Raw genomic sequence first — 144,179 nt, 5'->3', positions numbered from 1 at the left:
TCCCGCGACGGCTCGAGCTCCTGTTTTTCTGCTTCCACATATTAATATTCCATCACTCTGATGTCCTCGCATTTTTAACCGTTATTATAAAACTGTCCCAGTGTAATAGCAGCCTCTGAGGGGCGAAGTGCCTTTGTGCACCATGTGAAATGAGCTCCTGAGAAAAAAAAAAAAAAAGTTTTGTTTTTTTAACAAGCCCGTCCTACTCGTCACATTAAAACGCATCATTGTTGCGACTGCTCTTTGTAATATGCTGGTAAAATATGAATCTGACTGGCACTCTATTGAGTCCATATACTGACGTTTTTTTTTAATGATATTTACTTTCTGTGACCACCTGGATGATTTCTGAAACAATTCGTTCCACTTTTATTGAATTGTAGTCTTCTTCTTTTTTCCAAACTCTACTGATTAATGAAGAACTGGGTTCAAACATTCGGTACATTAATATGTATAGGTCTCTTCGCCCAAGTAGAGTAGCCTACACTGTAGGCTATTACTTTTAAATGCAATAAAAAGAAAAGAATGATGAGAATTGAAAAACGAATTTACACTCATTTACACTTGAAACATGTTTCATTAGCTTTAATATATTTAATGTAATTTGTATCTTTTTAATTTAACTGTAATGTCGTTTGCTGGCTCCTCGGTCCTCCAGCCAGTAATCTGGAGACGCGAGGAATGGAAACGAGGATGCTCAAATTAGAAATGAGAACCAATTGGTGCTTTCTCGTATCCTCGCTCATATGTCCTCCAGCCCGTGACCCGGAAACAGATCGAACTCAGTCATCTCTCAATTCTCTAATTACACCTCGAAGAGGCGAGGAACAAATAGTGGGTGCTTCTCAATTCTTATTTTTGCATCCTCGTTTCCTTTCCTCGCGTCTCAACTCCACCCCTGTAGGATGCGAGGGAAGTCTGCAAGGAAAGGAAAGAAAAGGAGGACGGAGGAATCGAGGTATTTTCTTTAATGCTTTATTTGAACATTCAGTTTACAGTGTGAAACAACAAAATTGGAACAACAATAATTATTACCAATACCAATAACCAAAATACAAAGAACAGTGAAAGAAAACACTTCAACAACAACACAGCACAAAACAAAAAAACAAAAAACAGTTAGACAGTGAAATAAACAACAATGGGGGAAAAAAGAAAGAAAGAGGGCATTACTGAAATGAAAATAAATCTAAACATTAAGGTAAAACGTTTGCAGGTCTTGCAAATTGTACATGTTCTTTTGGGTTAAGAGAGGATGAAATTGCTTCAAAAAATCCAAAAATAACAGTTTTGGGATTCATAGAGAAGATGAAGCTTGAGATAAACCAACTAACATCTTTCCAAAGTTTCAAAGTATAACTGCATGACCAAAAGTGAAGAGGAGTTTCAGTGTCATTCTGACAGAAAGAGTAATTAGTGTCAAAATCAGATCAGAATTTTTCTTTTAAAGACATTTTTGACAGGGTAAATATTATGAATTAATTTAAAAGATATTTATTTTACTTTGTTTGTGAGGAAAAACCTTTGTTGTATGGACCATATATTTTTCCAATTTTCAAAAAGCTTATTTATACATTGGAATACTTGATCACTCGAGCGTCACTTCACATCGTCATCAGCTGCGCTCAAAGGATCTGTCCTTATGTTGTTTTAGTTTGGTTATTTAAGAAATTCATAATAAATAATAATAAAGCAAGATGCCCTGTTGAAATATGTGAGATGTGTGGTTTATTTAAACTGCAAAGGTTAAGTATAAATTAAAATGATTGTAACAGATGTGAAGGGGGAGGAGAATTTATACGTGCGTCAGGTTTCTCGACAAGAAAGACTTCCGCATAGGATACACCTGTGCATCCTCGCTCATAACTCCTCTGGAAGCCTCCTCGATCCTTGCCTCCTCGCGGTGCAATTAGAGAATTGAGATGTCCTTCAAAATGGCTGAGCTCGATCGGTTTCCTGGTCATCGGATGGAGGACGGAGGAGCGAGGAAACTAGGAGGGATATTGAGAAGCACCCAGTGTGTAAGCATCCTGACGAGTCATGAGGAGGATACTCCGGTCCATCCTTCTCTCGCATCCTAAGGGGGTGGAGCTCAGATGCGAAAAGGAAGCGAGGAAAGGAAACGCATCCTCTAATTGCACCGCGAGGAGGCAATAAATGAGGAGTGTGGAAGCTTTCAAAGGAGCGTACAAGGCAGTAAGGAGAAAGGCAGGGCGGCTATGAGCAAGGATTCAAAGGTGTATCCTACAGAATTCTTTCTTGTCGTATTCCGAATGCCATGCATCCCATAGTTCTCGATCCCCATCAACAACTAAGTAAACTCCTTATCAATGAATATGATGCCAATCTCCTTCATCCAGGGCCAGAAAGAGTCCTTGCAGAGCTCAGATGTCAACTATTGGATTTTAAGAGTCATGAAGAAACATCAACTCATCTGTGTTGAATGTCAAAAGTGGCGTGCCCAACCTAACATCCACATGATGGCCGATCTCCCACCAGTTCGTCTTTACAAGACCCCCTTATATTCCACTGGAATGGACTGTTTTGGCCCATTTACTGTAAAAATAGGACAACGAACTGAAAAGAGATGGGGAAATAGTCTTCAAGTATGATCACCTGATGCCTCGATCTGGATCTACTTGAGAGTCTCCACACTGATGCCGTCTTGATGTCTCTGGAGATTTTATAGCTAGAAGAGGGAAGCCTTTCCAGCTCTTCTCTGATACCAAATTTGTTGGAGGGAACAGAGATTAAAGAGGCCTAAAAAGCTATGGCGCCTTGATTAAAGGGTCAATTAGCTGAACATAAAATCTTTTTCAGATTTATTCATTTTGGTGGTATTTGGGAGAGAAGAGTAAAATCAGTGAAACAAGCCTTGAAAGTCATGATGTCATGTTGAGGAACAGACAAGTCCCTGAAACTGTCCTCCACACTGTTCTCATTGAGGTGGAGGGCATTGTGAATGTCAAGCGTATCATCGGATATTACAGACCCAGACCCAATCACACCCAGCATTCTGCTCATGGGTCACCATGACTCTTCTCTCCCATAAGTAATGTATGACTCCAGCATGCAGGCCTAACCAAATACTTGTTGACCAATTCCTGGCTATAGATTTATTAATCACTATCTGCCAAATCTCCATGAAAGATAAAAATGGCAAAAGGACAATGACAAGCTCAGGGTTTACCAGTGCTCATCATGGACCCACAGTTTCCACAAGCCCTCTGGCCAATGGGCAAGGTGACCCATACCTTCCCTGGACCTGCATGGACGTATAAGTAATACAGTTGCAGTTCAGGTTCAAGATTGGAGTTATGTTAGACCTGTGGTTTGGTCAGTCCCTCTTCCCAAACTTGGATGATGACAACACCAATCCTTCCACTTAGGAAGGACTTTCTTCCAGGTTCAAATGTCTTGAGCAACATTTGGGAGCGGCTATGTATGAAAGCCCAACAACGTATACATCTTTATTAATGCTTGAACAAGCCTAGACAAGTCAAGATATGCCTGAACAAATATCAGGGGACAGTCCAATATGTATACAGGTGGAGAATCTTTTTTTTTTTTTTTTTTTGCATAATATGGACTGGTGCATGTTTGTTGTTCCTGTGAGTAATTGATTGATTAAGAACCCACATTTTCACTGAACCCTCTGAGCGTCCCTTATACTCCTATTAAAAATAATAATAGTTATTTTTATTTGGGGGTTAGTTTTTTTTTACACATGAATAACAAACTGATAAACTGACAAGAATGTAAATGTGTGCCTTGAAATGCAATGTAAGTCGCTTTGGTTAAAAGCGTCTGCCAAATGCATAAATGTAAATGTAAACTATAGTTGGCTAACGATGCTTTCGGGAAATGAACCCCAGTTTAGATAAGCAACAACATTTTTTTTATTTATTTTTTTATTTTTTTATTTTTTTATTATTAAGCCGTTCCATTAATTGATGGAGCGAAGAAAATTGTTAATTTTATATTAGCCTAAAATTAAACAGTTACATTCTTTAATCAATTATTTTGAAAGACAAAACAAACCAAAAAAAAACAGACACGTTGAGAACCGCCCTCATGTTCTCTGTAAGCCCCTTTAGAGCTACTTTCTGACGGAGTTTCTCCTTATCCAGACACGTCATAACAGAATTCCATCAGCGACACTGTGCTTTTTAAAGGTGGACAATGCTTGACCTCCTTAAACGTAGACAGTATATTGCTGTTGTTTACATTCAATGCATTATTATCAAAACATTCTTCATTAATCTTGATTAATTATTTATTATATATCTCCATAACGCCTACCGTGCTCATTTTCTTTGTTAGATAGAGACCTTTGGTACCAACCTTTTCGTGTGTCACCAAAAGTTCCAAAATAGGTTCTTTTTTTTTCTTTTTTCTTTTTTTTTTAAAGAAAAGTAAAAAGTTACCAGTGCTTATGGGGTTAAATGATAAAACAAAATGTTTGTTTAATTAAAGGCAGCGCCTTTAATCAATAAAAAAGTTGATTTTTATGTGTTAGGTGCAGACTTTTTTTTTTCGTAATAAAACATTAACATGTTTTTTAGACCTCTTTGTTTAAACACCGATTTAACATGTTCTTACATATTTACATGTCTAAAATGTTTTGAAAGCACAGCACTACAGCTACAAATATAAATTGTGCCTTCTCTTTCTGACAGCAGAATCTCGGTTGAAGGAACAATCACTTGCGTGTTGCGTCTGCCTTTAGACTGTCTCTAGACTGGGCGAGTTTTTGACGAAGCGCAAAAGATCCTTTCCCTTGTGAAAAATAAGTAGGTCTACACTTTAGCATACTTTTAAAAAGAGGGCTTAAGAAAATATTATACAGTAGCCAACATCTTAGGACTACTTTGATGACCTTTTTTAACCACTTCAAATGTTGACTATACTGTACTTTAAAAGAATACAAGTATACGTGCTAATTGAATGTAATGTTTTCGTACACTTAATTGGAGGTTATTTACAATTGGATTAAAATGTAGTTTAAATTGAAATGTAATTAGTTGACTATAAATATGGACTATTTTAATTAGGCTACTTTAAAAGTAAATTAATAATTATATTGTATTTGAAATATGGTTAAAGTGACTGTCAAATGTACTGACAATTCTATTGTTAAACTAAGATATACATTAATGCCCTTTCATATTTCTGCTTTTATGTCATGTATTTAATTTTTTTTGTAATAACGCATTTGTAATGATGAAGTTACAATTCAATAACTTCAGTAGCTTATGTGTTCACTTCAAATGTATATCAAAAAGGCCTAACAGGCTATAGTTATAATAAAGTACTATGTGTGATTTATGTCACATCAAAATAAGTATTTCTTTAAAGCATTATTACACTAGATGATTAAAACATAATGATTTCTTTTCTTCTTTTTTTTTTTTTTTTTTTACTTTTAAGTCAAACGTTAAATTACAAAATGTATTCTTACCTTGATTTGACCGAAAAACAACATTCTTAGTCATTCATAATCACATCTGATTTACGGGATTTTTTAAAACATTATATGCGCGTTTGAACATATTTGAACATATCGAACATATATTTTTTTCTTTTTCTTTTGTCTTTTTTTTATGCACGTCCAATCGTTTAAGCATTTTTGCTTTCTCACGGCATATGGAAAACGCAAACAATAAAATGGTGCGAAGAGATTTTTAACACTGCGTTGGTTTTTCAGCAGCTTGTTGAAGCAGAGCCAGTTAAGTAGGCTAATGTTGCACTGAAACATACAATATAACGAAACATGCTTTTTCATTGTCTCCGAGTTGACGCAAATGTTTGTTTGTATTTGCACAGCATATCTCGGAGAAACATTCACTCTATTCACAACTATACACAAAGATCGGTTCCGTTTCCTTTCAAAAGTCACATACTTTTTGTCCCTCGAAGAAAAGTTCACAGTTCACAATAGGGGGTTTCCAGAAAAATATTGCAGGTGATTTCGGCTTAACTTCTTTTCCTTCATCCGTCTGTTCTGGAACCAAATCTTGACCTGTCGGTCAGTGAGGTTTAACATTCTGGAGAGCTGAAGCCGTTTCTCTTTATTGATGTAAACATTAAAGAAGAATTCTCGCTCCAGTTCTCGGATCTGAAACTTGGTGTATGGACATCGCTTCTTCCTCACTCGTGGGGTAGCTAAGAGCAATTAAACAAGAAAGAGAGAGGTCAAAAACTGCCACAGCAATGCTATTATCAAATGATCAATTATTGGCTTTATTTCATTATGGATGTATCACTACCTGCAACTTTAATAATGAAAAACAACAATATTAGTAACAGTAATCTATTTGTTACTAAATAACCTTTCCCCCCATAAAAAAAACAACAACAACAAACATGTAAAATATTAAAACATAACTTTGGCAGTGCATTTTATGTCACGTGCCACAATTAAATAAACAATAATAGAATAAATGGAGAGAACGATCTAGTCTATACAATCTAGGCTATTCAAAATGATACACTATTGTGAAGTAACGGGTTTGTTTTCCCTTTAATGCATTTCTCAGAATAAAGTTATTTTCAAAAACGCATTAAACTTTCTGCTAAATTATAGAATTAGCTTTTTGCTGTGGTGGGTTTTACTTACAGCGGCTTTCCTCTTCTCAGATGCTGAAAGCAACGTTCTGCTCAATTGCTTTTTATTATTGGCTAACATCCCTTAAAACGTTCGATACAAGTTCATGATCAAAGTTACTATTTGTCACCATTGCTTCCTCGCACAATTTGACAGACTAACACGTTGTGTGACACATGGTGTTTTTTCAAAGACCTTTCCCATTGTAAAAATTCTTCCCGCTCACAGAAAAAGCTTTGTAGCCAGGTTATAATAAAACCCCTTGAATGCTTATAAAACTCCACATAAAATCTAATACGAAACACCGCTCTAGCCAACGTTTTACAGCGACGAACACATACTAACCGGATTTGGTTTGGTTGTCGTTTTTTGTCCCCGACGAGGTTTGAAAAGAACCCGAGGTTCTGTTTTTCTCATGCTCTTTCTCTACATCTCCAGCACTGACGAGGACTGAAGACTCAGGCTTTCCAGAGCTGCCTTTCTGCAAACAGTTATCTTCCAATCCGCTATTGGAACAGTCCAAAAAACGACCAAAACTTTGTGAAAAAACGTTGGTCTTTCCAGTGCTGGAGTAAAAGCCAGTGCTGGAATGGTTAATACCCGGGTGATAATGGTGGTGACTGTAGACATTTTCGTTCTTCATCCACTTTTCCGTCATGGTGGCTGACGGCGGAAGGCAATCTCTGTCCTCCTCCGCATAAGAGGAATAGTTCCCCCTGTGGTGCCACTTACCCGACTGATTCAACTCACATGATAAATCCCTGACTGGCGGAACTTGCGTGAAGTTAGTGGAATACGAATATGTGATTTGCCGTGACTGGGCTTGTGGTAAAAGCGAAGAAACGGTAGAATATTCTGGGGCGTAAAAGGTTCTGGGGAGGAAGAGTTTTGTGGCGCAGTCCGCCCGCTCTCCAAACTCGGAAGTCCGTTGTTTACAAGACTGGGAGTAGAAGTTACCTAGATTGAAAGAGTTAAACATTATTCCCTTCAGTTCTCCGGTAGATCAAAATGAATGCTTTGGATCCGAACAGAAGAAAAAAATTGGGAAGGTGAGATGACACGTTATATCCCACCACTAACTCGCTCTAAGACACGTGATCCAAAGTTGAAATTCTCGTATATCAATTTAGAAACGTTCAGCTCAAGGTAAAGGCGGCTGAATTTACTGTTTCACAGACGACGAGATCATGGTGCTCTGGCAGTAGCCTATTCGTTTTTTCACTATTAATATTTCAATCCAAGTATGTACCTGTAATGCCATATTATGGCATATAATAGCCTACACATTTGCAGGACAGAGTGTTACAGTTTTCAATAGTATTCAAAAATATTGTAATGAATGTGCCTTAAATAGAAATAATTATGGCTTTCTACCCTCAGTCATAACAAGAGTTAAATCTCCATAATTATGTCATAATACAATGATGATGATGATGATGATGATATAGCCAATATAGCAATTGTTCTTTATGAACTCCATTGGCTTCCAGTAACGGCACGTATCGATTTTAAAATCTTGATTTTAACATATAAAGCCATTCATGGGATAGCACCGGAATACCTTTGTGATCTAGTTGTTCCTTACATTCCAAATCGTTCTCTCCGCTCGTCTGACTCTTCTACTCTACAGCAGCCCACATTCAAATTAAAGTCGATGGGTGGACGCTCCTTTACGGTTACCGCCCCGCGGTTGTGGAATAAACTTCCATTTGCGATTAAAAAATCCTCAACTCTGGACTGCTTTAAGAGGTCTCTAAAGACCCATCTTTTTAAAAATGCTTACTGTCTTTGAAGTGTATCTTATTTATATATTTTTTGTCTGATTTTTCTGTTTTTAATTATTGTTTAATCATCTTATATTATATTTACTATACTGTGTAGCGCTTTGGGTTGGAGAAAAGCGCATTACAAATAAAATGTATCATCATCATCATAGCAAATTTTATTATCATACATCATGAAGTTGCATAAAAACCTTCATGATGTAGGCTATGATAATACAATTTCAAAATATATATTTCTATGTAGCCTATAGCCTATGTGCGTCTTTCTGTCTCTGAAAAACAACGTAATGGACTATAATTAGTTTGAGATTCTTGTTAGTTTCGGGTTGGTATTTCGGTTGGTTAGGTTTTCTGTCGCCCTTATCTAGCACATCTGATCCAGATAATCAGATCATTTGAGCTTCATGATAAGAGAGGCATACACAATGTGCAGTGCTGTGCAGGGCCAGGAAATATGCATGAGAAGGCCGGTGTAAAAGTCCAACCCGATCGCACGGCAATTCGTACGTATTTTACGAGGTGGCTAATTCGTACGAATATACGACCTCACTCGTACGAATTCGAACGATATTTGCTAAATCGTACATATTTTACTAGTTTCCCAATTCATATGAATTCGTACGAATGACCTACACCTGACTCCGCCCCTAAACCTACACATCACTGGGTTTAGATAGGCTACCTCGTACTCACTCGTAGGCTATACGAATTGGTCGAGTCTGTCATTTTCTATTTAACAAACAACCGTATTAGAAAGCTAACTCTGCCGTCTGTTTGCTCTGTCATATGTTATCATAAAACAAGCACTACACATGGCAGGCGTGTGAAATTATGTTATTGTCCCTCTAGACTCACATCATTTTAATTGGATGTTAGCCAAACTTTTCATCTTGCTTGCTTGTACTGTGAACAGTTTCAAGTATTAACTAGGGCCGTGTGTATAACAAAAATAAAAAGGTCAAGAGTATGAGCAGCAGCAATCGGCAACAACTTTTAAGAGCTGGACCAATGAAACATCCTGCTATATATATATAGCACATTCGCATAAGCTGGCGACGAAAGAAATGTCAACGGTAGAAATATGTGCAAAACAACAACAACAACAACAACAACACACACAAATGTCAAGACTGACATGCAATAGGGTGTTTCGTATCGGGATGGTTATGACAATTTTACTCTAAAATAAAATTCTCCTTTTCTGGTCAATTTTATTTCAAATCAAATTATATCAAATTGTAACAAGCCTCTAATAAAGTATATAAAGTTTTATTAATTTAGACAGACGTTTCGAACTTGGAGAATGGTGTTATTACAGAAGCGGAAATGTAAAGAAAATGTTAAAGTGCAAAAGTTAATATCCTAACCAGTGATGAGTAATACATTTCGTATACAACACGTATGGTTGAAATGGGTGTAATTGGAGAGCTTTTGAATTAAATAAAAATAATTCTTTAGGCGGGAAATTAAACGTGCGTTTTATTCCTTTCTGTTTAAAATGGAGTTCTAAGAACGCAGCACCATGAGCCTTTACTTCCCACAGGATTCGGTTGCAGTAACTCATGCACCCTGTAGTTTCTCTTTTATGATGTTTAATTTCCTCCGCTACTTCCTACCGTTTTAAATTCAGAGAAAGAGTGCTGGTGTTTGAAGTTGTATTTAGAATCACTTCATATATTATATTTATGGCCTGTTCTTACTGCAAAATTGTTTCTTCCTTCCAATATATCCAAAGCCATTTTCCTGTCACACTAAATTAAGGTGTTTTTTTTTTATTTATTTTTTATTTTATTTTTTATATCGTCTTCCTTCTCCACACAAAACAAATCGAAAACCTAAATCTAAACTCAACAGTTCGTTCTTTAGGGTTTCAGTGGTGGTGATTTTAGAGTTGAATGTTATTAATTTTAATAGATACGTACAATAGCATGCTTTTCTAAAACCGTTTTATTATTTATTAACCTTAATTTAAAATCCTCAGGATTATCAAATAGGCTATAAACATTTTACTGATTAGTGAGAAAATAACAAATTAATCTTTTCTCAGGTAACCTAAAATGTTCTTTACATTAAGTCAGAAATGACATTTGATTTGAGTTACAAATTAGGTTACAACAAAAGTATATACATAAAAATAAACTCTAAAACATCTCTGTATATTCGCGTGAACATCTTAATGCCCAATCCTCCTAAAAGTCATAGACATGTTTATGTTCAGTAAAACCGTTTAATACGGACCGACAGACCTTTACAACAGCGGCACAGTGCAGATTATTCGTAATAAACCGCAGGAATCCTTTCATTCCCTTTTGCTTTTAGTTTCAGGACACAAAGGCGAGTGATAATGAGAGGAAATGAGACTAGAAACATAAAAGATTATATCTCAGAAAGTTTCTTAAATTTCATTCGACTTACAATAACAGTATTTATTTACTATTAGTAATATTAATCTTTCCGTGCGGCACTGTTTTATATAATGTTCAGAAACAAGTCAAGAAATGCTACATGCTTAGAAATAAATTTATGATTACAATGTGTTTATCTGATGAACGTATTTTCTTTGTTACATAAAATCTAAATACTTGCTTTAATCATCAAATAATGAATGACAATGAACAATTGATTGTATGCCTGTAGATTAAACTATTTTTGCCAAAATTGTATAAAAAACTGTAAAATTTGTCGTTTTTCAGTGTTAAATTATTATTTCTTTAAATGCATTTAATCTTTACTATTAAGATTCACATACATTGTAAAAGGTGGTAACCATTATCTTAAGTTTTTTTTTTTTCTACCCTTGAGTTTAGTTTTGTTGGTGTTAGCTAATATATTTAGGTTGGTTAGATGATATATCTTTTTTTTTTTTACCTAAATATAAATAAATTGTTCATTTATTAAATAAGTTATTTGATTAAATTGTCATGCTATTATTTTTTGTCCTATTGCTATCTCAAAAGATCTGTGACAATGATGTTTCCTGGTTTGTTACATTTAATAGTTAAAAAACATTATTGTATATGCCACTTTTTTTTTTTTTTTGGATCAGGAAGCTAAATGAAAATGCTTAGGAAGACATCCGAATGTTTACTCCATCTTCTTCTCTCACTCCTCCCACTCCTCCCACTGCCACATTCAAGGTCGAGTCCACGCCACAGCCAGAGGCTGTAAAAAGCCCGACTGTCTCAAAGTCGAAACCTTTATAACAAGGACATTTATTGTGGAAAGACAAATGAGCGCTATCATCATGCATGCTGACGTCCAAAAATGTATTTTTTTACACTTATGTACGCAGAAGCGTTAAGCTATTAAAGCATTAATTTTTACACAATCTCATTACAGGACATTGGGACAATGATTAATTTTCAGTAGGCTATAATTTAGACTGCTAAAACTATATCTAGAGATACAGTTATGTCAGATACAGTTAAGAAACGTTAGGTCATAGACAATAACAGAGAACAGACAACAGTTAGGTAATCACATTTTATTGGAAATTAATTGAACGCTTAGCCCCACACTGATACAATCATTTAATGCTTATTGGTGTAGCAGACATTTGCCACCCAAACATCAGGAAGACATTGCACTGATTATAAAACGTCATTACCCACAACAGTAGTATTATAGCCTACACTGCTATCATGTACTCCGTTTTAACAAATATAGGCTATCATTAACACAGCGTTCCTAGAGGAAAACACAACTGACCGCACTGAGAAAGACGGCAGTGAGTGAATGTTCGAGCGTTGTAAACATCACATGCAAATATCACAACAATAGTAGGCTAGTACTTGCTAAAGCCTTGCACCGTCCATGCTGCACTTTGGTCTGGACTACAACAAAGAGACAAAAAATATCATAATTTCATCTTGAACTACAAACTCGCCGTCAGGTGGCTCTAATAAAACCTAATAAAGCCTCTTTGTCCCTTCAGGTTCAAGCAGGTTCATGCTTATTGCAGTTGTAAATTATATAAATTTAGTCGTGAGATCGGGTTGGTCTTTTCTATTTTACGCATCAACTATTTCGTTTAAGCTGTGTGCACGGTTACTTAAAGTCCAGTCAAGCTTCAATGAGAGCTACTATTTGGAAACCGCGAACTGATCCTCCATTCATAACAAAACCATCAGCAATCATTCCGATATTTTATGAATCATCTCAGATCTCAGTCAGGATCCGCCTCGCTCTAAAAGTAAGACAGAGCCTGTTCCCGCATCAAGAGCCTTTTCTTCTTCATGCGACGGTTCTGGAACCAGATTTTGACCTGTTGGTCCGTGAGATTGAGCTGGTCCGACAGTTCCCTCCTCCGCTGTCGAGTGATGAACTCATTGAGGATAAACTCACACTCTAATTCATTCAGCTGAAGCTTTGAATAGGGTTTACGCTTCTTTCGGGTGTGTGTGTGAATTGGGAACCACAGCGCACCTTAGAAAAAAAGAAAATTCTGCAATGATTTTTGTTTATGTTTGCAAGACAAACGCACAAGCTACGAAATTCACTTATTTGAAAGCGCACAATGTCCAACTCCTTTTAGAGAACATGCATGATTTCTCTTCAAGATCCTCCACGGCAAGCAATTTTGCATTTAAAAGACGGAATATCATATCTCGCAAGTTATTTGGGCAAAAACGACATGTAACCACATTCAAGGTAATTTTGGCTAGAAGTGTGTTACTCATAGACAGACTATAAATATCGGGTCTATAGTTAACCGAAACGGTGAAATGATGGCTATTGCTTGCTGGGTCATCTTCTCATCTAAACACAACACTTTATAAAGACTCACCTCCGTGTATGTCTGTGTGGATGTCAGGGGATGTCAGGGGACTCGTGATGCCCGGTGGGGTCTTGGACCCCTCCATAACGAGTGAAGAACCAGAATCGGATTCAAGGGACCGACACGATGGAGGGTTTATGGTTAAATGTTCGGCAGTCGTTAAGTAGTCATATTTGTGGTAATTTCCACCGTTGTCCATTCCGTTCAGATTCTTCAGTCTTGACACTGATGAGTTGTCCAGTTTAAGACTGGTATTGTTATTGTCAGCAGCACCGCTGGTGGCGCATGCACTCTCACTATAACAACATCTGTGTTCTTCCTGCCGAGGAATGTCGCATGATTGAGTGTATGTGGAGTTTAAAGAAACATAAGATTGTGGGTATCCAGTACATGGTTCCGATGGGTTCCAAGACAAAGAGCAGACATTATGTCTTCTTGAAGTTTGTATCCCTAGCGGTTCGTCCGACGCACGGAAATTGGAGAGATAACATGCTTCTCTTGTATGAATGTTAACCAATTGTCCAACAAACCCGGGATTAAGGAGATTGTGCTCGCCCATTTTGGCGGGCCTGACTAAGAGTTTATAGTTTATAGCAAATCTGACATTAACGTATGGGGAAACCAGGCTGAGCCCTATTGGCTGTATAGTGGTCACATGACACTGGTTGCGAGTGAGTTGCAGAAGGAGCCACCCACTGTGTTTCGTGTCTGACAAAGTATTAGCTTGGTTTATTAGTTTTTTTCCAAAAAGAGATTTTTTTTTCACTCAGTAGCCTACTGATATCCTGGTAGTTTATATTACGTGCATAAAACTACAGATTTGGATGTATTGTTTTTAAATATATATTATTTGTGATTTAAAATAATTTACAGATTTAGGTGTAGCCTGTTTATTATTTTGTCAGCAAAACAATCTCATCTCATTATGCAATGACAAGCATCAGGATAATTTGAAATGTTAAATTAAGTTATGTTGCGCGGCTTTATTTTGACATTTTAACATTTTAAAGCATCTAGCTTAAAACACACAAAGCAAATCCAGGTTCAAAGACATGCTCTCCTCATATTTACAGTATGGTATATTTACAGTGTTGGGTAAGTTACTCTAAAAAACGAATTTATCCCATAGCTACTAATAACAGTGTAATTCGATTCCTGTACTTCTTTATCTCTCTAAAAAGTATTGAACTCTCTGAATCCGTTATCAACATCGACCAGTTGAACAAAACAAGGCATAACTGGTCTTTTAATTCTTTTAAATAAATAATAGAAAACTACATAAATTATTCTTGAACTGACCAAAGTATTTAAAAGAGGTTACATGAATACATACATTTTATCATTACACGTTCATTTTTTTATGTTAAATTCACTATTGTTTTGTATAGAATTTAATTAAATTTCAGACTAAAAAATGTCAGATTAAAAGTAATCCCTTTACGTTTTCAAGGGAAAAGTACTTAGTAATGCATTACAATAATAGCAGGCTATATTTGCATTAACTACACCCCCTCACAAATACGTTTGTAAAAAGAAATGTACATTCAAGACTTCTCTCTCAAATTACATTACTTTAAAACCAGATACAGGTTTCCATTCAGTTTTAACTCAAGAGTTTAATAATTCATTTTACAAAAGGCAGAGAGCGTCCATTACGTCATCGTGCTATCATCACCATTCAATTCCATCTTAAGTGCGAAGCATAGAACATTAAATTGAGAGCAATTGAATTAGCAAATTACACACAGGAAAGTCGCATCAACATCATTCATCCCTTCAGTGTGTATTCGTCATAAACAATTATACATTAGGCTATACACAGTATTTCATGGAACTGTATAATAATAGGCTATAGCTAGTTGTACATTCAGGGTTATTTTAGTAAGACAAAGTATGAATAATTGGAAGAGCAAATCAGTAAAGTATCATAGGATGGCACACACTCCATCTTCCTCAAGGTGTAATAGTATTTCTCTTTCTGAAACGTAAACATTTTAAATTCCAAAATATGACAACATTTACGCCTAAAATGAAATATATTGGTTAGTTCACCAATTCTGTGATCATGTCGTTTCAAACCTAAACCTTTCGCTCATCTTCAGAGCGCAAATTATTTATTTTTAATAATTTGTCATTTTTGCGCAACCAACACATGCATGTATGTAGATGTACAATGTAGGCTATGCAAAACACACACACACACACACACACACACACACACACACACACACAAACAAAAAACCTTCAAACGCAATCCATGAATCGAGTTTTTTATTCCAAGACTTCTGATAAGCACGTTCAAGTCTTACAACTAATTAAATTAACGTGAGTAGGCTATACCTATAAACAAATATTTAATTGCCTGCCTTAACATCTTTTAAAATACAGTTTTTCTCATTATCTTAACCTGTAGTTTATATCCTCTGTTGTCCTAAAGCTTCCCACTTCTGTGTCAGTTCAAGGTCACTGTCTAGTACATGTGTGCGACACATTAAACAACAGTCTCGGATTCTGTGGACTTGAATCACACTAAGGTCGCATTCCTTCCATGACCTTCTCTAACACCAGACTCACCCTTATTTTAAAAAACATGTAGCCTAACGATCATCCTTGAAACTGCGGTCGATCTAACCAGGGGTGCGTTTCCCAAACAACGACGTAACTCGCTGCTTAACTACCACAGTACGATGCATCGTTGAATAAATCAACTAGCTAGTCACGACTGTTTCCCAAAACCTTATTGTCGCAAAGTGGTCGTTCAACCACGTTGGTTTATGACGTCACGCACGTGTTGGAGTAATAACTTATTTTAATGAATCTGTTTGAGATCGAATTAACGCAAGATGTATTGCTATAAATTACAGACATCTGAGGACTATTTCTCATTTTTCTCAGTTATTTTGCTTTATTTCCAGATACAATCATAGGCACGTTCGCACATGCGCACTCTTCAAAAACGGTGCTTTAAATCTCTTGACAAACTAAAAGACGTAAATTACATTTAGGGTAGAGTGGGGGAAAACGCCCCCTTGGGGTAAAACGCCCCCCACCTGTTTTTCCCAAAATAACCACTAAAAGTAGTCAAGATACATTTTTACTGTTGCTATGCACTACGTTGATAACGGGGATATACAAATCTCTACGGAGAAGCTGACACCAGCGACACATTTGAAGAGAAGAGGATTACATGGTAAATGCTATAATTTTCAGATATTTGTAAACAAGTGTTTAAAGGGTAACTAAACCCCTGGTCAGAGCCTGACTCCACCCACTGGCAATATTTGAAAAATGCTGGAAAAGTAGGCAGAGCCCAGTGGAGAGGGGGCGTGCATCTGAGACCTATCTCTCTGCAGGCAAGAGCGTGGTTAGCTGGTACCCTCTGACATCAGAGTGTACCACAACTTCCAATAGGAAAATTCAACTGCAGTAGCCCCTGTTCAACCTGAAGAGGGCAGCACTCAGACGTTTTTACACCCTATTTAGTCAAATTAAAATACTTTAAACACAAATGTCAAAAAAATTACTTGAATCAATGAACAGCACTAATAAAGCCCCATTCTTACAGATCATTCACTAAAAAAAGTTGGTTTAGGGTTTAGTTACCCTTTAAGAGAATATTGTTCTGCAGGATATCGCAGTGATGTATGATAGATGAATAGTGAAGTCTGTAGTTTGAGATCATATATTATTTATAAGGAATATAATTATATTTTAAAATTTATATATTTTTTAAAAACTCATAGCTTGTGGGGTAAAACTTACCCTACGCTGATGGGTAAAACGAAGCCTTAAAATGTAACTTTTTCCCCCCCAGGAAAACCAATGAAATATATTTTTGTTCAATAATATTTTTTTATTATTATTTAGAATTTTTAAAGATTTTTATGATACTTTGCATTAATGATATAATTTTTATGAGCTATTTTTTCCATTAGAATTAATATATATATTTTAATTTTTTTTTTTTTTTTTTTCAATAAATGCAACATTTCACATCAAAATAGAGTGCAAGCCTAAAAAAAAAATGTTCAAGTGAAAAGAGCGCCATCTAGTGGCTTTAAAAATATATAAATGTGTGTAAAGTCCTGTAACCGCCTATAGGCTGCCTATAGCTTTTTTATTTTTTTATTTTTATTTTTTTGATTCCCATTCGGAAAGAAAAAAATCAAATTACTAAGCAACCACTGAATGGAACAACACAAATTATATATCATTTTAAAGCTTAGGATCTCAGCTTTTTAATGCATCTATTCACATTTATTAACTCCTAACAAGTGCTGAGTAATCCCTCTAAAACCGAGTGTACCGCCAGCAGGTGCCACCTAGCTGCGAAAATATTCATTACCATATTTTTCAAAAAATTTGCCTTGGTTAACACAAAGTTGATGTCATTTGAAAGCTTAGAGTCTGAACTTTACAGTGAATGTATCCATATCTTTTTTTCATAATCTATAAAATAATGTACTGCAATGTGTCAAAAACATCATACAGCTCATGAAACATTCATAGATCATTGAAAATGGCACTTAATTTTTTACAGCATATTATTACAATTAAAATGAGCCCAAAATTAACATAATCTATTGCTTTTATGACAAGATATTCTTCATGGAGAAACAATTGCCCATGAGGGGGCGTCAAAGACTGTACAAAAAGGCTATCTCTGTTCCAAATGCTGTAACTTTTGATTCCTTTATCCAAAAAAAGTGCATTTTTGCACTCTTGATGTTTTAGAGTGTGTACCCTTTATTGCTGTGCACTTTTTTTCTGCACAGTGGCTGATTTGTAGTTTGTACCACCAAAAGTTTCTCTGAGTTTTCCTATTTTTTCGTATTTCCCATTAATTTCCTATGGTCGTGCATTTTTGCACGAAGGAAGCTAAGTGTGACTTTTTTTTTTACGACCCTTTAACATATCTGAATCATCTCCTTGATTTTTTTTTGTGTTCACATAGGTAATATAACAAAAGTCACCAAGTTTCATCCCCCTTCGATGAAGCAAAAAAAAAAAATCAAAATTCAAAACGTAAAAGTTTTCGTGCATTTTTGCACGATGCCCAGAGGGTTAAGACATTTTAATAAAATATATCTATCGTAGGCTATCGATATATCAAATATGCATCTTCTTCCCCCATCCAAGCGCCTTTTATGGCTCGTTTCCCACTGAGCGGTACGGTACGGTACGGTACAGTAGGCTACAGTACGATTCGGGATGGTAAACCCTGATCCGGCTTGCGTTTCCACCGCCAACATGATAGGTGTGTAGCCTATGCCGGAAAGAAGCGATCGACGTCATTTTCGCGCGAAGAAGAAAGCGACATAGTAAACAACAAATGGATGACATTCAGCAGATCTTGTTCTTGCCTCTCGGCATGTTTGTCATAAGAAGACAAGCGCCGACATTAGGCGTTTCTCAATACCAAGTAGCTAGCCTACGCAAAGTTCGGACTTGCCAAGTCCGACTCAGGAGAATGACTCCAGAGGACGCGAGTCCGGTAATAACAGTATTGTATTTCAACTGTATATTAAAAATGGCTCAAGGTTACCCTAACCTCAACCCTTATGTTGTCATTCCCCTTGTTTCACGCGCAAGTGATGATACTCTGTGACTCAACCAATCAACGTTCTGCATTGAGTCTAGCTCCACCCTTTAGTAGGTCTACCGTACCACTGTGCAAGGGTACCGAAAAAGTGGTATGGGACGGACGGTTCGGCATTTTGGTAACATTCACACCTTTTGACAGTGGAAACGTAAATAATTGTGTACCATACTGTACTGTACCATACCGTACTGCTCTTAACCTGCACACTTACACTCTTTCTCCACTAGAGGCAGCGATAGACCATATTATAGGTCTTCTTTTTTAATTTGTGCTTTGCAAATGGTCACTCAAAATAGCTCATAGGCCTATATTAATTGCAACACTAGAATTACGGATAATTAAGGATATTAAATAATAGCAGTAAAACAGTGTTTTACTAACGTGTTTTAAACAGTCACTGAGACAATTATTCAGAAGAGAATCCCGTATTGTCATTCAACAAACAAACAAACAAACAAACAAACAAACAAACAAACATTCAGAAGTCACATTTTACTGTTGATGGATAATTGTATTAGTATGAACAACTGTCACGCAACCATGAGGATTTCTTGTAGTCTTGGTATAGGCCCTTCACAATATGTTAAAACTGAAAATTCATGGAAATGCTTTAATATGACCTATAATATTACTGTTTTGTCATTTTGCAGCTTTGAGACACACGTAAAAATTGCTTGTAGTTTTAACTTAACCATGTCAATGACATCTTAATGCTAGACAATCAGTATAGACTACAATGGTCTACTTGTTGTCTATGGTCAACCAGAACACAGTCCATATTCATGCTAGCCTGTTTAAAGTGGTACATGCTGATGAGATCATATAGCAGAAAAATTGGAGAAATATAAACTAACTGTGTATATGAGAGTATTGTTTGTTAAAAAAGTGGGAGAATCTAAACGATCAATTATTAACCATTTTGGTCAACTTCCTTGATTTTAGCAGAATATTATTATTTTTTATTTTATTTTTATTTTTTTGGGCCAAAAATATATTTTGTTTAGTAGTTCAACTTTTTCATATAACGTCATTTAACTATTAGAAAAAATAGTTTTTTCTCAAGCAAAATGTGATGCATTTTAACCTGCTAATTTCAAACAGAAATAGGTGTTGCTAAACACTGGCTGACAGGGGTCATCTTTAAACATCTTTAAAAAGTGTTACAACCATCCCCTTACATACAATAAGAACAGTTTGTTTTTTAATATTTTTTTTCAGAATGCCTAAACAATGAAAAAAGACAGATAATGTCTGCCAATGTTTAAAAAAAGATAAACTGATGAGGTTTCAAAGAAGGTCAGGTCAGTCAGATCAGTTGCGAAGACAATGTTGAAAGCCTGTGGTGAGGATTCTGAGACCTCACACAATGAAAACTTTTTTCTGCTGTTTGTATGGAGCTTTTTTGGCAACTCGAAGCCAAAGGAAGTGTGGGTAAGATGTGCCGTCTGCGGTCTCTGTCCCACCAAACCTGCACTGCAGGATTAACAACATTCACTTGTTACTATCCTGAGTCTGACTGAGAATATTCACACACAGACACACAAACTCAATTTACGATCTCAAACTTTGTTAGACCTACATGTTCAACAGGAGGTATTGAGTGTTAAGCATAAGCATACATTAAGCATAAATACTGTCAAGGAAGTTTGTTCTTTACACACACACGCACACACACACACACACACACACACACACACACACACACTCCTCAGTATTTGAGTTATGGCCAGTCACAGGGAGAGAGGAGTTGTTGTGATTTGTGATTGTTATGGATTGTTTTAAGAAACCTATTTTTGAAGCATAAGCTATTGTATAATGTGGCCTCTGTTTTTGCTCCTTTTGTTTAATTGTTACATTACATCATGTCCCGGTAGTGATTGTAACAAAGGCACTATGTATTTGACATCAACTCATATGGCCTGTGATTTTCTTGCAGGGATTTGCCTTTATAAAGAAATGTGGATACATGTGTGGTGGGTAGAAGCATGTTTCTTGTTAGTATGACATGTGCCAACATGCAAACATATATATATATTTCATTAATTTTAAATATATACATTTCGACCCCAGAGTGAGACTTAAGAGGCGATGAATTTAACACACACACACACACACACACACACACACACACACACACACACACACACACACACACACACCCCTACCCCTAAACCCTACCCATCACAAAAAACTTTCTGCATTTTTACATTTTCACTAAACAACACTTAGAATGATTTATAAGCTGTTTTTCCCACGAGGAAAAATGTCCCCACAAGGACAAGGATTTCGGATATTGTTATCACTGTGGGAACCCATAATGGTTTACCAGGACACACACACAGACACCGCGCACACGCGTATTAAAGACTGAAAAAATACAGCATTGGAGAGCGAATATGGATATGAAACCTGTATAGAAACATATACAAGTTGACATCATTTAAACGTACAACAACAATAGAGTAAAATATTTTACATATAGAGGAACGTATGTTTGATACGCAATAAGTGGATAATAAATATGTTTCTCCATGGCTTTCGTTACAGACAGTCAAATGCATCCTGCCGTCTCATAACTTACTAAGGTTTGTTACATTTCAGTCAATCATAGTACAGCATAAGAGGACAAACTTCTGGAAATTGACGTATGCGAAAATTTGACCCATATAAATAATTCCTGCTTTGTCAACTTATTTTCGGCACATTATTTTCACTTATATGCAGTGTTTGCTTTTGTGTGTTCCGTGGACCATTAATAAAGTTCAGATTTGATCTCCACTCTTAATAAGACAGAGACTTCACGTAGGCTAGGCCTATACAATGAAATTGCGTGACAATATTGGGGAATAAAGCGTTGAAAGTTTTTTTTTTTTTTTTTTGCCGTTCAGTACATCACTATTAACAAAGCATTTATGTAAACACGCCTTAACATCAATTCAATACGTTTCTATAAAACACAAGAACTTTGCATGTATGCATGCTATAAAATGGAGCAAAAACGCTAGGAAAAAAAAACATTGCTGCAAAGCTGACAATAAACAATTCAAGGATGCATTACGTTTTGATGGACTTTTGATGATTTTGCTATAGGCCAACACATATTAATAATTAACATTCCAGTTGCTTTTGAAAGTCACAACCTTCTGTGATAGAACAAATATAGGCCTACACAAACGAGGCAAGAAATAGGCATGATTTAAAATCTGTCACACCATAGACGGCTATTAAATTATAAATATAGCAGTGACCAATTTAACAGCAGAAGTCTTGTTTACATAATATCAAACGCCAAACCAACGAATCTGATGGGCGGATTGACACGTGTATTATAGGGTAAATCTTCAGTAACTAAAAATGAACAATCATCAGACCTCTTAAGCATTCCAGAATACGTAAACGTAACTCATTCTTTAAAATAAGATGAATGATGTTGTGACTCCTCTCTGGAAATGTATCTATTACTGCATTGTAAGGCTACTGAAACTGTAAAGTATGTTTCATTAGACAAGAGTGTGTGTTGGTTCAGATGGCAGATCAGGACGTTTTTTTGTTCTACTTGAATGATGAAATTGTTGGCGCAACCAACTCGACGATAATCAAATAACATGCATGACTTTGCTTGGCGTTGGTTTACACACGACCTTCTTCTCCTTAACCCGGCGGTTCTGGAACCAGATGGTCACCTGGCGTTCAGAGAGATCGGTAGTGGCGCAGATCCTCCTTCTCTTGTCTTTAGTGATGAACTTGCTGGCTTCATACTCTTTCTCCAGCTCCTTTAACTGAATCTTAGTGTACGGAACCCTCTTCTTACGACCGCGACGATACCCGTTCATCTCGGTCTGGTGCGGCATAACATCTGCAAAAAAAAAAAAGGTTTAAGGCGGAAAGAAAATATTAGAAATAATTTGCCAATGTCAAGTACAATCTCTGTTAACGTCTCGTGACTCTCAAACATAGCAAGTAAAATTATTGGTGAATGAAACTGTGACCACAATTGGATTTAATTAGGCCTATATGAGATTTGTTGTCTGTGAGTCATCTAATCTATAATTTTATCGTCGTTGGAATAAGAAAATTGTTTGTTTCAAATGAACGTTTTCAAATGGTTTACATTTGAGCTGATACAAACACAAGGTATTTAAGAAATTCTAACTCCAACACTCACTTAGGCCTATATATATATATATAGGTAGGCATATAACTGAGAGAAAGCCTATTGGTGAATCCCGAAAGACCATAAAGAATAATTGTTAGTCGTTAATTTTCAATTAAATGTTCTTTAAGTTAATCACATCTTTATAGCAAAAGCTCCACTCTTCTCCACACAGTGGTTTTAAATAATTGCAACATTATTATTGAACATTAAGCATTAGACCCCCCTTTTCCATTTTAAAGCACACAGAATAGAACTTAAATTCAACATTTTTACTCTCCAAATTAAGTCCCATGCAAAGCACGCTGAAACTACAGTTGTACCGTCGGTTCATATTCGCCTATACTTAATTTTATCTAGGCCTAGTAGATTATAGAATTACACTAGCCTACTCTGAAGAAAAACAAAGAAAAACAAAACAAAAAAACAAGAAGATAAACAATTTAGTTATGATCACAAATAATATGATTTAGTCAATCGGACAATCGGTTTAGTTATTTGTCAAGGCAGAATAGACAGACGAGATTTTTTTTTTTTTTACTGCAATTAGGTGAGCGGGAAATTATTAGAGCCCTGATTGGTTACTTGCAATATTAAGAAAAAAATCGTATACAAGAGCTAGTATTTAAGTAAAATGCATATTTATAAAAAGGTAATATTTCAACTCTTAAGTTTACATCAGCTACAGTTTAAACTGACACCTGCCAATCAACATCTCGGTTAAAAATTAATCTAAGAACTATACGGAAAATCACTAGTCTATAAAAAATCAAGGAGGCCTACATGAACATATAGAAATTATATTTAAGATTGGGTGACGATGAAGTAAATTTCCTAATATTTTTGAAGTTTTCTCTCTTTTTTTCTCTCTCTACTCCTAATTTCCCCCTCTTAAACTCCAATAGGGTAAGTATAATTAGTGTATAACACAGCATTTCAAACATGAATACCAATGCCAAGCTTTATCATATTTGCTGATATTTCATTTTACCCGAAAACTGGGAATTCCATAGGTAGTTAAAATGTGTTTGTTCCTTAGAACAATATAGTTGCTCGTCCCAGCCGTTCGACAGTGCCCAGTGCTGATAACTGTCCATAGGGAATAAAGTTTCATGCCGGGACTCTGGGCGCGCGCTGATTCCTGGTATAACCGGGACGTCCAAATACCCGGGCACAGACTTATAAGAGCTGGCAAAGCTTGGGTAAACAGAGAATTCTTTGGATCTACTGGAAAGCTCTTCAGATGGTTGCACACCGCTTGGTTCCACGTATTTTTCCCCAGGATGGAAGGAACATGGATTCTGTTGCAAGTTTACGTTGTGAGAGTACTGAAGTCGACATCCATAATATGGACTCCCGAATGGGTATCCACAGCTCAGGGATGAGCCCGATGAGGTCTGTGGCGCAGGGATATCCGAGTACACTGTCCGGTGGTTCCCAGAGAGGCGTCCCAGTGCAGGGTGCGGGATAAAATCACTGCAGTGAGAGGCAGGACAGCTCCCACTCAGTCCCTCCATGCTCTTGTTTGTTCATCCGAAGTTTTTTTTTTCATTACACGTTAAACAATGTGTCCGCCCAGCGTCCACGCAGAATCAGCGAAATCATCATGGGTTGCTTTTTAAAACTAGACTGACACCTCACTTCCATGCTCATTTTCTCCGTGCACGCATGCGCATTGTTAAATCCTGATTACTGACATATGCTGTCAAGACGAAGCGGATTTCTTAGAGGGGAATTTGCATTTCTCTCTTAATATCACTGACGACAAAACAGTCATCAAAAATGAAAAACCTTTTGGATGGCTTGTAAATAGACGGTTTATTTTTCCACAATTCCAAGAACAAATAGCCTACATATTCGAGAATCGTTTATTGGAAAGGTTAATGAATTATGAAATTAAGATAAATGAATTAAATTAAGCCTAAATATCTTGCAGACACTGAATGCAAATGTTATACTGCAAATATGTGATATTTGTTCGAAGAAACTTTTTTCTTGTTTTATAACACTGTCTGGCAAACAAGTAGCTAATTTGGATTGGAAAAGCTTCGTTAAAGGTTCTGCTACTGAGAAAAAAAAAAAAAAAAAAAAAAAAAAAACATAATGCATTAAAGTTCTGTAGCTCAAGATTCCTTAGCCCGGCGAGTGTTAGACATTGTTTTACATAAACACTTACTTATCAGTTTCAAATAATACAAAAACACGCTAATGTGATTGTCTGCAGCAGGGGAACTATGGGAATTCGATGAAGTGTCTCAGTGTGTTCAATGGGGATAAAAGTAAAAAAAATTACAAAGAATATACAGTAAGAATAGTTCTCTGAGTCTATAGAGAACTCCATAACCCACCCTATCTCATACATTTCGCTTTGAGTGTAACATCTAAATAAATTGGTTTCACTTAATTCCAAAATACTGGTAGGACAACTGTAGGTTAATTTAAGGGTTAGATCATGTAAATCGCATGCACATTCACAATATTTATTCACAATATTTATTGAATATTTGCATATTCAAAATAAAAAATATGCAAACACTGTAACCCCTGATAATTAACCAGAAAAAAAAGTAATAGTCCTAATAAATAAAAAAGGAGGTAATCGCTAGGCCTAACATAATTTAAAATGTACAAACACCAAGATTAATTTCGTAGGACTTCACATTTTAGTATAGGTTTTCACAATTTAAATATTGAGTATAGTTAACGCATACAATTCGATTAAGAGTACAGTTTACTGTGGTAGCGCAAGTAGCCTAAATAATGGCTAATCGTCCAAATGCCACCAGCTGCAAGAAAATCCAAGGTCAAGGTGGAAACGGACAAAGAGTGTCGTAATACGTCTAGACAGAAGGAACGAACTTCACACTTAGCCTACAGTTCACTTGCACATTACAGTTAGACTTTATATAGACACTTATTGTCCTCAATGGTTCCTTCCTATTCTTTATCTTTACACTATAATCATCACTAAATCTACCAGAGGGACCTTCGATTGAAACTTATAATAACATATTTAAAATATATTTAGACTTTAAAGTAGGCTTTCCTCAACAGGACTCTGAATTCCTTCAGAATTTGCCATGTTAAAAAGTGTCCAAATGGTTACACTTTACATTGAATTTACATTGAAAGTTATAGCATTATATCAATAACAACATTTATTAACTCAATGTTAATTTATGAATTCTTGTTTGCTCATAATGCATCAACTAATTTAAAGTTAGCCTATGTATAATTAATTTTAAAATATGTAGAATATTCTCAAATTAACTTAAAATGCTAAAAAGATATTGTTCATTTATACATTATGTATCAACATTTTAAATACAGATACAGATTTGCTTTATACAGATTTCTCATCTTTCGGCGTGACATGTTAAAATAATTTTGCGGAAATGTAACCATTTTAAACAAGGCTATCACAAAAAAATATGAAGAAATATATCAAGTACCCTTATATCATTGACAATAAAGTCAATGACAAATGACAACCCGATTTCACGACAAGGTCGAAGTCGTAATTACGAATTCGCATGTGATGTTTATAAGAAAAAGTATTCGTAGCCTAATCTTATAAAGTCGAAAATATAATAACATTTAATTAAACTAAGCATGAACCAGCATCCCTAATTTCACCTCTAAACACAACCATCATTGGGGGCATAAATTATATAGGCTACGGGAATCATACGAATTCGCTGCAGAAACGTATTGTTATGAGGCTTTTCCACCGCGAATTATCTTTGCGAATTCTCGCTTAAATTGAAATATTTTAATTAGACGTGAGATTGTTCAAATATATTCCAATATTAGTAATAAATAAATAAATAACGCAAAAACTTAAAACGGCTAAACTTTATGTGATTGATGCTTGGTATAGTAAACAAGAAAACGGAAACTTACAAATATGCCTTCAGAAAATTCTATATAAGTAGCCTTAATCGTAGTTGTTCATTTGTGGATGAGACGCATACCTCCTTATAAGGTTATTATAGTCTATAGGCCTATTTATAATAATTTTTGACCACCACCGATCAGTTCTTAAGCCTGTTCAGAAAACTTTGATGCAAATGATGACAGACAAATAAGGACGCATCTATTTTATATAATATCTAAAGTCTCTTAGTCAACTGCAAGCATTGCTCAGTCTCTTTAAAATCCTACGATGAGGCCAACTGGAAAAGTCGATGTTAGTTGATTATTTCCACTATCATTTGTGAGTTTCGATCGTCTATCCTAAAATCTCTACATCGAAAATGTATCTTACAAACTGCTATATCTTTATAGTTTACGTTATGGAAGTCATGTGAAATATATAGACTGATCATGTGCACTATAATTATAGCCTGTAGATGTTTAACTATATAATCACGATCTTACCATTCTTTAAATTATAGCATAAACTAAATAGCTAAAACAGCCCTTAAGTCTTTGCTCAAACCACCACAAGGATGCCTGTCTGCAGAAGTCCAAGTTCAAGTTAAGGGATCTCTGTCCAGACTCCAGACCACACAATGGTCGTCAAGCTGGGATAAAGCTCTTTTTAACTCACTAGGATCTTCAGAGGAAGGCACCGTAAGATGGCTGACGTTATAACAAGTCGTATATGTTTCAGGACAGAGCTTTGCTGGGGTGGTCTGCAATGACAAAGATTTGCAAATTGCATTCATGGCTCAAAGGATTAATTTAATAATAATATTAATAAAAAATCCGTTGCCAATAACTGGCCAGAGATAAGCAGAATACGATTTTGCAACAACACTAGTTTGCGCTGAAAAACTACGCAATAGGTTAAAAATGTATTTTAAAAGGCAAGAGGATAAACTAAATACAAATTTTTAAAGCATGCAGTATTTGAGGACATTCCACTGAGCTACACATTAAATTAAAAATGGAAATATAAATTCTTTACAGATTTATATGGACAGCTCACAGACTAAACATGTTTCGCCCAGTTGTGTAAATCAGCTAAACGAAAAAGGTTTCATCTCCGAAGTCATATTAAAATACCACGATAGCCTCTACACGCCTGAACACCTTCTCTTCGATAAATATAGAAAATGAAACATGATGTGCAATCCGGAGTAAAGATAGTTTTGGCTACGGTCCCGCCGTGTGGTGTCGTAGACATGCAAATAATATCTCATTTCGTTATTCATGATTTGTGAATTCGTGTGACGCCGTCCACCGGTCCGAAATACGTGTATTTTTTTTATACTGACTTTTATTTTTAAATTGCGTATAGCTCCAAAAGTCGGTCACTTATAAGACTGAACCCAGCTTCATCTTGACCTGCTTGAATTGTGATTTTTTTCACAGCAAAGCTCATGTCCATAAACCTTTTGGTAAGTCCGCTAGACAGGAATTTGGTAAATAGCCGTTCTTCACGTTTAACATAAATTTATAATAAACACACAGACCGACGGATTACAAAAAACACTTGTTTTATATTGAGCTTGATTTGTGAAAGGTTCCACAGTGCAGTTTGGGCCATTTAACCCTTCCTTGAGTGTTTAAATTGACCATTCTGATTTGTGAAAGGTTTCACAGTTCAGTGTGGGCCAGTTAACCCTTCCCTGAGTGTTTAAATGAACCATTCTGATTTGTGAAAGGTTCCACAGTTCAGTTTGGGCCAGTTAACCCTTCCCTGAGTGTTTAAATGTCCCATTCTGATTTGTGAAAGGTTCCACAGTTCAGTTTGGGCCAGTTAACCCTTTCCTGAGTGTTTAAATGTCCCATTCTGATTTGTGAAAGGTTCCACAGTTAAGTGTGGGCCAGTTAACCCTTCCCTGAGTGTTTGAAATAACCATTCTGATTTGTGAAAGGTTCCACAGTTAAGTGTGGGCCAGTTAACCCTTCCCTGAGAGTTTCAATGAACCATTCTGATTTGTGAAAGGTTCCACAGTTCAGTTTGGGCCAGTTAACCCTTCCCTGAGTGTTTAAATGTCCCATTCTGATTTGTGAAAGGTTCCACAGTTCAGTTTGGGCCAGTTAACCCTTCCCTGAGTGTTTAAATGTCCCATTCTGATTTGTGAAAGGTTCCACAGTTCAGTTTGGGCCAGTTAACCCTTCCCTGAGTGTTTAAAATAACCATTCTGATTTGTGAAAGGTTCCACAGTTCAGTTTGGGTCAGTTAACCCGTCCCTGAGTGTTTAGATGTCCCATTCTGATTTGTGAAAGGTTCCACAGTTCAGTTTGGGTCAGTTAACCCTTCCCTGAGTGTTTAAATGAACCATTCTGATTTGTGAAAGGTCCCACAGTGCAGTTTGGGTCAGTTAACCCGTCCCTGAGTATTTAGATGACCCTTTCTGATTTGTGAAAGGTTTCACAGTTCAGTTTGGGTCAGTTAACCCTTCCCTGAGTGTTTAAATGTCCCATTCTGATTTATGAAAGGTTCCACAGTTCAGTTTGGGCCAGTTAACCCTTCCCTGAGTGTTTAAATGTCCCATTCTGATTTGTGAAAGGTTCCACAGTTCAGTTTGGGCCAGTTAACCCGTCCCTGAGTGTTTAAAATAACCATTCTGATTTGTGAAAGGTTCCACAGTTCAGTTTGGGCAGTTAACCCTTCCCTGAGTGTTTAAATTAACCATTCTGATTTGTGAAAGGTTCCACAGTTAAGTGTGGGCCAGTTAACCCTTCCCTGAGTGTTTCAATGAACCATTCTGATTTGTGAAAGGTTCCACAGTTCAGTTTGGGCCAGTTAACCCTTCCCTGAGTGTTTAAATGTCCCATTCTGATTTGTGAAAGGTTCCACAGTTTAGTTTGGGCCAGTTAACCCTTCCCTGAGTGTTTAAAATAACCATTCTGATTTGTGAAAGGTTCCACAGTTCAGTTTGGGTCAGTTAACCCTTCCCTGAGTGTTTAAAATAACCATTCTGATTTGTGAAAGGTTCCACAGTTCAGTTTGGGTCAGTTAACCCGTCCCTGGGTGTTTAGATGTCCCATTCTGATTTGTGAAAGGTTCCACAGTTCAGTTTGGGTCAGTTAACCCTTCCCTGAGTGTTTAAATGAACCATTCTGATTTGTGAAAGGTTTCACAGTTCAGTTTGGGTCAGTTAACCCTTCCCTGAGTGTTTAAATGAACCATTCTGATTTGTGAAAGGTCCCACAGTGCAGTTTGGGTCAGTTAACCCGTCCCTGAGTATTTAGATGACCCTTTCTGATTTGTGAAAGGTTCCACAGTTCAGTTTGGGTCAGTTAACCCTTCCCTGAGTGTTTAAATGAACCATTCTGATTTGTGAAAGGTCCCACAGTGCAGTTTGGGTCAGTTAACCCGTCCCTGAGTGTTTAGATGTCCCATTCTGATTTGTGAAAGGTTCCACAGTTCAGTTTGGGTAGGTTAACCCTTCCCTGAGTGTTTAAATGAACCATTCTGATTTGTGAAAGGTCCCACAGTGCAGATTGGGTCAGTTAACCCTTCCCTGAGTGTTTAAAATAACCATTCTGATTTGTGAAAGGTTCCACAGTTCAGTTTGGGTCAGTTAACCCTTCCCTGAGTGTTTAAATGAACCATTCTGATTTGTGAAAGGTTCCACAGTTCAGTTTGGGTCAGTTAACCCTTCCCTGAGTGTTTAAAATAACCATTCTGATTTGTGAAAGGTTCCACAGTTCAGTTTGGGTCAGTTAACCCGTCCCTGAGTGTTTAGATGTCCCATTCTGATTTGTGAAAGGTTCCACAGTTCAGTTTGGGTCAGTTAACCCTTCCCTGTGTGTTTAAATGAACCATTCTGATTTGTGAAAGGTCCCACAGTGCAGTTTGGGTCAGTTAACCCGTCCCTGAGTATTTAGATGACCCTTTCTGATTTGTGAAAGGTTCCACAGTTCAGTTTGGGTCAGTTAACCCTTCCCTGAGTGTTTAAATGAACCATTCTGATTTGTGAAAGGTCCCACAGTGCAGTTTGGGTCAGTTAACCCGTCCCTGAGTGTTTAGATGTCCCATTCTGATTTGTGAAAGGTTCCACAGTTCAGTTTGGGTCAGTTAACCCTTCCCTGAGTGTTTAAATGAACCATTCTGATTTGTGAAAGGTTTCACAGTTCAGTTTGGGTCAGTTAACCCTTCCCTGAGTGTTTAAATGAACCATTCTGATTTGTGAAAGGTCCCACAGTGCAGTTTGGGTCAGTTAACCCGTCCCTGAGTATTTAGATGACCCTTTCTGATTTGTGTAAGGTTCCACAGTGCAGTTTGGGTCAGTTAACCCTTCCCTGAGTGTTTAACTGAACCATTCTGATTTGTGAAAGGTTCCACAGTTCAGTGGAACTTTCACGTTTTATTCTACAATATAAAAGTATTACCCCACTCGTGATTTTTTAAGATGTTAAGTGTCTTGAAGAAGACGGTTGCTAACAAGTGGCTTAAATGGGACTACAGAGGCTGTCGAGGAGACATGATGAAAAGGTAAACTCAGACCGCTTTTACAGCCTCAATATGCTTATAATTGTGCTCTTATAAACTTTTCTAACTCAAACGTTCTGTGAAAATATTTTTAGATAAAAACTGAAAGAGTCCAGCAGGCACAGAATAAAGACTAGCCTACAACGTCGGCCAGACGTTGGATTTTGGTTGAAAATGAAAGTCGGGTTGATGCCTAAATCCAATGTTTGTTTGACGTCAAGCTCCAACGTTGGGCAGTCGTTGAATTTTGGTTGGAATAAACCAAACAAAAAAGTGAAATGCATGGCCGTACACTTATTACCAGCTTCACTTAAAACTAACCAGATTTACTTTATTTAATTCCAGGTTTAATTAAATAATATTTTGCATTTTAAAGTCGCCATGATGGTGGTTAGCGTTTGCTTTAGTTGTGCTCTTGACCCTTGACTCTTTAATATAAACATTTATCTGGCTGCTATAATTGTGTGTTTATAAAACACAATTGTTGTAGCTAAAAAAAAAACATGAGAAAATGAGATCAGGTGATGTTGGCTGTTTACTGATGATGATGATGATGTCATCATGTAAGTGCCTGAATCCCTGATCTTATTCAGTGTCTAATGCTTTGATTATATAGGACTTATGGTTTTAATATTGTTTTATTCATAATATAAGTAATTTGATTCTACAGCATATGTAGCAGTGTTGTTTATTAAATAATATTCTTGGTTTTTAAAAACTATTCAGTGCACAAAAACCTTTCATCTATGGCATTACTTAGACGCACACAGACATCAAGAAACAGCATATGAATCTCAACAATGGTGACAATCAAACAAAATATCCAGATAATCAGATCAACTCTGAGCATAAAACAAGCTACAAAAAATCCAGCTGCATAATTTATTAATGCCGCAATGCATGCTGGGAGATATGGGTGAGTTTTGATTGGTGGTACCCAGCATGCACTGCAGCATGAAGCATTTCATTGATTGTCACCATTGTTGAGAGTCATACACTGATTCTTGATGGCTAAGTAATAATGAGGAAAAAGTTCAATGCACTAAATGTTTTTAAAATCCTTTATATTAATTGACAAACAACATTGCTCTCATGCTGTAAAATTAAAAGGCTTCTATTGTAAAACAACATTAAAAACACAAGTCCTATATAATCAAAACATTAGACACTGAACAAGATCAGGGATTCAGAAAAATTACATGATGATGACTTCATCATCAATAAACAGCCAACATCACCTGATCTCATTTTCTCATGGCTTTATTGCCACAACAAATGTGCTTTATAAACACACAATTATACCAGCCAGAGAAAATGTTATACTAAAAAGTCAAGGGTCAAGAGTCCAACTAAAGCAAATGCTAACCACCATAATGGTGACTTTAAAATACAACTATTGATTTCATTAAAACGGAAATTAAATAAAGTAAATCTGGTTAGTAATAAGTGAAGCTGGTAATGCTGTTTGTGGAGTTGTTTAATCCTCCTCTGCTGAGATCTTCACAGATTTAATGTGCTGCCATGCATGTCACATTTTTTTGCGGTGCTTTTTCCAACCAAAATTCAACATCTGTCTGACGTTGGAGCTTGACGCCAAACAAACGTTGGGTTTAGACGTCATTTGCAACCAAAATATGACTTCTGACTGACGTTGGATTAGTTGGAGTCCAACATCTTCCTGACGTCACATTGACGTACTGTGCCTGCTGGGGTTGAACTTGTGGGACCGTGGTGTAGTTCGTTTATAGCCTACCTTTAGCTTTTTACTTCTGGTGGCTGCATTTGGGTCATTCTACAGAAACGTCCACTTTTGGTATGGCAAGATGTCTTAAAATGTATTTCTTTTTCAAACATTTAAACTTAGACCACATTAATAGATTACCCTTTGACTTTTTTTTTTTTTTGTCACTTTTTTAGCAATATTAAAGGTTTTTATGAAATATTATTTCTCAATCTTTTTCAGTACATGTAGTCAGAGTTACAGAAAATGAATGATAATCTAACAAATAAGGAGATTATGTTTTATTTATTTTAATCAGGTATGTTATAACAATGAACATTTTTGAAAAACAGTTATAAACAAGTAATGATACAATCCTTTAAAGCTTAACTCTTGAGTGTAGCAGAATTCAATGAATTTAAAATTATTATCATGTCACATGTGACATATTTTATTTAATGTGAAAGAAAAAAACACAGGAAAACCAGTGACACAACAAATCACCAGTGACATACATAACATAAGAACTGAAAGCAGTTAGTAAAATATCATAAACAACATTTTAAAAACACATTTTAACTTCATTAGAAAACAACTAAAATGTACAACAAAGTACATTGTCTAAACTGCAATTGTCCAATTGTGACTATTTTATGTCATGAGGGGAAAACTTTGAACTGTCCCCATTTTACATTTCATGGTGCCTTTTTGTTTGCTTTTTTTTTTTTTTTTTTTACTTGCCCAACTGCCCCATAATGAACTCCCAGAACCGCTGATCAATCTGAACTGAAAGCTTATTCAGTGCCATGGGCTCTGGAATCAGGCATATGATCTGGTCATCACCGTACCAGTTAACATCATCTCTGGGGCTTGGCCAGAAAAACTTATTCACTCTGTTGCGGTGCATGCATTTGACTTGCACATTGTTTTCCTCCACCTGCAGGATGATGCCAGGGTAGGGATCATCATCATATCGCACAACACACCACTGCCCAGTGTGATGCTGTTCGATGACACTGAAATCTTTGCCTGTTTGATTGATTGCATCCATAGCTGCAAGAGTAAGCTCCTCTAGGCTGTGGCATGGACACTCAAACACCCCCTTAGCAGCCTGGCAGAAACAGCTCATGTCCTTGCATTTGAGAATGCCGGGAGAAACGCTAAGGACCTCATGCATTTTCATGGTGCCTTTAATGGTGAATAGGGGCACTTGCTTTAAACCTTCATCCTTCTTCTCAACTTCTTCCTCACTCACATAGCAGAGTTTCACCTTGCTTGTGTCCTTCAGCAGCTGGAAAAAGCTCTGTGCATCAGGGATATCTTTCCCTTGACAAACTAATGCGTCAGCTGTTCTGTTCAGTGCAGCCACCACTCCATCTGGTGAACTGGCCATCACTAAAAAAGTGAAGGTTTTGGACATCAGTGTGGTCCTTTTTCAAGAAATGAAGAATAGGATCCAAATGAGCCCATATAGCTGGTGGGTCATGCCTTCTGTCAGGTAAATGTGACCTTCGCCTGCTGATGTGACCCCCCAAAGTGTACTGACTGGATTTCATTGGAGTATTTACAAGAATAGTTCTCGCTGAAATCGATGTGGATAAGGCAGTCTTTGGCAGTGAGGCTCTCTCTGAGATTCCTGTACTCGCTGTACTGCCAGTGAATATAAAAAATTTGTCTCCTGAATTTAAAGAGCCGGTCCTGGAATTGTGCCACAAGCTCATCCTCCTGTATTGGTGTATCTTTTTGACAGTGATTGTACTCACTCTTGTCTCTCCACCTTGCAGTGAGATGTTCACCTTCTCCTGGCACCATTGGATTAGAGTCACCACCCTATTTGAAGACCTGTTTAAGGGCCAGGCAGCAATATATGCAGTCCAAACAATCACCAATACGCACATGTCTTGGAGATGCTGCAGACAGTGTTGTTGGACATTTCCTCTAAGTTTCTGGAGTCTGAAATGCCAAGCTTGCATAATTTGTCAGCCATGAACTACAAGTTTTCATGCGTCTTACATTTACACGTCTCTCTGTCTCTCTCATTTGGTGGAACCACCCAAAATGGTCTCTGACGGTAGAAGAAAACATAAGAAATTTGTTGGTGCTCAGATACATATTTCTTGTGGAGATTGAGCAAAGAATCAGACAGTAGCCTCCTCTGTCTCTTAATCTCCTTGAGAGTTAGTGTGTTCTTCCTCCCTGTAGTCAGTCTGCTGACGTCATCCCTGAGAAAAAAAATGTCTGACAGATTTTACAGTCTCCTTCTGTATGCCAGTTTCTTGAACTTGCTTTGTTTTTCTGATGATTCGAGAATCACAACCGATGAGCTTCTTGCAGTATGTCTTGCATTTATATTTTTTTATCAGCTTCTCTGATACCAGCTGTGCAAGACTTTGTTTTGACTTTGTGTCTTTAAAACATTTGTATTTGTATTTCAGTGCTCCCAAAACAGCAAAGTGATATTTCAGGGCTTTTCTGACACGGGTATTGACTTGCTGACCTTGAAGAACTTTTTGTGTTTTACCTTCTGGGCTGTCAAGATTTGCACGCTGCAGTCGTATGTTATGCTTCTTTCACTTCAGTGCTCCTGCTCTGACTCTTTGTCTGCATCTTTGCTGATGGACCCTCCATGCCTTTCGTTCATATCTCTACACCCTTTCACTCAAATAACTTATTCTCTTTCTTTTTTATGTGTCAATGTCAATGGCATAGCTCTGTTTTCTTTTCTGCAATTACTCTGCTCTGCGTTCATGGAGGATTAACAATGATAAAGAAAAGTTAGAATCACAAAATCTTAGTGCTATTTTATGCAAATGAACAAAATTAATAGCTTTGAACAAAGTTTATCTATATAAAGGAGTCACTGGTGTTACTGATCTTCACTGGTGTTACTCATAAGGAAGGTGACACTAGTGACAGTAACCTCTCAGTTACGTATGTAACCCTCATTCCCTGAGTAGGGAACGGAGATGTTACGTCGTGACAACAAATGGGGTTTCGCTTACAGAATACACATATGACCCGCGAGCGGCCTGCATAAGGAGAAACACTGGGATGTCCAACCCGCAGGGTGGAATGTTTCAACCTCAGGGGGGGAAAGGTGGCTTGCCAAGGGAAGGACACATGCTCAGAGAGGCTTACAGTGGAAATACACATGTGGGGGTCGCCCAAGGGGGGAACCATGCACATCAAGGCACCTAGCCAACGTGAAGCTGCTGGTGGCATAACTCTGGCGTTGACGTCAATGGCGCTGGAGGAACTCAGGGCTTCTCGGGGAAGCTCACCTGAGGAGAATATCGAACGTATCCAGTCCGAGGAGTGGAATGGCGAGCAAGCGAAGACACCTGAGCAGATCCTAGTACCGGCTAGTTGAAGCGAGTACACGAGAGGACTCTGGCTCCACTCGGAGATTGTAGAATTTCGCGAATGTGTTGGGTGTCACCCAGCCTGTAGCTCTGCAGATGTCTGTTAGTGAGGCGCCATGCGCTAGAGCCCAAGAGGAAGCCACACTCCGGGTGGAGTGTGCCATCACACCAAGGGGGCATGGTAGACCTTGCTGCTGGTATGCCAAAGCAATGGCGTCCACTATCCAGTGAGACAACCTTTGCTTGGAGAGAGCCTTACCCTTCAGCTTCCTACCATAACAGACAAAGAGCTGGTCTGAGGTCCTGAAACACTGCGTTCTGTCTACGTAAGCACGGAGGGCGCTGGACAGAGCAGTGCCAAGGCTGGGTCTGCCTCCTCCAAGGGTAGCGCTTGCAGGTTCACCACCTGGTCTCGAAAGGGAGTCATGGGAACCTTGGGCACGTATCCAGGCCGGGATCTCAGGATCACGTGAGAGTAGGCCGGCCCGAATTCCAGGCACACTTTGTCAACCGAAAATGCCTGCAGGTCCCCTACCCTTTTGATGGAGGCCAATGCAACCAGGAACGCTGTCTTCATTGACAGGAACTTAAGCTGCACTGATTGCAGAGGCTCAAAAGGAGTACTCTGCAGGGCGTTTAGAACCACTGAGAGGTCCCAAGAGGGTACGAGAGGAGGGCGAGGCGGAATCAGTCTCCTCGCTCCTCTCAGGAACCTGATGACCAGGTCGTGCTTCCCCATGGACTTACCTTCGACTGCATCATGATGTGTGGCGATAGCGGCAACATACACTTTGAGGGTGGAGGGAGACAGCCTTCGCTCCAACCCTTCTTGCAGGAAGGAAAGCACGACACTGATCGGGCATTTTCTGGGGTCTTCTCTGTGAGAAGGGTACTCAAACCTGCCTCGTCCCATCCAGGAGCCACACGTGGAGGTTCCACAGATCAGGACGAGGGTGCCATAGGGTCCCCCGTCTCTGAGAAAGGAGGTCGTTCCTCATAGGAATTGGCCAGGTAGGTGCTGTCGCGAGGAGTACTAGTTCTGAGAACCAGGTGACCAGAATGACCTGCTCCTCGTCCTCCCTGATCTTGCACAGGGTATGTGCAAGAAGGCTCACTGGGGTTTGACGCATACTTGCGGAGGCCCCGCGGCCAGCTGTGCGCCCTTGCGTCCGTGCAGAGCGTGCCCTCGGTCAGGGAGTAAAACAGGCTGCAATGGGAAGAGTCATGGGAGGCAAACAGATCTGTGCGTCGCCAAACTGTTCCCAAATCAGCTGAACCGACAGGGGATGGAGTCTCCATTCTCCAGGAAGAGGCTGAAACTGTGAGAACTCGTCTGCCTCACGGTTCAGGCCTCCCGGGATATAAATGGATCGAAGCGACCTCAGATGCTTGTGACTCCATAGGAGGAGGTAGCAGGCGAGTTGCGAGACATACGGCGAGAGCGTAGACCACATTGTTGGTTGATGTATGCTACTGTCGCAGTATTGTCTGAGCAGACTAGGACGTGTTGGTTCCTGAGCAACGCACGGAAGCAGTACAGAGCCAGACGCACCGCCAGCAACTCGAGGCAATTGACATGCCAAAGGCGCTGGGGTCCTGTCCAGGAGCCCGCGGCAGCATGTCCATTGCACATGGCACCCCCAGCTCGTGGTGGAGGCATCTGTTGAGACAACAACATGCCTGGAAACTCATTCTAAGGGCACTCTGGAAACTGCCCGTAGAAAACGGGGTGAAGGTCTGACAGCAGGTCGGAGTAACTGGTACTCGGAGCGTGCCTTGTTGCTATGCCTCGGGACTCGATCGCGAAACCAGAACTGAAGAGGTCTAATATGAAGAAATCCGAGCGGCGTTGCTCCGGATGCCATATGCCCCAGGAGCCACTGAAATAACTTCAGAGTAATTGCAGCTAAGGGGCGGAGGCAACGCAGTCGAATCCTCATTTCCAGTGGAATCAAGCCCGCCTTGTGATGCTGTGAGTGACATGACATCATTCGCCAGAGCCCGAATAAAAACACTGGGTCCCCGATGGATCATTGAGTCTCGATCTAAACATCGCGATGGTCATGTTTCCGCAATGAAAACATGACTCATCCACTCGTGACCGTTAGGCAGATGGATCACGCGCACACATCCAGAAAACACACGGGCGAACCATCTTGAAAAAGACGTGCCACATGCAGCTCTTTTAGAGAGAGGAAAAAGTTCAGCAGAGTGCTGAAGCGCCCAGGGAGAAGCACACACACTGTCGGCAGATCACTGCACAGATCAGCAACAGGCAATGTGATCTCGCCGGAATGCGCCGTTGCACCAACACACTGGAGAGGTGCTTGTCTCGTAGAGTGAAGATAATTCAGAATGGCTTGTGGGAGTGAAGAAAACTCTTGGCTCCATTGTACTTCCTTATACCCATGAGGTGGGGCGGAGTTACGCTATGCAAATTCCGCAGACCCATGGCATTTTCTTGCCATTGGCTCGTTTTGTATACTCGAAGGTGAGAGGCTTTCTAAGCGAGACCCCATTCGTCGTCATGACATAACTCATAGTGACCACGAAAGGGAACACCAGTGACAATTTTCATGAAAACTGCATTTTACAAAATGGCTGCTGCAAGGTATCAACCCACATGTTGTCAATCATGGTATACTCACTAAATTAAGTAGTTTAATCCATTTGTATTCTAGTTTTTTACAATTCCCAAACAATAAAGGAGGTCATACAGTGACTTCAACTAAAAGCTTCATATGAAATCATGAGAAAAATGAGAAAATTTCTGATAACTGAAAAGAGACAGTGGACTTACCATGGGCTTCTCTTCATAGATCTCCAGGAAATTGGAAGAAGGAAGTCAAGTGATGTCATCATTGTGATTTTTATTTCAAAATAAGAGATTTTTTGTTAAACGGTAACACCAGTGACACAACTCCAGGGGACCACTACTTTCATGATATATTTTATAATATTTATTTAGCATTTTGTTTTTTAATGTAATTTACATTATATATTTGATAGTTATGTACACATTATTGTATTTTAAATGGAAAAAAACCTTGTTTTTAAAGCATTTTCCCTCTGTACATGACTGTGGGGACGGGCACTTCTGTGGTGTTTGGAATTCTAATTAATTAATTAAAAAACAAATATTGTCACATTGATGGCTCAAGAAGGTGTAATTGTTCAAATAACATATTGTTTCATTTTAAAATATATATATATATATATATATATATATATAAAAAAAACCTAAAGAGTTTTTCAAGTGTAATGTTTCTGCAAAGGCTAGGAACAGAAAAATGGACGTTTCCATAGAATGACCCATTTAGGCTTCAAAATGCCTAAAAGTTGTGTTCATCTGTGAAATATATCTTGATGGACAAAAACATGCAAATATCATTAACTTTAGTTGATCATAGAGCTTGTTTTGGGCAATAATCCAAAAAGCCTATGGGAAAATCCTATTGGATTTTTGTCGAGGGAACCAGTGTGATGCTAACTGCCTATTGGCCTACAAAGTGACGTCATACCAGCACCACTCTATTGACAAAATTTTTATTTAGCCAACTTCACATATTTGATGGTTGTAGTGTATGTGAGGGTGGCTCACCAATACAAAATTAAGTTTGTATTCTACTTCATAATCAAATTATTATTAGTCACATTATTCAGGTTTTCAATCAGTGATGGCTTCAGATTCCTCGGGTCCCAGGAATGGCCAAAACTTTTCTTCCTCTGCAGTCAGAGGACGAGATGAACAGGAACCACCACCATCAGTCTTTTTTTCCTCCCTTTTATGTGCTGCAGTCCTCCACTTTGTGACACTTGCAAAGTCCCTCACTCATTCTTTACCTCTACAGGGCTTTGCTTGTACCCGAAACCAGCTGCATTTATTTTTGTGTCATATCCAGTGTTGAGCGTAACACATTACAAGTAACTTGAGTTATGTAATCAGATTACTTTTTTCAAGTAACTTGTAAAGTAGCCTAACACATTACTTTTAAATTTACAACAGAATATCTGAGTTACTTTTTCAAATAAGTAATGCATGTTACTTTGTTTATCCATTTACTGACATCTCTCCTGTCCTCGTGTTGAGAGAAATAGGGAGTAAGTGCAGAGGCGTTGTGTGCGCTGTTTGAACGATGGTTATTGCAGATTTAGAATCAAAGTGAGCATGTACAGTATTTACTAATTTCACTTTAAAAAAAAAAACTAAATCAGTTTTACTTAAAATTAATATAAAAAGTGAAATGCAAACTCTGAATATTACACAATCCTGCAATAATTAAGTATATTAAAATACAAAAATATACTTTATTTAAGTATTTATTTAAAATGATTTTAGATAAGCATCACATTTGCGTTTCTTTTTTTTTTTTTATTGCTGAAGTAAGAGTGTTGCACTTTCTTGTTCTGCATCCTATTCTTCTGAAAGGTTTGTTTTAGCTGCATCCTCTACTGTACGGGTGTGAATTTGCATTTCTTTCAGCCTGAGGATAATTCATTTAACTTTTGGTGTGAAAGGGCCTTTACATTTGACATTGAACTTTTTTTCTTCTTTTTTTTAAACAAAGAGACAAGCCCAGGTGAGAAAAAGAAATGCAAAAGTAATTTTGATAATAAAAATTATCGTAAGTGGTTGCACACAATTGATTTTAGCTACATTTAAACAAATGCATTAAGTTGAACTAAAATTGATTAAGTTCAACTTAATGCATTTGTTTAAATGTTGCTAAAATCAATTGTGTGCAACCAATTACGATAATTTTTTTAATTAAATTCAACAAATCATTTTGGAGTAATGCAGTATTGTAATGCATTACTAAGTATCTTTCCCCAACACTATCTGCCCAGTGCCTTGGAGTGTGGCGCTTGCACCATCAGCCAATGAATTGCAGTGATTCTATTCAGGCTTCAGACAATTGTCACACTTGGAGGATAATGTAACCAAGGAGGGTTGCCAAATATAGCTTTAGTTCAGATAGGTAACATTATTAAAGCTCACAATTATCTGACTCTCAGCTGATAAAGATATTTAAAAAACAAGTGGTTCTTTTGTAGTTCTCCATTCATCTCAGCTCTCCCACCTCTTCTGTTGCTTTTAGGAATTCCAGGCTGGCAAACGGATTTGTTTTTGTACTTCATACTTGTTTCTGTTTATACAATGATGTATCTCATGAAAATAAATATTTGACGGAGGTGGTCCTGACAAGACTTATCCAATGCTTATGTGTGCGACAGAAATCATTTGCAAGCATTTGTGTTGGATGCCGAGAACCATGGCATCATAAACACGCCAGTGGCATTAGAGAGCAGCTCACTGTGTGTTCGTATGCAGGTGCTCTTTTTTACACAGTAGTTCAAAAAGACTTTTATGACTTTGCACTGAAATAGAGAGAGACAGTCTGTGAGAAGAAGAGAAGACATATCCAGGCCACCTAAGTCTAGCCAAGAATGAGAAAGCACATCTCCTAAAAATATAAGTTACTTTGAATGTTTCTTTAGCTCTTGCCATTCGAATAAAAGTCGACATTTAGCAGTATGTATTCAAGCACGAGAAGCAGTTTATTGAATAAAATAAATTGTATTGAATACGTTGTAAATTTAAGTGCGTTTTCTTGGAGGATACAAAGGCAGTTTTCCATGTGGATGTCTAACAACACAATCCTCTTAGCGTTCTTGGAAATGTAGGGCAATAAAAACAGTGTTTTTGACAAATGACTTTAAATACGAACAGTCTTATAACGTCTCAAGACAGAAAATCTCTGTCTACAGAGAAAAGCTTGGTGTGTTTAAAGAGAGAACTCATTGTTTACAACTTGGCGACCATTCACATTTTGATGTTATCAATGACAACACGATTTACTGCTATAATGAGTCAGAAGTCTGCAATCCACATTTTCTGTCTCTGAAACCTCTCATCCCCCTTTTATGCGAGACAAACCAACTCCACTATGTGCTCAGCACCGCCACCTTGCAGGCAAAAAAGAACTTCAACAATAAAATTGTCTTTGTTTTCCTCACCCAACCCCCACTTTAACCATAGCTGTTCATTCATAAAACCCCCACATTTTACTCTGGTTGATGTAAAGATTGTGGCAGAGCCTCAAAATACTATAGATAACCCCATATCTAAACATTGCTTGCTAAAGAAACTGGACAAAAAGGCATGAACATCCGATTCTGAATTATGTGGCAGCCTAATTAAATGACAGTGAAGAACTTCACATTCTCAGAACAGTTTTTCTCTTAGATGCATGTAGAATAAGTATGAAGCTCAGTTGCCTATATAACATGCCTGAGAAACTGCTTTAACCAGAGGAAAAGACATTTATTATAGTCTGTCTGTTGATCTGTGTGCCCTCAGGTTTATTGCTGTGCTGCACGAATGGATATGCTACTTCTACATGAGCAGACTGGCGTACACAATACACTTGTCTGTATTAGGGAGAATGCATGACTTCTGCATGATGACTAAACAATCTAAAAAGATTCTGATCAGTCACACTCTATTCCCATGACCGTCTGAAATTAAAATAATAATGTACAGTGGGTACGGAAAGTATTCAGACCCCCTTAAATTTTTCACTATTTGTTATATTGCAGCCATTTGCTAAAATCATTCAGTTCATTTTTTTTTCCTCATTATTGTACACACAGCACCCCATATTGACAGAAAAACACAGAATTGTTGACATTTTTGCACATTTATTAAAAAAGAAAAACTGAAATATCACATGGTCCTAAGTATTCAGACCCTTTGCTGTGACACTCATATATTTAACTCAGGTGCTGTCCATTTCTTCTGATCATCCTTGAGATGGTTCTACACCTTCATTTGAGTCCAGCTGTGTTTGATTATACTGATTGGACTTGATTAGGAAAGCCACACACCTGTCTATATAAGACCTTACAGCTCACAGTGCATGTCAGAGCAAATGAGAATCATGAGGTCAAAGGAACTGCCTGAAGAGCTCAGAGACAGAATTGTGGCAAGGCACAGATCTGGCCAAGGTTACAAAAAAATTTCAGCTGCACTTAAGGTTCCTAAGAGCACAGTGGCCTCCATAATCCTTAAATGGAAGACGTTTGGGACGACCAGAACCCTTCCTAGAGCTGGCCGTCCGGCCAAACTGAGCTATCAGGGGAGAAGAGCCTTGGTGAGAGAGGTAAAGAAGAACCCAAAGATCACTGTGGCTGAGCTCCAGAGATGCAGTCAGGAGATGGGAGAAAGTTGTAGTAAGTCAACCATCACTGCAGCCATCCACCAGTCGGGGCTTTATGGCAGAGTGGCCCGACGGAAGCCTCTCCTCAGTGCAAGACACATGAAAGCACACCTGAAGGACTCCAAGATGGTGATAAATAAGATTCTCTGGTCTGATGAGACCAAGATAGAACTTTTTGGCCTTAATTCTAAGCGGTATGTGTGGAGAAAACCAGGCACTGCTCATCACCTGTCCAATACAGTCTCAACAGTGAAGCATGGTGGTGGCAGCATCATGCTGTGGGTGTTTTTCAGCTGCAGGGACAGGACGACTGGTTGCAATCGAGGGAAAGATGAATGCGGCCAAGTACAGGGATATCCTGGACGAAAACCTTCTCCAGAGTGCTCTGGACCTCAGACTGGGCCGAAGGTTCACCTTCCAACAAGACAATGACCCTAAGCACACAGCTAAAATAACGAAGAAGTGGCTTCACAACAACTCCGTGACTGTTCTTGAATGGCCCAGCCAGAGCCCTGACTTAAACCCAATTGAGCATCTCTGGAGAGACCTGAAAATGGCTGTCCACCAACGTTTACCATCCAACCTGACAGAACTGGAGAGGATCTGCAAGGAGGAATGGCAGAGGATGCCCAAATCCAGGTGTGAAAAACTTGTTGCATCTTTCCCAAAAAGACTCATGGCTGTATTAGATCAAAAGGGTGCTTCTACTAAATACTGAGCAAAGGGTCTGAATACTTAGGACCATGTGATATTTCAGTTTTTCTTTTTTAATAAATGTGCAAAAATGTCAACAATTCTGTGTTTTTCTGTCAATATGGGGTGCTGTGTGTACAATAATGAGGAAAAAAAATGAACTTAATAGATTTTAGCAAATGGCTGCAATATAACAAAGAGTGAACAATTTAAGGGGGTCTGAATACTTTCCGTACCCACTGTATAATTATGGCCCTTTGCTAAGCCCTAATATGGTTGAACTTGAATGTGACTTACATCTAGGATAGCAGGAAAATTCAATAAAAATAGCAAGCATTTTGTTGTCATAATGCAGATGCAAAAACAGAGTTTGGAGGCTTGTGAAAGCCAGAATGCAGTAGGTGGCAGCAAAGATCCCAAAATCTCAATGTAAATAGACATTTAATTCTAATTCTGAATGAACAGAATTACATTTACAAATAGAATAAAACAAGAAAGAAATATGTCTACATTTAATATAATGTTTTTTTTTTTTTTTTTTTTTTTTTTTTTTACATATGTTTGGTTACATATCTGGCTTCATGAAATACCACAACCATAATAATAGGTATGACTAGAATCTATCATGACAAAAGACTTTTATAACTTAGTGTAGGGATTATATAGTAGGGAAGAACAGATAATTATTATAAAATATAATACATTTACATTTTATTAGAAAAACTATTTTCAGTTAATCGAAGATATGCGGAGTTGAGTTTTGCTGCTCTGACTAAATGGATTCGGTTTTGTGGTTGGATAATAGTTGGAAACTGTGGATAGTGGTTGGAAAAATCTCTAATTCTAAACTTTGAAGAACAATGAAAAACTATTTGCTAAAATAACAGTACACTCTAAAATAGGCTGGGTTGTGAAAACGACTAAAACGCTGTAATATTCATTCCAGGCCACTAGGTGGCGATGCCATTTTGTAAAGAAACATTATGCACCTGTTGACTGAACATGTAATATGCATGTGCATAACTGCATTGTTGTTTACATGGAGACGATAATGGTATTGTTTTCAAAAACTGGCACTGTGAAATACGTTTTCAAAAGTTAGCATTTTCAGGTCCCCAAAATGCTGTTGTTGTCGTGTAAATGAACGACCAAAACGTATCCAAAGTTTTCAGTTCTGAGTTGAAAACGGTGTCATGTAAACAACACCTTAGAGTTGTATGTAGGTCAGACTAAACGCCCCCTTAAACTACGCATTGCAGAACACAAAGCAGCAATTCGGAACCGTAATATGGACTATGCAATTGCGAGGCATTATGTACAAGCTAATCATGGCTCTAATGCGTCCTTAAAATTTTGGGGTATTGAAAAAATGCTACCCTCCCAACGAGGAAGCGATATAGTGAAGTCCATATTACAAAGAGAGGCTTTCTGGATTTTCACTCTTAACACAGTGGAACCTAATGGTCTTAATGAGGAACTGGGCCTCTCATGCTTTTTATAGTTCACATTTTGAGGCACTTGTATACATGTTGCTAGCGGGTCTGTCTGTATACATTTATATTTGTATGTGTACCTCTTCTCTTTTTAAGATGTTTAAGCTATATGTATATATATATATATATATATATATATATATTTATATTATATTATTATTATTATTATTTTTTAATTTTTTTTTATGTGTATGTATGTATATGTATATATGTATGTATATATGTGTATATATGTATGTATATATGTATATTTTTTATTATTATTATTATTATTATTATTTTTTTATTTTTATACATTTTTTTCTTTTCTTTTATTATTATTATTATTATTTTTTTTTTGGTTTACACCTCAGTGTTTGTATAGGATTGGTTAATTGATGTACCACACCTACTTAGGCCAGTGGCCAATGTCTTGAATTTTGATTCTTTAAATTCTGTACATCGTTGCCATTGACTGTTTGACTCTGAAGAAACGTTAGTCGTTCTGTACCAATAAACAATATTTAAAACGTTGTGTGCTCCGGTCCTGCTCCTTGGTCCTAGCTAGACCTTGGGTTTCCTTTTTTAACACCTTAGAGTGTTTGAAGAATAAAACATTAGGGGCCGTTTACATGACACGGTTTTCAACTAAAATTGGAAAACATTTATTGTATTTTGGCCGTTCATTTACACCACAACAGAGTTTTGGGGGCCTGAAAACACAAACTTTTGAAAATGTGATCAGTCTATAGGTGTGTAGTGTTGCTTTACAAAGTGACATCGCCACCTACTGGCCTGCCAGCAAAATACAGAGTTTTTAGTTGTTTTTACGAATCTTTCACGAAGAAAAACCTTTCCGCTCTTAGTACATGTAAACGTACCCTGAGACACTAGTGTTTGAATCTCCATAAAGAGGAAAACTGTACAAGATAATTACTCTTTCTCCTCTAACTTCCTATTTCTCAAGTTCTCTTTCACACTCCCTCTCCCTCTCTTTCTCTATCTCTCTTTTTGCACTTGTCCATCATTAAAATTCTAGTGCCATACTACTGCAGTACTTTGCAAATGGAAGGATGGGTGCAATTTACAGAAAAATGCTGCTTTTTTATTGTCTATTTCTCCTTAATCAGAGCAGCGAAAAAGGCAGTTGATGGCTGATGGCACCACTGACCGCACAGCATTTTTATGGCAAGATTTACAGCCGATCTGCTCCAGGGCCACTTTATGGCTCATGCTCACCAAAAAATGCTTATTTCCATAGAAGGATTAAACACAAGGGTAAAGCAAAGAGATGTGTGTAAGTGAGAAGGTCTACATTTCACATATTTACTCCAGTAGCACACGTCTCAGTACGAATGTAATCACTCGTCATGTGATCTATCCTCCATCATCTGTAGTTTTTGCATTCCAAATTGGTTTTAGATTACAGATGTAGAAAAATGGGACTGAAAAAAATGATTCATTGACTAGTTGAATTTACTAAAAGAAATTATGTTAATTGGATCCACATAATTGATTTTAGCTACATTTAAACAAATGCATTACGTTGAACTAAGTTCAGCTTAATGCATTTGTTTAAATGTAGCTAAAATCAATTGCGTGGAACCACTTACGATAATTTTTTTTTAGTAAATTCAATGATTTCAGTAAATTCATTGAATTTTCTAAAAATTTTTATCGTAAGTGGTTCCACGCAATTGATTTTAGCTACATTTAAACAAATGCATCAAGTTGAACTTAGTTCAACGTAATGCATTTGTTTAAATGTAGCTAAAATGAATTATGTGGAACCAATTAACATAATTTTTTTTTGTAAATTCTACTAAGTCAATAAATCATTTTTTTCAGTGTACTGTTACTCAGAAGGGAATCCTGATAAGCTTGACCACTGCTCGTATGAAGGTCTCGTCCTTTACTCTTATCTCTGCTGATCTGACTTGGTTGTCTGACCCAGAAAAGACTTGGTTGACTTGGACCAACTAGCCAAAGGGAACAACCATGACAGAGTTGCTGACCTGAACATCAGTTCCCTCTGATCTCCATTTCTGATGAATTTGGAGGCTGGGCAAGCAGTGTCTGGTGAAATGTTTCCAGAAGTAGTCTGCCAAGAGTTGGCTGTGTCTTCATCTTCTACGGCTCAGAAGTTCAGATTATTTGGGGGAGTGAAGTATCTTGCTGCCCCATCATCAAGATATGAGGTCAGTAATAAGGAGATATACCCGATGGGCTAAAAGCTGAGGACCTCTCTATTTCTATCAGCACTGTTTGCCTTTAGAGATTGTATTTCACTCTCCTAACATTCACCAAATTGTGATGTGCTGGGTGGGATGAACATAAATGTATTAATAAAAATAAATAAAAAAATACATAAATCTGCTGGGTGACAAATTTAACTTGTAGCTCTGGATGCAGTGCAGCAAATGACTCTCTTAAAGTCACCCTGTAGTCAATCATTTTATCCCTTAAAACTCATATTTGATCACCAAAATGATTAAGCGCTTCTCGTTGAAAAAAAATTCTTCATGCCTTAAAATATCTTGAATCTTGAATAACTCGACACCCTTGCCTCATTTAGTATACACGGTTCTATGACTATGCAAATGAGCCCCGCCTCCACTCACTCACTCAGCTCAGAGATCCACTCGTTGATGATCACACGTTGATCTGATTGGTTACAAGGTAGTTTGTGACATCAGAAACACCAGCGATTTCAAAGCGTGTTTTTGAGACTGTCTTTGGTTCACTGCAGTTTTAAGGAGAAAATACTCAGCAATGCTGTCGACTTATGAATTTACACATGGTTTGTCTTAAAGCACATTAAAAAAAACACTACAGACATATAAACAATATTACAACCTTGATTTTCACCACAGGGGGAATTTAACTCCTTTTTTTCCCACATTTGAAATGTATTCTCTGGTCTGACAGGATTTCAAAGCGTTATTTTTGGCTTGAGATAAAGCTGTTGGCCATCAGGAACGAGTCAGTGTCCATGTTTCAATATGTATCAAATGTATTCAATATGCTGCATATATCAATATGCACTGCTCTGGATCATACACTTGAAAATGACCCCCATTTTTTATCATTCCGACCTCCCGCCTCTATGGTCCAAAGCAGACTACATCTGTTAATATAAGACCAGCTAGTGGGTTCACAAGCGGGCAGGTGGGAGATCTGCCTTTCTGTGGGGATGATGTTGCCCTCTACATTTTTTGTTGCTGTTGTAGATTGTCCTTTTAGCACCCAATATCTTTTGAGCTTCATACTTCATACTCTCTGGGCTTGGGTGATGCAGTCCATCATCATAGTCTTTATTGATTTGTTTGGTGATTAGGTGATTTGGGTCAAAGATAATGCGGTGAATGGCATCTTTTTCTAAAGGACCTGTATGCTCACTGTAAAGTTCTTTTTCTTTTATTTGCTTAGGGATAAAACCAAGGTGTGAAGTACCTTTAAGAGGTATTCTGTTAGAGCACATCCTGACAGCATTTAGATGAAAATGTAAATGCTTGCTGTGCGCTTTCCTCTCAAAAACAAAATAAACCCACTACAAAAATCTGATCACAGCAATATGTAAATACACAGCAATATGTTTGCGATTTGGCACTCAAAGAATGCATGAAGCTATAATATATTCAGATATTCATACAACAAAATATTCTTGGGGCCATGAAAATTTTGTGAACATTTTCAAAAATGCTGGCAGTGGTGGGAAACTTAAAAAATAAAAATAAATAAATAAACACACACACACACACACTGGCGGGAAAAGAGTTAAACATGAAAATAACAGTGAAAGTGTCTCTTTCAATTATAATTACAACTTCAATTTCTAATGCAGCTCTCCAGTGTGTCTTTAATAAGGATTGGTGTGGCCTGAAAAAAAAAATGAAAAAAAAAAAGAATATAGAAAATCTCCTAAAAAAAACAGGGGATTTGGTCAAACAATCATTATTCCCGTTTCCTCACTATTCCTCATTCCCTCTTGGCCCACCAAGCACACAGCTGTCATTCATTTTGTGGAATGACTAAACCCAGAACATTCTTCATTTGGCTGTAAGCGCAGAGACAGTTATATGACGAGAATCGCTGCACTAGGCAGATGGTGAAGCTTGGCTTTGCATACTAAGTACCTTCAACCCTCCTTCTAACCCACCACCACCTCAGCCCCTCAATCTTTCACTCTTCACTATTTATACTTTCTCTACAGTTTCATTCTTGTCATATAGGGAACATTTCTACTGCTCTTACTACAACATTTCCTCCTCAATTTTTATGGCATTCATCAACAACATTGTCATTCACACACTGCTTCCTCATTCTCCCCGACTGCTCCTGTTCCTCTCGCTCTCCTACCACATCATTTATGGATGTGTTCTATGTATAATCTCAAAATTTCCCATCATCCGTTTCTGTAGTCCTTATTATCACTGTTCCACATTAGCCCACTCCAGTCCAAACAAGTCCAAACAAGATCTAAAATCTAATTTTTTCCACATAGGGAATATATGAAACACACACACACACACACACACACGTGACATGCAATCAAAATGCACAGGGGTGCGTTTCCCGAAAGCATCGTTAGCCAACTATGGTCGCAAGTTCCGTCGTTATCAGCATAGTTCAACGATTTGGTGTTTCCCGAAACCATCGTTCCAACGAACGTTCGCAAACAGCATCGCAAACTTGTGTGGTTGGAACGACAGCTCTCGAGCTGTGGTTAGAAGCATAGTTTCTAGTTTACATGAGATGTAGACTGAATAAATCCTTATCTTTAGCAAAATAAGCAAGCTGACATTCAGTACAACCCGTGTTATTTATTTAGAATACATACAAATGTAATTTATGTCTTTTAGTTTGTCAAGAGATTTAAAGCACCGTTTTTGAAGACTGCGCATGTGCGAACACCTATGTAAGAACGAGCCAAATATTGAGTCTGGTAATAAAGCAAAATAACTGAGAAAAATTATAAATGGTCTTCAGATGCCATGTCTGTAGCTTATATGACAAAATCTAGCGTTAATTCGATCTCAAACTCAAACAGATTAATTAAAATAAGTTAGTCCACCACGTGCGAGACGTCATAAACCAACGTGGTTGAACGATACTTTGCGACATAGGGGAGAGCGGGGCACAAAGTAACGCTTTTTGACTTTCTCAGTTTGTGTAAATCTACTTATGGTTCAGAGTATTTATTTTTTCCCACATTAATTTCCCACATGTCTAGTACAATTATGTGTTTTTGTTTTATTAATACAGTATATACTTTTTTCTTGATAGGCCTATACCCCGAAAGAATGGAAGTGAAATGTGACAACATGCCCCATAGGTGGGGTACATTGTAACATGTGTGGGGCACATTGTAACATAACATATGTCAGCTTAAAATGTTATCTGATCTAATAAAAATATATAATATACAAAACAAACTAAAATATTTTCTAAATAAAATACAATTAAAAAAACTTTTCATATAAAATAATGGCAATTTTTAATAATTAAATATAAACTCATTTTTGAGTTTTGACTACGAACACATGAAAACACAGCTATACAACATAGTTCAAAACAAATAAATAATTAGTCATTTCTGAACATTGACTCTCAGTCTTTATTCACCTTTTTCTCACGTTTTCTCAATAAAATTAATAAAAGTATAGAATATCATGGCATATTTCTAATAGGGGCACATTGTAACGCAGTGTTACAACATGCCCCGCCTGCACAACTGGGATTTAAACCCTGCTAGTGTCTTCTGCTAATGTTAGTGAGATAACTATCTCAACTGTTAAATAACATCTTGGAGATTAAAATAATATCAGATTTGTCTCATTTTAAATAAACACAAAAAATAGAAATGAAAAATTAACTTAAGTAAGAAATTTACTTTTGCAATGGTTTAATAAATGTCTATGGATATCTTCCAAAAAAAAAAAGTATTTTGGCGGATTTTTTTTTTCCTATATAGTGTTGATATGGCAACTAGTAAATACACAAAGTTTCGTCATCCAAGCATGTGCGGAAGTATTTAAAACAAGCGTGTTACAACTATCCCCGTGTTACTTTGTGCCCCGCGCTCCCCTACGGTTTCGGGAAACAGTCGTGACTAGCTAGTTGATTTCTCCATCGATGCATCGTACTATGGTAGTTAAGCAGCGAGCTATAGAGAGCTTAAGTCCCTCCCCTTCCGGTTGACCACCATGGGACCTTATTTCGGAAAAATATTGTATGGTAGTCAATGACGAGAGACAACAAATATTTTGATCTCGTTTGAATTGTGCCCTGAATTACACATATGATGTTTGTCAATTTAAAAGATACATTTTAAAGTCAAGAAAGTCGCAGTTTGATGTAAAACTGTTGAGGTATAAGACTGTGAAAATACGTAATTACAAAGACTACAAACCCAAAAGGCGCACATGTGACGTCATACCTTTTCTCCAATTAATGAAGCTAACTTTACTGAAGCTAACGTCTGTCATTATTTCTATAGTCTTACATTATAATCGTAACGTTACGCCGTCATGCCTGAGTGTTTTGTACCAGACTCCACACATACGATATTGGTGACGTACATAGTGCGAGACGAGAGATGTAGTTCATTGAGCGATTTTCACATAAAACTAAATGTTACTCTTCTGTTTCATGACAAACTGAAACTTTCTTGACTTTCAAAATTATCTTTTAAATTGACAAACATCATATGTGTAATTCAGGACACAGTTCAGACGGAATAAAAAGATAAGTTGTCTCTCGCCATTGACTACCATACATATTTTTTCCGAAATAAGGTCCCATGAGCCGGAAGCGGAGGGGAGGGACTTAGGCTCTCTATATAGTTGTACGCATAGATATCATATAAAGGCTAGATGTCTCGTCCGCGCTGCTGGCCAATGGAGCTCGACATCCGCACACGGCGGCCATCTTAAGACAGGGTGCTCGCTCACTCATAACACGGTGCATGTACTTTTAAATAACCATAACTTGCTAAATTTTCTACCGTTTTTTAAACGGTTTGGTTTGTTATAAACGTCAGAGATGTAGCTATTATACTGCATACATATGAATAATTATGTTCAAAATGTTTAAGCATTCAGAATTATAGCCACGTTAATAACGTTTGTAAGAAACCAAACCGTTTGTAAATCCGTCCAGATTTCAGCGAGATAAGAGGATTTGTGTGCGTGCTGCTCACTCACCTTAATTCACAGAGCCCTGTCCTAAGATGGCCGCCGGTGATGCCGGAAGTGACTCCGCCTTAAGACATCTAGCCTTTATATGATATCTATGGTTGTACGGGAAACGCACCCCAGGTTAGTTTTCAGACAAATGTGGCAATGAGATCATGTGATCTCACTGAGTGATTGGTGCTGTTTTGGACTTCTCTTCCCAGAGTGCAACAGAGGGGGCAGTTCATCAGCATGTGCATTTGTTATTGTTTGTTGCTCTCACACTGTCAGTTTAAGTCTCATCAAGATCATAAGCACTCGTACAGGGACGTGAACGGTCTCAGGTGATCTGATTCTGCAATAAACCTATCTTTTTATTAAGGTAAGAGTAAAAATGTACCCTGTTATTTTAGCCATGGTGTTCCTCTGAAGTTTTAAAATGCAGATTTAGACCATGAAAAACGTCCTTGTAGTGTTTATTGTTGTTTGTTTGTATGCTTATTTTCTGCTGTTCATTTATTAGAGTTCCTGTAGTTGAACGAAGGTCATGGGTTCAGTTCCTAGGCAGCACACATAGTGATAAAAACTTGATGCTCACTTTGTTAAAAACTGTCTACCAAATGCATAAATGTTAATTAATGTGTGAAACGTTGCATTTTACTTATTGAAAAGCTCTCAATAAGTAAAAATTCAGCTGTCAATAGCAGACTTTATATTTAATAACTGTAATGGATTTTTACAGAAGGGCCCCGGTGGTTGTGTTAACAATAACCTATACAATGATTAAATTAAAATATTAGAAATGTTGAAGATCATGAAATGAGAATGATTAGTCTGATCTGATTTGACAGCTACTTCTGCTGTGTAAACATTCACAGACAGAACTCTGTTACCCCATCTCTCATGCTCATGCAGTTTCACAACACATGGACATCTAATTCAGTCGTCTGCAGTGTCAAGCATTCCTGTAGTTTGTAGTTTAATGGAAAGACACTAAATATAGCCGACTACACAAACATGATTGTGCTGACTCGTATTTCCAGACACCTGAGTTATTTGGAAGGACTGAAAATGTTCAGTAACCGTACATCTGATCCATGTGAACAGCAGTGTTATGGTCCTGGATGCTGAACATACATAACCAAAAGAGTTTTCAAAGTAGGTTTTTGTTTTTGATTGCTTTCTTTGTCAGTGCAGACATCTGAGCTGATTTATAACTATGGAGGAAAACAGAACTGTGAACTTCAGAGATGTTGCAGAGAACTATTTCTCAGATACGAGGGTGGACTGTCGCTACACTATAAGTAGTCAACACGATTGGAGCAGTCATGACTGGATAGGTCTGTTTAAGGTAAAACACAGTGTTTATTCACTACAGAACACAATAGCTGTAAGGCCGCATCCTTAGAAGTTCGAACCGGCATTGTTACATGGGACGGTCAAGCCTGTGACTGTTGAGTAAGTTGAAACCTAATACTTCCGTTTAAAAGGATGCAGCCTCTGAATTTGGATGGAGCTAATGTGTGGAAAGGATGAACCTGCAAAGCAAATACTTTTTTTGTTATAACTCATCTTGTTTCACAGGTGGGATGGCTGACATTGAAAGATTACCACACGTTTGCCTGGGCTCTAGCACCAGAAGGGTACCAAACCGGAACGGATGCCAACTGTAGTGTGGCCTTTTACTGTATGTTTATATTTGATATTTAATATACTATTAGAATTTAAGTTTGTTTATAGCCTAGTTGATACATTTGCTGGGCATGCATGCTGTCAACATGTCCTACACCAGTGAAATAACAACTGCAGTTCTTGGTAGAACAAGAACACTCAAGTTATCTGATACTTAATAACTATTGCAACACGATTGCAAGTGCCTGACATCTTTAAGGAAATATGAGTAGTTATAACTATTATAAATATTATAGATCAGCTGTAAGAATTAACTTAATGTAGCAGAATTAACACCACAATCAACTAATGAAAACTCAGAGTTAATAGTTTTTTAATTCTAAGAAATGTTAATTTCCAGGGTTCATTTCCAGAGTACTACTCAGAGCATGTTGCCAAAATCTGCATGATTTATATATGAGCATGAACCACAAACAACTTTACGTGTGACAAAACAAGTCTTTGGTAAACAGACTAAATACTTAACATACTTGCATACAGTTTAGCAATGGAAAGAGAGCTGAGGTAGAATACAGGAAAGCAAGAAGTTATAGCATTGTTTGAAATTGTTCAGCAGATCAACAGCCTTGAGCAAACCATCGGCTTCTTAGTTTTAATGCACACTTCATTAAAAGAAGTAGGGGATACTTAATGATTTGATAATTGCATGTCTCGGCCATTTGAATAAAACTGTCCTGATGCAACCTGTTGAGGCTCCAGTTTATCTTTGCTGAAGTTGTCTTGATGAGAGAAAACCAGTTGGAGTCAGATGATCTTTGGTGGATGGAAAGACAAGGCCACAGCCTGGCACAAACTTAGGGCTCCTTAGAAGACTTCTGGCCCATCTTCAATTTCTCAGAATCAGCAAAGGGAAAAAAGGGGGCCTGATCTTGTGATCAGAGATCTTTTAAAGTGAAGACGTCACGAGTGAGAGGCGAGTGAGCCAATGAAGAGTTGTTTCTTAGGAGGGAAACTTTACGATCCTTTGTCTTCTAGTATGGTGATTGGTGATTGATAATTTGATTGGTTGTTGATTGAGAAACTATTAAAGATTCTTATAATACTAATATGCTGCATATGTTTTGACATATAATGTACATGATCATTCAAGAAATTAAAATAGAAAATTATAGATACCAAACATGATATACATATTGATTAAGTAAAGCATTCATTCAAAGATTTTCTATTAATAGATAAAAGAACATACATCATTACATAGGGAGATTGTGCATATCTCAAGTGATTATATATAGAGGTTATAGGATTATGATTTCTTTGAGTTGTAAACCTTCGCTTGGGTGAGGGGTATTGTGGATTATTTGTTAAATTTAACTGAACTGTCTCAGTCACTACAAGGCTGTGCCAGGCCATTTATGTGCATATGGTTTTTGGTTTCTGATCTTTATTCCACTTTTCCTGCCATTTTTCAGCATCTTATCTACCAAAACCCGGTGGGGAGGCGTATCAGTTTGTGTATGTGGATGAACACGGTGAGGTATCTGCAGTCAGTTCTCCATTTTCTTTCTGTGCTCCAAGACCTCTGGATGAACTTGTTATGCTAGAGCAGGAGAAAAACGGCGAGGAACAGGAGGATGGAGACGACCTGCTGCTGGTGGTGCCGAAGGCTCAGATCCTACAGGTGAGGCATTCAACACGAGAGGTCAGAGAACAGATCTGACTGTAACAATGCTTTTCAAACGCCACTATTCATATTTGGACACCTAAGAAGACACATGCAAAACATGTCTGTCATTGCATCTTATGACAAAATATCACAAAAGTTTCACAAAGCAAAGTTTTGAAGCCAAATGGTGCAACACAGGTTAAAAAAGTGAGCAAGCTCTAGTATCATTTACTGATATATTCTATGTTATTTAGCAATGACATTCAGGCCATTTTTAATGCCACTGTTTCTGCCATAATATTTTACTTACTCTCTTCCTATTTAAAAAATAATATTTCCACAGAGTCTCTTAGAAGGATGTCAGCGTGATATTCATGAGTTGCATAAGAGGTTTGAGAATGCAGATGTTGAGGTGGAGAAAGAGAGGGAGAAATGGATGATGGACAGAGATGAGTTTGAAAGCGTACGAAATAAGATGAGGATAAAGATTGACGAGCTAAAAGACAACCTGAGGCAAAGCACTGAAAAAAATGAGGAACTGGAGCAAAAACAAAAGGTACAATAAAAGTTTTAGGTTTCTTTGGTTTATGTTGGTGAATGCAATGTAAAAGCAATACATTTGTTACAGTATTTAATAATCTCTCTAAACATTATTTAATAAAAATGCAACTGTTCATTGTTAGTGCATGTTAGCTTAGATTTGTTAAATGATATTAACATTTTTATATTAACATTTTAAGAATGTATTCATAAAAGTTTAAGTTAAAGGAACACTCCACCATTTTTTGAAATAGGGCTTATTCACCTTCTTTCCTACATTTAGATAGGTGGGCAAATGCATTTTTGTCTCAGTGCATGCATTGTTTTAGTTTGACAGGGTCGGCGCTAGCTTAGCTTAGCATAATGAATGGAATCCTTTGTTGCCAGCTAGCATGTCCTGAGTAAAAGTGATATAAAAAAAAAACAAAAAAAAAACACCTAATTACTTCTTGTGGCCTGCGTATTCACAACAAGTACAAATAGTGATGCAGATTAACACTAGGCGATTTCCTAGGCAGATATTGACAATATCACGCAGAGATATCACGCCCAAGTAGCAGTGCTTCGCCTGTCCTTCCCCCTAATATAGTCCTTAATATATAAGTCAATATCTGCCTAGGAAATCGCCTAGTGTTAATCTGCATCACTATTTGTACTTGTTGTGAATACGCAGGCCACAAGAAGTAATTAGGTGTTTTTTTTTTTGTTTTTTTTATATCACTTTTACTCAGGACATGCTAGCTGGCAACAAAGGATTCCATTCATTATGCTAAGCTAAGCTAGCGCCGACCCTGTCAAACTAAAACAATGCATGCACTGAGACAAAAATGCATTTGCCCACCTATCTAAATGTAGGAAAGAAAGTGAATAAGCCCTATTTCAAAAAACGGTGGAGTGTTCCTTTAAAGGGTTAGTTCACCAAAAAATGAAAATTCTGTCATGAATTACTCGCCATCATGTCGTTACACACCTGTAAGACTTTCGTTCATCTTCGGAACACAAAGGAGGATCTTTTTTGATGAAATCTGATCTTTTTGATGAAATCCTTCTGCCCCTCCATTGAAATCATATGCAACTACCACTTTCAAGCCCCAGAAAGTTAGTTAAGATTTATTAAATTATCGCAAGTGCTTTTTAACACATGCGTGTTGTGTTGATGCAAGAGCAGACGTTGTTGTGTGAACGCGCACTGGAGATTAATATTTTGTAAATAAAGTGGTAGGTGCGTAGCTGTCAATGGAGAAACAGAAAGCTCTCAGATTTCATTAAAAAGATCTTCATTTGTGTTCCGAAGATGAACAAAAGTCTTACAGGTTTGGAACTACATGAGGGTGAGAAATTAATGACAAAATTTTCATTTTTAACATCATCTAAGATTAATAAATGCTTTAGAAGAAATTTTCAACTAATGCAGTGGAGCCTTATTGTAAAGTATTACCCAATAAATTTTTTGGGCAAGTTTCTGGACCACCACAAATTTGTAATCAGAAAAGCAAAAACAAAAACACCATTTACCAACAGGATGTGCAGAACACCCATGAAAACATGTCTGCTGAACTTAATGGACTACTAGCAGAGAGAGCTGAAAACCATCAGCGGATCAGAGAACTCGAACAGGAGGCTGCCACTCTGACTCCACAAAAACAGGACATAGAGGCTGAGCTGGACAGGTGATTTACGACTTATATTACACTTTGTTTATGGACTGTTCATTTCAATAACATAACTAACTGATTGAGTCAAATAGCGGTTAAGGAAAAGAAAACACATTAAGATAGAAACATGCCATTTTCCTCTGCAGAATGAAGGAAAGAGTTAAAAAGATGACCACGCAAAGGCGAGATGAAGAAAAGGAGAAGAGAGATTTGCAGGTGAATTATATTATATATAAGTTTGGTTAAGTCATCTTAATTTATTTAACGCTTTATGCAACGCAGATTGTTTCAAAGTAGATTCAATAAAGAGGAAAACAACAGAATAAATAATGCAAACAGAATTTAATTCTAGTGAATTTAATTCTGCTGTAAAGCAGCTCTAAAAAAAGGGGGTGTCATTATTCATCTCATGTCAGTTCAGTTTTGATTCAGTTCGGTTTATGAAACAAATTATGAAAGTGGATTCAGGTGTGAAGCAGCTCTACAGAAAACAGAAGTGTCATCATTCAGCTCAATTCAGCTTTCTTCTCATCCAATAGTGTGTCAGTGCAGTCAAATCAATAATATTACTGAACATTTTTCAGTTCAGTGTTGATTTAGTTCAGTTCAGTTCAATAACTGTAAATTAAGAAATGAATATGAAATTCAGCATCGGAATGTTATAACTTTTTACATTCTACATTGTAATATTTTCTGCATTCCAAACTTCATGCTTTTTTTAGAGGAACATTGTTTTGGTTGTGCTTCGGCTCTGCGTGACAGTGTGGATGAATATGATTCTCCTACTGCTCATTAAACATTCACTACTAAGCTTAAGAGATATAACCAGTTTAAAAAGGATCTCAAGCTGATTAGCTGAAGACATTACTGCATCTTTACCCATCCAGCACAACGCTACCTACAACAACATAATGAAATGATCTTCACAATAGATAATGTTTTACAGTGAACTCTGAGAGATACATATGACATTTTATCTGTTCAATAAAACACCTTACTCATATGTAGAGCAATTAAACACCATAATCTCAGCGTCGCTTTTACAACATTTCAAATCCCTCAGTTCTCTCCATGTCCTAAAACCAAGCCGATGTTGGTTCTTGTTTTATTACGAGCTCAGTCTCGTTTTGTTTTCTCCAGACTCTCCTCTGTTCAGCGTTTGGTTAAAACGGGTGATTCCCCGAAGGTTAGAGATTTAGAGGCTCCATGTCAACCTTTCTCACTCATTGTGACAACTAACCTCTGAAAATCCAACACTAGACACACACACACCTGTGTGCACCTTTTCGTTAAAATTATTTAAAAAAAGTTAGAAGGTGTATCTTTTTTTTAAAACAGTGCTACATTTTACGTGGACTTCAGAATTGATATCTCGGACTGATGCTGTAAAATGGCATGATTTGTATGAGAATGAGTATTTCCTCTGCAGATTGAGAATCAGCAGATACACACAGATCTGCAGACCCTACAGGAGCGTTTGGAGGCCAGTGAGCGCAGCACTGATGCCCTCCGCAGGGATCTGAGTGAACTGGGATCCATGCAGAGCCACAGCCATGCAGAGCTGCACCAGGTCCGACTGCAGTCAGCACAGATCAATGTACAACTGTCCCAGGCCAACCTGGCTCTGCGTGAGGGACAAGCCGTCTGGGCCCAGGAGAGAGAGGCTCTGAGACACAGTGCTGAGGTTACTACAGTACTACCACTTTTATATCTCACGACCAATTCGTACAAATTCGTACAAAAAGGTGGCTAATAGGTGGCTGAAACCCACATGATGGGTAGGTATATGGGCGGAGTCAGGCGTAGGTAATTCGTATTCATTCATACGAATTGGGCAACTCGTAAAATATGTACGATTTAGCAAATATCGTACGAATTCGTACGAATTAGCCACCTCGTAAAATGTGTATGAATTGCTGTGAGATCGGGATGGTCCTGCCATAACGCTTACTATTAAGTGTGTGACTCAAAATCTTTGTGCTCTTGTTAAAGCTGGATAAGGATCGTGTCCAGAAACTGAGCCGTGAGCTTCAGAAGAAGGAAGAGTGGCTCCAGGAGGAGAGAACGGAAAGAGAGAAACTGGAAGTGGAGCTTGGGAATGAGAAGGATTGTAACCGGGTAAATATTCCATGACACATGCATGGCCCTATAATTAAACTTTCACCTCCTTCAGAGCCTTCTGTAAACCCAGCACATATGTGGGTCAGGTTACTGGTCTTGGAGCAACACCAGTATGAGTCATGTGTTGCTTTAAAAAAAAACTGTAAATAAGTTGACCAAAATAGATCTGAAACACCACTATAAATTGCACATGTATATGTTTACAGAAGTGTTTTCCCCCCTGATTATTCATGTGAATGGATGCCATGACACACTAGTTAACTTGATTGATAAGAAACTTAATAAAACACTTGATCTTGAAATATTGAATGTGGAAACATATTTTAATTACGCCATGAAACTATGCATGAATTTGCTGTCGTCTTCGCTATTGTGACATATATCTGAGTGAAACACTTCTGGAACAAAAACAAATGTGGGCGGGGCTTGATTTTGTCTGTGGGGAACTGACAGGCTGGTTGTTGTTTGCTATTGGTGGATCTCATGTGAGTGACAGGTTTCTCCACCCTCGTCATCAGAGAAGAGAAGAGATGTCATTGAGTTTGACGCGTTCCTGGTCAACATATTTTGTTGATTCTAGAACAACATTCTTGTCCAAACATTTTGTCCTAACAATACCCCTACTCCTAAACCTAACCCTACCCATAACCTCTCCCTAAAATCAGAGGGAAATGATCTGTGAATAACACTGATGTAGAAGCACCTAACCCTGGTTGTAACCCTAAACTTGACATAATCTCTAAACTTGTCCCTCAAATCGGATTGGTTGACTGGAATGTTGTTCCAGGATCAACAAAGATGTTGATCCAGGAACATGTTGTATTTCAATTCAGGTTCTGCTCAGAACCAAGAGGGAGGGGAAGTTATTTTGATTACAGATTATGAGCCATGTGAATTTAAAAAATGTGCACAGATAAATCATCATAAATCTTATATAATTAATGACAATTAATGACTGATATTCTATAAAAATAAAAATAAACTAGAATTGTCAATTTTAATTTCATGGTGTCTTTAAGTTAATTTGCAAGCTAAAATAGTTAAAGGATTTATTAATGACATATGACATACATTTTTCTTTGATCTTTTGACATATAAGAGGTCAAAAAATACTGCAAGTTTCATGCTTACAAAATTTGTTGAAACCAAGCTGCCACACTGATTTTTTTTTTTTTTTTCTTCTTCCACATTGATGTCACACTGTAGACGTTTACATCTGACTGTTTCAGAAACAGCACATCAACACCAAATTAATGTATCATTCCTATAGAGAGAGAGATGACATTAGACAACCATAGCAGTGTGTAACACTAAATCAAAGTTCAGACCTCAATACATACAAGAAGTCAGGCATACACTAAATATATAAACTCAACCATGTATTAAACACATGTACTGTAAGTGAATCAACAGTAGACACACACACAACTTCCTCCAAAGTTCTCAATGTCTTTCTCTCAGAAAAGGAAAACTCACTTCAGGAGTCTGCTTATAATTTATACTTATAAATAAAACTTATATGAAAGACATTATAATTCAAAAGGCAATGATGACCATTAGGGGTGCACGATTCAGAAAATTTCACGATTCGATTCGATACCGATTTTTAGTCTCAAGATTCGATTCAAAATCGATTTTCGATTCAAAAACGATTCTCGATTCAAAAAACGATTCACAGTAGGCCTATGTAAATGTAGTTGACTTTTTCCTGTGTGATTGCAGTAGACATACAATTTAAAAGAAAAGAAATAACAAATTAAATGAAGTTTTATATTACTTTGTCTTCATAAAAACTTTTGCAACTAAACAGTGCAAAGTGCCAAGCTTTGGCCAGCTTTCAAATACATTTAATTCAAGTTTAAATTAAACCTTAAATATATATTTTTTTACATTTAGCTTGCTGTAGTCAGATCAAACAAACAATACTGCTAAATGTAGTTTAAGGAGTAGGCTATTGGCGGCAAAATAGGCTACAGAATATTTCGTTCTGTATTGACAGGTGAAATTTTTGAAAATCGATAAAAAAAAAATACAATAAGCCTACATTATATCTGCATTTATGTCAAAACCTAGACTTTCAAACATCAAAATGTAATTTATTAATATGAATATTCGTGTCAAAATGACATATATAAACATTCTATTTTGCCTGGAAACGCTTCCAACACGCTTGCGTGTCGCGAGAAAAATAGGCGTCGGTTCTATTTCATGCACTCGTTTTCCGCACGACTCGGGCCACACCTGAGACGCGCGTGTCACGCAGGCTGTGTGCAAGCTCTAACCTGCTAATGGGAGCCGAAATAAAAACAGACACGCCACACAGCCAGCCTTCCTTCTGCTCCGCTTCTGCTGCACTTCTTCTTTTGGCTATGACAAGAGTGTGCAGGCGTAGTGCAAGTGTGAATTCGATGCTGCGCCATCTATGGGAATGGCAAGCTAGACTCATTTCAGGACAATACCAAAAATATATATATTTAAAAAAAAAAAAAAAAAAAAAAAAACAAGAATCGATTTTTGGAATTCTATGAATCGATTTTGAATCGGTAAAGTTTGAATCGCGATTCATATGTGAATCGATTTTTTTGCCCACCCCTAATGACCATATTCCTATACAGGCATCTTAGGTAAATACAGGCATGAATCCGATAAGTGATGGAGTTTGCTAGCAAACGCTTTGAGATTAAATCCCTCCTCTAATACTGAATGAAGTTTTCTCTATCATGTGTGTAAATCATAGGAACTGAGAGCCAGTCTGAGAGCCCTGCAGAAGGAGCAAGAGCAGAATCAGATGGAGAAACAGGTCAAAGCTTTCTGAATCTGTGTCTCACTGATCTGAACTGATGTCATGCTTGCTGACTGCTAGTGTTTTATTCACAAACAGGAGCTCTTGGATCATATCCGTGTGCTGGAGCTGAGACTGGACACTGAGACAGATGCCAAGTGGACGGAGGCAGCGGCTTCACCAACACGTCAGTTCACATGATCCATCATTTCTTCTCTTTATGCAGACATACATAAAAGGATGTAGTGCTTGTGATATTACCGTAAATCATCATCTTATTTCTTGCAGCTTGCATTGATAGCCCTCCGTCAACTGAAGAAAAGCCACAACAAGAGTCTTTACCCGAGCTGTCTTTAAGTGTGCTAGACGGTGAACAGTTCAGCTCTCATGGGTCAACAGAGCAAAGCCAAAAGGATAATGAGAACGATATGATGGCAAGTACCACTTGATTAGTACCACTTGATTAATATTCAACTAAACTGAAAAACAGCGTTTAAAGGAACACACTGACTTTTTGGGACTTTAGCTTATTCACCGTATCCCCCAGAGTTAGATAAGTCCAAACATACTCTTCTCATCTCCGTGCGTGCCGTAACTCTGTCTGACGCACCCACCGCTAGCCTAGCTTAGCACAAAGACTGGAAGTAAACGGCTCTAGCTAGCATACTGCTCCCAATAAGTGACAAAATAACGCCAACATTTTCCTATTTACATTTTGTGATTTGTATAGTCCCATCGTGTACAAATAACAAGGTCACATGAGACACAGCCATCTTCTAACCATAGACATACTGGGAACTATATTATCAGAAGGCAAAGCACTGCTACTTCTGCGGAGTGATTTACTCCAACTCTGAGCGAACTCTCTGCTCCTCACCACGGGGCTTCTCAGGTGCTGCGAGCAAATCACTCCGTTACGGCACGCACGGAGATGAAAAAGGTATGTATGGACTTATCTAACTCTGGGGGATACGGTGAATAAGCTAAAGTCCCAAAAAGTCGGCTGTGTTCCTTTAACAAAAGCATTTGAAGCATGACATCCAAAAACACATTATTGCCCTCAAAAGGGATCTTAACCACAAAATAAGAGTAATGTTCCCTTTGCAACATGAACTCTGCTACTTGGTTTGATATCTTCATATGTAATGACGTTTTCATCATATATTGTGAAAGTTTATACATAAAATGTGATTAACTTTTTTTTTATACCAAACCCCTTATAAAAAGCAAGAGGATCTAGAAGCGGAGCTTTATTCCAGTGTCATTGCTGACAAACCTTTACTGCTTTCTGAACACAAAGACAGTCTTCAGGTGATATGATGCACAGAGTTTTTCTGTTGAATAACTCAAGCCTGTGAACATATTAATACTAAAGGAACATTAGTTCATGTGCTCCTGTGTTCCTTATGAACAATAAGTGTTTGGAAATTATATGACTTGCATCTGTAATGTGTTTCACTACATTCTTTATAATTTAATGTTGTAATGTTATTACAAAACCGGTACATCTCACACCATCAGCTCCTTAAATTCTCACTACTCATCACAAGAATTGACAAATTCTACAATTTCAAATCTTTAACAGAGCAATGTATTTTTTTGAGTTTTTTTTTTTGGTCACTTTGTAATTTCGCTGCAATTAAAACCAAGGCCCTGTCCCAGATGGAACCATAAGTCCTCGTAATCTTCCTCCGAATCCACATTGTCGTGATGGCAAAAGAGAGTATATCGGGCCGCTCGCAAACACACTTCTGAAACCTAAAATGGCAAATGGGACACCCACTTAACGGACACGTGCACACAGCGGCCACTGAAAGACCACTAGTGCACATGAAGTGTGCCATTAGGAACAGGGCCCAAGTGTGGTTATCTGCAAGTCAGAGTAATGCGCATGCTGAAATCTCACACAAAAATCTTTACAATCGGTCATGAAAGCGGCCTGTGAAGGTGTAGGGTAGGGTTAGTCTTATGGTGTTTTTCCACTGCATGGTACTGTCAGGGTTTGGGTAGGTGAAAGGAGTGAGGACTCAAGTGCAGGACTTGAACTTGGACTACAGGAGGAACATAACAGGGTAAAGTTACGACAACAAACCAGCACATGACTGCAAATAGGGAAGCAAACAAAGCAGGACACGAGGGAAGGCAGATGGGGCAAATTAATCAATAATCACGTAACAAGATGGGAGGGGCTAGACAATCGACAGGAGAGAACATGGCACAAGGAAACACATGACAATCCATGTGCTCACACCAAACGTGACAAACACATGAGCACACAACCAGCACAATCACCAGCCATGTGCCCCAACAAAACAAGACATTGGGCCCTATCTTGCACCCAGCGCAATTGACTTTGTACACCGACGCATGTATCATTCCTATTTTGCACCCGACGCACAGCGGACTTTTCCCTCCACAGACGCACGTCGGTAAACTAGGAAATGCATTTGCGCTCCCGGGGGCGGTCCAGCGAAAAGAGGAGGCGTGTTCCGGCGCAAACGTTCCCTGGTGCTATTTTGCAGTTTCAGAAAACAATTCTGCCACTGACCAGGAGAAACCTAGTCTAAAGTCAGTGGTGCGTTGCACATGTTATTCATATGCTATTTTAAGGGCGCATGCTTGGCCATAATCAATGTAGCGTGTGCACAACGCTCATACACTTCGATTCTCTCATCTACACAGAAGCAGCAGTTTTCATTTTTGCAAATCATACATTATTTCAAGGAAAAATATTAACACACGAGGGAACATCTTGTTGTGTCCATGAAGATGTGAAAAATAGGCATAAATCTAGATGACATATTTACCCAAATTATTATACGCCTGTTTAACCGAAGCTCATTTGGGTGTGTTTCTCCATCCCCAATGTCACTTCTCTGTGTTTTACGACCCTGACGAGAACGTCGGTCTCCTCGGCTGTGAACCGCTCCTGGCGTGCGCCTGGCAAATCCGCCGTTATAATAGCAAGCCACCATGGAACAAGCGCGCCTGCTCTTAAAGGGAATGTGAGATGACGCTCTGATTGGTTTATTTCATGTTATGCCCAAACCACACCTATGAGTAATGTAGCTAGATTTGCGTCGGGCGCAAGAGTCATTTATCCCGCCGGTATAATAGCAACAGCGCCCAAGACCCGCCCACAAAGTTGCTTGCGTTTCGCGCTTGATACTTGCGTTTCAGATCGTTAAAATAGGGCCCATGAACACACAGCTAATGAGAATTCATAAGCCATGTGTTCACATAAACCATGACAACATGAAAGCACACAGCCAGTGATAAACACAAGCTGCATGCAACACAGACAAGACAAAACAGGAGTGCCAGGGTTACGGCTTGTAGCATTGTGTACCTTTCGTCACACCAATTTCTCTGACCTGTAGCTCAATTTGGAAGTGCATACTAGTATTCAGTACTACTCGTATACTAGCACCAGTGTGGGCTCGGCAGAAGTGCGCAACGAGGGTCTAAAAGACCTAAAATTACAAATTGGACACGTGGTCGTACGGTCTCATGGACTTAACGCACATGCGCACACGGCAGCCATTATACTTCCACAAGACCTAAAGTGCATATGAAGTGTGCCATTTGGGACAAGGACATATATGCCTAAACTAACCAAACTAAGGGATAAAAGAAAACTCACTAGGTTCCTGAAATGCTCCAAGCCAGCTGGGTGTGAAAACAAACTCAGACAACATGTTCTCCGTCTTCCCTACAGTGGTCTTACTGATGCCCCCTTGAGGCGAACCAGAGGTGGACAGAAAAAACCTGTGTTTACATCAGCACATGAAGATCAACAGTGTGTAATATCAAAAGAGTTTTCTGAGCTGGCTTATTATGTATTTTAACAGATGCTAAGAGTGCGGTCTGTGGTAGTTCCAGTAGTGTGAAAGTGTCTGTCAGTATGAGTCTCCATTAAGAGGGAGGTGATGTAAATGATGTATGATGTCTAGATATGCCATGTAGAGCGCTCAGCATGAAAATCAGCTTGTATGACAAAGAAATGCCATTACAGAGTGCTATAATACCACGTTTATATTTAAAATAATGGGAATGAACTGTTATATATTTGATGTAGCAGAAATTAGTCTTTTTGGATTTTGAGGAAGCAAGTGGAGTGTTTCTGATCTGATGAGTTGATAGAGGGGGGAAGATGGGACTGATTCCGATCTTTACACGGGAGACTTTTGATTTCACTTTAGTTTTCTCTGTTAAGAATGTGATCTCTTTGTTTAGATAGGTGTGCTGGTTGTGGGTTGGTTGTTTTGTATTACCTGACAATTACATAAGTGCATTTAAATGATCAGTTCTCCATTTTAGATTTTTATTTATTTATTAAATAAACACTTTATCTTAAGAGTTTGTCACTGTTTGTTCTCTTCTCAGTTTGTGATGCTGTTATGCTATCCATCCTTGATCTAATCTCTATATGTCCTCAGACTGATTGGACCTGAAATTCAGAGAAAAACAACAACGGTGTATATATATACAAAAACAACAACGGCGTATATATAGTATGCTATAGTATATAGTTTTTGTCATTTTCAACATGCATGTGTATATTGTGTATTTATTTATTTTAATTATAATGCCTCTATTTGGACATTAGGGATTTGTCGTAAATGTGTAGTCTTATCGGATTTTTTTGTTGTTGTTGATAAAGGCAAGATAATGAATCAGGCTTAAAAATGCATTGGTTCATGCTTAATGACTTAAATTAAAATTTGATTGAAAACAAGTCAGGAGTGTTTCTATGTAGCACTGACACAATGCGATGATAAACCACATAGAAATATTACAAATTCAACCACCTCCAACTTATGAATAATTATGAATAAATTTGATAGTCAGTCTCTTGTAGAAACCCTATGTATTTGATTTTACATAGTATCTGTCTTTATCTATATCTCTTTCTCCTTTATGTTTTGTTTTCCCCTTCTATTATCTGCCATCTCGTTCTCCTCCACTCCTGTCCTGAACTCTTTCTCTCTCATTGTGAAATCATCTGTGGTAAACTGCGGTTTTACTGTCTCCTCTGAACCTTTAAACACAAGGTGAAGTGATGGTCCTCCGCTCTTTTACCTTTAACCATCAGACACACAGAAGGCATAGAGATCCTCAGGATGTCTATTATATCTTTGAACCTCGAGCATCTGTCCTTTCCTTGATCAGCAGATTTATGCCAAACTTATTCCTTCCATAATTTTTAAGTTTCTAGGTATCTACTGGTTAACCTTTCCAGCACTGAAACAAGAAGACTAAAATTACTAATGTAAAATACTGTCAACAGGTTTGAGACTTCATCTTGCACACAGATATATTTAAAGTTCAAGCACAAAATGCTAGCAAGGCAATAAACAAGGTTCAAGAAAAGCACCTTTTGTCCTCAGCAGGTCCTTACTGTTTTGCATTATATTACAGTAGCGCTATATCTAGCATATCAATTATACATGAAGACAGAAGCACATAAAACTAAGGAATAAAATACACAGCAGAACCCCTCTAACATGTTCAGTTACCATGGAAACAGGCCTTGCGGTGGTCAGATAAATGAGGCTGTTAAAAGCTATAGCTTGTAAAACTGTATAATGTATGGACCTAGCACATTATTGATCTCTGTTCAAAGAACCTTAATTATGGCAGTGATTTAATTAGTCTTATCCTGTTTCTCTGTATTTTTGTTCTCTATTCATTATAATGATCTTCCTAACCAAAATCATCTTTCCTGTGGTGCCAATGAGTCTAAAACAAGACAGTTAAATGCTTAATTTTAACAGAAGCATTCAAGGACTCTATGCCGACTGCCTATTCTTGCTAAAATCTGTTCCAGCATAGTAGCAAACTCTTTCTGTCATATTTCTTATTAAATAATAATAAATAAATAAAAATATAATAATAATAATAATCAGGTGGATCGATTCAATATTGCTTTGTCCTGTTGTGTGACACATCAAGAGTATAACTTTTAATGTTGTGCTTAAAGGGATAGTTCACCCAAAAATGAAAATGATCCCATAATTTACTCACCCTCAAGTCATAGGTGTATATGACTTTCTTCTTTCAGCCAAACACAATCAGAGTTATATTAAAACATATCCTGGCTCTTCCAAGCTTTATAATGGGAGTGAATGGTAACTTAGATTTTGAGGGCCAAAAAAGCGCAGCCATCATAAAAGTAATCCACACGAATCCAGGGGTTAATAAAGGTTAATAAAATCCAGAGGTCTTCTGAAGAGAAGCCATGCGTTTTTGTTAGAAAAATATCCATATTTATAACTTTATACACTGTAAAATCTAATTAGTTAGACTTACTTAAAAAAAAAACAAAAAAAACATGCAAACCTATTGCCTTAAAAAAAAACAAGTAAAGTGAAATAGGATTAGTATGTGGGACTGACAAATGCTTAGTTAGTATAGTTCACTTACACAAGAGTTCTAGTAACTAAAAAAGAACTGTAGAGAGTACTTGATCATTTACTTTAAATAAAATATAATTGTTGCTGTGGCGAGCAGGACGAGGTGGCGTGATTAGTGATGAGCGAAGGAGCGGAGGCATAAAGGATGAGCGACGACAGTGAAGATCGAGAGAGGACCAGGCCTGGACTTATGTTGTGTTTTATTATATGTGACAGCAGTCGTCCGTGGGGGGCTGCTGTCTTTTACTTTCATTTTGTATTTGTTTATTTTATTATTTTAAACATTTAGTGTTTACATGTTTGCCGGTTCCCGCCTCCTTCTTCCCATAACAACGAACCGTGTTACATTGGTGTCGAAACCCGGGAAGGAAGAAGAGTGCCGCCGCCGCCATCATGCATGGCCACGTCCTGCTCGCCACAGTTACCACTGGTGTGTTTGCGTGCTGAATGTTGAAGTCTGTGTGACTCAAGTATGATCAATTGCAAGATTCTCACAAATAAAGAGGGATTATAAACCCAATTAAAAGTTTCACAAGGTGTTTAGGAAATAAGTGTCAGCAGCAAAATTATAAAAGATCATTAATTGACATGAAATATAGTTATGTTATGCATCATTCATTCATACATACATACAAATACAAAAACATATACATATATAATAATATACAATCATATAAGTAATATATGTAAATATTACTTATCTTCCTTTGAAACGGAATAACTGATTTCTTGTTGCATCACTGCATCAATGGGAAGAGAATTACAATAGTATAAATGAAGTTCCAAGTTCCCAACCAAAGGAACACTGATCACCATAATGGTAACTAAAACATTTTAGGAAAATCAACATCAATTTATGAAGTGATGTTCTCTCAAATTTTTCAGTTGTATTGACAATTCAACATTCAAGATGACTTATGAAAATGAGTGAATGCAAACAGAGAAAAAGAACTGCAGAAGTGGAGGAAATGAGTGAAAAGTCACTTAAGACTTTTCCGTCTCAAAAAATGCACTCAAACCAATCAATTCATCTTTACTTGTTTTTTTTTTGAGTAAACAAATCCTAGTAGTACAGATTACTAGATTTTTACAATTAAGTTAAGACATTAAAGTTAACTAAAAAGATTCACTGTTGGATTTTACAGGGATCACTGGCTTCTGGTAACGGCCGTACGCGAGTCTAGTTCCGGTGGAAGAGTGACCTAATACAGTATGCCATTTCGAACGCAGTGATTGTATTTAGAGACCTGTAGAGCTGGGTTTTATTCAAAAATGTATTCAAATTTTGTATATTTCAAATAAGATAAATCCTACATGAAATTAAGAGGCAACTCGGTTGATGTTTTAAAAGTGTTCATAGCAGTTCCTCTATAACTACCAGAGGTCTCCGTCACCCTGTTACTTCTCTATGGCTTTGTTTTAGTGAAATACTAAACAGTGTCTTCACCATGACATATTAAGACCACTGAATTTTTACCTCTCCTTTGTGGAGTGTGTTGGATTGATTGATTTTAATAGTATTTAATATTATCTGAATAATTTCGATTTGGCTGAAAATAGTTCAAAATAGCAGTATTTTAGTTGCTGTATATCGTCCTACTTAGTGGAAATAGTGACAGATACTATTTGCACCTCAGTGTATAGTAGTATATATAAAACAGTATGCAATAACAACATATTTCGTGTACATGATTATATTAATTAAAATCATAAATGGATGCTGCTTGTCCCTGTCTTTAAAGTCCTTCTAACCCTGCCCGTTAAACATGTAATGCCAACTATTAAATACCTGTTAGGCAAATCATTTCCACTTTTTGAATATTCTCTAAAATATTTATTTTTTAAATAAACACTTCTCCAAGCTGATATGCGATAGGAAAATGGAGAAGAATGATGGCTCCTGTTATCAGACAGGTTTCTTTTGTATCTTTGATTGTGTGGTAAATTTGTTAAAAGGAATCAGTCTTTGACGAGGACATCTTGAAGCAAAATCTGGATCTATGAAACACACTCACGGCGAAGGTAAAGATTACACAAGGGAGCGTAAACATGTTCCTCTCTTAGTTCAGCAGGAAATCATGACAATACAGAGAATGATGAGAAATTTCTTTATAAAATCATAACATTTGGAAACCATACAGAAAATGCATTTAAAGAAGAAGTCCAGACATGATGTGGACATCATTTACAGTCATCAATACCACTTGTGTCTTTGTAATAAGGATTTTCATTTGGATGTACAGAAAGATTCTTGAAACAGTTTCCATGAGATTTGTGCAAGACGATTGAAACGTTTTTGCAAGGCACATAACTGAGAGAAATATTAAGAACAATGAAACACACAGTTATGGGGAGAATAAAAACAAATGTTAAATGCTATTATATTTAAAAAGTGTTGCTAAGAAACAGGGATTGTTTTTACAAGAAATAACCCATCTAGGCTGCTTTTGTAACACCATATTAAGAGCACAAAGAACAAAATAAAATAAAAACAGATCATTTTGTAAAATTACAAATGTGCATTAAAACATAAACGTGTTTATTCTCCTTAGCAGTTGGAAGCCTTAAACGACCCACCATGTTTCCTATGATTCAAAACCCGAAAGAGAGACAAAGTCACAAATAAAATGACAAATTCAGCAACAAATAATGCAAACGAACAAACATGTAATATACACATATTCCAAACCACCACAAAAATCATTCTTCATCAAGGAAAAATTTGAACTCTACTGCAATAAATGACAAAATATAAGCACAAAAGGTAAACACTATTTAAGAAAGAAAAAGAAAAGAAAGAACAAAAGTCTCAGATGTTAAATCCAATTTCTCATGTTTAATGTACAAAAAAAACAAAAAAACATTTGCTCTGATAATTCACAAGACCAGTAATATCCTCCGGCCTTTTTGAATTACACTTTGCCATGGACTGCTACATTTATACCTTTGTCAAAATTAAACGGACACGGAATGATTAATGCATTTCCAGGGACTTTTATCATATTTTCAGAGATATGGCTGTGTTCCCTTGGTATTTACAACACAATTGGACACGTGTACATGCCTGAACTTAAACTGCACGCTTGGTTTTGGTGTGGAAATGGAAGTATAGACACTAGAAGAGATCATTTCAGCCAATGTTTACCACGGTTTACTGCTGCAGGTCATATTTACCCTGTCACGTATCCGGATCAGTGCATTACATGAAGCTGCTAGACTCGATGATCACTGCAGGTTTATCCAGCACACTATGTGGTAATCATGCATTCGTTTTGGTCAGTTGAAATGATCTCATTTTTGTTGTCTAACCACATTTGAATAGTGGCTGATCATGGCATTGGTGGTACACACAGAAATACTCTTCCACACTCTATAGAGACACACAAGGAATTATGGGAGCGGTCAGAAAAACAGTTCATAACATGCATCACTGATTACAGATAAAACAAAAATGTAACAAGACAAGGATAAATAAGTAATAAATAAAAGTACATGTAAAGCCTATAATGTGTGTGTTTATATTTGAAATATTTTAAAAGACAACATTGTAACAAAAAAAAAACTGAGATGTCCTGTTGATGCATCAAATGAAACAGTTTGCAGTGACACAACGGTAGAAAGATACAAGTAGAAAGAAGATATCTTTACAGTTCAGCAAATAGCATACATGCACACATCTTTACACATTAAACCGTATGGCTCTATCCCCAATATCTCACAGAATGCGCAGCGATCAGAAGCTTATGACTGCTTTGGCAACACTGTTCTGTCATGTATGGAGGTATAATGTTGTCATCAGCGGCGCACACAAACCTCAACAGGGATGGAAGGATGAAAAAGGACATTGGAAAAAAACTAATTTTGTTTGCCTTTTCTATTATTGTCTATTCTATTCTCTCATTCATCATCATTAACACCCTACTCTGTAATCTCTCTCACCAACAAATAAATACGGTTGCATGTTTTTCAGACATGATACCATGATATTCTGTAAAGACCCTTGGATTACTATGTAAATAACACCACAGTAGTTGGTGTTTTTTGTCTTATCTCATCTCATTTTTAAATAAATGTTAATATTTAGGACTGTAATATCCATACACACTCACCTAAAGGATTATTAGGAACACCACACTAATACTGTGTTTGACCCCCTTTCGCCTTCAGAACTGCCTTAATTCTACGTGGCATTGGTTCAACAAGGTGCTGAAAGCATTCTTTAGAAATGTTGGCCCATATTGATAGGATAGCATCTTACAGTTGATGGAGATTTGTGGGATGCACATCCAGGGCACGAAGCTCCCATTCCACCACATCCCAAAGATGCTCTATTGGGTTGAGATCTGGTGACTGTGGGGGCCATTTTAGTACAGTGAACTCAATGTCATGTTCAAGAAACCAATTTGAAATGATTGGAGCTTTGTGACATGGTGCATTATCCTGCTGGAAGTAGCCATCAGAGGATGGGTACATGGTGGTCATAAAGGGATGGACATGGTCAGAAACAATGCTCAGGTAGGCCGTGGCATTTAAACGATGCCCAATTGGCACTAAGGGGCCTAAAGTGTGCCAAGAAAACATCCCCCACACCATTACACCACCACCACCAGCCTGCACAGTGGTAACAAGGCATGATGGATCCATGTTCTCATTCTGTTTACGCCAAATTCTGACTCTACCATCTGAATGTCTCAACAGAAATCGAGACTCATCAGACCAGGCAACATTTTTCCAGTCTTCAACTGTCCAATTTTGGTGAGCTCGTGCATATTGTAGCCTCTTTTTCCTATTTGTAGTGGAGATGAGTGGTACCCGGTGGGGTCTTCTGCTGTTGTAGCCCATCCGCCTCAAGGTTGTGCGTGTTGTGGCTTCACAAATGCTTTGTGGCTCAAAATTGCTTAAATCACCTTTCTTTCCCATTCTGACATTCAGTTTGGAGTTCAGGAGATTGTCTTGACCAGGACCACACCCCTAAATGCATTGAAGCAACTGCCATGATTGGTTGATTAGATAATTGCATTAATGAGAAATTGAACAGGTGTTCCTAATAATCCTTTAGGTGAGTGTACAGTCAGTAATCCCATGATACTGAATGATTCCCATAGTCTTACAGAAGTCTGTTTGCATGATGCTCCAACACACTTCAAAGAATGCCATGGGTTTACCATAGTACATTTTAGTATGTTATAGTTGGTTTTTGTTTATTAGTTTTAACAAAAATAAGATTATATTGTATTCTTTGGTATGGGTATTCTATGAGAGATTACATTTTTATAATGATGTCGACTGACTGACGTAGTCTAAAATCCAGTTTTGTTTTATTCATTTTAATATATTAATTTGACAAACAGATATTAACTCTTTCCCTGCCAGCGTTTCAGTGCCAGCATTTTTGATCATTTTCACTAAAGTTTAATGGCTCCCAGGATATTTTGTTGTATGAATATCTGAACATGCAACATATCGAAAGAAAGAACACACCTTCTGCGTTTAAACAAAAAAAGGTACCTGCTTTATTCTAGCTTCATGCATTCTTTTTTTTATCAATACTTGAATGTGGGTAAGTTTAATAACAAAGCAAAAAGCTTCTTCACCTGTGTTTTGATCAGGAGATTCAGTGCTCTTTCAGAAGATGTGTAATAGCGCCCCCTACCGTATAACAGTGAAAACACGGAAAGACGGAAAATTCCGTCTATGGCGGGGAAAGAGTTAAAGAACTGAGCAAAACACTTTCTTGAAGCCCTGCTGGATCTGTGTTGGGTAGATTCGCCTAACTAGCATTTTCCCACATTACCTACAAAGGAAAATTTTTGACAGTTATGGGATTGAAAGATGTGATGACACATCGCTTGTACACGCCACATGTGCTCGGCTCATATTTGACACATTACTATAGAGTTCTTACATTGTACAACAAATCAGTGTAGCTTTTATTGCTTTTAATACCTAATCACATAAGTCCTCTAGATCCCAGAGAAAAATGTTACATTTCAGCTTTTAATGGTAATTTTTGCGTAATGATACAGTATAACTAAAGATCTAAATGTACGTGAATAGCTAGTGCACGCATGCTCTGATCTAGAGACTGTAGAGCACATTTGGTCCTTGATTTGCCCTGAGTGAAAAGTTTGATTTGTAATAATGTAATGAATCATGTGATATAATGTTATAAATCTAAAGATTTTACTTTCAATTCAAAATATCCACCTAAAAACAATTATTTTATAATCTTCTAATGCCCCAAACCCTAAAACTGGTATAAATGGTAAATTCAGATGTAGAGTATGGCTGTAGGATATTGTTGGAGCGTTTAGTAAAAAGCAAGTACTCAAAAACACATAAAAACACACTGAAAGAAGAATAGAGTTGTTGAAAAGTATGCATATACAAAATGTAATATATCTGAGACAATGCAACATCAAGAGTACAAAGTTATGCAGTAAATGTATGTCTAGAAAAAAAAAGTTTTTTAGACCATTGAATTGGTCATGTGGTTGTTTGCAGTTTTTTCTATTTTCTCATTGATCAGCTCTGGTTATGCATCCATATACAGTCGTGAAAATCGCTTCCCTTATAGAGAACAAGGCTTTGGGATGCATTCTCAAATATTTGGCATCTCCAAATGTAGTACAAAATATGCATATACCAAGTAACATCCAGATATGGCATAATGGCCTTTCTTTCTCTAGTTTCGCACTCATTTTAATTTCTCTCTCTATTCAGTTAGAGAAACACTGTCTAAAGTAACATTGGCATGTTTTTCTCAGTTTTCATGATGTAATTTGTTACTGCTTTTGGATGGTTGAGGGAAACTTGATGTGCAAAGTTGTGCATGCTTATTTGTGTCATAGAAAGTCATTATGGGAAACGATGTTGTTTGTTTGACTGAATGATGGGAAATCTGTTCGCATCAACTGAAATCTAAAGTTGTCTGCTGTTGTGTGTATGTCTCAGACCCGCATACATACTGTCGTCCAGCGGTCACTGTGCTCGTCCTGACACACTCTTTCTAGCTCCGCTGATGTCCACTTGCAGGATCCCCCATTCCTCATCCTCACTGTCCCCTGCCCTGTCCCGTCCCTCCTCCACAACCTCGTCCTCCTCGTCTTCTTCGTCCTCCAGGGCAGATTCCTCGTCCCGTTCGCGTTTGATGGCCTGGATGGCAGGAGGTGGCAGGGGGGCGGCAGCTTCATTGTCTTTAGAGTCAGACTTCTCCTCAAAGGCCTCAGGGTTCTCCAGCATCTCTCGGATCAGAGGAGGCATCGGGCCTGGGATCTCCATCTTCAGAGTGATGGCTCTCTCCGCTCCTGAACAGAGACACACAGGCATGATCGACCTTATGCTTCGAGGTTTTAATCTCTTCATTTAGGTTCATATTTTACTTATTTATCATGAGCTTGTGCAGCAGCAAGAAGGTAAGTAGTACGACTAGTCGACCCTTTTCTCATTTCCAGGATCCTCAGAAGCAGTTGTTGTCATAGTTGGGTAAACTTCTATACTTCTGAGAGCTTTCTGTCCCTCCATTGACAGCCTACGCAACTACCACTTTCAAGCCCCAGAAAGGTAGTAAAGACATTATTAAAGTAATACATGTGACTCCAGTAATTTAACCTCAATTTGATAAAAGTGAAGCAAGTGTTCTGTTTGTGAAGAATGTCGGTAACCAGACAGTTGTTGGACACCATTGACTTCCATTGTAGGAAAAAAAATACTATGGATGTCAATGGGGTCCATCAACTGTTTGGTTAATGAAATGCTGAATTTCAATTTTTAAGTGAACTATTCCTTTAAGTTCCATGACTTTATCACACTGAGTTAACCACATAAACTATATTGTAAACCATACAGACATGAACAATGCCTACCTTTAGTGCTGATGCCTCGGAGGTCAGTGACCTTCATCAACATCCGTGGGAACATGTGAGGTTTGTTGGGACGTCGACGGCGAGCGTAGATCTTTAGCGCCTCTAGCAGAGGTTCCTGTAGCTGATCCACACGATGAGGCTCTTCCAGATCCATGCGGTCTATTCATTCAACCAGTAAGAGAAGAGCAGGACATGCCAATCAGACTTTGACAACAACACAAGGAATAAACCAACCAGGGAGTCAAAATGTTTATAAAAGAAACAGGGCAACTGGAGCAGCTACTACTGAAGGTGTATAAAATTAATATAGTACTCAAGAGGTAAAATAAACACTCACTCACTGACTGACTCACTGACTCACTCACTCACTCACTCACTCACTCACTCACTCACTCACTCACTCATTGACTCACTGACTCACTGACTCACTGACTGACTCACTCACTGACTCACTGACTCATTGACTCATTGACTCACTCACTCACTTACTGACTCACTGACTCACTCACTCACTCACTGACTCACTGACTCACTCACTCACTGACTGACTCACTCACTCACTCACTCACTCACTCACTCTGTTACTCACTCACTCATTGACTCACTCACTCACTCACTGACTCACTCACTCACTCACTCACTCACTCACTGACTCACTGACTCACTCACTGACTCACTGACTCACTGACTCATTGACTCATTGACTCACTCACTCACTGACTCACTCACTCACTCACTCACTGACTCATTGACTCACTCACTCACTGACTCACTGACTGACTCACTGACTCACTGACTCACTCACTCACTGACTCACTGACTCACTCACTGACTCACTCACTCACTCACTGACTCATTGACTCACTCACTCACTGACTCACTGACTGACTCACTGACTCACTCACTCACTCACTGACTCATTGACTCACTCACTCACTGACTCACTCACTGACTCACTCACTGACTCACTCACTCACTCACTCACTCACTCACTCACTCACTGACTCACTGACTGACTCACTGACTCACTCACTGACTCACTCACTCACTCACTCACTCAAAGGAATTTCACTGTAAAGGTCCTTGCACGAAATTTGAAATTCGAAATTTTTGCACGTTAAAAAATACATTCAACCTCACGTTATGTCAATCACGATTACACACTGCCTTCGAAACTTTCGTCCGTCATAAAAAAATTCGGATCGGGTTTGATTTTCTGCATTTTTTATGGTATTTTAACAATTCAGAGCCACCGAACGACGAATACGAAAAAACGCATACGAAAATTTCAGACTCAGTGTGCAAGGACCTTTACAATTATGCATTGTTAACCCAATTGAAAGTTTCCCGATGCAATTCAATTTCTATGCATAAAGTAGAAGAACTGAAGTGACTCCTAAAGGCGAGACTGCAGCACCTCCACAGATGAGGCAGATTGCACTCAGGAGCCCGGTCTCAGTGTCGTCCATCTCCAGAGGCAGGAGCTGCCCAGCGAAAGCAAACACCAGGTCAGTGAGTGGCCCAAAACCAGCGTTGTGCATCTGTGTTCTGTTGAGGGTCAGCCCATCCGAGAAGGTCATAGTGTCCTGCTCTGGAGTGTAGCGAGTACAAATACGCAACATCTGCGGGAAACAAAGCATCAAGACAAAGTCAATCTAATAAAGTTGAAGTTGACAATGAGGAAATACATACTGTATATATGAAGAGGCAAAATGTGTCATTGTTTTTTCAGAATCCTGCACCATATGCACTGAATTAAGAGGTTGCATCTAAACGAAATGAGTCTGTTTCCACTGCCCCTAAAAAATCGAATTGACCTTTAAGATGAGACAACTTTGTTGGTTGTTAATTATATAGTTTTTGTTGTATTTACCAGTATATCAAGGCAGGCAGATTTCAGTAAGGTGATCTGGTCTGCAATGGTGAGTGAAGTAAAACCTGGCAGACGTTTGGCAAACTCCACAATCTTTATAATGCACTTTGTGGAGAGTTCACTGAACTTATCCCACAGTCCAAGATCCAGCTGAACCCTGTGATCCGCACTGGAGTTCTGAAACAGAGTAAAACAGGAAAACTGAGCACACTCCTCCATGCATTCCCATACAATTGAACCAATATCTCTTAAACAGTAATCGTTGTTAAATCACTGATTCATAAAAACACGAGTGTGTGGAAGTACAGCAGCAGTGAATGTATAGGAGATATATAGAAGATGAACAGGGCATTTTTAATGCATTCAGTGTTACTATTCACATTTCAGTTTTGACTGGCCACTTGAGAATTTTTACTATTAATCATTTACAATGCAGATATCTATAATGAAATTCTGACTAAATTCACATGGAAGAAATTTACAATGCAATTTTAACTAATGAAAATCCCATGCTCAGATTTTACTTCGATCTAGTAATAATGTATTTCAAAACCTGTTCAGTTGCAATTATGTCTAGTCGTAATAGCATACAGATATTATGAAATATTTATTACAGGTCAAATTTATAGATATATTTGAGAATGTTGTATTACCCATCTGGTGCTGAGTTTATACTTTTATCTGACACTGAGTGTAACTCAAAGCACTCAAGAAACATTTATAGCAGTGACCATATACATATGTTTCATATTTCATATGATAGATGGATAGACAGACAGATGTACACTACCGTTCAAAAGTTTGGGGTCAGTAAGATCTTTTAATGTTTTTAAAAGAAGTATCTTCTGCTCACCAAGGCTGCATTTATTTGATAAAAAATTATAAAAAAATATTATGACAATTTAAAATGACTGTTTTCTATTTTAATATATTTTAAAGTGTAATTTATTCCTGTGATCAAAGCTGAATTTTCAGCATCATTCCTCCAGTCTTCAGTGTCACATGATCCTTCAGAAATCACTCTAATATGATGATTTGATGCTCAAGAAACATTTATGATTATTATCAATGTTGAGAACAGTTATTTTCATTTTTATTTCATGATGCTATGATGAATAGAAAGTTCAAAAGAACAGCATTTATCTGAAATCTAAAGCTTTTGTAACATTAAACACTACCGTTCAAAAGTTTGGGGTCAGTAAGAATTTTTATTTTATTTTTGGGGGAAAGAAATAAAATAAATCAATACTTTTACTCATCAAGGATGAGTTAAACTGATCAAAAGTTACAGTAAAGACATTTATAATGTTAGAAGATATTCTATTTTAAATAAATGCTGTTCTTTTGAACTTTATATTCATCAAATAATTTTGAAAAATTATAATTATGCAAAAATTAGCAAAATGGTTTTTCCAAATGGATACATATGCTTAATATTCAGTGTTTAAAGCACTTTTCATGGGAATCATAATGCTTGTTAAATCTTGTCACAGTTTGCCAATATAACGTGAGGAAAAAGTCCTCACTTCCCATAAGAACTCACTTCTTACAACTTCTGTATGTATACTCTACTTGTATTTGAATGTGAGATTATGTGTATTGTTTAGTTTTATAGTAGTAATAATAGTACTAGTATTCGCTTCATAGTTCTATTTGCATTCATTTTGTTGCACTAAGTAAACAATTGCACACAGTTATGTGAGTCTGTGGGACATATTTGGCATAAGTCTATCTGTGACCTCATAATAATTAAGTGAGAAACTAAAATGTTTCTCTGAACTTCTAATAATTCATTTGTCACACAGAATTGAACTGAACTGCAAAATATGTGATTAAAAGTTATTGTGGTTAGTCAAAGATAGCCATTATTCATTCATAAAAATGTTAACCAAAATCTTAATGTTAACAAAAAAGTGGAGTCTCTGTCTCTCAATAAAAAACACTCTTTATTTTTGCTGTGGTTCAGTGGATGTGTAATGTTCTGAAATATTGCACACGCAGACCCGCAGTGTTTGTTAATCTGCCAGACAGGAGGAGGTGTGTGAGTATGAAGTGACTCAGGACTCACAGTCGTGTATTTCCCCAGCTGACAGAGCGAAGGGAAGGTTTCCCTGTGCGCTTTGCTGACTTTATTAACCAGTTCTTCCAGTTCTCCACTCAGCTCATAGCTCTCTGGAAGAACCACCTCCTCTTTTACATCCTTCTTTTTCTTATTCCTGTCATTCCGCACTGCTAAAAGAAGAAGAACAACAAAAAATAATATGAGTGTTCAAACACAAATCTAATACGCTGTATATAAAACAACACATGTTGGAAGCAGCAGTGAGTTGCTCTTGGAGTTGAGTGCAGTGTTCTTCATGCCAAGACGTACAGTCATAGACTTGTGAACTGACTGTACTCTGTGTTCATCAGTGTTGTGAACTGAGAAGTGTACAGTTAGTGATGTAAACTGCTCTGAGGTTTACCTTCCTTCGACATGCCGACCTCGAAGCACTTCTGCAGTCGACAGTACTGACAGCGGTTGCGCGTCACCTTGTTGATCTGGCAGTTTTTGTCTCTGTGGCAGGTGTACACCATGTTCTTCTGGATACTGCGACGGAAAAAACCCTGAGAGAGAGACAAAGAAACATAAGTATTTACGTTACGATTTACATGACAATAACTCAAAATCTTCTGTCTAATAGTGACCAGATTTGATGAACTTCACCAGAGCATTCAGCAGAGGGCACTATAGATGTGTGAATGAAATCAACATTCTTCAACTTGACAGTAACACTAGATGGCAGCACTCAAACCGTGACCTTTGCCCACTGTTCTGCATCATGTGCTGTTATAATGTAAACACAGCGTAATAATAACTGTCTTATTTGTTTTCATGGTATGCTGTATTTGACCCAAATCTTTTCGCCAATATGGGACTCTAACATAATTAACCATTCTCAGGTTTTGATTAGTGAATGTGTCATTTATTTTGAAGTGCATTATAATATTGGTCGTGTTTTTTAAACCTGTTTTGATCGGTTTGAAAAATTAAAAATAAACCATTTTGTTTAAATACTATTTTAGCTTAACACCAGAGTGCTGATGTGCAGAACATTGGTAAAAGAAATTCTTTTTTTTAGGTACAAAATATGATGCATATTTAAAAAGGTCTTTCTGAGTTACCTTTTTTATAGTAAGTAAACTAAATTATACTTTGACTAACAAAATGTTGTCAGTTTTAACATAAGTTTCATATATAGCTAATTTAGCTTTTAGGGTTAAATTAAGTTGTAAAAAGCCAAAGAATAATTATATTGACCTACATTAATTAACATTTTGGCTTCTGTCTAAAGAAAATATATTGATTAAATATGATATGGTCTTTATAATAAATAATCTTTTTACTTTTTTATGAATGTCTTTGTCTTTGTGAAAAGAAATAGCATTTTTGATTAATGTTCACATAAAAATTTAAGGTTTAAAACAAATCATAAATGTAATGATTTGAGAAAAAAGATTTTTTTACATTTTTGGTCCAAAGTATAATTTTTTTTATTATTAATTACAAAATTAAAGAACCCTTTATGCCAAAAGGTTCTATATAAGGAGAAAGATTGCATAATACTTTCATGTTTGATGGGTTGTTTATTTTTTTCTAGCGATAAAGTATGTTTACGAGCTGTCCAGAAGTCAGACTGGTCTCTTCTAAGAGTGTGTACCTTGCAGCCCTCACAAGAGCTCACTCCATAATGATAGCCAGAAGATTTGTCCTGGCACACAAAGCAGGGTTTATAGATGCGAGGAGGAGGAGGTGGAGAAGGAGAACTGGGAACCATCTCCTCTGAGCTCGTGCTCTGAGTCTCCACCGCTGCAGACATCAGGAAGAAAAGGACAAGATATTTAGAGATGATTACTAAGACAAGAATCTCTATTGGTTTTTCAAATCCTCAAGCCCTACAGGCAGGTTTTTAACTGGCAAACATCACTCCCCCACTCTTCAAAACATGCACTTACTCTTTAAAAAACAAAGCCACTTTCTCCTTCACATATTTTTGATTGGTGAGTTTATGGTGCATTCTTAATCATAAAACTTATTATTGGGTGCATCGTCAAAAATAATGACTTGAATTCAGGTGGGTTGCTATTTTAAAGAATATTAAAGGGACCTATTATAAACTTTTTTTTTTTTTTTTTTTTTTTACAGGTTCAACTTTTCTTTAGTGTGTAATGTTGCTGAAAAAGCTCTGCAAAGTTACAAAGCACAAAGTCCCTCCAGCAGGAGTTCTTTATATCAGTGTCAGTGTTTCTGAACTCCCTGAAACGCCTCTATTGTAGTCTTGAGTCACAATATTCCTCATTTAAATAATTGATACGCAGAATAAAGGGGCGGGGCCTGGTTGAGTTAGTTAGTAGTGTGTTAAACTGGCAGTTATGGTAAGGGGGCGGGACATTTCCCAAACACACTTGAAGCGGCTGACCAATCACAACACACTGCTCCAGCCGGCCAATCAGAGCACAGTGTGCTTTTCAGAAGGAGGGGCTTCATAGAGACAGGGACTAACCTGGGGTGCGTTTCCCGTACAACGACATAACTCGCTGCTCCCTCGAAAGGGAACCTGTTTTAGTAGAGCCCAAAAACAACATCAAGACTTTGAAAAAGGGCAATAATATGTCCTCTTTAATTTATCAAGAATGTAAGAGAATAAGGATGAAGTTGTCAAATGCATTAGGAAGCCTCTGTCCAGGGGTCAGAGCTCAAAGACAAATATTATGAGAGCACATTGAGTGCTGAAAGAGAAGAGAGATGAGAAAAATGAACTGAATAGCTTTTCCTGTTGTATCGAACTCGTATCGAACCGTGACTCCTGTGCACCGTTACACCCCTAATATGTTATAGTTAATAAAAATACAATTGATCATTGTTTGTTCGTGTTATTCACAGTGCATAAAGAAATGCTGTAGAGTTATTGTTCAATGTTAACTAATGTAGCACTAATGTTAACCCTTTTGTAAAGTGTTCCTGGATGAATGAATAACATGCTTTGACTGACACCTCAGCATGTGTTCAACTCGCTGTCACGCGCCCAAATGGCACCAGTCAGTTTCAGAAACATCCTGGAAAGCAGCCATACAGGCGCAAACATACAATATAACACGCTTTGCCCAATTTAAACACCACCGTGTGAATCCAGTGTTGTATATTTTGTGCAAGTCCACGCTGTCACTCGGTTCAACTTTCACCTCTAGACACCCTTTCCCCCCTCATGCTCTTGTTTCCTGGACCCTAAATTCCTCGGGCCTGGATGACTGGCTTTTTACTAGAGGTCCAGTCTCGAGATCCCCCGTAAAGCCCGTCTGTGGTCTGACCGAAGCCCGAGGCTTGCCTGACCGGCTCTTTATTGGCAGAGTCACCTTGGCCAGCCATTCACACCAGCACCAGCTGTCCCTCACTCTCCACTTGTAAAAAATGAGAGAAAAACAGCTAAAACGGGGCAGATTTTATTGGCCATTCCTCCTACTGAATGGAGTGAATCCCCCAAATGTGCCTCTCATTCTCTCGTTCTTCTCCTCCCTCTGTCCCTCCACGGGCACCGTTTAACAAGAGCAAAATGAGAGAAGGTATAGATGAGAAATCTCATAAAAACCAGGGGGTTGGGGGAGACGGATGAAGAATGTGTGAGAGAGGGTGAGTTTCACTTTGACCTTGGCTTTGGCTTCTCAAGACATGAACATGAACCGAGAGTCACACAAATACTGCCAGTGATCTAATCGCGACCTCGGAGATAAAATATGCTACGTTGATGATCTGACATTTGGCGAACTATGAAAGGATGTTTCCTTTCAAAAACAGCACGGAAATCTGTGCTAGAGACGTTCCAAAGTCACAACCCACTTTTGATGTGAACAGAAGATATTCGAACTTCAAAATATATGGACCTTATTCCGGGTAGACGCCGATATTTAATTTGACTGGGATGAAAACAAAGCTGTGAGAGGAAGAACAATGCATTCAATGGACCGAATTCATGAAGCAAAAGCACATTTCTGTGTGAATTGTTCATCGAGCTATTAAACACATTACTACCATTAAAAAAATAAAATAAATGCTGTCCTTTTGAACTTTCTATTCATCAGAGAATCCTGAAAAAGTGCATCATGGTTTCCACAGAAATATGAAGCAGCACAGCTGTTTTCAACATTAATAATAATCATACATTTTTCTTGAGCCGCAAATCATCCTATTAGAATGATTTCTGAAGGATCATGTGACACTGAAGACTGGAGTAATGATGCTGAAAAATCACAGGAATAAATTACATTTGACAACATATACACATAGAAAACTGTTATTTTAATTAGTAATAGTATTTCAAAATATCATCAAATAATTCATTCAAAAGTCATTCAAAATCCCAAACTTTTACAAGTGTGTATGCAAGAATACACATTTCATTCTGTTCTCGTTTCATAAATAAGGCACAAAATGTAGTTGCTGAAACACTGAGAATTCCAGTGAGCAAAAAGCCAAACAGACAAAAAACAGTAAACATTAGTTGTTCAAATAAGACATGATCTAAGACCTTGAGATTTGACCTGCTTATTGACTTATTATTAAGTATAATAGTCTATTGTGTAACTTGTAGAACATATTTTCTTACAATACAAGTGTGTGTTCACAAACAGACGCAATGGAACAGAACGCAGGGTCACAAGACACGGTTTTAAAAGTTTAACTAATTTTAGCTTGACACACCATCTTAAAAAAGCAATGCTCATGAAGCTGGAAAAGACATCAGTCTGATGCGTGTGTGTATTATTGTGCATTATGCAGTAGGTAATAGGATCAAGTATTGATACTGTGTGTTGTTGTGTTTAGTTTTGTGTGGTTCTGTCATGCAAGACTTCTAGGTCTCTGGAATGCTGATAGACGTAGTTCTTGCACATAATGTTCTGTGAAACACAAGGTCGGGGTGATGGGCGAGTGAGTGGGTGAGAACGCAACCTGATCACTGTGTTTATGTAGTAACTTGGTCTGAATTGGCTTTATGTGTTTATATGGCAGCAATGCTCGAGTGACACAGAGCGGTTCTGAAAACATCAGCCTCTTTTGTGCTGGAGGAGTGGAAACCTGGCGCCACCAGAGGAATGACTGACAGACGTAAAGGGGAAGAAAGAAGGAATGCAATTCTGTTCCCATTCCATTTTCTCTCTTTGTTATATTTGACGTGACTCGTGGAGAATACATGAAGTAGTCTATGGTCGATTTTGAAGTAAAGCAGGTGGAGTTTTCAGAAGAAACAGTTAAATAAAATGTTTTTTACTGTCTGAATTGGCACTTGACAGCATAATAGGATTTCAGAAGAAACTAAAAATGTACTGAAAAAAATGACTTGCCATTGATTTTTGAACTGGAATGAATTTTATAGACTTCCATTAAAATGCCCCTATTATGCTATTTTAAAGATTCCTGATTTATTTATATTTTTTGGGGCGTCTCCTACAACAGGTTTACATGCATCCAAGCTCAAAAAACACTTTATTTCCTCATAATCTCCACTGCAGCATCGGCTCTATTCTCTCAGTGTCTGAAACGGTTCTTTCAAGGATTCAGTCTCTCTAAACCCCGCCTCTCTGAGAGCTTCTCTGTTCTGATTGGTCAGATGGCCCAGTCTGTTGTGATTGGTCGACCGTGTCAGAAACCAAACGCTCATTATCATATCTGAATTTCAGCTCCGGATCTTCCTCAGCTCCTGATCCTCAGTGATACGGACAGTAACGATGGCGTCGGTTTTACCGTATCAATCTCATCAAAGTGGATTTGCTCTGTCAGCAGAAAACAGCATCTTCTCCACACGAACAACACGAACCAAACTCTTCCAGTCTCAGATAAACTACAGTGTTTGAGGGTCAAAGTAGACGTTGTTCACGGCAGCCAATGAAGAACATAGACTGGCGTTATGCAAATCTGTTACAAACCTACGCAGATTCAGCAGGAAGTGAGACTGGAATTACTGACGACTCGTTTCAGTTCAGAATCACTTCTTTCTTTTGAGAGACAAAAACTCTATTTATCTGCACTTTGATCTGTGAAACTTTGCAGATCTTTTACAATCACAAACAGCTCTATTACACACTCCATGAAAGGTAATTTTCAAAAATGCATAATAGGGGCGCTGAATTACACACAAAGAAAATGATTTATTTGTTATGATTGTATTGTAAGTGGTCTCAGTCCACATTTCTGCAGATTACTGTATGTCTGCACTGTTTAGACAACAAACTCAATGAAAGGTGATGCAGGTTTTATCAGTAAAGGAGTCGAGGGCTTCAGCATGGCAATCCAAGTTCTCTCTGTTGGCTCGAATTGCATGGAAACACTGATAATATCCATGTCTTTCAGCAAACTCAGCAACACTATCAGGCGATACCGTCTCTGTGAGCTCCTGTTTACACCTGCTATTAAAGGGGTGGTTGATTATGATTTAACTTTTCTAACTTTAGTTAGTGTGTAATGTTGCTGTTTGAGCATAAACAACATCTGCAAAGTTACAACGCTCAAAGTTCAAAGCAAAGGGAGATATTTGCTTTTACAGAAATCTCTTTTTAAGGACTACAACAAACGGCTGGTAAGGACTACAACGAGCTTCTTCAGGGTTAGTGACATCACAAACCCTAAAATTTACATAAACCCCGCCCCCCAGAACGCGATTTATAGATTATAATGACAGAATATGCTAATCAATGACTAGAAGATCACATCAGCTTCATAATTCATCAACTAACCATTCAGAAATATCCTGTTGCTTCTACATGTTGTCACTTCTTCTCTGAGTCTCTCCATTATTGTCCGACTCCGGTTTGAACATAAAAGGCTAAAAGTTTTTGAAATTTTCACACACACACACACAAACTCTTGAAGCTCCGCCCCCTGTGCCGGGAGCATCAGCTCATTTGCATTTAAAGGGACACACAAAAACAGAGCGTTTTTGCTCACCCTCACAAAGTGCCAATTTGAACATGCTATAAAAAATATCTGTGGGGTATTTTGAGCTGAAACTTCACATACACACTCTGGGGACATCAGAGACTTATTTTACATCTTTGTTTACATCAGCATTATAGTTCCCCTTTAAGATGCGTTTTGGTCGATCGGATCACAAGTGGACGACGCTAAATGCAGGTGTAAACGGGGTCTAAACATTTTGACCTTGTTCACTTTCAACCACTTCCAGAGGTAGTCGAAGATTACTTTCATATTGTAGATGCTCATGTAGTCAAATGTGTTCGAACAGCAGAAAAAGACTGTCTTCTCTCCGCCTATTGACTGAATGCGTGAACATTATGGGGAGCGCGCTAGCCAGACGGGATTTCAACTTTGTTGAACTTCTTTTCAGAAGTGGCTGAAAGTGGACAAAGAGACAAATAAAACACCAGGTGTAAACGGGACTCTGTCTCCCTCGTCTACTTCTGATCAATCATCTTTATACCAGGAGTAAACTGGTTCTGACATCATCAGAAAGAAGCAAATCATCACTCAACAGAAGCATCACGTAATGCAACATCTGCTCAAGACTATTACGTTTCTGATGTTTTATTATTATTTAATGAATTACTAATAGATTCATATATGGCTACATACACTATATTTGTACAAAGGTTGCTTCAGTGTCTATCCAAACATACAAATATGTATGTGTACACATTAAATACAAGTATAAATGGCCTAGTTTTTCCAGCAGGTGATGAACAGAACTTGTGTTTTATGTTCCTGATGAACTTCACTAAGTCTTGAATTGATCATCTTTTCTTTGTACTTTATCTCTCAGTTCATCTTTTCCTCTCTAATGTATATAATTAAATAAAGTGTTCCTCATGTCATAATGACTGCACTGGCACAAAAAAAGGATGTTGTTTTTAAAGCAAAATGCAAAATCGCTCATACATTTGTCATGCATATTTTGGATCCAAACACACACATAATGGTTTGCAGACTGAGTGCAGAGATGAATGGCTCTTTCATTTCTTCTGCGTGGTTGTACTGTATGTGTGGATGGATTGAACTGCATGATTGAGTCACTAAAAACTACAAAAGGCGTTCATGAAACTCTTGATGTTCTGAATTCCAATATGGAGCGAAAGCAAATAGTGCACAAACAGATTTTAAGTGAACTGATTTTATATAGGAATGAAGAAGAAAACTTGAAGGAACACGCAGGATCAGTTGTGTGGATGTATCTGAATACAGCAAACATTAAACAGTACTTCTTTTCTCTCTTTTTTACCAAGAAAAAAAATACATTGGTAAGACAACAGTATTTGTTCTGACTCTTTTTTTAGTCAAATGCTGACACAGTGGATTTTACAGGCTTTCTGCATGTTGTTAGATTTTGTAACATCTCACCAACATTCGACTTGAAGCGTTGCTGAGAAATTTAACAGGTTGGGTCAATTCAGGTTTGCTTCCAAAACCTAACGCCTGGACGCTTCTGAACATTAGATATGGGATTGAGGCATTAAAACCTCATTTGATTTCCTAATCCTTAAATAACAAATTGCTATTAGGTCTAAAATATTTTCAGGACTGTAATAGTTATAATAGTGCAACAGCGTATTAGTTAAACAAACATACTCTGCGAAATGCAGCAGCAATCAAGTTATTCTCTTTTTTGTAATTGCAATGAACTAAATTGCTGTCACATTCATTTACATCAATATTGTGTTAATAGTAATAAACATAATTTTTCCGTATTACTTGCAGATCTCTTTGAAGATCTGCAAGACTACTGCAAGACACTTTACAAAATGTAAATGACTGCATAGCACTGCAAAATTACCTTCATGCATGTTTGAAATATTAATACTGTCATTAATTTATTATTACTCATAATCACTATGTGTGTGTGTGTGTGTCCTTAGATATTATTATTTGCATGTCTTTGCATTTTCCCGGTGAACTCACACACACACACACACACACGCACACATGCTTTTCCCTGCCCTGGCATGTCACCATTTTGAAAATAACACCCTTAAATATTTCAGAACACATAATGCTCATGCCTGTGGACTGAGCCGATTCTTGTTTTCACATTCACAGGAGATACACATAACAAAGGCCACAGTGTTTGGAGAGACTAAAAGCTCATTTAATCCTGTAACAAGCTGAGCTCGAGTCAAACCAGCACCTGTGTGAAACTACATACTAAACATGCACTAATGCACACGACCTGTTCTGCTGTCGACATATGACCAGGCCGAGCACCAATACTGCTGGATATTAATACACTGAAAATAAAAGGATATGATCAGTAAGTCATGACAACATATGTTTTTCTATTACTTAAACTCATCAAAATAATTTAATCTTTTTTGTTGTTGTTGTTGTTATACAATATTTAATTATAGGCAATATTTTTAAATGAGCTGAAATGACTTGTATGGCCAATTTGATTATACAAAGTTGAATTAGGGAATTTTTTTAGTGCACTGCAGCTACTGTGATAAAAATATATGATCAGTACGTCATGGCAACTTTATAATTTAAGCAATTTCAAGTTATACAAGATTAAACGATCAGCTTAATATAATGTAAGTTTAAATGACATGTACAACCATGTTGATTATACTTAATAATTTAAGTTGAAATATATGAAAAACATTTTTACAAATGAGAAAGAGGAAATAAATAAATAAATAAATAAATAAAGTGGTCTGTCAGACCTAATCTGGCACACACATATTTAAATCTAATATTTAACCCATATATAAAGCCATCGCTGATCATTATCGATAAATATGTCGACATGTTTGAATGATTTAGTGGTAAGTCCTGACTGAAGAAGATCGAAACATCTGAATTTATCTCTCTGTGGCTATTATTAAATAAAAAAAATAAAAAATTGTGAGACATTTGCATATGCAGATCTCTTTTCTGTTGGCTTCATTGTTTGGTTGACAATCCATCTCTAAAGTTTTTTTTTGTTTTGAGTGATTATTTTAAGGTATTTGTACAGCAAATCCACCAATTTTTTTTTTTTTTTTGTACTTTGCTTGGTTTAACCACAGCGGCCATCTTTGTGTGATGGCACACAACAAACTTTGGGCTATGCAGATGCTTACAGAAACCTCAATATCGTAGCTCAGGATTAAAATTAAAAAGAAAATTTTTAAATAGTGGTTTAATAATACCAATACATAAACGGTAATTCTTAAATTTAATTTAATTTGGCCTAATTTAAAAATAACCAAGCAACTAACTTTACCATTTTTGGAGCACTTGAAATGCAATGACCCAGAAAGAAGAAGGTGAAAACAGACATTGTAGCATTAAAATACATTTTGTTCTAAATTAGCATCCTAAAACTAGGTTATATATGTACTAAAGTCAGACATGCAATTTTGGTCTCTTTGACAAAATGTGCTGATCGAATGAGGATTGACTATATCAGTGGATGTAAACCATGGTTTCAGTTTCTCATTTAAAAGTATCAGTTTAAGAACAGCTTTGCTGAAAGCTTAACCAGCATCTCCTGCACACATGGACCAACACATGTCCTGATGGGATGAAGGCAGACTGGTAAAACAGGAGCTGTCTTTCTTAGAAGCAAGTTGTTAAACTTGGATTGCCCCTTTCATTCAACTGCATGCATACAAAGCTTTCTTCTTTATAGTACCTCATAAACTGACCCTTTTTATTTTGCCTTTTCAGGATGAAGCTGAACCAACATTTGGCCACCCCCTCCCCAGCCACCTTCACATTATTACACCCCACACAACCGAAAGACTGAAACAACTGGTCACTGACCAGAACCCAACGTCGACCAGAGAATCATCCCATCCAGACAAGACCTCACCTTCAGACATGAACTTCAGCCTGACAAAACATCACAATTTGTTTTAAAAAAGATACTGAATTGTGGTCAAAGAGTACGATGAAGAACCTCCATGCATCCGTGTTAGTTCAGCAGTGTTAGCAAACCATACTTCGTTGAAGTAAATCACTTTGCATTTAGGTCTTGAAGGGTTTGCTGATGTGAAGGTCTACAAAACATCGAGCCATAGCCAACAGTCAAAAGAGGAAACTAAACTTGCATCTAATGTATCAACTGAAGCATGCAGACGAGAACTAAGAGTTATTAACAACCTTTCTACAACAACAGATCTTAAGTGTTAGAGATGCATATGAAAATTTTGGCCGATACCGATAACCGATATATTGGTCGATAAACCTTAATCCAAATTTGTATATAATTTTTGAGAGCCTGATTACAAAAACAAGTCTCACCATTAAAAGCCATGTCCCAAGCACACAATTATAATATTCTCATTTTTGAGGAAAAAAATGGACAAATTGCATTGGTTACATTAAAAATGTAACCCAACGGCTGGGTTTGTCCATTTTTAAATTGCATTTTTAACCCAACGTTGGGTTAGTCCATATTTGACCCAACATTGGGTTAAACAACCCAGCATTTTTTAGAGTGAAGTAATTCAAAACCATCACGGCAAACGGCTCGCATCTGAAGTGTCTCAGCTGAAGGAAATAATCCTTTATTTATCGGCTTTAATATATCGGCCAGATTTTTTTATTGGGCCGATAACGATAACATTAAGAATGAACATATATCGGCCGATACCGATATGGTGGCGGATATATTGTGCATCGCTACTAAGGGTAATGCACTAGCAAAAGCGAACAAGTTCAAGTTTAGATGGAGAGGTAGGACTCAGCTGTTGCTCCTCTGAGGGTGAGAAGACACTTCAGACTATTGTAAACGGTTCATTGTGAGGTGGGCCTTGTTGTGGGGTGCGATGTTCTTTCAAGCCGTCAGTCTGGCTATAAAATGGCATTACGGCATAGAGGCAAATTCCAGCAGGACCGTGTGAAATCCACTCACGCGCACATACAATAAGACGCAGACGCAGACACACGGGCTGGGATTCATATAAATACGTCTGTATTTTTCTTTCTAGTTCCCTGAGTGTGCTTTAAACTTGATGACAGACATTGCAAGAGTCAATGAGTTATTTCTTCATTGAAATATGTAATGAATTCCAAATGATTGGACAAAGATGGAGACAATATGAAGGACACTGAATATTTTTCATGTAAGATAATCACAACTCTTACTCACTGTCATATTTCAGTTCAGCTATTTACTTTCAACTAAATAACTTGGATCTCATAACGTGGCATTTAAATAACCTTATAAATGTGGAGCATTTCCACTCTGAATGAACTTGCCAAAGGATTTTCCTGTGATCATAGAGAGGCAAATGTTAAGCAGAAAAACCCCTAATCCTCCCATTCTCTCCTGGTTTCTGTCCCATCGGGCTCCTTAATCCTTTAATTGAGTTCATTGTATTCATAATTAAATAATTAAAGACATCCATTAAAGTCAAAATGATGCTGAGAGACTCTGAGCACACACACACACACACACACACAAGAGAGAGATTACTTGACTTGAAGCCTGTATATAAATAATGCATTATAACAGTGTTTTAATGAATTAATTATACTTTGTAATGCACCTTATAAGGCAATGTATGATATCATGAATAATTGTAACCACAGTTATAATACATTATAATACTTACTGATTCTCTGTTACACCTTTAGAAAGTATAATGCGCTAAAATACGACAAACAAATTTCAGATGTAACAAGAATCTGCAAATATACTGCATTTTAACTTGCAATTATTTATGAAAATATATAAAACATTACAATGTACATTATTTCCGTGCATTATTTAAAACTAGAGTGTGTGCATAATTCATATTTGTATATATTTTATTTTATCACCATATACCATAAATACATATTTTCTTTAATAATCAGGATAATGATGTAATATTTTACGTGTCATAGTTTTAGCACCTTTTTCTGCGTCCAATTTAAGGTTATACAGCGTTTAAAAGCCCTGGGCCTGTATTTATATGTTCATTTTTGACTGTTTCAACCAAATATGAGCATGAAACTACAATTTGCAGTCACACTCCACTATTAATAATGTCAATTTTGCAGGACTGTTTATAATTGTTGTCATCACTAATTACTAAGCATCTATCACAATGACAATATTCAGAAATATTATGCAAAAGTATCAGCATTTTATCATCACCAACAGTAAATTTGTTCTGACGACTAGGCAAAAGGTCTGGCCTTTAGAAAGTTAACAAAAGTACCATTTAAGCCAGTTAGCGCATGACAAGATGCTGAGCACACACACCACACTCACTCAGACTCCGAGAATAACTAATGCTAATGCTGGAGAGGACACAGAGATATGAACACGTGCAGCTGGAGCGAGTAGAGACTCCTCACACTTACACTGCAGGCTCGTGTTGTTGCTCCATGAGAAGGACTCGAGTGCAGGGAAGAAGGAGCTGGCTTTCCTGAGCATGCATGAACTCTGAGCGCTCACGTCGAACAGGGGTCTGGCCCCGACCCCGAGAGCCTCCACACAGTCAAACATCACGTCCAGTCTTCAACACCAACTCAAACGCTGAATCTCAAGCTGTCGGTGAACTGCAGATCCAGCAGACGACGACCCACTCAAACGCAGTCCTCCAGTCAGTCTGACACGGCTGCCAAAGCTATCAATCACAATAGAAAGTCTCAAGGACTTGAGACTTCTGTTTCAGGTGTAGCTGTCACTCTAGCCGACTGGTTTTCTCTCGGTAACTGGAACTGTTGTGTTCTGTTCCCTCCGTCGAGTCAAACGGCTCCAGCGCTGGTCTATAGTGATCATCACCTCTCTGCTGTCTGAGTTCATGAGCTTTATCAAACTGTCAGGACTCTTGAGTGTCAGCTAACATACTGAGTCTCCACAACCTTCACTCGCCTCGGCTTTACGCAGGGAGAGGGAGAGGAATGACAGAGCGAGGGAGTGAGGGAGTGAAGGAGGGAGGGAAAGAGGGAGGGAGGCGGGTGCTTTTGTGGTTGGCTGAGAGACGAAAACTTTCCCTTCCATTTTCTGCTAGAGCAATCTGTCAGCCTGCATCATATTTTATACCTTTGCAAATGAAAACAAACAACATGACCTCCTCTCACTCCCTCTATCTATCAATCTTCTTGCACTCTTCCTTTGAAATATATCGCCTTCTTTTTCTCTAGACGCACTCGTTCATGCGAAAGTGTTGATACTCACAGGGCTGTCCAACTGAATTGAAGAATGCCTTTTAAATTACACTTCCTGAATACGAGTTGACATGCAGGAATGTGATTCTAATTAGAATACAATAACTTAAAGTCCCGCTGCGGTGAAAATCAAGCTTTTAATGTTGTTTATGTGTCTATGTGGTGTGTTTAATGTGCTTTAAGACAAACCATGCGTAAATTCATAAGTCGACAGCATTGCTGAGTATTTTCTCCTTAAAACTGCAGTGAACCAAAGACAGTCTCAAAAACACGCTTTGAAATCGCTGGTGTTTCTGACGTCACAAACTACCTTGTAACCAATCAGATCAACGTGTGATCGTCAACCAGTGGATCTCTGAGCTGAGTGAGTGAGTGAGTGGAGGCGGGGCTCATTTGCATATTCATAGAACCGTGTATACTAAATGAGGCAAGGGTGTCGAGTTACATTCAAGATATTTTAAGGCATGAAGGAAAAACACTTTTAAATATGTCATTTTGGTGATCAAAGATTCATTTTAAGGGATAAACTTATTGGCTACAGCGGGACTTTAAATTAAATTTAAACCTGATTTTTGTCAAAAAGCCTTTTATGAAAGTTTTCAAAAAAAGTTTTCAAAATATTAAAGTTGTATGGTTTCTTGATCTTAGGGAAATCGATAAACAACTTTGAATTACTGTAATAATGATACAAGGAGTCACTCTTATCCAAAAAGTTCATAAATTAGTTCAGTTCAACTTTTCACTCAAGTATATTCTAATAATATAATTTGTAATGAAACAAGTTGTATTTAACTAAGAAAAAAACAAAAAGCATTTTCACTAGTGGTCTTGGACCTTTGGGCCAATGATTTATAATTATTTTAACTTACGGATAATTAACAAAAATGTATATGTCTTAATGTTATCCAAATCTTATATTGTAATTTTTATTTTTATATTCAAAACGATTTTATTAATAATGGGTCTCAATATAGGCATAAATACAATACATTACATAGATAAATGATGTTACATTACATGATGTGCTGTGATAGCCTTTTGCACTTTAGTGCTGCTTAACAGTCAGCTATAACAATTAAAATACTCATATAGCAACAAAAAAAACATTAACATGAGGAATATTTCCATCTGCAGTATTTCAGATCGCATTCCTCCCTCTTCTACTGTTCACTTCCTGTCCTTTCTCAATAAAAGTGCATCAGCAAAAGGCCATAGATTAACTGAAAGTTTCCATCCAGTTCTACAGAGAAGAAATGTGTTTTGGTTTGACTGTGAAGGGTTATGGATGTACAGTGTGACTATTTTATGACATTAAAGAGACTCAAAGCCTGTCTTTCAGTGATGTTTTCATCATCATCATCATCATCATCATCGCCCCGAACCCTCACCTCACCTCACCTCTCCTCCACGGGTTTACTACATCATCTTTATTTTTCTCTCATTTCATCAAGTGCACCACAACTTAATGCTGTCCAGATCTGCGGTAACTCTTCCAATCCGTCGCTACTGAAATATGCCGAAATCTACGTCAACTGTCCCTGTTGACTCTGTATTGCATTTCTTTATTCTTCTAAACTTGACTTGACCCAGCCAAAGTCTGCATCAAATGTTCTTACTTTGACATGTTTTTCATAGTGTTGTGCATTATTTAGAAAGCAGTGCTAAAGGATGAAAAAAACGTTTCACGTATTTACAGACTGTCAGTGAGGAAACTGTGAGTTAATGATGACAGAGATGTTTTTGTGTTGTTTTTATGTAATGTCCAGACATTGCAGCTTGTCATTTTCCTAAGTAAAACAACATGTAATCTATATTTATATTAAGACTAATTGTTAGTCTTTTAAAATAAGCGATTTCCCCTGTTTGTTGCATTTCTGCAGCATAGCACTTTGAATCAAATGTAATCGCTGACTCATGAGTCTCATTATAATCACATTTCCTCCAGAGAAGTGTGAGAGAAGAAGAGTGGCATGAAATTCACACAAACCCACAGCCTATATGATCCACCTTCCCTGCTTTTCCCTTTTCCTCCCCTCATTCACGAGGACTGAACTCTTAAAGCCAGCCCCAGTGGGGTGCTAACTTTCCCCCAAAACTTCTGCCCTCCCTCCCTCTCTTTCTCTCTCTCTCTCTCGTTCACTCACTCTCTCTGGCGCCTGGTTCTCTATGCCTGCCTCACTCAACTCTTTGGGCCCTATCATACATCCGGTGCAATGCAGCGCCAGGCGTGACAAAAGTGTGTTTAGTTAGTTTCAGCCTGACGCAGTTTTCATTTTCACGTCCTGCGCCACGTTGTTTAAATAGCAAATGCATTTGCGCCCATTTGTGCGCCCATGGGCTGCTGGTCTGAAAACGAGGTGTGTTCTGGCGCATTGTTGGAGCGTTGCTATTTTGAGGAATCAGAAATAGACTGCGTCATTGACCAACTGACACCTGGTCTAAAGTCAATGGCGCAATATTTTTTTTGTTATTTAAAGAGCGCATTAGTAATGTGAGCCTATAGGCGCATACACTCTGCTTATTACACACACATTCTGCTTATTACACACACACACTCTGCTTATTACACACACAGGGATGCACGGCAGCACACAAATATGCCAAATATTAAAAATAAGAGGATTACAATGTAAAAGATTATTATTGTGCATAAAGATATGGTGGAATCCGGCTTGTCCCATAGATGGTGTGCTTGCGCTTTAACCTCACACACACACACACACACACACAGCTTTAACCTTGCGCACGAACAGATCCGTTTCCTCGCTAGAGAAGCATTCAGTTTTTCTGCTTGCAAATTCCGTCACGTAAATAGTGAATCCGCCATGGCGCGACCGCAACTGGCTTTTAAAGGGAATGGGAGATGAGACGCTGATTGGTTTATTTCACATTACGCCCAAAACACACCCATTACTCATTAAGAGAATATGGACAACCCTTTTAGACCATGCGCCGGGAGTGCCGACCATTTTTCCCGCCGTTAAACTAGCAAAAGTGGATTCGGACTCGCACTAAGTGCTCTTACGCCGTGCACTTTAGACCATGCGCTTAGATCCTTAAAATTGGGCCTTTTGTCTGTTATTTTCATTGTGCCACTTGTTTATTCCCCTAATTTTCCTAATACCCAATTGGTTAACCTTTATTTCTATAATCCAATTTAGGCATTCTACTAACTTTGCACATGCATGTCAACTAAGGGTACGTTTACATGACAACAATGTACTAAAAACGGAAAAGTTTTTTCTTTGCATTTTGAAAAGACAAAAAAAAATCCCTGTTGAGATGGAATCCCGAAAAACGACTAAAAACGCTGTTTTATGCATGCCAGGCCAGTAGTCAGCAATGCCAATTTGTACAGAAACATTCTTCTACAGAGCGGTGAATACAATCAAGATGGTGAAAGCATGTTGTGTTCATGTTCATGTTGTAAAAGTGTTAATAAACACTTGTTGTTTTGGTTGTCAAGTACTCGTACATATACTCGTACTATAGACACACATGTGCATGATGTTGCCGTTTTCACAAATTTGCATAAACATAGTTTACAAGGAGGCGATAGTGGTATGGTTTTCAAAAACGTGCACTTTGAAACTTGTTTTCAAAAGTTTGCATTTTCAGGCTCCCAAAATGGACTTGTCGGCATAAATGCATAAAAGGTTTTCAGTTTATGGTTGAAAATGGTGTGGTGTAAGCGGCCCCTCACTCACAAGTATTAGTAGACTTTTAGGTTAGGGTTTAGGTTAGAATAAGTTAACATGTAGTTGCAAAGTTACTTATAATCAGTAGAATGTGTGTTGAGGAGATCAAAGTAAAAGTATTATCAGATATTAAACAGACAGTCTATTAATACTCTAATGACTGCTAGTTGACATGTAGTTGCAAAGTTACTTATAGTTAGTAGAATGGACCATTGAAAAAGTGTCACCATTAAATCTTATTTTTAAATTAATTGTTTTATTCATGACTTTTACATATAAGAGAATGGGCCCTATTTTAACGATCTGAAACGCAAGTATCAAGCGCGAAACGCAAGTAACTTTGTGGGCGGGTCTTGGGCGCTGTTGCTATTATACCGGCGGGATAAATGACTCTTGCGCCCGACGCAAATCTAAAATGTGTTGGTCTGAAGCTTCATTACTCATAGGTGTGGTTTGGGTGTAACGTGAAATAAACCAATCAGAGCGTCATCGCACATTCCCTTTAAGAGCAGGCGCGCTTGTTCCATGGCGGATTGCTATTATAACGGCGGATTTGCCAGACGCACGCCAGGAGCGGTTCACAGCCGAGGAGACCGACGTTCTCGTCAGGGCCGTAAAACACAGAGAAGTGACATTGGGGATGGAGAAACACACCCAAATTAGCTTCGCTTAAACAGGCGTATAATAATTTGGGTAAATGTGTAAGCTAGATTTATGCCTATTTTTTCACATCTTCATGGACACAACAATGATTTCCCTCGTGTGTTAATATTTTTCCTTGTAATAATGTATGATTTGCAAAAATTAAAACGGCTGCTTCTGTGTAGATGAGAGAATCGAAGTGTATGCGCGTTGTGCACACGCTACATTGATTATGGCCAAGCATGCGCCCTTAAAATAGCATATGAATAACATGCGCAACGCGCCACTGACTTTAGACTAGGTTTCTCGGAATTGTTTTCTAAACCTGCAAAATAGCACCAGGGAACGTTTGCGCCGGAACACGCCCCCGGGAGCGCAAATGCATTCCCTAGTTTACCGACGTGCGTCTGTGGAGGGAAAAGTCCGCTGTGCGTCGGGTGCAAAATAGGAATGATACATGCGTCGGTGTACAAAGTCAATTGCGCTGGGTGCAAGATAGGGCCCAATGTGTTTGTGGAGTTTTTTGCAGGGTTACTCTTTTTTTTTTTTATTGTTAGTTCATCTTAACGTATAATTAATTAATAAAATTTCTTCCAACACATTTGAGGGGGGAAAAGTGTTTCTTAGGTTACTAACCAGAGTTATTTTATATTTGGGAAATGCAGCACAGATACACTATGTTCTACCTAAGAGAATTAAAAAAAAAATGTTTATCGAAACACTACATTGTAGAAAAATGTAACGTTCAAAACTTTTTTCTTTTTTCCACATTCTTGTTTTGTCAATATCTGTTCATGTTTATATAGTCTATAGACGTCTAACATACATTTGGCAATGCAGAGAAAAAAAAAAAAAAAAAAAAACCTTTCAGCCAATATACAATGTACACAATACACAATACATGACATGTGCTTTTCCTGTCATTTTTGTACCAAAAAAATATTCATTTTTTTAATGCATTTTCACTAAAATGGAACAAAAACACCCATGCTTTTCTTTCTCCTGCCTTCCCATTCTGTAGACATCTGTTAATCCGCACATACGTTACCCCCTACTTCACCCCATACCTTTGCTCTCTCTGCCTCAACATTTTCACCTGTCTTTCAACACGTCCCCCTCCTTCTCTTGCTTTTCTCATTCTCTTGTTCTCTCTCTCTCTCTCTCTCACACACACTCACACACTCACACACTCCTCAGTGACACACAGCAGGGAGCAGCACTGCACAGTCTCAGCCAGTTCTGTTCTCTCCACACCTTGAGGCAATTACACCCCCTTCAAACACACACACACACACACACTCGCGGGCCAAGGCTTGAGGACTGCAGAAAGGAAAGGGGAATGCAGACAGGAAAAGGTGCCCCATTCTGTCTCTTTCTCTCTGTCTCTTTCTCAGGCCTTCCTGCTTTTCATCGATCTGCCAATCATTCCTGTCCATCTGTGCCTCTGCTCCCTTTATCTTTTTTATTTTTTGTATATTGTCTCTGTCTTTGTCCATTGGCGTCAGTGGCTCATCTGCAGGATCTTGCAGAATCAAACTTATGTTTTTTTACTGCCGAGCACTAGCGTCATGGGATGCCCAGACAGACGGAACAAACCCTGCTCTGTTCAAACGACTCGCTCTTCTTCCAGCGAGGAACATAAACCTGGACCTCATCATTTGTGGCTGGAGCTACGCAGCGTTTGGGTTTGGATTTCTGACTGCATGTGTGCTGGATTTGCTTGTATTGGAATGTGTGGTTCCTTGGGGGTCTGTAAGTAAGTGTGTGTGTGTGTGTGTGTGTGTGTGTGTGTGTGTGTGTGTGTGTGTGTGTGTGTGTGTGTGTGTGTGTGTGTGTGTGTGTGTGTGTGTGTGTTGTGTGCCGGTCATGAATTGTAATCTGACCCTCAAGGGGGAAAACAGTCTTCTCTGCATTACAGGGCACTTATGCACACATACAAACATTTGCAAATGTGCAATTAACTACATTTCCATTGCTAATAAATCTGCAAAAGTTAATTCAAATGAGAAGTCGGCTATGTAGAAGTTGACTATGGGTATGGTTTACTAAACCTTTCCGTAAAAGCGGCGCGCCAATGGGATTTACTAACGACGCGCAAATGAAAGAACACAGATGCAGCCGAATCATTTCCATAAAGATAAACACAATCTACCAAGCGCAGATTAGCGTAGGCCTCTGATAATCATGTGCGGGGGATCTACTAACAGGCACAAAATGGGTTAAGAGATGCTTTTTTTTGCCAAACCTTAGTAAATCACCTTGCATGATTCATTTAAGTACTCTCTTCCAATAAATTTTGCACCTGAAAGGGAAACTCCTACAAATGCATAAGCCACAAAAATAACTGTCCAAGCCTTTTCAGTGCTAATTTTTCACTACGTGCCAGAAAATCCTGTAAATCCTGACAGTAGTTTTAAACGCCGAAAGAGGGTTTGCACTGACGCAAGCTGTTAGTACATCTGGCCCTTACACTGTAAAAAAATATTTTCAAATTTACTAACAATTTCTGAGTGGAAATTGTTTCTACACCTAATTTGGTCCCACTTTATATGAAGTATCGTTAACTACCATGTACCTACATAAAAAGTAACAATAATTGTTATGCACAATGCACTTATTGTGTTGATGTATTGCAGAGCACTTGTGCTGCTACTGATGTGGATACGGGTAAGGTTAGGGCAGGTTTGGTGGTATAGGTAGGGTTAAGGGTTGGTTAAGGGTCAACGGTAATTATAGATGTAATTACAGACATTATTTAGATGTAATTACATGCAGGTGTTTTTTTAAATATAAATTCAATGTAAAAACCAAGCGGAAGCCTTCCTGTCTCTCTCTTGAATCCAACACGTAAGTGACTTAAACTGCAATTCATTGACTGGCCACTAGAGACAGGCTGCAAAAGAGAGTCAATCCCATAGACCCTCATGTTAAAATGCCCAACTTTACAGCAGAAAAAAATGGTTTTACAGCCTGGTGCAAAAAAGTGGTTTTGGTCTATATTGCTAATTTTGCCATTCATGACGACTGTGAGGGGGGTGAATTTTTTTATAACTCACCCATTTAAATTATATTAAGTCTTAAAGTTCTGCATAATTAAGGGCGTGGCCACTTGAGTGACAGATGGATTGCCGCTTCTTTCACTACTAGCTGTTTGTCTGCTGTCTGTTAGCGTCAGCTGATCCGCCTCGCTGCTCATTTTCGTTTATCCGGGAGTGACGCGCAGCCAAGATGGCGACCTACGGGTGACGTCACTGACACTACGTCCATATTTTTTTACAGTCTATGGTAAAAAACACAACTACACAATAAGTGCATTGTATCAAGTGATTCATTTAATTATTATTACATAGTTATAAACAGTTAGTTACATAGTTATATTTTTAAACGATGTTGAAATGTTCTTTTTTGGGTGAACTATTCCTGTAACTGGACAAGCAGAAAGATTCATGCACAGCTCGACAAACGCTACCGGCATGAAAGCGCTCGACTCGCTCCTGTTTTAATGTCAGTAAGTCATGCCAGCTAACTTGTGATGGGACAGTTTCCCTGCAGCATGTGCACAAGCAGGCTGATCTCTATCACCACACACTCCTCTGTCTGTCGATGTGCCTCTCTTTCTTTAAAGTTGAACAAATTAAGAAGATAATCCTGTATAACTTGGCAATGTTAATTTTACTCAAATGAGTTACTAGAATCCTCCATCATGCAAACACTCAATCCCAATTTGTCTCTCTCTCTCTCTCTCTCTGCCACACACACACACACACACCACTGGTGGTTTAAAGAATTGGGCCAAACCCCAGAAATTCCACTCCAATTCTATATAAATAAATAGCGAGGCACAATGTGTAGTTTGTGCTTTCCCAGCCTCAGTCCTTCATAACCTCAGCGTTGGCCATCCTCTGCTTCGCTCTTAAAACTAGAAGAATTTGACATTTGTTTCAAATGCTACCTCTTTTTTCATCACACATTCTGCATTTATGAAACCAGAAGCTCCACGAGATTCCCAAACTCAGATATACGAGTGTGTGTGTGTGTGCAATACAATAAATGTAATCCACTTTGTGCACTACTATTTGTGCAAGAATGTGAGATTACAAACCTCAGTGACTGAAATGTATTCCATATTTCCCAATGCATTCAATAATATTTGTTAATGAGAGAGAAAAACCCTTCATAATCACAGATAATGATGTCATTAAACTAATATACCATATTTGTCCTTTTTTTATTATCAAAGTGCCGTTCAAGGAAAGTCTGTTCACTCGGCAGCCATATTTGCAACGCCTCGAGCACCCAAGTCCAAATCCCATCTATTTGAATGGGGGAATCCTGAAATCTCAAAAACTGCTTGTTGAAATCACAATAGCAGCAGCCATGTCACCCTGTAGCCCAAGACTGGTTGCCCACTGAAGCTAAGCAGGGCTGAGCCTGGTTAGTACCTGGGTGGGAGACCTCCTAAGAAAACCAGGTTGCTGCTGGAAGAGGTGTTAGTGAGGCCAGCAGGGGGCGCTCACCCTGTGGTCTGTGTGGGTCCTAATGCCCCAGTATAGTGACGGGGACACTATACTGTCAAAGAGCACCGTCCTTCGGATGAGACGTAAAACCGAGGTCCTGACTCTCTGTGGTCATTAAAAATCCCAGGATGTCTTTCGAAAGAGTAGGGGTGTAACCCCGGCATCCTGGCCAAATTTGCCCAGTGGCCTCTGTCCATCATCCTAATCATCCCTATATATACACTGATTGGCTTCATCACTCTGTCTCCTCTCCACCAGTAAGCTGGTGTGTGGTGGGCGTTCTGGCGCAATATGGCTGCCGTCGCATCATCCAGGTGGATGCTGCACATTGGTGGTGGTTGAGGAGATCCCCCCTTCTATGTAAAGCGCTTTGAGTGCCGAGAAAAGCGCTATATAAATGTAATGAATTATTATTATTATTTACAATTAAATAACATTTTAAATCAGCAACAAAATCTGACATGAACTGTCTAAATGTTGTTTCATATGCTCAAATAACGTTAAAATAATAGCTTAATAGCTTATTTTTCAGTCTAGACCAGGTTATGTGCAGGCATTAGAGCACATCTCATGAATGAATGACTTTACCAATCAGCGATTGGCTGTTTTATTTAGAAGGCGGGACTTATTCCACCATATTGTGCTTTCCTTCTAGTATTCTTAAGTAATATTAGTGCACCGTCTTTGTATTTCTAAAGTCTTTAGAAACATAAAGTCATATTTTTGAAAATGTTATATTTCAAATGATATATTTTGCCTTGCCTTGTGAAAATCCAGCTTTTAATGTTGTTTATATGTCTATTTGGTGTTTTTAATATGCTTTAAGACAAACCATGTGAAAAATTCATAAGTCGAAACCATTGCTGAGTATTTTCTCCTTAAAACTGCAGTGAACCAAAGACAGTCTCAAAAACACGGTTTGAAATCGCTGGTGTTTCTGACGTCACAAACTACCTTGTAACCAATCAGATCAACGTGTGATCGTCAACCAGTGGATCTCTGAGCTGAGTGAGTGAGTGGAGGCGGGGCTCATTTGCATATTCATAGTAGCGTGTATACTAAATGAGGCAAGGGTGTAAAGTTACATTCAAGGTATTTAAAAAAAAAATTCAATATGTCATTTTGGTGATCAAAGATTAGTTTTAAGGGAGAAAATTATCGACTACAGGAGGACTTTAAATGTCACATTTACATATTTTTGATATTCTATATTTCACAAGAACAGTTTAAGACCTGATATATTGATATCTCAAATTTCTCCCTACTTTGCAATGTCAGTGTTTCTCTTCTACGTGTTGTGAATGTCAAATTTAAAATTGTAGCTGTAAAGAAGTCACAGGTTTTAGGTGCAGACTAAAAGTGTGCAAACTCTACTGGATTTTGCTCCGTATTCGTCCAACATTTCAGGACGTTAAATCTGAAGCTAATAAAAAACTAAAGTGGTCTTTTATGTACAGTTAATAGAGTTGCTGTCAGTACTGAGGCTGAATAATGTTTCAGCGCTGATGTCATGAGCTGGAAGAGGGTGAGTTGAGTATTTAAGGTGTCCTTAAAGGGATAGTTCACCCAAAAAAATTAATTCTGTCATCATTTACTCAAGTTGTTCCCAACCTCTATGAATTTCTATTTTCTGCTGAAAACAAAAGGTAGTTTGAATAATGTCGGTAACCAAACAGCCAATGGACCCCATTGACTTCCATAGTATTTTTTATTTTATTTCCATACTATGAAAGTCAATGTGGTCCATCAACCTTTTGTTTACCCATATTCTTCAAAATATCTTCTTTTTTTGTTCAACAGAAGAAAGACATTCATACAGGTTTGAAACAACTTGAGGGTGAGACATTTGTGATACCAAACCTCTGGCCTTAAAACATCAGAGAATCCACCATCAACTGCATGTATTCAATAAGATAAAACTGTACTTACATCCTAATCACATTTACAAAGCTCTTTAGTTAGAAGGTTGTTTATTTTACCATATTACTCGTAATATTTTCTAATATTTATAGGCTACCATTCACTATATGCAAATTTTCTATATGGTATATGGTGAATATGAAAAATATGGTATAATGTTTCCCACAATGCTCTTAATTTCCAGTGTCATGAATGAAGATGCTGCAAAGACCCACTGAACAACCTTAAGGCCTAAAACATGCTCTACTCATATACATGAAAGCTTTTAGCTAGGAAACTTGGATTCCCTTTCAGTCGCTCACGTTCGACGTAACAACGTAATTGGGATCACTTCAGGGAGCCCTATCATCTTCGAGTGTCTACAGAACGAGCCAATGACCGTTGGCGTGCGTAACTCGCGCCACAGGCCGCAGAATAGGCCTACTTCGGCGCTTAGCTAGGGTGATCTCAGGATCACCGTGAGGGCTTCCCCGCCGAGACAATCTCCGTGGGCCCCTCACGCCTTACAAACGCGGCCACCTCTGGAGCTTCCAAAAGAACCTCCTGGTCCTTCTCTTGAACGACCAGCCGTGTCTTTTGGGGCTCCTCCTGATGAGCAGATGTTGATCGCAGCATCGGAGGGGGAGCTTAGCTCTTCTGGAGATGAAGATTCGGCTGCGTTACCCCGTTACTTTCCCGAGTCCGATCCAGAGTGGGCAGCTATGCTTTCCTGGGCCACCGAGAAGGTCGGGCTTGAGTGGAACCCTCCAACACGTCCCGAACCTTCTCGGCTGGATGATTGGCTTCTCGGGGCAGCCCATGCTGGTTCTCAGCGCGCCGCCCCGGTGCCTTTCTTCTCGAAAGTGCACGAGGAGCTCACCAGGTCGTGGTCTGCACCGTATAGTGCCAGGCTGTGGCCTGCTGGCTCCTCCCTCCTCACCACCCACCATCTCCCGCCGGTGGAGCGTACCGTCGCGATGCAATTGTGTCCGGCGTCCGCTTCCTCCTGGCGGGAGAATCCACGCCTCCCGTCCAAGGCCTGTAGGTTTTCGTCCGGTCTCACGGCGAAGGCTTACAAGGCCTGTGGACAGGCTGCTTCTGCCCTGCATGCCATGGCGCTCCTGCAGGTCCACCAGGCCCAGGCGCTCATGGACATGCACAAGGGTGGTTCTGACCCAGAGCTCCTCCTCCGCTCAGTTCACCCGGCGTCCCCCAGCATTCAGGGGCATTCTTTTCACCCATGTTCTGGCGGACAATGCCCCTGTGCTCAGGGTGGAGATCGCAGTCGAAGGACTGGCAAAGGACGCAATCGAGCCGGTCCCTCCAGCCGATATGAAGACCGGCTTCTACAGCCCGTACATCATTGTACCCAAGAAAGGCGGTGGGTTACGGCCAATCTTGGACCTGTGTGTCCTGAACCGGTCCCTTCACAGGCTGCCGTTCAAGATGCTTGCGCAGAAACGCATTTTCAAGTGCATCCGTCCCCAAGATTGGTTTGCAGCGATCGACCTGAAGGACGCGTACTTTCATGTCTCGATTCTCCCTCGACACAGACCATTTCTTCGCTTTGCGTTCGAGGGACGGGCAAGGCTATCTCCAAGCAGAGGATGGCCCACTGGTTAGTGGATGCCATCGCCTTGGCTTACGAAGCCCAAGGCGTGCCCTGTCCGCTCGGGTTGAGAGCACACTCCACTAGGAGTGTTGCTTCTTCCTGGGCGCTGGCACACGGCGCCTCGCTGACAGACATCTGTAGAGCTGCGGGCTGGGCGACACCTAGCACATTCACAAGGTTTTATAGCCTACGTGTTGAGCCGGTTTCTTCCTGTGTGCTCGCTTCAACCAGCCGGTAACACCGAAGTTCCCGCTCTAGTGTTGGCTTGCTGCGCCAACTCCCTTCCACTGGAACGGATACATGCGCTTTTTGCCCCCAGTCGAGTTCCCCACTCAGGCGAACCATGTAGAGTTCCTCCAAGAGTTTCACCGTGTGGGTTATAACGGAACAGCAGTTCGAACTCCCTCTACGCAGGAGACCAGCGACCACCAGAGACCACCTACCCAGCCAGTAGGGGGGCTGAGAGTCATGCGTAGGGCGCTGGATGTGGCACCAACCGTGGCGGTTTCCATGGGATCCCAATTACGTCGCCACATTGACGTTACGTCGCTAATGCTACAGGGACGTTGCGCCCGCTTCCTGTTTATACCCACACTGCGGGGCTGGGCGCGTGACGCGATTCACGCACGCCAATGGTCATTGGCCCGTTCTGTAGACACTCGAAGATGATAGGGCTCCCTGAAGTGATCCCAATTACGTCGTCACGTCGACGTTACGTCTCCCGTTCCCTCCTTCAGGGAATGAGGGTTACATTAGTAACCAAGACGTTTTTGCATTGTTGCATTATGCGATAGATGCATTTTCAGAGCTGCCACAAGGGGCACTATAGCATGCATTAACATAAACTGTCTTCTTCTATGGTTAGTTTGCTTTTTTCGTCACAACTACTGTCATAATACAGCAACAGGTTGAAAAAAATGAAAGTCAGTTACAGTAAACGTGTTGTTATTCAGATATAAACACACAGTTTAGTGGCCCATACATTTGAATCTAACTCTTGAGTACAGTGTTAAAAGTGTTAGATTGGTAGAAAATGGGTTGGATCATTATTCATATCTGCATTGCACACTTTCATGAGCTTCTGGCCTTATTCTTAAGATGGTGAAGGCTTTAAAACACTCTGTTGACTGTAATGCAAAAGAAACAGCCTGTCCCGCCCGCCTAGCCCATCTGTCTCTCTGTCTGTTCCCACCCTGAAAGAAGAAAGGATAGATTGAGGGATGAGAAGATGTTATCTCGTATTAATGGACGTGTGTGTATGAAGGCACCACATAATGAGATAATCACATGCGGTACTTACAGAACTGTAGATGCAACTACTTTACTTTTAATACGTTTGTCTCTCATCATGAAAACAAAACCAGTATTTCATGTATGATACGTCAAACATCCGCTACTTCCTGTGTGTTTTTATTGTGTTATTTTCATTAAAATGTAATCTTTGTTCATGTCGATGTTTAGTGGTTTATGCCCTTTCACTCTTTCCTGGCTGTAAATGGAATTTTTTTGTTTATTCAAAGGATTTGAATTTGCCTGTGTTTGTGTGCGTGTGTGTGTTTGTGTGTGCGTTTGTGTGTGTGCGTGTGTGTGCAAGTGTGTGTGTGTGTATGTGTGCGTGCATGTGCGCATGTGTGTGTGTGTGTGTGTGTGTGTGTGCGTGTGTGTGCGTGTTTCAGCTGGATTATTCCAGGAGGTGGTGAATGACATGTGGTCTGCTTGATTCAGCAGATGTGCGTGTCTGAACACGACCAACATCAAGAACAAACCCTGAATCACACAAGCAAACTGCACAAATTCAAATCACACTTTACTGGAAGAATCTTATATTAGCCTCATATATTGTGCTGTTCCTTATACCAAAACCATATTTATATACTTTAAGTCAAAAGTTTGGAATGATTAAGATTTTTTTATGTTTTTGAAAGAAGTCTCTTCAGCTCACCAAGGCTGCATTTATTTAATAAAAAATATAGTAAAAACAGCAATACTGTGAAATATTATTACATTAAATATTAAATATACAAATATTAAATATGAATACTTTAAAAAATATATATATACTTCTTATAAGTATATAAGTTTTCTGTGTGAATATATTATAACATTTTCAGCATCATTACTCCAGTCTTCAGTGTCACATGATTTGCTGCTCAAGATTAATTTATTATAATTATCAAAGCAAACTTTGCAAATATAGTTTTTGCTGCTTTTGAAGAAACTGTGAGACTACCATCAAAAAGTTCAATTGAAAAAAGAAAGAAATTAATACTTTTATATAACTAATACCTAACCCTAAAAAAAGACATTTATACTGTTAGAAAATATTTCAATTTAAAAAATATATATTCTTTTGAACTATGTTTTCATCAAAGAATTCAGTTTTCAAAATGTCAAAATTGTCAACAGTGAAAATGTATTGATTTTAAGCAGCAAGATCATGTGACACTGAAGACTATGACATATGAAAACAATATCAGCAACATAAGAAAAGAAGAAATAGATTTTCTGTGCTACTGCAGACACAAGCTATTAGTTTCAGTGTGTGTAGTTATTCATAAGATGGGGTTATTCTGAAAGCTACTTACACAGAGCTGCCATCTCTTTGGGAAGGTCCGCCCCAAATCGTCCAAAGAGGCTGCCATTGGCCAGGAGATCAAAGGGGGAGTGGTTTCGCATTGAGCTGAAGGCAAAGGGGTAGAACCCTGTCATGTGACTCACAGGCCTCTCCCTATTGGTTGCCATTTTGATGATGGCGCTCCCCCAGCGTCCAAAGATGGTGCTATCGTTGAGATGGTGAATTATCTGTCTCTTACCACTATCTCACTTCTCACTCAGGCACTTTTTATTAAAGGAATTATTTTACTAAACTCTACGCGCTAACCGTAAATCCATAATACACTTTTGTTGGTTTGCGTGGCACTGGTTTGGAGGGAAGATGAGCTCAGCAAGTGATCCAAAATTGATGTACAATCCAACAGGTGCCTGAAAAAAAACACAAGAGGGAAAATATAGTTTAACACATACTTGTTTATTACCTCTGACCCATTTCAGTTCACATATTTTTTTGTCAGCATGATCTAGTAAATTGACCACTATGCACTATTTACAGCAGTTCAGCACAAATGCCTTCTCATAAAATTCCTGAGGGTCAAACGTCAAATATAAGACTTATACAGTACTGGACATTATTAACATATAAAGCAGAATAATGCAGATTCTGAACTGTCTATATCTGACAGTGGTTTGTGGATGGTGGTGCAGATCTGGAAAAATAGAAATTTGCCCATAAAATATGCCATCTACAACTGTTCCTAAACTCACACATTTTTTGCTCACTCTTTACTGCTGCAGGACGTTGCGAACTGAATGGCGGAAGAAGAAAAAAATCCGATCTGACCGTTCAGATCGAAAGACATTTCCAAGAATATGAAATTGCAATCTGATTTCAGACCACATATGAATGTGGTTTGGGGTGGGGTTTTTAAAAGCCATATTTCATGTGGTTTTCTGCTGTTTAAACTGTAAACAACGAAATGGATTTGAGCTGGATAAGAAAAAAAAAAAATCTGCCTGTCTGATCAAAGACTATTTATTAAAATTGTCATTTTTTAGATGATAAAAGAGTAGAGAAATGAAATGAAATGAAACTAGCTCTGCTGAGATTCTGAAGTGTGCAACTGATGGACACTTTACTATCCCATGAGGCCACAGGAGGGATTTATGAATGACAGTGACACAACGCAACTGACACAGTAAGTCACATGACAGTGAAACCATGGTGAATGTAGTACGTCAGGATGTCATTCATACTGCACACATTTATACTTAATAGGTCATACTTTTTAAAATGCTCTTAAAGTAAGTTTCAAACCTAATGAAGTACCTACTATATTACTGTATGTGATTTCAGACGCAGTGCATGGCTCATTTGAAGCTCCTAAACCAGTTACGACAGATCACTTCTTGACACATGACATAAATTAAAATGTTTTTAATAAGGGAAAGAAACCACTGAGTTTCATTACTTGAAGGGTTAGTTCACCCAAAAATGAAAATTATCCCATTAATTGCTCCCTCAAGCCATCCTAGGTGTATATGAAGAGTTCAGATGCAAAAGCCTCTGAGTGCCATCTGAAATTTTCTTCTAGAATGATCATTTTGATCAAGCTTGTATATTTAAGTTCAGTAATTTAACTTCAATGGCAATGAAAATTACCTATTAATTGTCATTTAAGTGAAATTACTGAACTTTTGCATCTGAACTCTTCATATGACTTTCTTCTTAGAGCAAGACAATCAGAGTTATATTAAATAATATCCCAGCTCTTCCAAGATTTATAATGGGAGTGAATGGTACCTGAGACCAAAAAAGTGCATCCATGCATTATAAAAGTAAGCATTACTTTGGATTTTGAACGCCTGATTTTGACAGATGAGAAATTTGACCTTGAAGAGATATAAAGACGAAACAGCATAATCAAACAGACATGACGCCATTTGGTTTTAGTGAGAAACACTGTGAAAGAAATCGAAAGCCAACAAACAGATGAAATGAGGGGGAGAAACAGAGCGAGTCTCTTGTTGGGGCATTCATCTGAACGGCCTCCAAGCCATGAAGTGATTCCAGGCGATGCCATATGATTTAAATCAGAGACACAGCTCAATAAAGCTGCCTCTGTTCGACTGCCACATGCCCAGGGTGGAGGGCACAAACCCCTCCTTCTGCCTCCATCACCACTGATGGAAACTTACAGAGAACAAACCATAAATGGCAAGCTGACTTTCCATATCCTCACACAGATTACAAACACAAATGTTCATAAACCCACATGCATGACTGTAATGCATTGCATGTTTAAAGAATCACGTTTACAGTCGGCTGTTTTGCATACAATGCTTTCAGTTTGGAGTTTCCATATTGTTTTTACTTTAAAGGTACATTACCTGGTTGCATTTTTCGATTTAAACTAAGACACAAGTTCAATCTACTTATGAGTCGACTGTTCTCTCTCAGTCGTTCTCCCTCTCTTTGTGTCTGTCTCTATTTTAATTGCCGTCTGTTGCTTTCTGTTCATTTTGGAGCAGAGCTTCAATAAACTGTTCCACATGTGAGGCCTGAGCAGAATGGCCATGTTTCAGTCCTGCTCTGATCACACACACACACACACACACACAGAGAGAGAGAGAAATACACCTCACCGTCTCATGTGCTCTACTGAGTGGCATATATGACCTGTTTATTATCTATTAAAGGCACAAATTCCCCCAAACTGAATTCCTTAAATCTTCCCCTATCGCTCCCTCTTTGACTCGCCGTCCTCTGAAAATCCCCGTTTGACATGTTTTCGTCTTCAGCGGTTTCTTCATCTCATTCGAGATGACAGTCTTCAAGATGTTTTCAACAAAGCCATGAGAAGAACAATCATAAAAAAAAACAAAAAAAACAGAAGAGGACGAAAGAAAGAAAACAATGAGGATGTGTTTTCAAAAAGAGTGAAAAAAATTCAAGGTTGGAGAAAGAAAGAAAGAAAGAAAGAAAGAAAGAAAGAAAGAAAGAAAGAAAGAAAGAAAGAAAGAAAGAAAGAAAGAAAGAAAGAAAGAAAGAAAGAAAGAAAGAAAGAAAGAAAGAAGTTGGGGGGAGAGCATTGCTTGGAAAACTATAAAATCAAACAAATTCACAATTAAGGACAAAAAAGTTATGAAAATGAGAATGAAAGAGTAAACCAAAGTGGAAAAAGCAAAGGCAGGAATGAAACATTCCTCTCTTGTGCAGTACTTGCTCATTAATTAGATACACATTGGGCATAAGGAGAAGAGTAGTCTAGTGTGTGTGAGTGTGTGTACGTGCGCATGTGTGTGTGAGTGTGTGAGAGAGAGAGAGAGTGTGTGTGTCTGTGTGTGAGAGAGAGGGAGTGTGTGTGTGAGAGGGAGTGTGACTGTGTGTGTGTGTGTGTGTGTGTGTGTGTGTGTGTGTGTGTGTGTGTGTGTGTGTGTGTGTGTGTGTGTGTGTGTGTGTGTGTGTGTGTGTGTGTGGTGAATGAGCCTCTGCAGCATATAAAATGCAAAGGTTTCATTTCCAGCAGTAAAATGTTAAAATAATGAGCAGCAATGCAGGAGAACTGCCTATACGGGTTAATGACTCGTCAGCAGAATGAACCCAGTATTTACACACAGACTACCATACATCACATCTGCTACACCGTAACCAAACACAACCACTAAAACTAACCCTTATAAAAACCTGGGTAGCATTTTTTAACAAGACATTATTTAATCTATTATGCAATTGTATGTATACACATGTTTGTTTTTATATTACGGAAAGACTTTTGTTCATCTTAACCCTATCCAGACAGCCGAATCCCTGACAATATCAAGAAACAGCTGAAAACTCTGAAAGCTCACTTCTGCATCCCGCTGACAACAATAATCATAAAATGACTGCTTGGTGTATTCCTCATTTGTAAGTCGCTTTGTTTGGATAAAAGCGTCTGCAAAATGAATGAATGTAAATGTATATAATTATATTGTTATATCATAACAGTAGCCAATCCTAAACCAATTTCAATCATGACAACTCTCTGAATAGTTTTAGCATGTTATTGAATATGCCAATGTTCATGTATTTGGTGTTGGTGGACCAGCTACGCTGCTGCTGCATAAATATATATACATAAAAACCATAGCAGGTCTAGGCAGGTGGAGCTGGGGGAGGTGGAGGGGTTCAGCGCATAGCAGGACTAGCTTACAGCGAAGAATTATACAGACTCTTTAAATGTTGAGCAAGCAATCATATTGGCTGCAGGATCAGCAGAGGCCAATCAGCTTGTGCCATGCGCTAATGATGTGATTACATGTAAGACCTGTCAGTCTGCGCAATCTAGTTTCATGACTGGATATATATTTTTTACAAAACATTTTAAGCCCCTTTATTAACTCTTTCCCCGCCATCAATGGAAATTTCCATAATTTATGAGACAACGATTGACGGAAATATCCGGCTATCCGTGTTTTTCACTGTTATATGTACAGAAGAGTACAGAATCTCCTGATCAAAACACAGGCGGAGAAGAAGCAGAAACAAGCAATAGCATTTGTAGGCAGATTGATATGTAAAATAACACAATCATCAACATTAAACAGCATATAAATCAAAACTGCCTAATAAATGAAATGTCGACCCAGGACGAGCTACAGGACTGTGAAGCTTTGGTGGTGTTAAAGGACTCGATCTACTTCATCGTTCTGAATCTGAACTGCACACAGGCTGCGTCCCAATTCGCCTACTTAGGGGAGAGTGGGGTGATTTGTGCCAGGGGGGAAGTAGTTCCACCCTTTTTTCTGGAAAACCATAGAAGAAATTGGTCATGTGTCCACATAATTTTGAAAAGCAATCACTTTTACTCGTCCTCCAAAGACGGGAGACACATGGCATGAGAGTTAAGCATATTTTAGTGCAAAAAACTGTTTTTTCCCTTTCAAAGTAAAATTTCTATGATTAAGGTTTTTTGATTGTAGTGTCTGAACAATTATAGACAAGTTTGAAAACATTTCACACATGTTTTAGTGCTTTAGTAGTCTACACAATGAGTCTATACAGTTAGCATGATGTTAGCTCTTAACTGCTGGATCATGCTAGTTTTTCAAACTTGTGGGTCTGGGGTGATTTGTGCCAAAGGGCCTGGGTTAAGTTGTGCCAGATCCAGACCACCTAGACCTACATTCTCACAGGGGATAATCTTGAGAAGTGAGGAGATGGGCATGCCTCATCATTGTTTTACTTGGGCCTGCCCAAAATTTGTTTAATTTAGCTAACACTGATTTCAGTTTTGAGTTTGCTCTATGTTATTAAAGAGAAGTTTTATTCCGTTTTTAAGTGGCCTATGTCAGGATGTTTAGAAATTAGCCTAGTCACTTTATTCTTATATGTTACATAATTGACAGACAGCGCTATGTCAACAGGCATCTATTGCCAAAGCCTTTTTGCCTGAAATGATATCACAAATATCATATATTGTGTTGCTATGGTGCTCTAAATGGTTGCTAGGGTGTAGCTTGATAGCTTCACAATGATCCTGAGAGACTGATTGGTCGTCTGAGTAAAATGAGCCTGCCCCCTTGTCTCTATGACACTGTGATCCAGAGTTATGTTCAATACAAAATCCATGCAATTGACCATATATAGGAAAAACACATGCTATGGTATTCCAGGGTGACAATAAAAATAAACTTTAAATTAGTAATTTTGTATTGAATTTATCTTGCTTTCATATAGCATTATGGTTCATAACATTAAAATGTTCTGTTTTACTTCAGAAATCACTGGCACAATTTACCCCCAATGTATTCCCCCAAAGGCACAACTTCCACCACACCAGGGGCAAGTTGTGCCATGAGACCACTTTTTTTCCAAGAGCTATATTTCTGAAACAATTTATTTCAGATCCAAAGTTATTGTTCTCAGGGATGCACCACATCCTGAAATATATGTACATCCTTAAGTTGAAGGCATTACTACCATGGCCTCACTTTAAAGTCACTTTGAGTAAAAACTGGCACAACTCACCCCACTCTCCCCTATACTACGCCCTAAAAGTATACTCCTTTTGATTAGAAAAAGTACATAGCCTACTTTTGAGTGTGTAGCAAAAGAGTAGGCAAGCTTTGAGACATACTATTTCGTCATCTTAAGGGACAGATCTGTCGCGTGCATCCTGTCACCGTAAATCATCTTGTCACAGTTAAAATCCTCCATTCAATCTAATTTAATTTCCTACCGTTTCGGAGAGAAATGTAGTTGCACGTTCATCTGCCAGTCGTGGGTCTTTCATGAGGAGACTCCTCATGTGTTTGCAATTTGAATATAATGATGCATTTAAAAGTGGCTAAACGTATCTTCACAAAAGTTCACAATGCTGCTGCAGATGCAATATAATGTAGACAACATTGAATAAATATATTTTCGTCAGGTTAGATACTGATAATTAATCACTCAAACCCCTTTATCTAAGCCTCTCTACATAACTGCCGGACTCGCGCGACCATGCACGACCTCCATGTCTGTAGGTTTTTAAAAAAATTTTTTTTTTTTTTTTTTTTTACACTTTTCACTCGTGTTTGTAGTTCTAACCAAATCCTCGTCCAACGCGCGATGGGTTGATGGCAATATTAGCCGTTAGAGTGCGCATCGATCTGCACTTTTGTGCATCGATTGTGACCGGAAATAGTAGACCATCCAGGTATCTTTGGAACACTCATTTCAACATACTACGATTTGGGATGTACTAATTCTATTTTCGAATACTATTTAGGACAGATAGTATACGAATTGCTATGCACCAATAGTCTTTGCCAAAAATACGTTTTTCACTGCTTTTTGCTCAAATCGAGTAGGCCCACATTCAAGTAGGCATACATAAAATTAGGCATAAGATGCATAAAATCAATTAGGCAGTTAGTTTATATAAAAAAAAGAATGCATGAAGTTAGAATAAGGGCCGTTACATAGTCAACGCATCGGCGTCCACAAGGCTACGCGTCGCTACGCTTCGGCCGCCATTATGCGTCGATGCGTAGCCAAATGTGTCGTCCTAGTTTTTGATACACGACGCGCCGATGCACGCAATACTGTGTTGTCGGTGGGGGTGACATTGCAAGTATTGTACATTAATTCAAGTATATTATGTTTACAGAAGAAGGTTTGAATACAATGGCGGGCTAAGAGAATAAATTATGCAAGCTTATGCTCATACATCTCGTCTACAATGTGTGTGTGTGTGATTTTGGTTGGGTGACAGTTGTAGGTTACAGTTTGACAAAAGCACAATGTGTTTTACAGAAATATAAGTAGGCTAAACACTTTGCAGTTTTAATGATGTCCTGTATGAACAAAATGCACACACACACGCACATTCCAGCATTGCAATCTTGACATCGGAGCGCCTGTTATTAAGCTGCGTCCAAAACGCGAATAGAGCGTCAAATTCGCGTCTATCTCGTCTAGTTCGACGCTTGAACATTTTGAATCCATTCGCGCGTCCAAAGCGAGCGTTTGAAGCGAAATAGACGTGCGTTCAGACCATAGGTTCAGAACTATGACTCTACTATGACTCTACTACCCCCTGTTGCGTGAGCGGTGTATTGCATTTCATGCATCGTCCGTGACGCTTGCGTCTGCTTGCGTCTACTGTTTTGACTATGAAAGGGAGCGCGTCGCTCGTGTCGCTCGCGTTGACTATGTTAACGGCCTAAAGCTTTTTGTTTAAAACTGGAGGCTCTGTTCTTTCTTTTGATATTTTGCTCAGATATTCATACAACAAAATATCCTGGGGGTCATGAAATTCTTGTGAAAATTATCAAAAATGCTGGCGGTGGCTGAAAAAAATAAAATAAAAAATGCTGGTTAAGACATTTTCCACACAACAGTTATTACTATTACTTGCTACACTTATTAGCTATTAAGGTCTATTATGCTTCAGCTTCTAGTTTCTGTGTTCTTTTCATCTAAGCCTCCAGATGGACTGTAGGGTCTGTGTCTCCTGTGGCCCTCGGTAGGGTGCACACCTTTACACTGTCAACAGAAGAGCCTGTGTGTGTCCTGTCTCAATGTGCCTTCATGGACGAGCGCCTGGCAGCGTATATGCTCTCGTGGTTTACCAGCGTCAACAGAGGTAATATGATGGAAATATTTATGTTGTGTGGGTAACACATGGATCGATGATCTATTCTAAAGGACAAAACTTAAAACATTTCCTGCAATTCATCAATTAATGTTACTTACTTATTCATGTTAGGAAAATGTGCCTTGGTTTAAAAAAAAAGAAAGGTACTTCAAATGTCCTTTGCAGCACCACAAAGTTGTGTGATCTAGATTAAGGGGCTGTTAACACAACACCGTTTTCAACTAAAAACGTACAACTTTTCATGCGTTTTGGCCGTTCATTTACACGACAACAGCGTTTTGGGTGCCTGAAACCGCAAACTTTGAAAAAGTTTGAACTTTGAAAAACTGAAAAAGTGCAAGTTTTTGATAACGGTCTCCGTGTAAACAACAAAACGTACTCCGTTACTAATGTAACCTCGGTTCCCTGAGAGTAGGGAACGGGTATTGGGTAGCTAATACGCAGTGGGGAAACTCCTTTCCTCGAGAAATATTGAAGCCTATATTTAAAACACAATGCAGCTGCACAGCGAGCACAGCAGAGCGTCTAGCTCGCCCATTGGCTGTGCTGCAGCAACTGCACACCCTATGGCGAAGCGCCTCTGACACTGCGCGCCAGAGCACGTCAGAGCCTGCCAGAATGGGCGGGGCTTATGACTATAAAAAGCCCATATTTCGCCATGATATCAGGTTTAAATCGACTGAAACAACAAACTCTTGACAGATTGCAATAGTGCGGCAGGCTACGCAATACTCGTTCCCTACACCGTCGGGTCTAATTATCATACTGAGAGGACTCGAGCCTGCAGACAAGGAACCTCCATGTTATAAAATCTCACAAATGTGGACAGCGAGGACCAGCACGTCTTGAATTGGTACACCAGTAGACCAGGCCCACGAAGAGGCCATGCCTCTTGTAGAGTGGGTTCTAGTGCCTATGGGGCAAACCTGACCCACCGAGGCATATGCTGGAGAGATGGCGTCCACTATCCATTTAGATAGTCTCTGCTTTGTGACCGGAGACTCTTTGGTGCAGCCACCGAAGCAAACAAAGAGCTGTTCTGACTGCCTAAATGGTGCAGAGCGCTCCAGGTAAATTTTTTGAGCTCTGACGGGACAGAGCAAATTAGCCTCCCCATCGTTCTCCGAGGGTGGAAGAGCTGATAATGTAATAACCTGCGCTCTGAACGGAGTTGAGAGCACTTTAGGTACATATCCATGCCTTGGCTTGAGTGTCACTCTGGAGTCACCAACCCCAATCTCCAAGCAGGAAGGGCTCACAGAGAGCGCCTGCAGATCTCCCACTCGCTAACTGATGCCAGAGCCAGCAAGTGACTTAAGATCAGCCGACTGCAGCGGCCCACAAGTCGGGGCGAGGGTGCCAAAGACTGCTTGTTTCCACGGCAAAGGCTTCAGAGGAGACAGAGACGTGAAGTGTCGCTGAAGGAGATAAAATCTGATATCATGGCGAAATATAGGGATTTTTATAGCCATAAGCCCCACCTATTCTGGCGGGCTGTGACGTGCTCTGGTGCGCAGTCGCCTGATTGGTTCACGCGTCAGAGACGCTTCGCCATAGGGTGTGCAGTTGCTGCAGCACAGCCAATGGGCGAGCTAGACGCTCTGCTGTGTTCGCTGTGCAGCTGCTTAAATTTTTCTCGAGGAAAGCAGTTTCCCCACTGCATATTAGCTACTCAATACGAAGTGACCGCTCTCGAAAGGGAACCGCGAATTTCTGGAGACTATGACCTCATGCACATGTGTAGTACGTGTTTAGTCTATAGTGTTTCATCGCCATCTAATGGCCTGGCAGCAGAATACAGCAATTTTGGTCGTTTATGCAGATCCATGTGAATGGGGATCGTTTTGATAATGGTGTCGTCTGTACGTGGAAAACTCAAAGGAAAAACCTCTCTGTTTTAAGCATATCGTTGTCTTGTTTGAATATGAATTAGTTTGAATATTTTGGAAGTGAAATATGAAAGGTGAATATGGATTATTGAATTTTTAACAATGAAAATGTGTTTGAAATGTTTTGAATTGAAATATTCACAGTTTAAATATTCAACCATGCTGAATTTCAGCCCATAAAAATGCAAGCACTAAAAATACAATGCATTAAAATGCAAGCATGGTTTTATACAATGCATATTTTTTCAAGTAGTGCAATTCAAAAGGCTTTTTTGTTTCAAAAACATTTGGCATTATTTTACTTCCATATTTTACGATCTGTTCACTGAAAGGTTCCAAAATAGTTCTTCAGTTGCATCACTGTGAAAATCCCCTTATGGAACCTTTATTTTGAAGGGTGTACTGTTACTGTTACCAAATGTATCATCTCATCAACCTGTTCCCCTCTTTATATGAAACGCAAGGGTCACTATGGCATTCACATTGACAGCAGTTTGCAGAAACACAAAGTCATTCATGTCCAATGAGAGTTTGACATAGAAACATGAGGAGCTGAGACAGTCGGCGATATCACAAAGTTAACGTCATTCAACTCAATACATGAACTACCAATGGGAGTGCAGACATTGAAGCTCACATGATCACCCACGTCATACAGATGGACAACACATCCAAGCATCAAGACCTACTAGAGACCGCAGGTACACTGACTGAAACATGAATCATTGAGACCTCCTTCTGACAAAACTGTTACTGAAAGTCATTTTCCGTATAACGGCGCAACAGTGGTGCGAATTCAAGGTTGTTAGCAGCATTGGTAGAATCCAGCATAATATTAATCCTTATTTATCCTTTAGGGTTTTTTTTTGTGTGTGTGTGTTTTTTTTTTTTTAATACTGATAATGAATTCATTTTCTGGTAGGGTTGGAAGTCAAAAATCAATTCCAGTTCTGGATTTCAAATATATTTTTACTATTTTTGGGGTACGAATTAAAGGGATAGTTCAGAGTAAAATCAATCCTAGGGTCCTTTGCACCATGACCTCGAGCGCACCCCCAGAAGCCTTTTTTTCCCTTGGTTGAACATTATTAAAGTTAGAGCTTATTTAGAGATATCAGCCGAATGGCTTAGTGCAGGCGCTATCATAGGATCCCTATGATGTATCTCGTAAATTACCCCACTAATAATGCCCAGAGTGGTACCAAACTTCTACAGTAGTACAAATAGGTTCTGTACTCATAAAACGAGGGATTGGAAAGTTTGTAAGTACATCAGGAGTTTATTTAAGTAATACTTGCCTGACGGCTCATGCTACCGCTAACCCGGACGTCGACGTCACTTCAGTGGTTTGGGAAAAGCACGTAAAAGTCCTGGCAGAAAGCGATCCATAAGGATGTAATGCATCCTATGTAGTGCATACAGTGATGCACTCTTTAAATGCAAACCAAAGGCCACACAACACATAGCCAATTTTACAGACTGTTAATTGCTCTGAAGTCCTCATAGAAGCACCTTAATTTATGACTTTGTGTAGGAACATCCAATTAGCTGTAAAAAATGCCATTTTGGATTCGGCCAGCCACGTCTAGTGCATAATAAAAAAGTTAGGATAACATTTTATTAGCTTTCCTTGCCAACAAAATACGCAATTGCCTTAGACATATAAACTGCATGTGTTAATTTGAACTTCTGTGGAATATTACATTATAACACACTATGTAATACCCTGGCACAGAATGTGTGAATTCATCAAAGCAAACTTCTCAGTAAATGAACACATGAAAAACTGTATTTATGAACTGCTCTCTTTGGATTTGAGCAGTGCTTCTTGGGTACAACACTTCAAAATGAAATGATTCGTTCACATTAAACAAGGTCTTTATGTCACTTTGAACGTGGGTTTTACAAAGGTCCACCTCAGCTGGTCATGGCCATGTGTGACACACGCTGACATTGCTCCAGGTTGGAGACGGCGTGTCTTTGATGTGTGCTAATGAATGGAGTTTGGCACCTCAACCAGAGCCCTGCAGTTCCCCGAAGAAACCATGAACAGCCACTAAGGCAAAACATGTCTGGAAAAACATGGACTAAGAGGGAATAATTACGTTGCTGAAATATGAGCCATAAATCAAGGTGCCTTGAGGGAGGTTGTGAACTTCAAACCAAAGGATGTGGTGCATTAAAACACAGACATATTAACACACATATGCAAGACAGGGATTTTCACATGGGCTCACCAAATACAGATGGCCATTATTGTACACAAGCGTGCATGTGTCAAAACTGAGACTCTGAGTCACATATTTCATAAAAGTGGAATTTTTAAATGCCAGTGCATGCAGGTGTGAGCCGGCTCATGAATGTTTTTATACTCTATTCACAGCATGTGTACTCTTTGAGGCTTTAAATTTTACACTCGCCGCTTCAAACTTAAAGCAGAAACGTACAGATGCAGGTAATGGCTTAAATTTCCATCCTCTAATAAATTGGAGCACAAGACTTTCCTCCCTCTAAAATATTTTTATGCGTTTGGTCACTGTTGGTGCACAATAACTTAAATTTATGAACGTCATTATGTCATTGGCTGCGTTGTAAAAAAGTGGTCAGAATAAGCGTAAATATTCTTAATGGCCTCAATATTGTATACAGTTAGTACAGAGCTCTAATTATATGTCCTGGTACAGCGAGCAGGGAAAACCACAACATAGTTCACCCAAAAATTCTGAGAACAAAATTCTGTCATCATTTACTATTTTTCACCCACATTCTTTTCAAGTCATTGAGTTCTAAATGAATGGGACTGTTTTGGACCCCATTAACTTTCATTGTATTTCTTCAAAGTATCTCTTTTAAAACCATCAACATGTTAATATAGTTAGCTATTAATAGAACATAGTCATTTGTAAATAACTATATTGTCCCCTTTTTATATGTTCATTTTTGTTATCGTTATCTGCCCAATAAGAAAATCTGGCCGATATATTAAAGCCGATAAATAATGGATTATTTCCTTCAGCTGAGACACTTCAGATGCGAGCCGTTTGCCGTGATGGTTTTGTATTACTTGAAATATGATTGGAATCACTTTAAAAAAGTGATAATACAGTCAAATGCAACATTCACAGCACAAGTCTGTCATATAGGCCACATACAATTATAATGAGAATATTATAACTGTGTGCTTGGTGCAGCGATTTTAATGGTGAGACTTGTTTTTGTAATCAGACTCTCAAAAATGATATACAAATTTGGATTCATAGGCAAATATATCGGTTATCGGCTTTCAAATATAACAAATTATCGATATCGGCCAAGATTTTCATACCGGTGCATCCCTAGAACTTACTTCACATCTGCATTTGAGTTCTTACATGAAAAGTATGTCTGACACTGCAGCATCGACTGCCCAGCCAACAGGGAACGGTCGCAGAACTTTAGCTAACGTTCTCTCAAAGTTTTTCCAGTAACGTTAATAGAACTAATAGAATTATCTGGTCTTTAATAATGTTCTAAAAACATGGTATTCATACATCATTCATGGAAGTTTTTTTTTAAATGTTTTAGTTGAATGTTCGTTTAACAGTTTTCAAATGTTACTACTTGTTTCGGAACTTTCAGAGAACATTCAAAAGTAACAATCCCATAACATTTGATGAATAATAAAATGGAATGTTTCCTATATAATACATTTGCAATGGCAATTTTGAATGGTGAGAGAACATGTTCTTAGACTATTTTGGTTAGCTGGGTATTCCTATAATCAAATTTCTCACTTTAGATCAGAATTTTCTAGAGGCTTAATTCCAAAACCAGGGCTTTAAATGATCCCTTTGCATTCATAAAGAGTTAAATTGTTGGTATTATATAAGTGCTGACACAGATGACAACTGCTTTGAATATGAACCAGACAATGGTGCCGTTATATTGAGCAGATTCTGTTGGTTGACCCAAGAAGTGGAAAGGTCACGGCTGTAGTCACCTTTTAGTGCCTGAGGCAACGAGTGTGGGTCAGAGGTCACGTCTAATTGAGATTGTGGCCAGGTACTCGCACACACTCAACACATAGTTGGCTAAATCACATCTTTGTTTACTACTGTGTGGATTGTGTTTGAGTTAGACGTATTAAGCGCATGCTCTTTTCTTTAAAAGGTTTAACTGCTTTATAGAAACTGCTCAGATTTTCACTCCTGAGAATTGTTTTGAATAATCATTAAATGTATGTTAAAATTGTAATTTATAAATATGTCATATAAACTAGTGCTGTCAAATCGGTTAATCGTGATTTATCACATCTAAAAGTTTGTATATATACATATACAGTACACACACATACGGTACATATACTGTATACACATATACATACAGCACATACACATTATATACTTACAAACTTTTTTTATATGTGATTAATCGCGATTAATCGATTTGACAGCACTAATATAACCATACAATACATATTTTTATAGAAATACTTAATTCTGCTTAAAATAAACAAGAATGTCTGGACAGTTTTTAACTCATAAGCATGTCATCTGTTATGTCTTAACCCAACATATTTCTCTAATAAGCCGGATGTAAACAGTTTTTAAAATTCCGAATGGTTCGAGTCACTTTCTTTGTTCTTTCTGGCATCTCCACCAACTGTTGTATGTTTCCTTTTCTCTATTTCTCACCATCTTTCTCACAAATAATCAATCCAAATGCACTGCGGATGCGGCAGCCGTAACATATTAACACCGGCCCGTACAGCCTGCCAGCGCATATGGAGAACACTTCTACACAACTTCTGCATGAATTATGAATGTCCTCTCCATGAATTATGCCAGCTGCAGTGAGCTTCACTATTGTATTACCTGCTCAGTTTCCTATATCAGGTGCTACATGTACATCATGTGCTGTGTGGGGAAAAATGGCTCAAGAAGTTAGACAAAAATCTTCATAATTTACTTTTATTTATTATTCTAAAAAGATGAAATGCTTTCTTCTTCGGCTACACTCCTAAAAGGGGGGGGGGGTTTCAAAGTGATGCCATGAAAGTACCTTTTGTTTTATTCCCCAAAGAAGCTTCCAGAGAACAGTTTGTATTTATTTCTCAGTGTGAAGAACATTTTAATAATCTGAAGAACTCTTTTCCATTGTTAAGAAACTTTTGTGCATTGAAACGTTTCCATGCATGTTAAAGGTTCTTCATGGAAGCATAAATGCCAATTAAGAAGCTTTATTTGTAAGAGTGTTGGGTTAGGTTTGTGCTTATGGTAAGGTTAGGGTAATTATATGTGTGTTCACAGTATATGTTGATGGACAAGCAGAGACAGTGAGAAGTCGAGAGACAGACAGCGTTCTCTGCCTGAAGGAACTATCATTCACAAAAAGCTGAGAACAATGAGAAACTGAGGGAGGTGCAGTTAAAGTATTTAAATACAGTGCTTTCTCTCTCTCTCTTTCTCTCTGTCAATCACACACAAACACTGCAATGTGTTTAAGAAAACTAGGCTAGACCAACAACGCCAGCTTGACAGGTGAGACCAGCAGAGCTCAAGACATTGTGCCGACAGATTGACTGATGATCTATGAAACACACACACACTTATGCGCTAATTATTGTTCCTCGCAAACACAATTTAAAAGAAATGTTCAGTTTACAAGCTAGGTGTGTTTAGCACGTACAGCGGACTGTCGAGCATGATGCATTACTGATGGAGTGTATTTATGAACATGTCTACATTTAAAGTCAGCTCAACTTTAATGATGAGGGTGACTTTTAATGTAAATCACATCGTCAAAAAATATTGTTTAGGAAATGTAGTCGTACAACCTTTGAGATAATGACACGTGTAAGCCTGGATGAATTGTCTAATTGACCATAATGTACATGTAAACTACTGGTGCTTAATACCGTTTTATGGCATTTTGTGGACAATATGGTAAATTCTTGATGATATATTCCACTATTTTATATATATAAACCACAGCAACACAAGGAATGCACATACCTGGTTTTATATGTATGTAAATACAACTGTGGTGACCAACGTTTTGTTAAGTAAAAGTTGGTTTTGAGCAGATCTATATATATACATTTCTGGAGAGTCCCTGCACAACTTCTGAAAGTGTGTGTTAGCCAAATAAATGCTGACGAAAACCCATGAAACCCAGAAGTTACAGCAGCGCACATCGCAGCAGGCCGTGACAAGAACGAGTCCTACTTCATGCTTTTGGAGATCATTAAATATGTGACTGGTACATGATAAGACATTGCTTAGTCTGCACTCTTAAAAATAAAATGTATCCTAAAAGCACCTTTTCTTCAGATTAGTGTTTTTTTTTTTTTTTCTGGGAACTTCAGAGCATTAGTACATGGATGATTTTCTAAAGAACTAAAGAATAAAAAGTGAACGTACAAAGATCTCCAATGAGGCTGCAAAACCTGACTGCCATTGGATAATTGCCATCCTCATTTTCAAGAGCCTAGGGGAAGATTTCACTGCTCAGATGTGAAAACTTGGGAGACTTACTGGAGATTGCAATTATGAATCATTATGTATTATTGTATTATACAGTAAGAGAGAGCACCCTGCTAACAAAAATATGTTCTGAGAACGTTCCCATTAAGTTATCAGAAACATTATTTCTGAATCTTCCCTGAATGTTCAAATTTTTTTTATAATTTCTTGGTTATATGAATGTTAAAGGGAACATTCTATTTTAGCATATTGCACAAACATTAATGGGATTGTTACTTTTAAATGTTTTCTGAATATTCATTTAAAAAACGTTAGACAAACATCTAACTGAGCGTTTCAGGTGTATGAACGATGTCTGTGCTAAATTATTACCGAAGACCAGAACTTTGAACAAATGTTTTGTTACTAGAAGAATGTTTGTTCAACTTTAGAACGCTCCCGTTAGCTGTGTATGTGAATAGCAGAGTTAAAAAAAAATTGGTCTTGGAAGAATTTGAGTTATTTTGGCAAATCTGAGAACAGTTTGAGCCATTTTGTAGGTCTCTTTTCAAAATTACATTTGTTAAAAACATCTGACACACAGGAGCAAAATTTCCTTTGGCCTCCATTTATCTCTTTGTTGTCTAGGACAAAACTGAAATTTAAAAGTGATCTCAATTCTGATCTTTCCATCTGAATGAACGGCTATAGAGTAGCTCTTTCCTGACCTCCCTGTACAAACACATGACATATTTCCAGTAAGGAAGCTACAGCAATCCCAACACAAACATTTTATCACTTACGATATTCAAAACAGCTGATTTTAATATTTCCATTTAATTTGGATAATTACTCAGTTTAAGGTAACCTTCAACAACGTTATTGACAAGGTCCCATCTGTGATATCAGTGCATCTATTTATCAAAAAATAACAACCCTTATCACTGTGATTGGCAGTGTATCACAGTGTAAATATATTAAATTATAACAGCCACCCAGAAGAATCAAACACAAATCTGTCTGTGCATGTGAGACTATGATTAGGAATATTGCGTCATTACAGTCAAATCGAAACACAGCGTTCATCAGAAGCCTATTGTTGTGTGGATATAGTCAGTGTGTGTAAAGGTTAGACAACCATTTGACAAAATTTGACAACGCTTGCTTTGATAAGGATATACCAACACAATCGTTTCATAACAAATCTTCATGTCTTCAGATTTCTTTTCTGACCAGATCTTCAGTGATACACCATGTGAACAAGTCACCTCAAGCACAGTTAATCTCTGTGATATAAAAAAAAAAACACAACACTCTTCGTGATATTCATCAGATCGTCTGAATTGTCGCATTCAATTGAAAAGCTTTAAGGCAGAGAAACCCTTTCAGCAACGTGTTTTAGTGTACTGGTGAAATTCGGAGAACTTCAGTAGTCTGTCATTTCCTAGCATCAGGTTGAAGCCGTTTCTGTCTGAACTCGATGATCTTGATAAGACGCCGCCAGCTCGCCTCATTGAGATGTCACATCCAGTTGAGTGACAAAAAATGTCAGACTCACAACCAAAGGCACATTCATGAAACCGGTCATTGAAAAGGACTTTTTTTTTTGCTGTGTCTTCCAATACCTCTAATCTTGCCTTAAGTTCAAACTCGCCAAAACTATCACACTCAAACTGTAAGCAGGAATTGCACACATTTATTCCTGCTCTAACATGTCTTTCTCATTCACCGTCTCTTTCGCTTTTATGAGCTGTACGCTGGGGGGAAACGCTGGGAATCGAAAGAAAACTCTTCTAAGACTTGTTTTACTGTGGTGTGTTGTGTCGTTCAGCGCTGCGGAGATCAGGCTTACCTGATCTGGTGATCCCGACGGAGGTCTGGAGTGAAGGGTTGAACTGAGCGAACGAGAGCGGCTCAGTTGACTTGTGTAAGTCAGATGTGTCTCTCTGTGTGAATAAAGGAGCCTGTTGCTTTCTGCCTTTTCTCTTTCGCTCCCCCCTCTCACTCACTCACTCTACCTCCTCATTCGCTCTCTGGCATTCTTCTTGCCCTCCCTCTTTCAATCAAACTTTCTCTGCCATGCATGTCTTCTTTACAACAGTTGTTGTCTTGCGTACGGTATCTGTCTCTATTTTTCTCTCGCTCTCTGTCTTTCCCTCAGAAAATCACGATACTCTTTGATTCATAAATACAGCCCTGGTCACGTGACACGATACTTCAAATATACAGGGCTTTTTTTAGAAACCACAGAATGCCTTTAGGGATGGAAAATCATGGCCAGAAAGCTTAAGTTTCCCTCTCTCTGCCCCCCACCCCCAGTTCTGCTGTATCCGTCTATACGTCTCCCCCTATAGCATCTCTCTCCAGCCCTTTCTTCTGGGTGTCAGTTTCTACATCCCATTATCCTTCCATCTCCTTCTGCCTTTCCTCGACAAACTGCTTGCTCTGCTTTTCTCTTCCCCCTAATTATATCCCCCCGTCGACTCTTATGCCATCATGGTCTCTTAAGCCTATTGTCCTCCTTTAGATCATATTTTTCTTTTTTATACATTTCAGGGTCACAACTAGACAGCTTTTCTATATCCTTAAAAAATCTCTTATGTCATTATTTCCACTTAAAGAATTACACTCTTAAAACTAAAGGTTCCAAAAATGTGTTTTTGTTTTGTTTTGTTTTTTTTCACAGTGATGCCACACTGCAAACCCTAACACTCAAAATAATTAATTGGTTAGAGTAGAGCCAATTAATAACTTTTGGAGTATTTCGAAATTTATTTTTCTTTTGAGTTCAATAAACTGACACATTTTAAGTAATCTGAATTGTATCACTGTTTTGAGTTTTATTAACTTCTTTCTTTTAATTTAGACAAACTTAAATTTAACTGAAACTGGCCTGGGATTTCTATTTCCAAACAATTACCATGACGAGAGGAACATGAGCTTAGTTTGAGAACATATATGTTAAGTGTTTTATATTGCTGTACTCATTCAGAAAGTGATATGCTATGCTATGCGAACGCTATCAAAGCATTGCGTTACTAATTAGCAAGGTAGCATTCATTGATATAGCAGCTTCTGTCGTAAATTTAGGTAGGGCAGATTCTGAGTCTTAGTGCTAGTTTATGAATAACATTTTGTAAGCTTCATATCTAATCGCTGAACACATCAGACACACTTTTGGCAGAATTCAGAATTGTTATTCAGCCTGAGGGTGGCGCTCTAATGATGATTGACAGACTTTATATCACAGTCTAGAATTGCTTTCATATAGCTATTTTTATTGCGTCCGAATGTTGTTTTAGAATATTGCAAGTTGTGTAGAAATCCAGTGAGGAAAACAAATGTCTATCCTCAGAACAAATATAAAATAAACACAACAGAACTTCTGTATATAAAGGCTAGTAGCCTATTCACACGAGCACGTTTAAACTAAAGGGTTTATCGCTACTTTCATTAATTTGATACGCTACTCCATATAGGAAGAACAGACAGACATGCCAACTAGTTACTGACCTGATGAAGACACATATCTGAAGCGGATTGATGTTGTCTTGGTCTAGAGCGAGGTTTAGATGCCATGTCACTTAATGTTAAAACTGCTACTGGCAGCCTGAAATCTGCCCTAACGGCTCTGAAATAGAGCGCGCTACGGTTCCTGCAGTTCCATTTTTCACCACAGATTTGCAATGGAAATGTGTGGGGCGCTGTAGAGCTAGGGAGGTCTCCGAGACCGGCTGCCTTCTTAGTACCATTATAAGAGTAAATTGCCTTTCGAATGCGCTTCATTTAAATATATCATGCTCACTTTACGAATTAAAATAGTTTAGAAAATCCGAAAATTATTTGTTGCCGAATGCTTAACACATTCAGCATTATTATAATAATAATAATAATTTATTATTAATTGAGTAGCATATATAGAGGTCTATGTTTGAATGAATATTTGGCCCATACAGACCATGGCCTTGTTTAACATTCCTCACTGAAATGACCAGAACACACAACAGCACTTACTACACTCCGTTGCTGCCCCGGAAAAACAAACTGCATCCACTGTTCCTGTAACGCTGGATTCTTTGGGAAGCTGAACACGGTAAGCTTTCCCTCACATCCAAAAACACACTTTTTTGGAGACATTCTTGAACAAATCCTATGCAGCACTACCGATGATTTCCTGTTGAAGCGCGTTGATGCGCGGTCTCGCTCTCCTCTGGTCGACGTGTGCGCGGGCGCGCTTTTCCGAGAGAAATGCTCATATAAGGAGTTCCACTCTCGTCAACGTCATTAGATCCACGATCGAAAAAAAACAGCCGAAACTTGTACCAACCCGGAAGTAAGATTTTCGGCACAGAAATTCTCCGTTATTCGTCCAAAATATATATTTTTTAACTTTGCCCATGTTTAGCATGAGAATCCATCTCACTGTAAACAACTCTGAATACATGAAACACCATTGTACCCCCCCCTTTAAATTGTGATTAAATGACAATTTTAAGTTAAAGTACGGTGGCCGAGAGAGCTCAATGCACTGCAACTGAAGAAAACATATGCAAATAGAAAAAACACAGGCAAAGAGAAAAGAAAAGAAAAAAACACCCACAAATTAAGAAAACATCATCATCAGTTTCACACCACACGTGTGCTCCAAATACTCACAACACAACCAAGTACAGAAACGCGCTGCAAATAACACAGACCACAACGGAAACGTTTCCAGGGGAACCAAATAAGTGACGAACCCGTCTGGGACGTGCTAAGCTCAAAAGTCTACTTTATTTTATTTTCTTTCATTTTATTTCTTGTTGTTGTTGCAAAACATACAGAGATTACATTTTTATGACATACAACTTGTATGCCATAACATACATGTCACCGTTCCCGGAAATATTCAGCTCAAAGCACCTGCATATGCAGTCAGCGAAGGCAAACAAGGCAAAAACTACTTCCTCGGACCCTGCCCGCACTCTTGAACGACCTCCTCTGCTTCGCCCTCAACCCCGGACCTGTCCTCGAACCGACTATGCGGTACTTGTCTCCGGACTCGGAGTGTACGTTAGTCTTCATTAGAGTCAACAATGTTTTCATCATGGAAACTCTTACATGCAAAACACCGTATATGTTATGAATCTTACACGAAATTCACCTTCATCACAGTGTAACTGATGGTAATGGAAAAACGTGTATCAATGCAACCTGTTTTTAGTTTTGCCTTATAAATATAGCTCGTTACCGAATGAAACTTTACCATTATCGATATGCTAGCTTGATAGTGAGTACTTAAAGAAATCTTATTTGTTTATATTCATAGTGATAAAGTTAGGTATTTTATTACATGTGATTCTGACATGATGTCACTGTATGTACTGCGCTCCTTCCTCTCCACTCGTCTCAGGTAATAAATGCGTCTTGTTCCAGCCTGAGCGTTTGGCGTCGCGCGTTCATGTGTTTTGGGGGCGTGGCTTTGGAAGGAGCTCAGAAGGGAGGGGGTGGGAGTGAATGGAAATAATGAGCTGTGTTTATTGCAGATTAAAAGGTCTACAGTCACTCGATTTTTATATTTTCTTTTTCAGAGTACTTACATTTTAATTATGTATTGGTATATAAAGACAGTTTAAACAAATTTGGAATGTTTTTTTTTAGAAAAATGATTACCTACCCTACCTTTAAGTTTTGCCAACTTATTCGGGTTATAGTGTATAAGAAGAACCAATTTTGGTTCGCCAAAGAACCTTTAAGAGAACCCTTTTTTGTTTATTATTAGTTTGAAGAACATTTTTTAAATCTAAAGAGCATTTTTTCACTATAAACTATACATTTAATTTTGTTGAATGAGAGTTCTAGGCATCGATGCCAATAAAGAATCTTCATCTTTAAGAGTGTAGTTCACCCAAAATGTAAATTCTTTCATGTTTTCCCAAACATGTGTGACGTCTTTGTGGAACACAAGAGGAAAAATTAACAAATGTGTTGATCTTTTCCATCCGAATACAGTTACTGGGGACTGAGTTTTTCAAGCATAAGTGAATCATAATAGCTTATGTAAATCATTCACTGAACAACATAACATCCACTATAGCTTGTTCATCAGAGTTGATGCAAAATTTCCAATATCTAATTCATGAACAAATTCTTCTGAGTCATTTCTTTTCAATTAATTAGTTGATTCATTCACAGACTTAAGTTTTGTTCTATTCCTTACACAAAGCTTGTATGTCATCAGAGGACTTGTAATATGGCACAGTTGTAGCCTAAGGACAATTTTTATGTTACTTTTATGGAGTTCTGCATCCTTTTTGAATCTTGAAAGTCAAACATCCATGCAAGAGACCGCAGAACAATTCTTCAGATTTTTAGTGTGCCACAGATGACATGAAGTCATATGCTTTTGGAATGACATGAAGGAGAATAAAATATTTTGCTATGAACTGGTTTTTTTTATTCCTTGCTGTTGCATTTCACAGATGTTTTATAATAATTGGGTGTCCTAAACCAGCAATGAAGGGTCATAAACATGCAATCACACACATACACACACACACACACACACAAACACGCATAAATATTACCTTTATGTCATCATCACTCATACAAACACTTGCCTCCACAGAGGGTTTTTTTTTTTTTTTTTTTTTTTTTTTAAAGACTGACCTTTGATTTCTGCTCTCTGAAGGACTGGCTCTTGATTTCTGCTCTCTGGAGGACTGGCTCTTGATTTCTGCTCTCTGAAGGACAAGCTCTTGATTTCTGCTCTCTGGAGGACTGGCTCTTGATTTCTGCTCTCTGAAGGACAAGCTCTTGATTTCTGCTCTCTGGAGGACTGGCTCTTGATTTCTGCTCTCTGGAGGACTGGCTCTTGATTTCTGCTCTCTGAAGGACAAGCTCTTGATTTCTGCTCTCTGGAGGACTGGCTCTTGATTTCTGCTCTCTGGAGGACTGGCTCTTGATTTCTGCTCTCTGGAGGACTGGCTCTTGATTTCTGCTCTCTGAAGGACTGGCTCTTGATTTCTGCTCTCTGGAGGACTGGCTCTTGATTTCTGCTCTCTGGAGGACTGGCTCTTGATTTCTGCTCTCTGAAGGACAAGCTCTTGATTTCTGCTCTCTGGAGGACTGGCTCTTGATTTCTGCTCTCTGAAGGACTGGCTCTTGATTTCTGCTCTCTGGAGGACTGGCTCTTGATTTCTGCTATCTGGAGGACTGGCTCTTGATTTCTGCTCTCTGAAGGACGAGCTCTTGATTTCTGCTCTCTGGAGGACTGGCTCTTGATTTCTGCTCTCTGAAGGACTGGCTCTTGATTTCTGCTCTCTGGAGGACTGGCTCTCTGGAGGACTAGCTCTTGATTTCTGCTCTCTGAAGGACTGGCTCTCTGGAGGACTAGCTCTTGATTTCTGCTTTCTGGAGGACTAGCTCTTGATTTCTGCTTTCTGGAGGACTGGCTCTTGATTTCTGCTCTCTGGAGGACTAGCTCTTGATTTCTGCTCTCTGAAGGACTGGCTCTCTGGAGGACTAGCTCTTGATTTCTGCTTTCTGGAGGACTAGCTCTTGATTTCTGCTTTCTGGAGGACTGGCTCTTGATTTCTGCTCTCTGGAGGACTGGCTCTTGATTTCTGCTCTCTGAAGGACAAACTCTTGATTTTTGCTCTCTGGAGGACTGGCTCTTGATTTCTGCTCTCTGGAGGACTGGCTCTTGATTTCTGCTCTCTGGAGGACTGGCTCTTGATTTCTGCTCTCTGGAGGACTGGCTCTTGATTTCTGCTCTCTGAAGGATGAGCTTTTGATTTCTGCTCTCTGGAGGACTGGCTCTTGATTTCTGCTCTCTGAAGGACTGGCTCTTGATTTCTGCTCTCTGGAGGACTGGCTCTCTGGAGGACTAGCTCTTGATTTCTGCTCTCTGAAGGACTGGCTCTCTGGAGGACTAGCTCTTGATTTCTGCTCTCTGGAGGACTGGCTCTCTGGAGGACTAGCTCTTGATTTCTGCTCTCTGAAGGACTGGCTCTCTGGAGGACTAGCTCTTGATTTCTGCTCTCTGGAGGACCGGCTCTTGATTTCTGCTCTCTGAAGGACTGGCTCTCTGGAGGACTAGCTCTTGATTTCTGCTCTCTGAAGGACTGGCTCTCTGGAGGACTAGCTCTTGATTTCTGCTTTCTGGAGGACTGGCTCTTGATTTCTGCTCTCTGGAGGACTAGCTCTTGATTTCTGCTCTCTGAAGAACTGGCTCTCTGGAGGACTAGCTCTTGATTTCTGCTCTCTGGAGGACTGGCTCTTGATTTCTGCTCTCTGAAGGACTGGCTCTTGATTTCTGCTCTCTGGAGGACTAGTTCTCTGGAGGACTAGCTCTTGATTTCTGCTCTTTAGAGGACTAGCTCTTGATTTCTGATCTCTGGAGGACTAGCTCTTGATTTCTGCTCTCTGGAGGACTAGTTCTCTGGAGGACTAGCTCTTGATTTCTGCTCTCTTGAGAATTAGCTCTTGATTTCTGATCTCTGGAGGACTGGCTCTTGATTTCTGCTCTCTGGAGGAGGACTAGCTCTTGATTTCTGCTCTCTGAAGGACAAGCTCTTGATTTCTGCTCTCTGAAGGACTAGCTCTTGATTTCTGCTCTCTGGAGGACTAGCTCTTGATTTCTGCTCTCTGGAGGACTAGTTCTCTGGAGGACTAGCTCTTGATTTCTGCTCTCTTGATTTCTGCTCTCTGGACTAGCTCTTGATTTCTGCTTTCTGGAGGACTAGCTCTGGATTTCTGCTCTCTGGAGGACTAGCTCTTGATTTCTGCTCTCTGGAGGACTAGCTCTTGATTTCTGGTCTTCAGAAGGCAGCTTTGGTTGAAGGTTATTGTCATTCAGCAGCACATAGTAATGGATTGGATTTTGTCTAGGGCAGTGGTTCTCAAATCTGATCCTAATCAGGTTTAACACAGTTTTTTTTTTTTTAAGCTTACCTACTCATAACCCACACATGCAATACAGTACCAAAATTTATTATTAATTAACACAAATACTTGTTTGCATATAGGATACACAAGTATGAAGTCTTTTATATTATTTAAGCATCTAGAACCTTTTCAGTTTGACAGACGTTTCAAAGACCGATGACTTTCAGATTTTTGTAAGGCTGATCATGAGTTGGTGTTGTCTCCTCTTTCCTCTTCAGACTTTTTAGATTGTGTGGCTGTTTAGATGATTGATTTCAGCATTGCATTTTAAGGCAGTACATTTTCTATAGAATGTTATATATATATTGTTGTACTTGCTAGTATTGGTTATCAATCATCAGCTCATTAGAGGTGTGTCAGATAAGAAAGACATAGGCTACGTTCACACTGTCAGTCCAAATATTTGTGTATCCGATTAGAATCTGATCTAAATGATTGACTGTCCACACTGTGTCTGATTTGTGTGTGCCGTGGCGGTCGTTCATTTTCCATTTTTCATTCTATGGCAATGACACTGCATTGGCAGACCGTAGGCTGGCATGAGCGGGTTTATTACCATCTCACTGGTCTCAAGATTCAAAGAGACGTGTATGCCAAGCCGACTGGCAGTGATTTTCTGCTCGAACTGCACTTCACAACAACACAACCTTCTAATTGCAATGACTTTCAGCATGTTTTCTACCCCATCGTTTACATGGCATGAGAAAAGCTAAGCAAAATCCGATTAGAGTGGTCAGACTGAAGCACATTTCCAGAAATCTGATTTGAACATATGAATGTAGTTTGAAATAGATTTGTAAATACTGAATTTCACGTGATATTTTTTGCTGTTCCCACTTGCTAAATTTGTTTGGATTCCAATTGCACAAAAATCTAATTTGGACTGATTAGTCTGAACAAGGCTAAACAAAATGTTCGGATTTGAGAACTACTGTAACCACTGTGCTGTTCAGACATGACCTACTACATCATGCCTATTATAATAACATAAACCTGGGAGAATGAAGAGATACAGTAGCTTTATATAAAACTGATAAGTGCTGGTAAGTCTAAAAGTGTGTTGCTTGAATGAGGTGAATTGAAAGCATGAAAAAAAAATAGGGAGAGAAAAGAATAGAGTAAAATCAAAAAGTAGTGATGAAGACTGCATGTTAGAAACAGTGTTTGATCTTTTCCCTCAACTTTGCATATTCTGTCAGTCTAAAACATCTAAAAAGGTGGCTGTGGTTTGCATGTGCAAATCGCTTATATGGTCGATTAGAGCAGAACAAAGGAAATAGATGTGAGTGACCAATGAAAATGAAATCATTTGTAACTGTGTATGCATGTGTTCAGTGTTTGAAAGGTTGAGGCAGCAGTATTAGAGGTCAGAGGTCAGACCTGTTAGTGTTGTGTCAAAGAAGTGTGCAGAGCAGTGAGCGTAAATGTGTATGATCTTAGGTCTGTTTTCTTGCCAATGAAAGAGGAAAAATATAGTGGAGGAAACTACTAGTGATTATACTGTACATGTGCAGTCAACAAATAATGTGTCAGTGAACAATTTTTAATCACCATGATTTTAGATTAAAATGTACATATGCAGATAATGTCTATATATATTTTTTATATGCTGTGACTGAATTTCTTTCAATTTCATGAATTTCTTGAATGTCCATGTTGTCATTTGAACAATATATGATCTTCAAAATCTACATACATAATACTAGTTTTAGAAGGAGTATAGACATGTCAAACTCCCATCTTGTGTCAATAAATCATAAATATTTCATATTTATTTTACATTATAAAATGTTATTTGTGTTACCTTTAAAAATCAAAACTATTCTGTTTATTTCTAGGTTTAGATTTTTTTCTTCTTCTTCTTCTTCAAAGCGGTCTCAGACGTTTGGACCACTGCATATATACAGTGCCTGCTAGTTTGCAGAGTGAATTAACTGGACATGACAGAAGCTTTCCTGGACACATCAGCATAAGTAAAAAGTTTTCTTGCGGCATAACTATGAATTTAAAGAATATATATATATATATATCAGATCTATACAGATCAGTAAAATAAATATATAAGGGCTTGAGAGCAACGAAGTAAAGAAAATAACATAAAAAAAGAAAGTACGGTTGAGTGAGTTTTTAGAGAACATAAAATGGGGCCCCGTTTGGAAGCAAGCGGAGGAGAAACCGCAGAATGGAGTGAGCCTCAGGCTGAAGGAGGAAAAGTGTGTGTGTGTGTGTGTGTGTGTGTGTGTGTGTGTGTGTGAGACACAGTAGGCTTTAATCAACAGCAAGTTGTCTGTAATGAGATCACTGCACAGTCCACACAGATTGATGTCATGTGAAGTTCTGTGTGTGCATGTCTGTGTGTGTGTGTGTGTGTGTGTGTGTGTGTGTGTGTGTGTGTGTGTGTGTGTGTGTGTGTGTGTCTGTCTGTCTGTCTGTCTGTCTGTCTGTCTGTCTGTCTGTCTGTCTGTCTGTCTGTCTTTTGGCATATGCATCAACACACCGACAACTATACACAAGCAGACATAGACAAAGACTTTAAGCAGAATGTAAACGTGTGTCGTACTCAAAAGTCCAAAAGCACAGTCGGGGCAAACACACAAAGAGCACACTGTGCTGCGTTTAAATGGACCTGGCAAGAACAAGAGGAGAAAATGAGATAGAAATGGAGAGAGAGAGAGAGTTTTCAGTTTTGGGTTATAATGTTAAGCTCACATCCTAACCAATGAAAGAGCACATTCATTGTGCAGACGCCCAAATGTGAAGTCATTTATACATTTCCAGTGCCATGGAAACACACACATAACGTTAATTACTTCATGCATGCATGTTGACACAAGGCCATGTGCTCACACACAGTCCCATACACTAAAGTAAGCGTTGGGGTGGCGGTGCGCGCATTCTGTTTCTGATTTTTGGTTGAGCACGCGTTTACCGAACGAATGCAGCGTAGTCTTAACTTAAGCCTACATCTTTTTGTCTCCTTATCTGTAAATGTTAGAAATGCACATATTTTACATTTTTGCATAAAGGCTCATTCTGACAGCAAGCAAGTCCGGGACGCACCAAGGGAATTCTGGGCCGTTTTTGAGCGACCAGTGTGTTCCACGCATAGACTGTAAAAAAAAATATGGACATAGTGTCCGTGATGTCACCCATAGGTTTCTGAAGAGTGTTTTTGAAGCCCAAAGTGGGCGGAGCCAGCCGTCGCCATCTTGGCAGCGCGTCACTCCCAGATATACGAAAATGAGCAGCGAGGCGGATTAGCTGAGGTGACGTGACGCTAACAGACAGCAGACAAACGGCTAGTAGTGACATCAGTGGCAATCCATCTGTCACTCAAGTGGCCACGCCCTTAATTATGCAGAAATTTAAGACTTAATATAATTTAAATGGATGAGTTATAAAAAAATTCACCCCCCTCACAGTTGTCATTAAGGGCAAAATTAGCAATATAGACCAAAACCACTTTTTGCACCAGGCTGTAAACATATTTTTTTCTGCTGTAAAGTTGGGCATTTTAACATGGGGGTCTGTGGGATTGACTCTCTTTTGCAGCCTGTCTCTAGTGGCCAGTCGATGAATTGCAGTTTAAGTCACTTCAGTGTTGGATTCAAGAGAGAGACAGGAAGGTTGCCGCTCTGTTCTACACCGTTGGCTCTAGTCGGACACCATCGGGTTTTTTTCGGGCCAATTCAGCATGTTGAATCGGCTTCGGCCGTCTGTGAGAGAGAGAACTCTAGTCAGTGCTCTAGAATGAAAGCGAAAGTGATGAAAGCGAGAAAAGAAGTCAAGAAGGCAGTTCGTCATCTTACCTGACCTTTCGAATGCACAAATATTTTTATAATAACATGAGCTGACTGGAATGAAGAAAGGGATCAGCATGATTGACATTCAAAATGATAAGCAAGCACTGCTTTGTCATGGTTTGTATTTATATCTGCAGACCTAGTTTCGGTTTCCCTTCTTGGATGACAAAAATAAAGTATTGATGCCTGATGATATAGACAGTTACCAGCAGCTTTTTGGCCAATGAGAGGCGACAACACTGTCAGCTTTGGTCGCCGCTAGTAATTTGACATCGGCTTGGTGTGTCCCGGGCTTTAGAGGTAGGGTAGGCAATTTTGGAGATTCTAGTAAAAGTAAGGTAGCTTTGAAAGCATACAATCCCACCCTCCCTTCAGAGTGCTCCTAAGCCACGCCTCCTTCAAAACAAATGAACACACAGCAGAGCCTGCAAAGCGTCCCAAAAGATGCCGTTAAATTACCTAATTTCTCAAAGCACACAATAATAATGAGCGCAAACAACTTACAGAGCTCTTACTTGTACCACCCAGGTGGGTAGGACATCGCAGTGGCGTGCACAGACCTCCTCCAGGGCAGGGGCGGAAGGACCAAAAAGGGCACTTTTTAAAAAAACGTTAAAAACTGTATTTAAAGCAGTACCCGTATGTCTGTTGTGTTTTTATATATTTTAATGATTTCCTCACAATTATTTGGAATATCTCGCTCGATGGAGAGCAGCAGTAGGTCAGAGAGCCTCTCTTCATTACCAATGAAAAGATGTTGATACAATTAGAATGCATAACACATCAAACAAAAATAGGGAAATGATGATAATATTACTAAATATGATTTACTTTACCAAACAAAACAGAGAATCAAGTAGGTAATTATGAGGAATTCATGTTTAGTTATGTTGATGTTATAAATTTTATGTAGGCTATGTATTCATTAAAGGTATAGCGGAGGATTTTCTTTTTCCGGGTGGATCATCAAGACTATTGGTCCTCCTAAGTGTCAATCATTCTGGTGATATGTTTACGTAAGGCCGTCGTACATGCTTGTCCCTAGGTAGTTTTCGCTTTCTGTGCATGCGCACTTTCAGGTGTATATGTGTGGTGAGCTACGGTTTCAGCCATTCCTTTGAAAACGGCTGAGGGTCGCAAGAGAAAAAAAGTCTACGAGGTGTATGAGAAGAAGAGAACAGCCGCAGAAGATAGAAACAAGACCAGAGTGTTTTTGGGAGATTCATTCACACGATGGCGTGCGCTCAAAACACAGGTTGGGCTTCCCACTGATGCCTCAGTCGCAAAGTTTCTACTCGACAGGTAAAGTTTGGCATACTATTTGGGGAAATCCATTTAAAATCACTGCTAGTAAAAGTTAATGTAAGCTATGATTAGCGATGCTAGCCCTGGCGCAAGTCACGCACCGCGTAGACACGGTAAACATCTCAATTTGCTCTCTCGTGCACACGTTTAATAGGCGTTCCCTCTCGGGAGCAGGTAGAGTGTTGCGCATGTGCATTTTTTCAAGAAGTGGAGAGGGCGGTTCTTTTCTAAAATTCAGGAAAATCCTCTGCTATACCTTTAAAGTGTTAGCTATCATGAAATCAGTAAGGTTTCATTAGTTAAATTTGTTAACACGAACTAATAATGAACTGCACTTCTACACCATTTATTAATCTTAGTTAATATTAATTTCAGCATTTACTAAAACATTATTAAAATCAAAAGTTGTATTTGTTAACATTAGTTAATGCACTGACTGTGACATAACATGAACAAACAATTAAAAGTTGTATTATTATTAACTAAGATTAACAAATAGGCCTACAGTAGCCTAACAAATGTTTTGCTCATGATTAGTTAATATTAGTTAATATAAATAATAAACATATGAACCTTATTGTAAAGTGTACTTTGAAATCAAAGATATAAATTCCTTACAATTTAGAGCTGGACATGGACTTAAAATTTCCTTTCACTAGATGTAACGTTATTTCCCCAAGCTAATAACACTTGCTATGGCCTTGGACAAAAACGAATGACATTGGCAGACTCAGAATACGGCTGCAATTAAGTTATACTTTTATGATTGTTAAGCATAACTCACATGCTGCCGCAACATTTACAGTAGCATGGTAGGATAAATGTAACTTTTCCGTATTAGCTTAATGTTACCTGCTGCCCGTGCAGTTTGAAGACTCGCGGGGAACTGCTGCGTACATAGCGCTGCAAAGGAAACTCCGCCTACCACTTCACCTCCGCCAAATGCTTCCGGCAAAAAAAAAAAAAAAAAAAAAAAAGGAAATTGGTATTATTATTGTTAGTGGCAATGGTGTATAAGTGTATTGTTATTTATTATAATATTTATTTTAACAATAATTATTAATTACATTTATCAGAGAGGGGCACAATACATTTTGAGACAAAAGGGGCAGGGGCTTGAGAGGGCTTTTTTTTTATTTAGACCACTTCTATTATTGATTGCTCTCAGGATATGAAGAGGATTTCAACCAGTATTACAAAAAGTGTTCAAAAAAATGCAGTACGAAGAGTGTGTTGCAGCTGTATTGAAAGTATAGAAAGTCAATTGTATGTTTTGTTTCCCCCCTGCAAACAGAAAACATACCAAACATTACTTCAAAACCAAAGTATTTACCAAACCATCATTTTTGTGTATTGTTACCCCCCAATAAGTGTAAAATGAAGGTTTATCCCTCACGTACACAGACAAAGTTCTCACCCTGTCACCCATCAAATTTTGCAACATTAGAGGTGGTTTTCTCCTGGTGGATGAGTGAAAGAATTCCATAATATGCAACTGAAAGAGATTCAAATGGTCTAGAATATTTTGAGAGAGCTCTTTTGATTTGCAAATCCATTGAAAAACGCTGGTCATCACCCGCATCTGATGTGTTCTGGATATTAATGTCCTGTCCGGGTTTCTGCTAAGCCTGAAATACCTCAACCAGCTTCACCAGAAATACCATGATGGTTGACCATCAGTTTTATTTTTTGCTGGAAACCAGCATGGTACACCAGCTAGATTAGAAACTAGACTGGAAATGTATGCTGGTCTAAGCTAGTCTTTTGAGCAGAGAGCCACCTGGCAACACTCTAGCAACGTTCAAATAAATCACTCTGTTCAAGTAACAACAAATACACTCTAGCAACAGCGTGGCATCATATGGTTATGTTTTTATGTGGGCAAACACCACTCAAATATTCTTCACATAAAGAAGGGGTGAATTCAGTTTGATTGGGACATTTTTTCCAAGTCACCTCAATGACAAAAAGTTTCCCAATCACCCTGAATTCACCCTAGTTTATAGTTCAGCATGGGTATTACATGTACATTTTGTTTGGTGAGACAAAAAACTTTCTCAATTTAGCCAGTGATGTCATCACGAACCTGCCATGAACTCACGTCTGTCAACTACCATTACTGTCAGATTCACGTCTGCTTTGCAGTCATTCTTTTTCTTCTTCTTTCTTGCCATTTTCCCTCACCTAAGCCTCCACTACTTTCCACTCCTCCATCTGTAATGGAACATCTATTTTTGCTCGAGTCGCCTCACAGTCGAGAGAACGTCTCGGTTACGTATGTATCCCTTGTTCCCTGAAGGAGGGAACGGAGACGTTATGTCAGTGACTGACGAAATGGGGGTTTCGCTTAGAAGCCTATCACCTTCGAGTTCTACAAAACGAGCTAATGGCAAAACAACGCCATAGGTCTGCGGAATTTGCATAGCGCCACATGCCCCACTTCGTGGGTATAAAAGGAGCTGCGTGTGCAATCTCGCATTATGTTACCTGCTGAGGAACCGAGACTGAACGCTAGGCTGTTCCAGGGGTACAGCGGTTGTGGCAGGTGGACGTAACATCTCTGTTCCCTCCTTCAGGGAACAAGAGTTACAGACATAACCGAGACGTTCCCTTTCAGTCAGTCGTTACGAGTTAAGTTAGTGACTGACGAAATGGGGGTCCCTATTTAATCACACCACAGCGACTGTCTTCCAGTGCCCTGCGCAAGTCTGAGCTCCCTGTCGTGAGACTAGCACTGATGAAGGACTAGGCTTAATGCAGGAATACCAAGGTACACTGGGATGCATATCCCCATGGAAATATGCAACATAATGCCTGCCCGTAGGGAGATCTTACAGAATACACATATGACCCGCGAACAGGATACGGATATGGAACACACTGAGGTATCCAGCCCGCAGGGTGGACGTTTCAACCCCAGGGGTGGCAAGGTGGACTTGCCAAGGGAAAGACACATGCTCAAGAGACTTACCATGGAAATACACATGTGGGGGTTGCCCAACGGGGGAATCATGCACATGGAGGCACCTAGCCTGACATGAGGGCTGCCGCAGGCATGCACTCAGGTGTCGACATAACAGTGCTGGAGGAGCCCAGGACTTCACAGAGAGCTCATCTGAGTAAAT

At 38.5% G+C, this 144,179-nt stretch overlaps 5 protein-coding genes across 9 annotated transcripts; 1 reads left to right on the top strand and 4 right to left on the bottom strand.

The window, feature by feature from the left end:
- Window positions 1–4,134: 4,134 nt before the first annotated feature.
- Window positions 4,135–7,601, bottom strand: hoxc11b (homeobox C11b). Its single transcript, XM_084395855.1, is given in 3 exon segments — window positions 4,135–6,165; window positions 6,945–6,950; window positions 6,953–7,601. Coding segments are annotated over 3 exon segments (873 nt in total). The 5' UTR covers window positions 7,587–7,601; the 3' UTR covers window positions 4,135–5,932.
- Window positions 7,602–12,208: 4,607 nt separating this feature from the next.
- On the bottom strand, window positions 12,209–13,739 carry hoxc12b (homeobox C12b). The gene is made up of 2 exons (XM_084394634.1): window positions 13,178–13,739; window positions 12,209–12,816 (listed from the first exon to the last, which is right to left on the bottom strand). The coding sequence occupies exons 1-2, from the start codon at window positions 13,725–13,727 to the stop codon at window positions 12,578–12,580; spliced, it is 789 nt and encodes a 262-aa protein (XP_084250760.1). The 5' UTR covers window positions 13,728–13,739; the 3' UTR covers window positions 12,209–12,577.
- Window positions 13,740–22,065: 8,326 nt separating this feature from the next.
- Window positions 22,066–24,443, bottom strand: hoxc13b (homeobox C13b). Its single transcript, XM_084395953.1, has 2 exons — window positions 23,915–24,443; window positions 22,066–22,626 (listed from the first exon to the last, which is right to left on the bottom strand). Exons 1-2 carry the CDS (start codon window positions 24,438–24,440, stop codon window positions 22,367–22,369), a joined length of 786 nt encoding a protein of 261 aa, XP_084252079.1. The 5' UTR covers window positions 24,441–24,443; the 3' UTR covers window positions 22,066–22,366.
- A 28,803-nt stretch (window positions 24,444–53,246) lies between these two features.
- calcoco1b (calcium binding and coiled-coil domain 1b) lies at window positions 53,247–67,532 on the top strand. 3 transcript variants are annotated; one of them, XM_084395874.1, is made up of 14 exons: window positions 53,247–53,339; window positions 54,155–54,308; window positions 54,542–54,644; window positions 56,062–56,270; window positions 56,599–56,811; window positions 58,317–58,465; window positions 58,597–58,666; window positions 59,880–60,134; window positions 60,443–60,568; window positions 63,309–63,371; window positions 63,453–63,540; window positions 63,642–63,787; window positions 64,581–64,664; window positions 67,072–67,532. In XM_084395874.1, the coding sequence occupies exons 2-14, from the start codon at window positions 54,177–54,179 to the stop codon at window positions 67,081–67,083; spliced, it is 1,650 nt and encodes a 549-aa protein (XP_084252000.1). In that variant the 5' UTR covers window positions 53,247–53,339; window positions 54,155–54,176; the 3' UTR covers window positions 67,084–67,532. The 3 variants fall into 3 exon arrangements, with proteins under 3 accessions (XP_084252000.1, XP_084252002.1, XP_084252001.1); XM_084395875.1 differs by having other exon boundaries at window positions 53,270–53,339; window positions 54,150–54,308; XM_084395876.1 differs by lacking the exon at window positions 64,581–64,664.
- Window positions 67,533–75,311: 7,779 nt separating this feature from the next.
- rargb (retinoic acid receptor, gamma b) lies at window positions 75,312–129,025 on the bottom strand. 3 transcript variants are annotated; one of them, XM_084394837.1, is made up of 9 exons: window positions 128,871–129,025; window positions 110,590–110,986; window positions 83,209–83,357; window positions 81,973–82,114; window positions 81,576–81,739; window positions 79,508–79,684; window positions 79,052–79,256; window positions 77,635–77,793; window positions 75,312–77,076 (listed from the first exon to the last, which is right to left on the bottom strand). In XM_084394837.1, exons 2-9 carry the CDS (start codon window positions 110,744–110,746, stop codon window positions 76,751–76,753), a joined length of 1,479 nt encoding a protein of 492 aa, XP_084250963.1. In that variant the 5' UTR covers window positions 110,747–110,986; window positions 128,871–129,025; the 3' UTR covers window positions 75,312–76,750. The 3 variants fall into 3 exon arrangements, with proteins under 3 accessions (XP_084250963.1, XP_084250964.1, XP_084250965.1); XM_084394838.1 differs by having other exon boundaries at window positions 75,320–77,076; window positions 81,576–81,736; window positions 128,871–129,024; XM_084394839.1 differs by lacking the exons at window positions 110,590–110,986; window positions 128,871–129,025 and adding an exon at window positions 94,827–95,364 and having other exon boundaries at window positions 75,320–77,076.
- Window positions 129,026–144,179: the final 15,154 nt, after the last annotated feature.

The sequence above is a fragment of the Rutilus rutilus genome (genome assembly GCF_951802725.1).
Source record: "Rutilus rutilus genome assembly, chromosome: 22".
Classification (NCBI taxonomy): domain Eukaryota; kingdom Metazoa; phylum Chordata; class Actinopteri; order Cypriniformes; family Leuciscidae; genus Rutilus; species Rutilus rutilus.
This window is presented reverse-complemented; position numbering and strand designations above follow the sequence as displayed.

Excerpts from the sequence above, each read along its gene's own strand:
- hoxc12b (XM_084394634.1), bottom strand. The coding sequence starts at position 13,727 with ATGGGCGAGCACAATCTCCTTAATCCCGGGTTTGTTGGACAATTGGTT. Across the intron at positions 12,817-13,177 it reads CCACACAGACATACACGGAG|GTGCGCTGTGGTTCCCAATT; the intron begins GTGAGTCTTTAT and ends TTTTTTTCTAAG.
- hoxc13b (XM_084395953.1), bottom strand. The coding sequence starts at position 24,440 with ATGGAGGGACTGAGTGGGAGCTGTCCTGCCTCTCACTGCAGTGATTTT. Across the intron at positions 22,627-23,914 it reads ATGGAATTCCCAGTTTTCGG|ATGTTATGCCGCACCAGACC; the intron begins GTAAAATGAAAT and ends TTTTTTTTGCAG.
- calcoco1b (XM_084395874.1), top strand. The coding sequence starts at position 54,177 with ATGGAGGAAAACAGAACTGTGAACTTCAGAGATGTTGCAGAGAACTAT. Across the intron at positions 54,309-54,541 it reads ACTGGATAGGTCTGTTTAAG|GTGGGATGGCTGACATTGAA; the intron begins GTAAAACACAGT and ends CTTGTTTCACAG. Across the intron at positions 56,271-56,598 it reads CGAAGGCTCAGATCCTACAG|AGTCTCTTAGAAGGATGTCA; the intron begins GTGAGGCATTCA and ends ATATTTCCACAG.
- rargb (XM_084394837.1), bottom strand. The coding sequence starts at position 110,746 with ATGGCAACCAATAGGGAGAGGCCTGTGAGTCACATGACAGGGTTCTAC. Across the intron at positions 82,115-83,208 it reads GCTCTTGTGAGGGCTGCAAG|GGTTTTTTCCGTCGCAGTAT; the intron begins GTACACACTCTT and ends TCTCTCTCTCAG. Across the intron at positions 77,794-79,051 it reads AATCTGCCTCATCTGTGGAG|ACCGCATGGATCTGGAAGAG; the intron begins GTGCTGCAGTCT and ends TTGAATGAATAG.